General features: G+C 39.9%; 1 protein-coding gene and 1 long non-coding RNA gene across 6 annotated transcripts; both read right to left on the bottom strand.

Annotated features, from left to right (window-relative positions):
* Positions 1-9086: 9086 nt before the first annotated feature.
* On the bottom strand, positions 9087-24359 carry LOC116553149. The gene is made up of 3 exons (XR_004269653.1): positions 24347-24359; positions 17570-17573; positions 9087-9481 (listed from the first exon to the last, which is right to left on the bottom strand). It is a non-coding gene; the product is annotated as an uncharacterized LOC116553149 (long non-coding RNA).
* Positions 24360-31873: 7514 nt separating this feature from the next.
* On the bottom strand, positions 31874-107097 carry GPBP1 (GC-rich promoter binding protein 1). Of its 5 annotated transcripts, none has more exons than XM_032280354.1 (13): positions 106992-107097; positions 104517-105472; positions 72500-72619; positions 61995-62118; positions 61643-61866; positions 57505-57571; positions 56401-56460; positions 48063-48247; positions 47397-47537; positions 45343-45510; positions 44077-44264; positions 34253-34355; positions 31874-32859 (listed from the first exon to the last, which is right to left on the bottom strand). In XM_032280354.1, exons 3-13 carry the CDS (start codon positions 72560-72562, stop codon positions 32701-32703), a joined length of 1482 nt encoding a protein of 493 aa, XP_032136245.1. In that variant the 5' UTR covers positions 72563-72619; positions 104517-105472; positions 106992-107097; the 3' UTR covers positions 31874-32700. The 5 variants fall into 5 exon arrangements, with proteins under 5 accessions (XP_032136245.1, XP_032136253.1, XP_032136238.1 ...); XM_032280362.1 differs by having other exon boundaries at positions 106996-107070; XM_032280347.1 differs by lacking the exon at positions 106992-107097 and adding an exon at positions 106702-106965.
* Positions 107098-144179: the final 37082 nt, after the last annotated feature.

The following is a 144179-nucleotide window of genomic DNA, read 5'->3' on the forward strand; positions in this document are numbered from 1 at the left end:
GGCTCACTTCAACCTCTGCCTCCCAGGCTCAAGCAATTCTCCTGCCTCAGCCTGCCAAGTAGCTGGGATTATAGGTGCATACCACCATGCCCCACTAATTTTTGCATTTTTAGTAGAGATGGAGTTTCACCATGTTGGCCAGGCCAGGCTGGTCTCAAACTCCTGACCTCAGATGATCCGCCCACCCTAGCCTCCCAAAGTGCTGGGATTACAAGCATGAACCATTGCACTCGGCCCAATTATTATTTTAAAGAGGCAGTTTAACAACTGCCTGACCATCACCTGGTGGTCACCCGACATTCCTTTGGGAAAGTGCTCTCCTGCCCTGCTCATGTCTGCCTAGCTACCTACCCTAACACATGCACATATACTTTTTTCTCTTTTGTTTTTTAATTTTCTGAAATAGGATCAGACTATATATAATATTCTACAATTTTCTTTTTTTACCTAATAACATTTCAAAGATTTCTCTTCAAGTACTGTATAGATATATTGGATTTTTTTTTTTTTTTTTTTTTTTTTGAGACGGAGTCTGTCTCTGTCACCCAGGCTGGAGTGCAGTGGCATGATCTCAGCTCACTGTATCCTCTGTCTCCCAAGTTCAAACGATTCTCCTTCCTCAACCTTTCAAGTAGCTGGGACTACAGGTATAAGCCACCATGCCCCGCTAATTTTCGTATTTTTAGTAGAGACAGGGTTTCACCATATTGGCCAGGTTGGTCTCGAACTCCTGACCTCAAGTGATCCACCTACCTCAGCCTCTCAAAGTGCTGAGATTACAGACGTGAGCCACAGCACCCAGCCCAGGTGACCCCTTGTTTTTGTAAATAAAGTTTTATTTGAGCATGTCCATACCTACTTGTTTACATATTGCCTATGGCTGTTTTTTCACTACAAAGGTAGAGTTGATTCACTGCAACAGAGATTGAATGGCCCACAGAACCAGAAATATTTACTCTTTGGCCCTTCACAGAAAAATTTGGCAACCCTTGCTCTAGAGGGTTTCCTCGTTGTGGGTTAGGCTGGGGAATACCAACTCCATCAGAAGTATAGTTAGGCCAGCATTGAGGCCCATACAGATATCCTCACATCAAACCAAAACTCCATAATGCTTGCATGGAGTGGACTCCCTTAATATACAAATAAAGCGTGAGTACCCACTATGTGCAGGCACTGTGCCAAGTGCTAGGAGTGTAAAGATGAAGAGCTTCCAGTCCCTGACATCTGTGAGCTCTCTGTCTCTTGGGAGAGATATCAACAAACACAGCACAACATAAGGGACTGAGGAGTCATGCATTTAAATGAAATAATGTATAAAGAATGCTTGGCACAGTGCTTAATACATAGTAAGCAACAAATAAATGGTGGCTCTTAACTTTTAACTATTTCTTTCAGAAGTGTTTGAACCAGACTGACTCCATCTTGAATAAGGGCTGGGTAAAACAAGGCTGAGACCCACTGGGCTGCATTCCCAGGAGATCAGGCATAGGATGAGATAGGAGATCAGCACAAGATACAGGTCACAAAGACCTTGTTGATATGAAAAAACAGGATGTAGTAACGGAAGCTGGTTAAAACCCACCAAAACCAAGATGGCAACAAAGGTGACCTCTAGTCATCCTCACTGCCCATTATACTTTAATTATAATGCATTGGCATGATAAAAGACTCTCCCACCAGCACGATGACCATTTACAAATGCCATGGCAAGGTTTGGAAGTTACCCTGTATAGTCTAAAAACGGGAGGAGCCCTTAGTTCCAGGAAATCTCCACCCCTTTCCCCAGAAAAATCATAAATAACCCACCCCTTGTTTAGCATATAATCAACAAATAACTGTAAATATACTCAGAGGAGCAGTCAATACCATTGCTTTGCCTATGGAGTAGCCATTCTTTTCTTTCTTTACTTCTCTAATAAACTTGTTTTCACTTTACGGATTTGCCCCAAATTCTTTCTAGCTCAAGATCCAGCACAAGATCCAAAAACCCTCTCTTGAGTTCTGGATTGGGACCTCTTTCCCGTAACATTTCTATTAGAATTCCCTAAATGCCTTGAGAGCCACCTAACCCAAGCTAGAGACGTCAGGGCTATAAAACTGGAGGCTGAAGTCAGCCTAAACAACAGGCTGGGCAAGACAGAACCTTATGACTGCAGGCCTGGGGGGTTAGGATGCAGCTGTGAAAAACATACATATATATACTATCTGAAAGAGGTGGGTGATTTGGGAGTCTCAGGCTTAACGATCACAGGAAGAATGAATCTCTTAAAGGGTCAGAGACCCAACTGTGAAGGATTCCTTGTGTTACTAACATACAAAGAGCAAAAGGAAGATGAGAAAGATGGGTTCAAGGAAGAGACTGTTTCTTTGAGCATAAAGAAGTATAACGAAGGAGAAAAAGACCAAAAACCCAGGCCTTGGGAAGTAGATATGTATGTGCCTCAGAGAAAGCAGGGGAGAGGGACATTTGGCTGAAGAGAGGGTGACTATATTCTAGAGGACACCACTTATTTTTGTCTTCCCCGAACCCAGTCCCAGTGCAGCTTGCCATCTTCCTTCAGAGAGTCGCCCTTTGCCTCTCCCCAGCCCTTAGAATTCTGGTGGAGCTATTGATCACAGTGCCTGCCTCCCCCTCCACAGCTAGCACGTGGCCCAGACCTGGCCAATCAAAGTGCCCCATGCACCACGCCGGCCACACTAATTACCTGAGCCAGGACACTCGGAGACAGAGAACTCCTTGGAGTTGCTAAGCGCCCATGCACTCAAAATTGATTTATTAAAAAGCTAGTGAGACGTAAGCTTCAGGGCCTTTGCTTGCACGGGGCCCCTTCTGAGACCCCGAGAACATCCTCACACTTGCCTTCCCATTTTGTGGCAATGAAACAGCCAGAGGCACTTTTGAAATCTGGTGAAGGAGAAGTTGAATCAGGGACACATTTAGTTTGGGTTTAGGTTTTACTGGGACGTAGTTATGTTAGTTTGGGTTTAATGGGACATATTTATGTTATTCACTGCCAGGTATGTATATAGGAAAGTTACTGCTAGCAAGTTACTCCTGCTGCCATAGTTTAGTAAGTGACAAAGTTGGGATTCAGACCAAAGTCTTCCCAACTCTACTGCTAATGACCTTAATACTTTCATGATGTTTTTCAGCTGGTTAGGAATCCATCTTGGACCTTTGGGCTCTTTAACTTAAAGCATGATCTCTCTTCAGCACAAAGAGCACCTGGCTCCAATATACTTTTTTGGTCTCACCCACCTGCCACTCTGTAGGTTCTCTTTTTCAGGCCCCCTGCACTCCCTGCTTTCGCCAGCCCATACCTCTGCAGAGCCTCCTCCTCTGCCTGATCCCATCTATACATTTCTTGTTAATCTGTTGCTGATTTTACATGAAATACCTACTTAAAGAAAATATACAATTTATAACATAGACCTGCAAGAACAGTGGCAACAAACTGGTTAATAAGTATCATCATTTCAAAGATTATTTAACATTAGTGACTGAACAAGAAAATTTGAAATGCCTAAGACCTAACAGCTCATTTATATGTGAAACACACTTGATAAAGGATTTCTCAGAGTTAACAGTTCTAAAAGTTTACAAGTCATTAAAGTGAAAGAAACTTTTCTTAACTATCAATAATTAAAGATGAATTGAGGTCCACCTTTAGAGGGAAGAGTGGATTATCTTTTTCTATTTAAAAAAAAATTTTTGGCCGGACATGGTGGCTGGAATCTGTAATCCCAGATATTTGAGAGACTGAGGCAGAGGCCAAGAGTTCAAGACCAGTCTGGGCAACATAGCAAGATCTTACCTCTTAAAAAAAATTAAATAAAATATTTTTAATACTATCATATGAAAAAGAGATCAGAGAAAATGAAGCCAAAAACTGTAGAGGAAAAATGTATTATAATGAAAGTTAACCAATTTTAAAATGTTGTTATATTTCTGGATTTTGTGTTTGTAGCATTTGTCATATTTTATAATTTTTAATTTCCATTTTTGTGAGTACATGGCAGGTGTACACATTTATGGGGTATATGAGATGTTTTGATGTAGGTATGCAATAAGTAATAATCACATCATGGAAAGTTGGGTATTCATCCCCTCAAGCATTTATCCTTTGTGTTACAAACAATTCAGTTGCACTCTTTTAGTTAGTTTTAAATGCACAGTTATTATTGACTATAGGCACCCTGTTGTGCTATCAAACACTAGGTCTTATTCATTCTTTCTAACTATTTTTTTATACCCATTAACCATCCCCACTGCCCTCCCCTCTCCCACTACCCTTCCCAGCCTCTGGTAACCATCTTTCTGCTCTCTGGCTCCATCAGTTCAATTGTTTTGATTTTTAGATGCCACAAATAAGTGAGAACATGTGGTGTTTGTCTTTCTGTGCCTGGCTTACTTCACTTAGCATAATGACCCCTAGTCCCATCCATGTTGTTGTAATTGATGGAATCTCATTCTTTTTTGTGGCTAAGTAGTACTTCATTGTGTGTAAGTACTACCACATTTTCTTTATTCATCTGATGATGGACACTTAGGGGTTGCTTCCAAATCTTGGCTACTGTGAACAGTGCTGCAACAAACATGGGAGTGCAGATGTCTCTTCAATAGATTGATTTCTTTTCTTTGGGGTATATACCCAGCAGTAGAATTGCTGGATCATATGACAGTTTTATTTTTAGGTTGGCTGGTTGGCTGGTTGGTTGGTTGGTTTGAAATGGAGTTTTGCTCTTGTTGCCCAGGCTGGAGTGCAATGGCGCAATCTTGACTCACTGCAACCTCCGCCTCCTGGGTTCAAGCAATTCTCCTGCCTCAGCCTCCCGATTAGCTGGGATTATAGGTGCCCACCCCCATGCCCAGCTAATTTTTGTATTATTAGTAGAGATAGGGTTTCAGCATGTTGGTCAGGCTGGTCTCGAACTCCTGACCTCAGGTGATCCACCTGCCTCCACCTCCCAAAGTGCTGGTATTACAGGCATGAGCCACCATGCCTGGCCCTATTTTTAGTTTTTTGAGGAATCTCTGAACTGTTCTCTATAGTGGTTGTACTAATTTACATTCTCACCAACAGTTTACAAGGGTTCCCTTTTCTCCACATCCTTGCCAGCATTTGTTATTGCCTGTCTTTTGGATATAAGCCATTTTAATTGGGATAAGATGATACATCATTATTGTTTTGATTTGCATTTCTCTGATGATCAGTGATGTTGAAGACCTTTTCATATGCCTTTTTGCCATTTGTATATCTTCTTTTGAGAAACTGAGAACTTTTGCCCATTTTTTAATCAAATTATTAGATTTTTTTCTATAGAGTTGTTTGAACTCCTTATATATTCTGGTTATTAATCCCTTGTCAGATGGGTAGTTTGCAAACATTTTCTCCCATTCTGTGGGTTGTTTCTTCACTTTGTTCATTGTTTCCTTTAGTGTGCAGAAGCTTTTTAATTTGATGTAATTCCATTTGTCCATTATTGCTTTGATTGCCTGTGCTTATGAAGTATTTCTCAAGAAATTTTTGGAGTTTCCCCAATGTTCTCTTGTAATAGTTTCATAGTATGAGGTCTTAGATTTAGGTCTGTAATCTGTTTTTATTTGATTTTTTTATATGGTGATAGGGGTCTAGTTTTATTCTTCTGCATTTGGATATCCAGTTTTCCCAACAATATGTACTGAAGAGACTGTCTTTTCTCCAGCGTGTGTTATTAGCACCTTTGTTGAAAATGAGTTCACTGTAGGTATGTGTATTTGTTTCTGGGCTCCCTATTCTGCTCCATTGGTCTATGTGTCTGTTTTTATGCCAGTACCATGCTGTTTTGGTGACTATAGCTCTGTAATATAATTTGATGTTAGATAATGTGATTCCTCCAGTTTTGTTCTTTTTGCTTAGGATAGCTTTGGCTATGTTGATACATATAAATTTTAGGATTTTTTTTTTCTATTTCTGTGAAGAATGTCATCAGTATTTTTATAAGAATTGCATTAAATCTGCAGATTGCTATGGGTAGTATGAACATTTTAACAATGTTAATTCTTCCAATCCATGAACATGGAATAGCTTTTTCTATCTTCATGTCTTCTTCAATTTATTTTATTAGTATAGTGGTCTATAGTTTCATTATAGTGCTCTTTCACTTCTTTGGTTAATTTCTAGGTGTCGAATTTTATTTATGGTTGTTATAAATGGGACTACTTTTTTTATGCTGCTTATTTTTTTACATTGATTTTGCATCCTGCAACTTTACTAAATTGATTTTTTGGTCGAGTGTTTAGGTTTTCCCAAATACAAGATCATATTATCTACAAACAAGGATAATTTGACTTCTTATTTTCTAATTTGGATATACTTTATTTCTTTCCCCTTTCTGATTTCTCTAGCTAGGACTTCCAGTACTGTTGAATAACAGTGGTGAAAAATGAGCATTCTTGTCATGTTTCAGATCTTAAAGGAAAGGCTTTCAGTTTTTCCCCATTCAGTATGATACTAACTGTAGTCTGTCACATATGGCTTTTATTATGTAAAAATATGTTTCTTCCATACTCAGTTTTTTGAGAATTTTTATCATAAAAGGATGTTGAATTTTATCAAATGCCTTTTTTAGCATCTATCAAAATGATCATATGGTTTTTGTCCTTCATTCTGTTGATATGATGTATTGCACTGATTGATATGTGTATATTTAACCATCCTTGCATCCCAGAAATAAACCCAACTTGGTCATAATGAATGATGTTTTAAATGTATTATTACATTCAGTTTGTTAGTACTTTGTTGAGGATTTTTGCATCAATATTCATCAAAGATATCAGCCTGTAGTTTTTCCTATTTTGTTACGTCTTTGTCTGGGTTTGGTTTCAGGGTAAAACTGGCCTTGTAGAATGAGTTTGGAAGTATTCCTTCCTCCCCTGTTTTTGAGAATAGTTTGAGTAGGATTGGTATTATTTCTTCTTTAAATGGTTGGTGAAACCCAGCAGTAAAGCCATCAGGTCCCAAGCTTTTCTTTACTGGGAGACTTTTTTTACAGTTTCAATCGTGTTACTTGTTATTGGTCTGTTCAGCTTTTTTATTTCTTCATGGTTCAATCTTGGTAGGTAGTATATGCCTAGGAATTTGTCCATTTCTTCTAGAGTTTTCAATTTATTTGCATATAGTTGCTCATGGTAGCCAATAACGATCCTTTGAATTTCTGAAATATTGATTGTAATGTCTCCTTTTTCATCTCTGACTTTATTGGACCCTCCTTTTTTTTCTTAGTTGGACTAAAAGTTTGTCAGTTTTGTTTAACTTTTCAAAAAATCAACTGCTTGTTTCATTGATCTTTTATATTTTCTTCGTTTCAATTTCATTTATTTCTGCTCTATTCTTTTTTTTTCCTTCTAATTGGATTATGATTTGTTCTTGCTTTTTAGTTCTTTAAGATGCATTGCTAGATTGTTTATTTGAGGTTCTTCTTTTTTGATGTAGGCACTTAAATAGCTATAAATAACCCCCTTAATACCTCTTAGTACTGCCTCTGCTGTATCCTATAGATATTAGCATATTGTGTTTCCATTATCATCTGTTTCAAGAAATTTTCCAATTTTCTTCTTAATTTCTTCATTGACCCCCTGGTCATTAGGAGCATATTGTTTAATTTTCATGTGTTTGTAGTTTCCAAAATTCCTGTTATTAATTTCTAGTTTTATTCCATTGTGTTCAGAGAAAATGCTGAGTTTAATTTTGGCCAGGTGCAGTTGCTCATGCCTGTAATCCCAGCACTTTGGGAGGCTGAGGCAGGCAGATTGGGGAATTCGAGATCAGCCTGGCCAACATGGTAAAACCCCATCTCTACTAATAACACAAAATAATTAGTTGGACGTGGTGGCAGTCATCTGTAGTCCCAGCTACTTTGGAGGCTGAGGCAGGGAAAATTGCTTGAACTGGGAGGCGAAGGTTGCACTGAGCTGAGATCATGCCATTGCACACCAGCCTGGGCAACAGAACAAGACTCTGTCTAAAAAAAAAAATTAGTTTAATTTTCTTGGATATTTTAAGACTTGTTTTGTGCCAGGCACAGTGCTCATGCCTGTAATCCTACCAGTTTGGGAGGCTGAGGCAAGTGAATCACTTGAGGTCAGGAGTTAGAGACCAGCCTGGCCAATATGGTAAAATCTCATCTTTACTAGAAGTACAAAAATTAGCAGAGCATGCTGGCGCATACCTGTCGTCCCAGCTACTTGGCAGGCTGAGGCAGGAGAATCACTTGAACCTGGGAGGTGAGGGTTGCAGTGAGCCAAGATCACACCACTGCACTCCAGCCTGGATGACAGAGCAAGACTCTGTTTAAAAAAAAAAAAAAAAAAAACTTGTTTTGTGACCTAATATATGATCTAGCCTTGAGAATGATCACTGTGCTTAGGAAAAGAAAGTGTATTCTGCAGCCACTGGATGAAATATTCTGTAAATAACTATTAGATTCATTAGGTCTGTAGTGCAGATTAAGTCCAATGTTTATTTGTTGTTTTTCTGTCTGGAAGATGTATCCAATGCTGAAAGTGAGGAGTTGAAGTCTCCAGCTATTATTGTAATGGGGCCTATGTCTGTCTTTAGCTCTGATAATATTTGCTTTATATATCTGGGTGCTCCAGTGTTCAGTGCATATAGTTTCAAAATTGTTATATCCTCTTGCTACATTGACCTCTTTATCATTACATAGTGACTTTGTCTCTTCTTATAATTTTGTCTTAAAATCTATTTTATCTGATATAAGTATAGCTATTCTTGCTCTTTTTTGATTTCTGTTAGCATGGAATATCTTTTTATATCCCTTTATTTTCAGGCTATTTGTGTCTTTATAGGTGAAGTGTGTTTCTTGTAGGCAAAAGATCACTGTGTCTTTTTTTTTTTTTTTAATCAATTCAGTTACTCTATGTCCTTTAATTGGAGAGTTTAGTCCATTTACATTTAATGTTATTTTGATAAGTAAGGACTTACTCCTGCCATTTTGTTATTTGTCATCTGGTTGTTTTGTGGTATTCTCTTCCTTTTTCTTTCCTTTCTGTCTTCCTTTTAGTGAAGGTGATTTTCTCTGGTGATATGGTTTAGTTTCCTGTTTTTTATTTTTTGTGTCTCCATTGTATGTTTTTTGGCTTAAGGTTACCAAGAGGCTTACAAATACTATCTTATAAGCAATTATTTTAAGCTAACAACTTAACACCATTTGCATAAACAAACAAGCAAGCAAAAAAAAAAAGCAACTAATAAAGTCTGTATGCCTTAACTTCATTGTCCCACCTTTTAACATTTTGTTGTTTCTATTTACATCTTATTGTACTGTCTATATTAAAATACTGCTGTAGTTCTTTTTGTTGGTTCATTGTTCAGTCTTTCTACCTAAGTATAGTTTATACACCACAATTACAGCGTTATAATATTCTGTGTTTTTCTGTGTAGTCACAATTACCAGTGAGTTTAGTACCTTTAGATGATTTCTTACTGATATTGACATGTCTTTCTTTCTGATTGAATATAGAGTACAGCCCTACAGGGTCCCGTGAGTTCCTCTCTGCTGGTGGGGAGACGAGAAACTGTGGAAATAAAAGACACAAGACACGTAGATGGAGAAAAGAGAGTTTGAGCCCAGGATCATGAAGGCCAGCAGTGGCCCCAAGTGCCTGGACACTGTGACTTTTCTTGAGTACAAAGCAGGGGGAAAGGCAGGTAGGATGAGGTAATGGTGGTCAGTGGTAGGGTCAGGTAAATCACGTGTCTTGGTGATAGGGGGCCCAGGACTTTGAAGTAGTCCAGGTGAGGAGAAAACCTAAGGCATCAGCACTTTTTTCACACTTGTCAAGAAATAACAAGGTCACTAAGATTTATGTTACTATTACTAATTCTTATCCTCTAAGAAAAAGAAGAACCAGGTGCAGAGGCAGAACTTGAAAGTAGCCATGGAATATGACTGCTGAAGCATAGCACCACATAGAGACAATTAAGTCCCCAGATGTCTGTGGGCTTCCCTGACAGCCGTCAGGTTTACCACAAGAGCTTGGAGAAGCAGAGTTTTCTCCTCACTCTCCCAAGCAAGGAGACATCTCAGCCATCTCAGACGTCTCCTTCCTAGCTAGCTAAACAGTGGGTGCCTTCACAGCACTGACATTGTCACACAGCCAAGGTGTCCTCCAGCAACCCTTATGCAGGCGTGACAGAGGACTTAGAGCACTTTGCTTTAGGGTCATCTCTTTTCCAATGCCACTTCAGTCCCATGCTTCTTGACTTGAGACTTATTAGGAAGAATAATGATTATATGATTATATAGATGTATATATTTGTGATTACATATGAATAGCCATGTGATTATATATGATTATATATAGGAATAACTATGTAACTATATCTCTAATTCTTTTCTAATTCTATGTTTATATGAGAACATGCTGAGGCTTCAGACCCTTGCCTCAGTTCTTGTGGGGTTTCCCCCCAACAACTGAAGTGCCCCCTTTTGCATTTCTTGTGGGACAGGTCTGGTGTTGATCAAATCTCTCAGCTTTTGTTTATCTGGGGAAGTCTTTATTTCTCCTTCATATCTGAAGAATATTTTCCCCAGATATACTATTCCAGGATAAAAGGTTTTTTCCTTCAGCACTTTGAATATGTCATGCCAATCTCCCCTGGCCTGTAAGGTTTCTACTGAAAAGTCTACCACCAGACATATTGGAACTCCGTTTTTTGTTATTTGTTTCCTTTCCCTTGCTGCTTTAAAATGCTTTCTTTATCCTTGACCTTTGAGAGTTTCTTTTTTTTTTTTTTTTTTTTTTTTTTTTTTTTGAGACGGAGTTTCGCTCGTGTTACCCAGGCTGGAGTGCAATGGCGCGATCTCGGCTCACCGCAACCTCCGCCTCCTGGGTTCAGGCAATTCTCCTGCCTCAGCCTCCTGCAGAGTTTCATTTTTAAATGGAGGTAGTCTTGTGTTTAATCTGTTTGGTGTTCTATAACCTTCTTGTACTTTGATATTGATATTTTCCTCTAGGTTTGGAAGTTTCTCTGTTACCATCTTTTTGAATAAACTTTCTACCTCCTCTTTAAAGTCAATAACTTTTTGCCTTTTTGAGGCTTATTTTTTTTTAGATCTTGTAGGCATGCTTCTTTTTTTTTAATTGTTTTTTCTTTCATCTCCTCTGTGTATTTTCAAATAGCCTGTCTTCAAGCTCACTAATTCTTGATCAATTCTGTTATTAAGAGACTCTGATGCATTCTTCAGTATGCCAGTTGCATTTTTCAGCTCCAGAAATTTTTGTTTATTTTTAATTATTTCAACCTCTTTGTTAAATTTACCTGATAACATTCTGCATTAATTCCTTCTCTGTGTTATCTTGCATTTGAATTTCCTCAACATAGCTATTTTGAATTCTCTGTCTGAAAGGTCACATATCTCTATGTCTCCAGGATTGGTCCCTGGTACCTTATTTAGTTCACTTGGTGAGGAGGTCAGATTTTCCTGGATGGTGTTGATGCTGGTAGATGTTCCTCAGTGTCTGAGCATTGAAGTTAGGTATTTATTGTAGTCTTTGTAGTCTGAGTTTGTTTGTACCTGTCATTCTTGAGAAGGCTTTCCAGATATTCTAAAGGACTTGAGTGTTGTAATCTAAGCTGTATCTGATTTAGGGGCTACCTCAAGCTCAGTAACACTGTGGTTCTTGCAGACTCATAGAAGTATTGCCTTGATGGTTTTGGATAAGATCCAGAAGAATTCTCTTAATTACAAGCAGAGACTCTTGTTCTCTTCTCTTGCTTTCTTCCAAATGAATACAATACCTCTCTTTTTGCTATGAGCCACCTGCAGCTGTGGGTGATGTGATGCAACACCCCTGTGGCCACTACCACCAGTACTGCACTTGGACAGACCTAAAGACAGCACAGTACTAGGTCTCACCCAAGGCCTGCTGTAACCACTTCCTGACTATGGCCTATGTTCAAGGCCCTGGAGCTCAAGGCTCTGGGGTTCTACAATCACCAGATGGCAAAGCCAGCCAGGCCTATGTTCTTTTCACTGCAGCAAAGTCCCACAGGCCCCAGGTTGTTCCAGAGGTGCCATCCAGGAGCAAAGGACTAGAGTCAAAAACATTAGGTGTCTACCTGGTATTTTACTGTACTGTGGCTAAGCTGGCACTCAAACCACAAGATACAGTTCTTCCCATGCTTCCCTCCCCTTTTCAAAGGCAGGGAAGCCTCACCCCATGACCACCACCAACACTGGCCCACAGGGAGTACTGCCAGGCCACCACCAATGTCCTAAGATCCAAGTGCCTTTCAGTCAGCTTGTGGCGAATGCTGCCTGGCCTGGGGCTCAACTTCATGGCAGTGGGCTCCACTCTGGTCCAGGGTAAGTCCAGAAATGCCATCTAAGAGTCAAGTCCTGAAATCAGAGACCTCCAAGAACCCATTTGTGTTCTACTCCCCTGTGGCTGAGCTGGTATGTAAGGTGCAAGACAAAGCCTGCTTTGCTTTTCCCTACACTTTTCTTAAGTGGAAGAAATCTTGCCCTGTATCAACCATAGCTTGGAGTGTGCTCAGTCTTACCTGAAGCCAGCAAGTCTCAGAAGCTCACCCAAGGCCCTTGATGTAGTATCAGGGCATCACCCTAATTTAGGGCACAAGGGCTCTTCAGTTAACAGGTGACAAATACTTCCAGGATTAGATCCTTCCCTTCAAGGCAACACGTTCTCTTCTGGCCCAGGATGTGTCTAGAAATGTCATCCAGGAACTAAAGTCTGGAAAGGAGGCCTCACAACTCTGACCAGTACCCTATCCTGCTATGGCTGAGCTGCTATCCAAGATGCAAGACAAAGTCCTCCCCATTCTTCCCGCTCCTTTCCTCAAGTGGAGGGAAGTGGTCTCTTTTGGAACTGCCAACTATGCAGCCTGGGGTTAACAATACTCTGTTAGCTGCTCTGGCTGGGCTCTCAGTAGGTCACATGCCCTCTTAGTCCACTGTCTCTGGGCCCAGTTCAACACTATGAGTTTCAGGCCTTGTGGCCCAGACTGCCTTTCAAGTTTATTTAGAGTCCCAGAACACTTTAGCCCACAGTGGTGAGGCTTTCAGGAACTCAAGTTCAGATCACTGGGATCAGTAATTCCTCTCTGGCTAGGGCTGGTTTAAATGCTGCCTCTGTGGTGGGCATCAGCTGAGTTTGGTCCAGTTTTGTTTTCTGTTACAATAGGGCAGCACTGAGTTCAATGCCTTGTAAATGTTTCAATCTCCCTCTCCCAAGTACATCAAAACACTCCCCACACCATGCCACCACTGCCATGGGTTGGAGAAGGGGTGGCTGTATCAGTCCATTCTTTCATTGCTATAAAACTGAGACTGGGTAATTTATAAAGAAAAAAGGTTTAATTGACTCACAGTTCTGCAGGCTGTACAGGAACCATGGCTGGAGAGGCCTCAGGAAACTTACAATCATGGCAGAAGGAAAAGGGGAAGCAGACACATTTTACATGCCAGAGGAGGAGGAAGAGAGTGAAGGGGAGGTGCTACTCACTTTTAAACAACCAAATCTCATGAGAACTCTATCCGAGACAGCATTAGTGGAAATATTCTAAACCATTAGAAACCACCCCCACAATCCAATCACCTCCCATCAGGCCCCACCTCCAACACTGGGAATTACAATTCAACATGAGATTTGGGTGGGCACACAGATGCCACTAATATCAGTGGCATTAATGATTCAAGGCTGTTTTTTCTATGTTTTCAGTGCCCCTTTAAGTAATACAAAGTTAAAACCAGGTATCGTGAGTGCTCACCTGATTTTTTGTTCTTATGAAGGTTTTTTTTTTACACAGATGGTTGTTAAACTGGTGCCCTGGATGGGGAAATGATAGGTGGAGCCATCATTCTGACTTCTTGCCTGTCATCTTTCTAAATTTTGCAATTTTTTTGTGATCTTTCTCATTCTAAATATTCTCTTTCTTTCGTGGTTTTGAATTTTCCTTAAAGAGAGACATCCAAAATGCATACGTTTCAGGCTCCACAAGACACAAATCACTCCAACAAAGCAGGGATGGCATATTCATTTTATATAGTTGCTTATACCACAACTTAGAGGCTTAAACAATACATATGTATTATCTCACAGTTGTGTAGCTCAGAAGTCCAACATGGGTTTCACTGGGCTAAAATTAGTGGCAGGACCACATTCCTTCTGGAGCTTCTAGGGGAAAATTGGTTTCCTTGCTTTTTCCAGATTCTAGAGGTTTCCCGCATTCCTTGGCTTGTGGCCCCTTTCTCCATCTTCAAAGCCAGCCATGGCAGTTGAGTCCTCACATCATATCACTCTGGCCTTCTGTGATCACATTTTCCTCTGACTCTCTTCTGCCTCCCTCTTCTGCTTCTAAGGACCCTAGTTATAACATTGAGCCATCCTAGATAATCCAGGATAATCTCGCTATTTTAAAATCAGTTGATTAACCATTTTAATTTCATCTGCAGTCTTAATTCCCTTTTGCCCTGTAAGGAAATGCATTTACAGGTTTCTGAGATTAAGATATTAGCTTTTTCAGGGGCTTTTCTTCTGCCTATCGTGGAGGGTATAATCCTGGATTGGGCATCTCACACCCACACCTGCACCTATACCCACACCCACTCCCAAACAAAGAGGTCATCAACAGAAGAGAAGGGTAAACTTCAGGAGATAAGGCCAGGTATGACTGTGTGAGAGAAAGAGAGACCTGATGACACTGAGTCCCTGACTCCACCTCCTGCTCTACCTTGCTGTTGATCAATCAACTTCCTTTGCCACTTGGGCCACCTTGAGTTCAGTTCCTGTCACTTGCCACTAGCAAAGTCCTGATTAATACAGCAGTTATTTACTGAGAGTCTGCTATGTGGCAAGACTGTGTGAAATAACTTACGAGTACTTGTTGTTTTTAATGCTCATAATCACTCTGAAAAATATTATTTTTTACATTTTAAAAATAAAGAAATCGAGGGTGAAGTACCTAGCCCCAGGTCATCCACTAAGGTTCACTAAGTCTTCCCAATGGATGTTGGCAGAGTTTATACAGTTGGCTCTCAATATTCTTGAGTTCTGCATCTGCTAATTCAACCAACCATGGATCAAAAATATTATTTAAAAACCAATGAAGAAACAATAAAAAATAATATAAATTAAAAAGAATAACATAACAACTATTTACATAGCATTTATATTGTATTAAGTATTATAAGCAATCCAGAGGTGATTTAAAGTATACGGGAGGATGTATATGTGTAATAGGCAAATACTATGCCATTTTACATTAGTTGCTGGAGCATCTTAGGATCTTGGTATCCATGGGGGTCCTGGAACCAATCTCCCATGGATATCAAGGAAGGATATTAAAAATGAAGCTCCTCCTCTGTAGGTTTCTTATTTCTAGAAGTCCTCCACTAGCGCTTCAGCAACTGTGATTGCCTCAAGGTCTGTCCTCTCCTTCTTTAAGCCAAAAAGATTGCAGGTTTTCTGTTGGAGTTTTAGCTGTTCCTGATTAGGGCTTGACTTAGAAGCCATGAAAACAGGAAACTCAGGCAGTTCCATTCATTTCTTCCAGGGCCAACTCCCCTCCCAATTTCCTGGGTGGCCTGTCTCCAGTACACCTCTTCTGACTTCTCAATCTGTATGACAAACTGCAATTTGAATGTCTTAAATGCAGCATCTAAAGATGAACGATTTTCCCCTGCCTCCAAAAAATACACTCTTCCTTTTGAATTTCTCCTTAACATCTCAATGTATTCCCATGACAATTAACTTAATTCTTTTTCATTCCTTTCTAGTATTACTGCAACATTTTAACTGCCTCCCTATTTCTCAATTTACCCCCTCCAATCTTTTTCTTTTTTAATTTTTAAAAATAATAGAGACAGGGTCTCACTATGTTGGCCAGGTTGATCTTGAACTCTTGGCCTCAAGCAATCCTCCCACTTTGGTTTCCCAAAGTGGTAGGAGTACGGGTGTGAGCCACTGTGCCCGGCCCAATCTTTTCTTTATACTGTGGCCAAAGTGTTTACCTCCTTTCTAGCCTTTTATTTTTTTATCTTTTATTTTTTTTTTTTTTAGTCAGAGTCTCACTCTGTCACCCAGGCTAGAGTGCAGGGGTACAATCTCAACTCACTGCAACCTCCACCCCCAGGGTTCAATTCTTGTGTCTCAGCCTCCTGAGTAGCTGGGGGCACAGGCATGTGCTACCACACCTAGTGAATATTTGTATTTTTAGTAGAGACAGGGTTTCGCCATGTTGGCTGGGCTGGTCTTGAACTCCTGACCTCAAGTGATCCTCCTATATTGGCCTCCCAAAGTGTTAGGATTACAGGCATGAGCCACCACAACCAGCCTTTCTAACCTTTATCTATTCCTCCATATGCACTCCTCCAATGCCGTTCGCACACTAGCCCCTCTGTTGAAACACCCTTTCTACCACCATACAGCTAACACTGAATTGTTCTTCAAAACAAGAATCAAATTATTTTCCTTTCCTTTTCTCCATTTCTTTTTTTTTTTTTTTTTTTTTTTGAGATGGGGCCTCACTCTGTTACCCAGTTTGGAGTGTGGAGTGCAGTGGTGCAACTGCAGACTCTAACTCAAGCAATCGTCTCATCTCAGCCTCATAGGTAGCTGGGATTCCAAGTGCATACCACTGTATCAGCATGAATCAGATTCTTCTATCGACTTGCGTTTATGCATGTCATAGCACTCATGATGCTGCCTTGTTAACTTTGCTGTCTCCTCACTAGATGAAGAGCTTCGTGGAGGTTAGGCCTCCTTTTTCAATATCTGTGTTCCCAAATACAAAAATATTCCCAGATACGCAACAGCTGAAATTATGTATTAGAGTCTATAAATATTTGTTGGGCAAATGAATGAAACAAATGTTTATTTAATGGAAGAGTAGCCGTATTATAAATCTACTTCCTTGGTGGATGCCTCTACCCCAGACTTTTCCTTGGTTACGGAATTTTAGTTCTTCCAATCTCTACTTTGGTAAACCTCATATATATATATATGTGTATATATATGTATATATGTGTATATATATACATATAAATGTATACATATATGTACATATATACATATATATACATATATATGTGTATATGTGCATATATACATATACATGTATATGTATATGTATATATACGTATATATGTGTATATACATATATATGTATATACATATATATACGTATATATAATATACGTATATATATGTATATATATACACATATATATACATATACGTATATGTGTATATATATACACACACACACGTATATGTATATACATATATATACATATATACGTGTATATGTGTATATATGTATATATACATGTATATGTATACATATACATGTATATATATGTGTGTATATATACTATATAATATACATATATGTGTATATATACATATATAATATACACATATATGTGTATATATACACATATATATACATATATGTATATATGTGTATATATACACACACACACACACACACACGCACACACACTCCGAGGTTCTTCACATATCCTTGAACCTGAATCGGACATCCCTAAAGCAAGCATCTCATTTGCGGTTCATTCTAATATAGTGGCCGTTGATTGAGTCATCTGAAAGATTTTTTTACTTTTATTTTTTGAGACAGAGTCTCACTCTGTCACTCAGGCTGGATTGCAGTGGCACAGTCTTGGCTCACTGCAACCTCTGCCTCCCAGGTTCAAATGATTCTGCTGCCTCAGCCTCCCAAGTACAGGCGCACACCACCACGCCTGGCTAATTTTTGTATTAACAAACAGTGTTTTACCATGTTGGCCAGGCTGGTCTCGAGCTCCTGACCTCAAGTGATCTGCCTGTGTTGGCCTCCCAAAGTGCTGAGATTACAGGTGTGAGCCACCATGCCCAGCCTGAAAGACTTTTAACAGTTTGGAGAGTAAAAGGAACTCAATACAACTGCAGCATGTCATCAGATTTGCCAGATTCCTAATCATAATTGGGAAGAGCACCCACATTTTTCATATATCTAAGAGTTCCCTTTGAATCTGGTCACCTTCACTCTTTTGATTACAAGTACATGAACCTACAAATTAACAAAATAAGAAAAAACATATCTATTTTGGAAGAGGCATAACAAAAAAAAAGTTAAACTAAATGCAAATAGAAAATACAAAAATATGTTTCACGTTTCTAATACAAAATAAGTATCTGCTGTCAAAAGAAATGCAGATCCATAAGGAAGTATGTAAAGACTTGAGTTAAAGGTTGGAGATAGCTTAAGAACCCTGCCAGTTATATAACTCATTTCTCTTACCTAAAAACTAACAATGAGAACCACTCGACATTTTATGGCAATGGGAAAGAAATGAAAGAGTATGATAAAATGGCCAGCTCAATGAATCTAGTGAAAAATTATATAGTAATTAACACCATAATTTCAACCTGTATCAAAATAAAATAGGAGATGGAGATGGAATTCAACCAAACAATTTGTTTGATATGTGCAAGATAATTTGAATCAGAAGAAAAGTCTTTTTAATACAAAATGACAACCAAAATCCAATCTGGGCTCAAGATTTTAAACTAACACATGCATTGTTTTTTTTCTAAGTTGCTTTGCAATATAATGCCACCTGAGGGCACCAGAGTGTTAAAAATCTTTTTTATCATACTCTGCTGAAATAAAAAGTTCAAATTCTTTCAATTAACATTTATTAAACAGTTGTATATTTTTTGGTTTTGTAGACACAAGGTTGCCCAGACTGGTCACAAACTCCTGACCTCAAGTAATCCTCCTGCCTCAGCTTGCCAAAGAGCTGGGATTAAAGGCATGAGACACCACACCCAGCCACTGTTACAGGTTTTATGGACAAGAGGCTGTAATAAGGACACAAAGATAAATGAATCATGATCGCTGGTCTCGGTCAGTGAGCTCAACATCTGAAGGGGGTGGCCTTAGAGCTACAGAGGAGAATGTCATGGTTTGAGTTACTTAATGACATCAGGTATGAGCACAAGCAACCTCCCTGACAGTTGTTCTCTAAGTAGGGTCCAGACTCTTAGGAGTCTCTGAGGTCCTCTTGGGGTTGATTAAGGTCAAAAAATTTTTCATTATAATAGTAACATGTTTTTGCTTTCATTTTTTTTAATGCATGTTGAGAGGTATTTTCCAAAGGCTACAATATGACATGTGACAATGCCATTGCTATGCTGAGGTATGGTTTGGCTTTGTGTACCTACCCAAATCTCATCTTACATTGTAATCTTCTAATCCCCAAGTCGTTGGAGGGACCTGGTGTGAGGCAATTGAATCATGGGGCAGTTTTCCTCCCATGCTGTTCTTGGGATAGTGAGTGCATTCTAATGAGATCTGATGGTTTTATAAGGGGCTTCATCCTTTGCTGGGCACCGATTCTCCTGCCACCCTGTGAAAAGTTGCCTTCTACCATGATTGTTAAGTTTCCTAAGGCCTCCCCAGCCATGCAGAACTGTGAGTCAATTAAACCTGTTTTATTTATAAATTACCCGGTCTTGGGTATTTCTTCATAGCAGCATGAGAATGGACTAATACAGCTGACTAATGGAATGTATGCTTATAAATTGTGTTTTTAAAGAAATCGTCAAAAGAGTAAGTTTAGGACATAAATTTGTGCACTTTTAGAGGTTAGCTCTGTTTTCTGTACTTCCATAGGGCTCTTACAAACTATTTTTAGTAATATCACCATGATCTCTATAACCTTTCTGTCCAATAAATTATTTTGAAACTCAGAAATTTTTCTTATACCTCTGTAGAAAAACACTATTAATAGACTTTAATGTCTTATTTTGCAATATTTTAAAATTCTTTAGAACTTTTCTAAATTTTTAATTTTTACCTAAACTATTTCAGTTTAATAATTTATACTAAAATTAGCGGCCAGGAACAGTGGCTCACACCTGTAATCCTAGCAGTTTGGGAGATCAAGGCAGGTGGATCACTTGAGGTCAGGAATTTGAGACCAGCCTGGCCAACATGGTGAAACCCATCTCTATTAAAAATACAAAACTTAGCTGGGCATGGTGATGTGTGCCTGTAGTCCCAGATACTCAGAAGGTGAGGTAGGAGAATCAGTTGAACCTGGGAAGCAGAGGTTGCAGTGAGCCAAGATTGTGCCACTGCACTCCAGCCTGGGTGACAGAGCAAGCAAGACTCCATCTCAAAAAAAAAGTAAAAACAAAAAGTATAATTAGCAAAAATATATTTTTATTTTCTTATAGTTAAGAAGATAAGCTGGCTAAAAATAAAGATTAGAAGACTTGGTTTCTCAATCAAGAGCTGCACCATCAACATCTAAAAATGTTCAAAGAATGAAATTGACACCAAAATATTTTCTAACTCATGGAAAAAGAAAAATTTACTTCAAATAAACTGGGCAAAATTATAAATAAACAAAAAGTATGAAGAAAACTACCGTGATAGTTAATTTTAGATAATTTGTCAATTTAAAAATTTAGTTGCAAACATGAAGACTCAATTAACAGCTTATCTGCAGACTTGTACTTGCTTTACAAATGGGCAAATCTACAGATGTGGCCGGACCTGCTGTTTTACTTGTACTCATGTGATACCAGCACCAACCAATTATCAAAGAATATCTTATTTTATGTGAATACTTGCCAATAAACATAAGTGATGCTGAAACAGTCAAAGCACTAAATAACCTTTTCGAATTATACAATTTTTACTGAAACAATTATGTCAAACACTTGCACTGATAGTGCACAAGAAATGGGTAAAACTGCTGGTATCTTAATATGAATCAAGAATATTCATGATGGCACCAATGAGTATTAGTAATCATTATATTTCTTAGCTCCAAGGTTTTTAATAGTAAAGGGGGAAAATGCCAGCTTTACTTACAGATGTTCTATACAAAACAGTAAAAGTCATTAATTTTATTAAGTTTCAAACCTTGAGAACATCTTTTTCATATTCTGTGTGATTGCAATGGGACATACACCTAAAGCTAAATATTCCAGGTCATAATACTCATATTTTGCTATTTAGAAAGCATGAAGAAAATAAATTACACTAGACTATCTAAGGGAGAAGTAGTTTACATGACATGATATTTTGATGAGCTACAATAAAAAAATGACAATCTTAAAAGCATGAGTCAACACGGCCGGGCACAGTTGTTCACACCTGTAATCCCAGCACTTTGGGAGACCGAGGCGGGTGGATCACCTGAGGCCAGGAGTTTGAGACCCACCTAGCCAATGTGGTGAAACCTTATCCCTACTACAAACACACAAAAAAATTAGCTGGACATGGTGGTACACACCTGCAATCCCAGCTACTCAAGGGGCTGAGGCACAAGGATCGCTTGAAAACAGGAGGTAGAGGTTGCAGTGAGCTGAGATCGTGCCACTGCACTCCAGCCTGGGTGGCAAAGCAAGATCCTGTCTCAAAATACACAACAAAAAAGTATGAGTCAACAAATTTCATGTACTTAAAACTATAAAACCAAAATTTTAAAGGCCATTACAGTCATCTTGGTCAAGATTTTCCCAAATGCAAGATCCTCCACAATATCTAGGAAGATTGGTCATACATTTCCTGCTCAAACACTACCACTACTCATTCCCTTTTAAGCAAATCTTTTTAAGCATTCTGGTAGAAAGAGTATTTTTCCCTCAGTGAACAGGAATCTGCATCCTTTCAACATGCTTGGATCAGCCCTCATTGCGTTCCTCTTCAATGCAACCCACGCTGCATTGAGAGATAGGCAGAGAATGTAACTTCTCCCTATAACGACCTCCAAGTCAAAACTTCTTGATTTGATATAGTGGAAAGAACATTGCTGTAAACTGAATGTTTATGTCCACCCAAAATTCATACATTGAAACCTATTCCCTTAATATGATAGTAGTTGAAAGCAGAGCCTTTGAGAGGTGATTAGGTGACTAATCCCTTTGAGAGGGATTAGTGCCTTTTTAATAAAAGAGACTTTGGAGTGCTTCCTTCACCCTTCTATTATATGAGAAAGTGAGTCCTCTTCGGACACTAAATCTGCTGAAGTCTTGATCTTAGACTTTCCAGCCTCCAGAACTGTGAGAAATAAAATTCTGTTGTTTATAAGACCCAGATGTTATGGAATTTTTGTTATAGCAGCCTGAATGGACTAAGCCTGAATTGGAAATTAGACCTCATTCAAGTGCCAGTGCACTCACACACCTGCAAGGTGACGACAGGCAAATTACTAACTTCCTTGAGTTTCAGTTTGCAAAAATGGAGAATAGGCTGGGCGCAGTGGCTCACGCCTTTAATCCCAACACTTTGGGAGGCCAACAAGGCAGATTACCTGAGGTCAGGAGTTTGATACCATCCTGGCCAACATGGCAAAACCCCGTCTCTACTAAAAATACAAAAATTAGCCGGGCATGGTGGCATGTGCCTATAATCCCAGCTGCTGGGAAGGCTGAGGCAGAAGAATCACCTGAAGCTGGGAGGCAGAGGTTGCAGTGAGCCGAGATCAAGCCATTGCACTCCAGCCTGGGCAACAAAAGCAAAACTCCATCTCAGAAAAAGAAAGCGGAGAATAATAATTCTTTCAACCACATCCCAGCAACTGGTGCAAAGATCACTGGAGAATATGTTTAAAACTTCTTGGTAAACATAAAACTAGTGTTCATCCATGCAACATACATTTATTTAGAAAGACACCTTGCTAGATTTCCTTCCATGGAGCCATATGGGAAAATTGTTTAAAGCTGCTATTGCTGAACATTGACTATGTGCCAATGTCTCATTCATGGTTTCACCTTTTTTTTTTTTTTCCAGTTCTTTCCAACAATTTAATGGGATAGCTCAAAATAGTATACCATTTTATATCTAAGGAAATTGAGACACATACAAACCAGGTAACTTAACCCAAGTCACACAAAAAATACCTAGTTGATCCCTCTTTTCTTAACAGCCGTTCAAATACTGGAAGTCAGCTTTCCTACCTACTGTCTACTTGCTTTATCTTTGGGACCCCTACACACACATTTATCTTTTGCTCAGAACAGCCTGGCCAGAAGCCTGGCTCAGAATCCTGGAGTCAGTCAATTGGTCACTGGACTTTTTGAGACCCAAGGATGCCTATGCTAATCAGGTTCAGCAAGACAAATGTCTGTGAAATACATGCAACTCAGCCTGCATTAAGAGATATGCTAGGACAATCTAACCTCTCTTCATAACTACCTCCAAGTCAGAAAGAACGGAAAGGCTTGAAAATTTGTCAAAAGTTAGCAACTGCAATTTCAGAACACTTGTACACCAAAGAGCTAAAGATCAAAACTAACAACCAGTGCTTTTTGCTACTTTTTTTTTTTTTTTTTTTTTTTTGATTCGGAGTCTCACTCTGTCGCCCAGGCTGGAATGCAGTGGCATGATCTCAGCTCACTGCAACCTCTGCCTCCCAGGTTCAAGTGATTCTCCTGCCTCAGCCTCCTGAGTAGCTGGGACTACAGGCACCTGCCACCATGTCCAGCTAGGTTTAGTATTTTTACTAGAGATGAGGTTTCACTCTGTCAAACTCCCAACCGCAGGTGATCCAGTTGTCTCCACCTCCCAAAGTGCTGGGATTATAGGTGTGAGCCACCATGCCCAGCCTTGGTGTTACTTTAGAATTTCTCACTAAAGTCACATCTTAACAAACAAATGTGATTTTTATTTTTTAATACGCTAAAACTGGATCATCCAAATGACTACTGGATGACTATCTTTATGGTAGTCACTTTGGTGGGCTCTGCATTTATTTAATAACACTCATCATAGTACCAAGCACTTAGAAGGCACTCAGTCAATGTAGGAATGATTCTGGTAATGCTGCCATTGCTTAGAGTATTTTTGGAATTATTATTTTGCTATGTCTCATGAAGTCAAAACATTTTAAATACCTTGTTTTGGAGGTTTTTTAGTTATTTTTTTTCTTTTGTTATATCTTAAATATCTTTAATAGTAGCAGTTTTTGGCCTTAGTGGACATGGCTTGGCAAATTGTAAAATTCTTTCTCCCACTGTGAAACAAACCACAGAAAACTACATTAAACATAAAAATTTATTACATTTTTAGAAATGCCAAAAGCACCTATTCAAAAAGAAGTATTTTGCTTTTCTGGACACACATTTCCAGGTTCTGAGAACGTGCCTAGCTATACAGAAAATCCCAGGCTTGTCTTCCCTGGACTTAGTTATATATGGAAACAGATGTAGATGAAATAGAGGATGTTTCTTGAGGCAGGACCACATTTTTTATATCTTTGAATCTCTTCATTCACCAGCACTACGTTTTGTTTATAGTACTTGCTCAATAATTACTCAACTAATTTTCAGTATAAATTACTTTGGAATTTGGAATAGGCTTATTAAAAGAGATACAAATTACTTATTAGAACATCATATTTATTTAGGAGGTCATTATGTGATAGAGTATCATTGAGGGACTGCCATAGGCAATTTTTTTTTTTCTGTGTAAACTTTCCAGCAACTTTGTTTACAAGTCAATTTCTCTAATTCAGGCCAGATCCTTGTTCAACCTTTCCCCCATCCCAACATGCCAGGAAGTTTGCCTCTTTCATTACTTACATATACTCCTCTAGATGACTCTTCACTTAAAAGTGACACCTGAATGACGTATTTACAAGTTTTCCCTCCTGCCTTATCCTGCAGTTTTAAGAAATCATACGTATGGATCTTAGTGTTACTTAAGGGTCTTTAAATGGAAGAAACATTAAGTCTGACATTCCAGTTCTGACATCTTTGATGGCTCCCCACTGCTTGCAGGATAAAATCAACATTTGGTGAAAATGATAGAGGATCCTTCATGACCTGGCTCCTGCTGTGTCACCAGCCTCATTTCCCTTTCCTTCCCTTATACCTATAGTGAACTCCAAAAGGTTTCCTGAACCCAATGGGTTATAGCATGCCTATTGTTAATCAATCATTAAAACCAAATGATGACATCCTCTGGAAAGCTTTCCCTGAGCTGTCCTACTCTTCCCTATGCTCTGTACACAGTACATGCTGAAAAACTCATTTGCAGTAGCCTGTTCTACAAGGTTGTGATCAATTTCAGCACAAGGGTTGTCTTTCTTCTTTGTACTCTCAGTACAAGTCCTAGCCTAGCAGGCCCTTATTTACTGACTTTGTTGCTTTAATTTAGTAAAAGGAGAAAAATTTACACAATATAAAGAGAAAGCAAAACATTGCTCAAATTTGGAAAGTTGCAGTTACAAGAAATATTTACTACCAAAGAAATCATTGATCACATTTTAATGTAACTAGTGAAGACCTTCTCTATTTACTCACCATCATGGATCAGATCCCTTCTCGTGGAGGTTAGATAGACTGGGCTATTTGAACTTCGTTTAGCCCTGCCTTTAGCTAGGTCTAGGAGGGTTCTCAGTGCTTCCTGCAGCAACTTGTTCTTTATTATTTTCTATGGATTTAGATATCATGTGGTACCTCTGGAGTGGTTTCACTGGCTGAGGAAGGTGTTTCCTAATTCCCAGATCTCAGGTCCAATACACTGACTTCATATCTTTGCCCCATCACAGAAATTATTCCCTCTTCCCCACCCTAGAAAGAATATGCGTACTGCCCTCTATGCCTAGTTCTGTTAGTCTGAAGCATGTGTTAGGATAAGATATTAACTTCATCACCTGAAGCTCTCGCTAGCCGAGCTATTATGTCTCACCAGCACCTACTCAACTTTGAGTACAGACCCCAAAATTATGGCAACCTGATGCCTTATCACAACACTTTAATATCAAGCCCTACCCTCTTGTTTCAAATCTCTTATCCTATTTTATTGTTTCCTGCTGCTGGTAAAGTGATGTCTCTAGTTCTCAATTCATGTTCTCCAACAATGCCTCCACTTTGGAGAAAAATAAGCTATAACTTCCACCAAAAGAAGGCAAGGGTCTTCGGTTAAAATAAGTGGTCCTTATTAGTGTTAGCACAATCCAGTTGAGGAAAAAAGAGTTTTTAATCTTCATAAATACTCAAAGCAGAGAATGCTGGCAGAGTGACAGAAGAAATTACATCACTTTTAGAGAGGGAAGTAGGTCTGTCCTTTGAAAACTGTCTCTCATGTTTCACAAGTTTTCTCACCTTCTCAGTAAAATTCTCTATATTGCACTGATAAATTTACACTTCCTTCCGATTTAGGACACACTATAATTCATCCTGTGTGGACAAATTACAATCATATTTTACAAATGGGAAAAATATTGTCTTAAAAGTTAAGCTTCCTTTCATTCAGAATGTCTGTATTAAAAGATTGCAGGCTTTCAAATATTGCCCCAGAACTGGGCGGGCTGGGGGAAAGCATTTTGCACGACTGAAAAATCACAAAGGCAATGGTGTAAAGATCAAATATGATAACCCAATTTCACTTTCCTTAAGTTTTCAAAGGACTAGTTTTTAATATTTAGAACAAGGACCAGCAATCTACTGTCCCTACCCAGTTGGTTTTATTGGAAAAGACACACCTACTTGTTTAGTGTCTGTGGCTATTTCGGTACTATTAGTTGAGTAGAAACAAAAATCACATGGCCTAAAATACTTACCATCTAGCCTTTTACAGAAAGTTTGCCAACACTCAATTTAGAAAATAATCTTCAAAAAAGAAATTGCAGACATCTTAATAGATGACATGAGCCTCTATGTCTCTATTTGGGGAATACAGAATTTCCTAGACTCACTTCTTAGTAGCCAGGTTATTTCATTCTGTCAAATGACACTCGAACATTCAATAAACCAAACTAACTTTTAAAAAGCTAAACAATGTCAGGACATTAACGCCAGATTTGAGGGAGAATAAATACCTCTTCACCTCACCAAGTCAACTTCTCATAATGCAACTGTACCTGCTTATTACAGTACCCAGACTGACATTTCATTGTTTTCCCTTCTTTCCAGTCATTAAAGAAAACCACATTAGGGCCAGGCGCAGTGGCTCACACCTGTAATTCCAGCACTTTGGAAGGCTGAGTCAGGCAGATCACTTGAGGCCAACAGTTAGAGGCCAGCCTGACCAACATGGCGACACCCTCATCTCTACTAAAAATACAAAAACTAGCCAGGCATGGTGGCACATACGTGTAATCCCACCTACTCGGGAGGCTAAGGCATGAGAGTTGCTTGAACCCGGGAGGCGGAGGTTGCAGTGAGCCATGTTCACACAACTGCACTCCAGCCTGAGCAAGAGTGAAACTATCTCAAAGAAAATAATAATTAAAATTAAAATGGCACTAAGACTATGACAAAATTACATTCCCTACAGAGGAAAGTTACATTCTGGCATCTAAGTAAAAATTACATTACAGAATCATAAACCTCTTAAACAAAAGCTGACACATGCAAACATACAATCTAACTTTCTCAAGGTATCAGTGTCTACTAGACATCTAGTTTTAGGTTATCAAGTGTCCAGTTTTTAAAAGATTAAGAAACTGAAGGCAAAAGAGTTATATACTCTTGCCAGGTACAGTGGCCATGTAATCCCACCATTTTGGGAGGCCAAGGCAGGAGGATCGCTTGAGCCCAGGAGAGTTTGAGAACAGCTTGGGCAACATAGCAAGACCTGGTCACTTTTATTTTTTTATTTTTTTTTAATACAGAGTCTCACTCTGTCAAGCAGTGTAGGCTGGAGTGCAGTGGAGTGATCTTGGCTCACTGGAACCTCCATCTCCCAGGTACAAGTGATTCTCTTGCCTCAGCCTCCTGTGTAGCTGGGACTACAGGCATGTGCTGCCATGCCTGGCTCATTTTTGTATTTTTAGTAGAGATGGGGTTTCACTATGTTGGCCAGGCTGGTCTTGAACTCCTGACCTCGTGATCCACCTGCCCTGGCCTCCCAAACTGCTGGGATTACAGGCGTGAGCCACCACATCCACCCGACCCTGACTCTTTAATAAAATCAAAAGGGGGGGGTTACATACTGTTGTCACAATTCTCCAGCTCATGACCTTTGCTCACCTTTAGCATTCCAGAAAACGAGGGAATGCAAGTATCAGGTTAAACCCTTGCTTAATTAATGTGCTTACCTACCTTATTTCCACAAAAAGCATGAAGTGACATGACTAACAAAGGCAATTCTATTCTGAAAGATTTGAAAGCAGGAAAACCCATTCTTGCAATTAGTTCACAGGACTGTGACTTACCATTTCAATGATTACATTTCAGACCTCTGATAAAACTCATTTTAACGGCTGAATAGAATCAAGTTTAGGTCATAACTGAGCATAATACCAAATGAAGCACAGATAAAACAGTTGTAATTTACTGTGAGAACTCAGATATTTCACACTATTCACAACCACTTAGAATAGTAGCTGCCCATTTAACAAGTTAATTTTTAAAAAATAGGTACTACCTGCTACTGAGGGAGGTAAAGCTCCAGTTGAACTAAGTGTCACTAGTAGCGAATTAACAGCTAAATTTACGGAACATCTATTACAAACCAGGATTTACACCAGGTGCTTTTCATTATTCTTTTCATCCTCACATTAACACTGTGGAATATATTAAGTTGCATATCTAAAGTCACGGCTAAAGCTGGGCACAGCAGCTAATGCCTGTAATCCCAGCACTTTTGGAAGCCAAAGCAGGTAGATCATGTGAGGCCAAGTTTGAGACTAACCTGGCCAACATGGTGAAACCCCACCTCTACTAAAAATACAAAACAGGTTGGGCGTGGTGGTGTGCACCTATAATCCCAGCTACTTAAGACTGAGGCATGACAATTTTTTGAATCTAGAAAACAGACTTTGCAGTAAGCAGAGATTGCACCACTGCACTCTAGCTGGGATGACAGAGCAAGACTCTTGCAAAAAAAAAAAAAAAGTCATAGCAAAAAAAGGAGCAAAGTGTGGTTTCAAACCCAGGTGTGACTACTTCCACTATACTGTATGTTAATGCAGCTGGTTGCTGGGCACGGTGACTCATGCCTATAATACCAGCACTACGGGAGGCCTGAGCAGGCAGATCTCACTTGAGGTCAGGAGTTTCAGACCAACCTGGCCAATGTGGCAAAACCCCATCTCTAAAAATATGAAATTTAGCTGGACATGTTGGTGAGTGCCTGTAATCCAAGCTACTTGGGAGGCTGATGCATAAGAACCACTCAAATCCAGGAGGCAGAGGTTGCAGTGAGCCAAGATTGGGCCACTGCACTCCAGTCTGGGCAAGAGTAAGACTCTGTCTCCAAAAAAAAAAAAAAAAAAAAAAAAAAAAACCATTGTGGGGGACAGGATTTTTAAATATTACAAAGTCAACACAAACACAAGTATTTTTTGAAGGTCCCCAATGATACCAGTGGTGTAGGTAAGTGTGGGCCCCATCACTACACATGCTCTTATATATTGCAAGTTGGGACACTGCTGCACTGAACATGCTTCAGCAGTGTCCTTCAACCAGACCTAATGATATAATACACTGTAGCTTCAATCATTGTGCCAGAGTAGTTCTACAAAACAAATACTCCATAAGGGTAGGTGGAATGAATTTAAAGTTTCTAAGTTAACTGTATAAGTGAACAAAAAACAATTACAAAACCTGTTAGACTAGCTAATTACATTCTCAAGTCCTGAACTACAAATTTTCAGGTCCACATGTCCCATAATTACATAAATACATATAATTTTTTTTTCTTTTGAGACAGAGTCTCGCTCTGTCACCCAGGCTGGAATGCCGTGGTACAATCTTGGCTCACAGCAACCTCCGCCTCCCAGGTTCAAGCGATTCTCCTGCCTTGGCCTCCTGAGTAGCTGGGGATCACAGGCAGGTGCCACCACACCCCGTTAAATTTTGTATTTTTAGTAGAGACGGGGATCACCATGTTGGCCAGGATGGTCTCGAACTTCTGAACAGGATCTGCTGGACTTCGCCTCCCAAAGTGCTAGGATTACAGGCATGAGCTACCATGCCTGGACTACCCTCATTAGCTGCATCAACTTAGTTTACATAATTATGGAGCATTCAAGTATCTAATATCAGATTAAAGATGGGGTGTTAAAAACAAGTTATTTAACATATTCCTAAATTTAAAATGTTTTTATATAACCACATTATAACGGTATACAGAAACACTAGCAAAAAAAAGGACTAAAAGTATTTTATGGGGAACCAGATCCTTCAACATACTGAATTTCATTAATATAAATCTGATTTTATTAAGACAATCTGATTTTTTAGATTAACAGTTTAATTCTAACAAATTATCTGTGGAAATTAATATTCTAATCCTTACACTAAAATCAAGCAAATAATTTTTAAAATGCTACTTTAAATCATTAACCCTAAGAATTTTGCTTAATTACATTTTATACCAAAATAACAGGGGCGGGTAGAGAATTAGTGACGGACTTAAAAGGAAACAAGAAATTTGGGGGAATAAATTATGTTCACATAGTTGTAGGTGAAAACACTGTAAATTGTATGGTTTATCTGTTTAAGTCAACTTATACCTCAATAGAGTGTTTAAAAAAAAAAAAAGCTACAGAAAATATGAGCTTTAAATAGCCAAAATTGCTTTTCAGAATTCCACTGCCTGGTTCTGAGTTCAGCAAGCCCACACTATCTAATTTAACTAGTTTCTGTACTTGTAGGCTCCTTTTCAAACAATATGGTCCAAGCTCTTTATCAGTTGCCCATTAAACAGCAAGCTGAAACTACATTAAACTGTAACTGTTCTCTTAAACCACGTGCATGGCTCCAACCCTTCATAACCAAGCTTGTTAATGTCATTAGCTTAATGCATAATCATACCACTGTACTTTACCATATTTATAAAGAGTAAATTACTAAACACATTCCATATCACAATGCATGAAAGCACAATAAACATGAGTTAACTGCTGGTAAATGGGCATTAAGGCAGAAAAAAATTGTCTGAATATAAGAAAGATGCCAAAAACCAAAATTACAGAATCTTTTCTGAAAGTAGAAAACATAGTAGGGTAGATCTCAAATGCAGACCACATTCTTCAGGCTCCTTCTAGCTTGTTTTTGCAAATATAGGTTGCATCTGATAGATTTCATTAATCTATTAGGCAAATAGTACAATCTAAAAGTCTCAAACACATTCAACATGTAATACTGACAGCTTTGTGAAAGCATGCTTTACATTCTCTTATGGCTAATACTAACTACATTTAACTTTAGCTGACTAGATTGAATTGTGGCAAATTATACAGTAAAAGCTTATTTTAAGAATAAGGTGTATTTAATATTTTATTACCATTCTAACACTTCCTCAAGTTTTGTGGCAGTGTGCTAGTGTGTTGTTTTTGTTTTAATTTCCCCATCACAACCAGTCTCAGAGGGAACAAAAAAATACAGCTTCTGGTGAAAGCTGGGGAGTCCAGGTAGGGTATTTATGTAGAAAGCAAAAAAAGACTGCAGCCACCTGAGAAAATATCATTTTAAAAAACAACAAACAGGATTAGATCTGACATAAAGCCTCAAACATGTTTGCTCTAAGATTATGCTCTTTACAATTAGAATATATTTAAACATGGGGGGGGGGGGCTAAAAGCAAATGAGGGTAAACAAAACCAGAAAAATCAAAATACAAATATACACAGAGCCAAAATATTCTTTCAGCCAGCAGCAAAACAGAAATAATTCCAAAATCAATGTGCAAATGAAAATAGTTAAGTCATTCATTTAATAAACTTGTGTATTTGATAATGAAAAGGCTTAGCTTTCCTTTTCTAACCTCAGAAAGTAATCACCTTCTTTTAAAAGTATGACTCTAACAAGTGAATAAAGCATGTTTAGGGTGTGTTTATGTTTAGAAACAATACCTTGAACACTAAACAACAATATTCTGAAAATCCAGTTTATTTTCCATGTCGTGGACAGATCCAGTCAGTGTGATCAGTTTTTCTGCATGTGTAATAATTTATCAAAATAAGTTTTCCCACAAGACTCTTTTCTATCAACTCTGAAAACCCTGGTCTGACAACATACCCAAATAAAGCTTTTGAAAATCACCTCTTAAAATTTGGAAGAAAATGTGGCAAGTCTTTCCTGTAACATTTACTAGACTACAAATGGCTAAAGAGCATTATGTTTTAAAAGGTGAATAGTACAACAGCTGAGTTCAGGAAATTGTTTTAGTGCACTTTGCTCCAGTTTTAGCTAACATGCTACATTTTCCTTTTTGGTTTTTTGTTTTTCTGTTTTTTGTGGAGGGAGGAGAGGGGTGCCGCACAAAGTGGACTTGAGGATTTCCATTGTACGAAAAAGATAGACTCTGCAAGCAAAACAGTGTAAGCTGCCTTTTTCTTAAGACCTGGACATTTTAAGACAGAAGCTTTGCAAAACATTACACAATTTTTTATTATTAAATGAGAAAATCTCATTTGTTACATCGTCACATTGCTAGTCAGAGAAATGTTGCAGTGATGAAGAAAGTCAATGCTGGACCAACCAAAGTCCTCATTTCTACAACATTCATTTACAAAGAAATAATGTTCAACACAGCCCAACAAAACATTCTTGGTTTTCTTCATATTGAAGTCCCCCAAAAAATCCTCTTCTAATGGGGTATTTCACTACATAAATTATAGTTCTTCATTTTTACAATTCACCCCAAACTGTATGAGAGATGTATCACACTAAGATTTCTAAAGCTGTTAGGAAATCTTTCACACATCGTCGTCATCTGATGTGTCACTGCTACTTGTTTCTGTGTCATCATTCTCAACTGTGGGTTTGAAAGTGCTGTTCTTCCAGGGTCCAAACTTGAAGTCACAGATCAGGCCATTCTTCAAAATACCATTTTTTCTAAGACCATTCTTCTGTAACTAAAATGTTAAAAGCAAAATAAATACATTATCCCTCAAGAGTTGCATACCTACTGTAATAATTAAATATAAGCATAAATATAATAAAATTGTATCATATCCCAAAAATTTCACAAGTAATGATATTTCCAAAAAACATTCTGGATCCAGACAAAGTAGATGTGAGTAGTAATTGTCACACTGATTAAGGTACTAAACTTTTCCATATTTTTATTACCTCAAGTGAAAACTAACAAATACCTTCAGGGACTGCACAGAATAAAATCAGAAACAATTAAGCTGTATCTGTTATTTTTATTATTCTGACCCAAATTAATACACCCCCACAATCTGCTTTATTCACAGTTTGTAAAGTAGAATGAGATATACAAAGTTACAAAATCACCTCTTATTTAACCAGAGACATAGATACTAGAAAAAATAGAGTTCTGAAAATGAGAAATCATAACTAAAAGGTTAGTTGGTAACAAGAATTTGGTCAAAAGATCATCAAAGAGGAAAAAAGATAGTTGGCCCAAATTAGAAACGATCTAAAGATAGAAAATAAGCCTAGAGTAGTGGCACAAGCCAGTAGTCCCAGCTACTCAGGAGGCTAAGTCAAGAGTTTGTTTAAGCCCGTAAGTTTGGGGATGCAATGAGCTATGATTGGTCACTGCACCCCAGCCTAGATGACAGAGTGAGACACCAACTCTTTAAATAAATTAAATAAAGAAAACAAACAAACAAACAAAAGACATACATACATACATACATACATACATACATAAATAAATAAATAAGGAAAAAACATTTCAACTTCCTAATGCTCTAACAAACATTCCCTAATACTCTTTCAGAAAGGTAGCTAGGGAGACATTAAGCAAGATGTTTTAGAATATGAAATGCTCTTGTGCAAGAAAACGATAAAAAGTAAAGTTACTCAGGAAGCTACTAACACTCTCTACTTCTTATCACTCTTGCTCCTCCCCGACCCAAACACACACACACACACACACACACACACAAAGCCAAAACAAAACACAAAAGGTCTGGAAAATGACTATCATGGACATCACTCACACTAATTCCTATGCACACTCAACAGTTTAAAGTCACTATTGCAGACCTGTAAAAATCAGTTCAATCAGGCACCGTGGTTCGCTTCCGTAGTCCCAACTACTCCAGAGGCTAAGGTTGGAGGAACACTTGGCACCCAGGAGTCCTAGAGGCCAGCTGGACAACACAGCAAAAGCCTGTCTCTCTCTTTTTTTTTTTTTTTAAGGCAATTCTGATCTATCGTGATAAATTCCTAATAAAAATTTTATAATCTCCCTCACTCCATGCTTACATATAATTATGTTGTTCTAAATAAGGGCAATTTAAAAGTGTAACTGTATGATTCAGGTTTTCTTACCTGTTCACTAATAACTTGGAATTCTCTCATTTCATCCTCAGTTAAGGGAGCACATGTTTCATCATTTTCACTGTCTTCCTGCCAGCCCATTTCCTTTAACAATCTGAAAAGGAGAGGATATTAAGGTTAATTTAAAGCTTGCCCTGAGCAGGACAGTTTCACTTATATTAGGTATAAGAAAACATGATCCAAGATCCATTATACAAAGTCCCCAAGACACATCAAAAGGATTTTTGAGCTCAGGTTTTGAATATCTTTCCGAATATGAATAAACAGGTAAGATTAAGACTAATAAACTTTGATAGTAAAATTAGAATGAATCCCTTGACTGCTTAATCTTTGATGCCAAAGACTCTTCTCAGGCTGGACACTTATAACAGATCTGAAGCAAGTCTGCTAAATCCTTACACTAAAAGTAACAGCAATACACCTTTCTCTTTTATTCAGTACCACCAAAATCCACCGTATTTGTAGTTACTCATTAGGTTTTCTACTTGGGTAATCATAAACACTGTAGCAATACCTACTGCATTTGACTGGGAAACCTCCAAGCTTATTTCTTATATGGCCACATATCTTATATTGATATGAAAGGGTTTGTTTTTTAAAAATGAAACCCCTAAGTACTTCTGTTACTCCTAGGAGTCTTAAAAAAGTTCATTTAAAAATGTGTATCATGGAAAAATTATAAAAGAATTTCAAGAAAAAATTCTGCACCAAAATAAATTTGTGCTAACTTGTGATAACATGTTTCAACAGGATCTAGTTTAAGGCACCACAAAGGGTAAGACATCAGTTTGAGAAAAGCCCCTATCAGATCAACATGAATTCTGCCAAATCGAAGCAAGAACATCAAATTTATGGTGAAACTTGGGTAGAAGAATGGTGAAATCGTTGATGCTTTATGAAAAGTTTATGGGGACAAAGTAAACCAGCAATTTCAAATAGATAACCCATTTTAAGAAGAGATGAGGTATTCTGAAGATGAAGGCCTCAAAGAAGCAGCAGCAAACCATCCACATCAATTGGCAAAGAAAAAGTTAATATTGTTAATATCCTAACTGAGGAGGACCAACAATTTAACAAAAGAAACAGCCAACACCTCAGACAAGACCTCTCACTTGGTTTGGCTTAAATAATTCTGACTGAAAAATTAAAGTTGAGCAAACTTTCCACTCAATACGTGCCCAGGTCATCTGCAGACAAAAATAGAGCTTTCAATGGAAAGTTTAAACAACTGGAATCAAGATTCTGCAGGATTTCTTTAAAGAACTGCACATGGTTTTACCAGTATGATCCAGGAGACAAATCACAATCAAAGCACTAGCTACCAAGAAGTGGAAGTGATCACTCAAAGCAAAAGAGTATGAGAGTGTTTTGAGAAGAAAAGCTTTAGTAGAAAAATGCCTAGAAAAGCTTCACCAGAGAGTCCTTAACCACAACAATACTCTGACTCCTCTCATCAAACAAGGGCACTTCTGCAAAGTTTCAATAAATCATTGGGCATGAACCTTTCAGTCCTACTTTGGCTCCTTCTGACTTCCTGGTTTCCTAATCTTAAAACAAGTTTTAGAGGGGACCCATTTTTCTTCAGTTAGTGTAAAAAATATAACACTGACATAGTTAAATTGTCAGGGCCCTCAGTTCTTCAGGGATGATCTAAATGACTGGTATCATTGCTTGAAAAGGAGTCTTGAACTTGATTGGAGTTATGTTGAAAAACAGTTAATATTTTTTGGTTTTATCATTTAAGTACATTGTTCCACAAACTTTTAATTCCTCTCTTATTTACATCTGCTCATCTTTAATTTGTGCCTCCTACACATTAGCGGCTTATAGACTTTTTTTTTTTTTTTGAGACGGAGTCTCACTCTGTCACCCAGGCTGTAGTACAGTGGCACGATCTCAGCTCACTGCAACCTTCACCACCGGGTTTAAGCAATTCTCTGCCTCAGCCTCCCAAGTACCTGGGATTACAGGCAAGTACCACCACGCCCAGCCAATTTTTTATATTTTTAGTAGAGATGGGGTTTCACTATCTTGGCCAGGCTGGTCTTAAACTCCTGACCTTGTGATCCACCCGCCTCGGCTTCCCAAAGCGGTGAGATTACAGGTGTGTGCCACCACACTCGGCCCCCTTGCAGACTTTTACGCCTTTTTTCAAAGAGTCTCTCATAATATCTGAGACCCTGAATAAAACATAACATGATATTCACATTTTACAGATGAAGAATGAAGATCACATAAATAAAATGTGATGCCTACTTGATGGCAAAGAGAAACAGAATTTTGGCTTTCTGCCTCCCAAATTAGTATGTATTGCACAGCACCTTGCTGCTTCTGAACCAAAATGTCACAGTCGGCATTAATCATTTCTTCTTCCATTTCTTTTAGCCACGACTTATTCCAATGCACTGTCTTTAATCTGGATGGCCTCATTTTGGAATAGCATTTCCATTCACTGACACCTGACACAGAGAATATACTAGACTAGCCAAACAATCTAACTGCTCTTTTGCTGTATCCAAACTTTTACCTGTTTTACTTTTAAACTGAATGGTAACGAAGCAATAATGCAGGTGGAAAAAACTATGAACTATTATGAAAGAGAATATAACAGAACGCAAGTATTTCTAATTCTCCACCAGAGGCTGCAGCTTTTAACTATTCCTGAAATCGCTTTCAAAATAATCTAACCAGTCAGAGCGGCTCATGCCTGTAATTCCAATCTCTTTTAGAAACCGAGGTGGGAGGATTGCTTGAGCCCACGAGTAAGACCAGCCTGAGCAACAAAGTGAGACCCCATTTCTACAAAAAAATAATAAAAACAAAAACAAATAATTTGGTTGTTTCCCTTTCCCCCATAAACATACAAACACGGGCCATGTATCTACGTTTCAGTCAGATAACTGCACATATGATGCATAATCCCATGAGATTGTAATGCCATTTTTTTACTGTACTTCTGTATATATTTAGATATGCTTGGATATACAAATACATACCAATGCATTATAATTACAAATAATGTACAATATTCAGTATAATAACATGCTATCCAGGTTTTCAGTCTAGAAATAACAGTCTATACCCTATAGCCTAGGTATGTACCAGGTTATACCATCTAGTTTAAGTACACTCTTACGATTTTCACACCATGACAAAATCACCTAACGACACATTTATCAGAATATATCCCTATCATTAAATAATGCATGACTGACTATATTACTGTAACACTCATCTGTACTTTGCTTTTTCATTTATTCTTTCCCGCTCTCCTTCAAACTATTGCCAAATCATCCTGATACTCGTTTCACAATTACCATCCCCTGATAAATATTTTCAGTGTCTTCTCATTTTCTAGAGAACAAACTCCTTAATTGTGTTTGTGCCATGGTCACAAATACAAATTCCTCAGTAGAGAAAATCTAGGATTAGAAGTTAGAAGACCTAGGCCACAGTTCCTACTCTACCACAAGCCAAGTATAAAATATCTCTTATACTTATGTAAGTATCTCTTATACTTATATACTCTTGTAAGTCCTGCCTTTTCAATATGATCTTTAACTTCAGTAAGTAAACTGCCTACTCCTGTCAAAATATTCCACTTAATACCCTTAAAACAAACTAGGTATATACACCACTCTAACCATGTCTTTACTTCTCTTCTTTTTCCAAAATACTATCTAGCACCCTTGCCCTTATTTGTGTCTAACCCTTTCAAGATTTAATTTAGGTCCCAAGAAAAACTTTCTGACTAGGGCCAGGCATGACAGTTCATGCTAATCCCAGCAATTCAAGAGGCCAAGGCAGGAGGACTGCTTGACACTAGGAGTTCAAGATCAGCCTGGACAATATAATGAGACCATGTCTCTAAAAAACAAATATTTATATGAGTGGGTGGGAGGAAGAAAGGAAAGGAAGGATGGAAGGAGGGAGGGAGGGAGGGAAAGGAAGAAAAGAAAAAAAAGAAAAAGGAAGGAAGGAAAGAAAGAAACCTCTGACTGGTACCCAAGTCATAATGATCTCTATCCCTAAACCCACTGAATTTCTCTGGCATTTATTTCCACTAATTCATTTGGTGCTTGCTTAAACCAGCTGACAACTATATCCCTTTGATGTTGAGGCTACCCTCAATACCCTGATTTGACAATAAAATTAAGAATGAGTATTTCGTATTTTAATGTTGGAAAATAATTACCTTTAAAAAACCTATCACTGCCCCATGATTGTTAAATTCAACTAATATTAGTATTTATATATATATAACTTAAGAAATTACAATTAAAGTTTACAGAAAATATAAAGCAATGGAAAAGAAATATCATTGCATTTTGACATGGAAAAAAAAAAAAAAAACAACCCTAAAATCTAAAAGAAGCCATGAACTCTCTTAGCTTAGAATGGGGAAAAGGGTATTGATACATGTCTTTGAAACATTTACAAACACATATTCTACTTAAACATCAAGAAAACTCAAGCTAAGAAATTTAAATAAAACAGTTCTATATCAAACACCTTGACTTCCTCCCTTTACTGTCTTAGGATCTTTTTCAGCATGTGCAACATTTCTACAAAACTATCCCTCTATTCCAACTAGCTGCTACCAAATCTGAAATCTTGAATCCACAGTTTTATTCTATTCTTGGCAAATAACAAAATGTTCTTATCATCTGTCCCCTTCATCTTCATGCCCATACTAGTTAATGGTATTCCTATGCATAACTAATTCTCTCTCTTTAACCAAGTTTTTTCCCCTAAACTATACCTGTTTTGTTATAAAATTACATTATCTAATTTAGATTAGATATAATAAAATTAAATATATAAATATGATTGCCTAATTTTATAACAAAACAGGAATATGTTGGGGGGGGGGGCAAAAAACTTGGTTAAAATTGTTAGAGTAACCTAAATAAAGAGAAGTATCCATTGTTTCAAAAAGACAAAAACAAAATAATCCATGAAGTCTCAAAAAAATTTAAAACACACATACTAAAATAATCAAGTAGGTTATCACTGGTATTATCTCTTCATGCAGTATGGGTTTCTTTCCCTCGCTCTAGAGCTTACTCCAATTTAGGATGTTTTGGTCTTTTTTATTTTTTGAGATGGAGTCTTGCTCTGTCATCCAGGCTAGAGAGCGCAGTAATGCGATCTTAGCTCACCACAACTTCCACCTTCTTGGTTCTAGAGATTCTTGTGCCTCATCCTCCTCAGGAGCTGAAAATACAGACACACACCACCAAACCTGGCTAATTTTTGAATTTTTAGTGGAAATGGTGTTTCACCATGTTGGCCAGTCTGGTCTCACACTCCTGGCCTCAAGTGACCCACCTGCCTGAGCCTCCCAACCAAAGTGCTGGGATAGAGGTGTGAGCCACTGTGCCCAGCCAGATGTTTTCATCTTGATTTGCCTTAGTTTCTAAATCTCATCCTCTCCATTTTCTCCTGTTAGTAGTCACAGAGAACCAAATTCTGTTAAGTTACGAAACTAAAGTCTCTCTTTCCTAAGTCTTCTTGAATCAAACAAGAAGCCAAAATGCTTCCTGCACTAAATTCTGCTCTGCAGACTAAAAAGTAAAATAGTAAAAACATTCAATATGTCTATTAGAGGTTGTAATAAATATTTTCTAAAGGTATGGGCCAACTGTTTTTTGCTACAAAGTACTGAAGGGAAATATGAAGATACTAGGTGTCAACTTTCTCACTATGGCCTTAATGAATAGTTTCTGTGGGTTAAAAAATCTTCTAACTGTATTCTTTCATTGTCTAATCTCTATCTCCCTAAGTGGTAACTCATCTTTTACTATCATTAGAATATCTGATTTGTGTATTATTCTGTTTTCTACACACAGGCCTTTTCCTTTTCTACAAATTGTGTGACTAGAATTGTTTCAATGATCATTGGTGAGAGTGCAAATTACCAGAATGTTTTTGGATGTCAGTAACTGATTATTTTAAATATGTATGTCATTCGACCAATGAAATTCACTCCTAGTAAACTGTTACCTACACATTTATACATATATTCAAGAACATAAATACTTATACTTTTCTTTCTTCTTCTGATAACAGCATTATTTGGAATAAGAGGGGGAAAAGGGAAGAAAAAAGAAGAGGGGAAGAGGGAAAAAGAGGAAGAGAGGAAGGGAAAGAAAAAAGGAGACAAAAGAGAAAGGACGTGAACACACATAAACCTTGATACAGAAAAATAGTTTCACAATTTATATCCGTATTATAGAAAAGCGGATTCAAATGGGGGAGGGGAGAAACAAGATGATTCACAGAATGATGAAATCATTCCGAAATTTCAATTACTGTTAATCTTTTCAAAAAAGAATTCACGTTTACTAAATTTTTTCTGTATTTGACTCATAGAATGATGAAATCATCCGGAAATTTCAATTACTTTGAAAAAAAATTGGAAATAAAAAGCAAAAGTAAAAAAGAATCTTTTTAAAAAAGAATTCACGTTTACTAAATTTTTTCTGTATTGACATTTCAGCCATCACTCAGGCTATCAGTCACAAGTCATAAACTGTATTATGTGGTAGCCTGAAGTTCCACAATTTAGGAGGCAATAAAAATAGTCTCGTTACTTATTCATCCGTTCGCACTAAATGTACATTAAGAAATTATATTTTATCTAAACAACTGAATTTATAGACATCTGGTTACGTTAGTTATAAATTAGTCTAGCTAAATTAATTTTCAAGCGCATTTATCAATAGCCCAATAAATTATTTTAGGAGAAAATTAAGTCCAAATATAAAAAGACAAAGATTCCTATTTTTTTTTTTTTTTTTTGAGACAGTCTTGCTCTGTCGCCCAGGCTAGAGTGCAGTGGCACAATCTCAGCTCACTGCAGCCTCTGTCTCCCAGGTTCAGGTGATTCTTGTGCCTCAGCCATCTGAATACCTGTTATCACAGGCATGCGTCACCATGCCCAGCTAATTTTTGCATTGTTAGTAAAGACAGGGTTTCATAATGTTGGCCAGGCTGCTCTCAAACTTCTAACCTTGAGTGACCCACCCACCTTGCCCTCCCAAAGTGCTGGGTTTGCAGGCATGAGCCACTATACCCACCCTACAAAATTAAAACAAATACCTACAAATTCACATACAGTAGTTAGTTATATTTAAGAAGCAAAACAGGACATGATTTGGAGAAGGGGAACAAAAATGATCACACAGATAATATAACAATGTATGATTAAAGACAGAAAGATAAAGGATTTATTCTGAAGGAACGATCTAAGAGAAAAAAGGGGGAAGGGGAAGGGCTGGTCATGATGGCTTTAACCCCAGCGCTTTGGGAGACTGAGCCAGGAGGATCACTTGAGCCCAAGAGTTTGAGACCAGCCTGGGCAACACGGCATAACCCTGTCTCTACAAAAAAAGTTAGCCAGGTATGGTGGTATGCACCCACAGTCCCAGCTGTTCGAATGGCTGAGGAGGGACCATCACTTGAGCAGTATCAGTGAACCATCATTGCGCCACTGCACTCCAGGCTGGACAAAGGAATAAGACCCTGCCTCAAAATAAGAAAGGAATGAAAGAACATCTAGCCAGCTGGCTCATGTCTCTAATCTCAGCACTCTAGGAGACCGAGGCGGGAGTATCACTTGACTCCAGGAGTTAGAGACCAGCCTGAGAAACACAGTGAGACCTCATATTTTTTTAATTGGGTTGGTATAACCTTTGGCAGTAGAAATATAAACTAAACTATTAAGCATTTGAAAAAATTGGAAATACAAAGCAGAAGTAAAATATTCCCTCAAAATAAGTACAGATTTACAAAACAGGTAGAAAAATACTGCAATGTTTGCTTTACTCATTCATTTAACAAAGTTAAGCAAAGTAATATGCCAAGCACCATTCTAGGTGCTAGATACAACAGTGAACAAAATGGACAAAATATCTGGCCTTGGCTGGGCATGGTGGCTCATGCCTGTAATCCCAGCACTTTGGGAGGCCAAGGCGGGTGGATCACGAGGTCAAGAGATCGAGACCATCCTGGTCAACACGGTGAAACCCCGTCTCTACTAAAAACTACAAAAAATTAGCTGGGTGTGGTTGCGCGTGCCTGTAAGTCCCAGCTACTTGGGAGGCTGAGGGAGGAGAATTGCTTGAACCCGGGAGGCAGAGGTTTCAGTGAGCCAAGATCACACCATTGTACTCCAGCCTGGGAAACAGGAGCAAAACTCCATTTCAAAGAAAGAAACAAAAAAAGTTTACAATAAAAACTAAACCACAGGCTGGGCACTATGGCTCATGCCTGTATTCCTAGCACTTTGAGAGGGCAAAGCAGGAGGATCACTTCCTCTCAGGAGTTTGAGGCTAGCCTATGGAACACAGAAAAATGTTCACCTCTACAAAAAACACAAAAATGAGCTGGATATGGTGGTACACACCAGTGGTCCCAGCTACTTGGTAGGCTGAGGTGGGAATCACTTGAGTCTGGGAGGCAAGGATTACAGTAAGCTGATATCACACCACTGCACTCCATTCAGCCTGGATGACACAGTGAGACACTGTCTCAAAAAATAAAATCATATATTGGGACAATTAGCTATCCACGTGGGAAACGTGAGAAAGAATAAATTTGGACTCCTACCTCACATCATCCAGAAAACTTGCATAAACCAAGCAAGGAAAAAAATGATGAATGGACTTCACCAAAATTAAAAATTTCTGCCCTTCAAAAGGCACCACTGAAGCTCAGTGTGGTGGTACAAGCCTGTAATCCCAGTTACTAAGGAGGATCACTCCAGTCTGGGCAACATAGAAAGACATCATTTCAAAAGGCACCTGTGGGTAGGAGGTGGATGCACTACTGAGAATGAAAAAACTCACAGAATCAGAGAAATTATCTGCCAATCATATATATAAGAGACTTATACGCAAATAAAGAACTCTTACAACTTAGTAATAAGAAAATGTAATTTTTAAATGGGCAAAGTATTTAAATAGGTATTTCTCTCCAAAGAGGATAAATGGCAAATAAGCACATAAAAAGATACTCAACACTATTAGTCATTAGGGAAATGTACACTAAAAACCGTAAAAAGAAATCATACTTCATACCTACTAGAATGACTGTAATCAAAGATAGATGGTACCAAATGTTGGTACAAATGTGGAGAAATTGCTCATGAGGAAGTAAAATGACAGTCATTTTGGAAGATAGTTTGGCAGTTTCTAAAAATGTGAAACACAAAGCTAACATAAGCCCCAGCAATTCAACTCCTAGGTATCTACCCAACAGAAATAAAAACGTATCCACACAAGAACTTATATATGAATGTTCATAGCAGCATTATCCAAAACAGTCAAAGAGTAGATTATATTGGACTAGAGCCTACTGTTTAAAAAGAGGTGGAAACAACTGATATTCATCAACTGATGAACAAAAAAGCAGAATAGTCATATAATATACCATTCAACAATTAAAAAAAAACTCAAAGTACTGACAGGTGCTTACGATGCAAATAAATCTTGAAAATATTATACTTAGTGAAAGAAGCTAGACATCAAACATCACATACTATATTTTACCACCTATATAAAATACCCATACAAGGCAAATCTATAGAAAGAGATAAAAGAGTAGCTGCCTAGGACAGAGTGCAAATGAAAAGTAAATGCAAATAAACAAAGGGCTACTTTCAATATATTTAAAAAATCATCTGTGCATCAAAATGGGTAAAATTTTTGTCATAAGATATATCTCAATAAACCTGTTAAATCAAACAAAAACTCTACATCGAAATCCTGAATACAGAAAATGTTGAGGAAAAAGTAAAAACAAATACTAGCCTGTGTTCTGCCTCAAGTGAACTTGAAAGAACATCAGTTTGTGGGAAGGTTGAAGATCGAATGATCTGTTGGGAAATCACCGAGGCATTGCCATTCTCTTGAGGAATTTCATTTTCATCGAAGTTTCGATTTATATCCCTTTCTTGGTGAGTACTATTGCTGTTATGTAAATTAAATGAGTCGTCATCCTGATTTTTTAGAGTTTAAAAAAAAAAAAAAAAAAGAATGAGTTCTAAACAATACAGTTATTAAAAACTTTTTCCTAACTAAGCTTCCATTGAAAATACATAAACGTGGCCAGGCGCAGTGGCTAACACCTGTAAGCCACTTTGGGAGGCCGAGGTGAGCGGATCACCTGAGGTCAGGAGTTCAAAACCAGCCTGGCCAAAATTGTGAAACCCCATCTCTACTAAAAATGCAAAAAAATTAGCTGGGCATGGTGACAACACCTGTAGTCCCAGCTGCTTGGGAGGCGGAGGCAGAAGAATCGCTTGAACCCAGGAGGTAAAGGTTCAGTGAGCCAAGATCATGCCATTGCACTCCAGCCTGGGCGACAAGAGTGAAACTTTATCTCAATCAATCAATGTAATACTTTCAATTACTAAGTTTAGAAATGAAAAACTAAGCTGGGATGGATATCCAAAGCTTTCTTGCTCTAAGTATTCATAGCTATACAACAATGACAAAACTAAAAGCATGAAGGCAGGCAAGATGGGAGAAGCAAAAGAAAACAGATATAAACAAGAATGTTTTTTAAATTTACTTTTCCACAGGAACTATAGAATGAAGTAAATCTACTTTAGAAAGGAAGTCATAGCCAGGCACAGTGGCTCATGCCTGTAATCCCAACACTTTGGGAGGCCGAGACAGGCGGATCACCTGAGGTCAAAAGTCCAAGAGCAGTATGGCCAACATGGTGAAACACTGTCTCTACAAAAAATACAAAAATTAGCCAGGCCTGGTGACACATGCCTGTAGTCCCAGCTACTGGGAAGGCTGAGGTGCAAGAATCACTTGAACCTGGGGAGCGGAGGTTGCAGTAGGCCAAGATATGCCATTGCACTCCAGCTTGGGTGACAGAGTGAGACTTCGTCTCAAACAAATCAAACAAGGGGCGGTCGAGGGGAGAAGATAAGTCATTATTTATGCAAATGGCTTTCCAATCTTCTTTCCAAGGAGATGATTCTAATGTATTCCAAGGTCCAAATACATGCTTAAGTATTTCAATGACATATCAATATCACATATTGCTATAAATTAAATTACCTTCTCTGAGCCAGCACGGCTTTCATCTTCATGTTCCTCTTCTACTCTGTCTCTTTTCAATGCTTTCAAAAATTCACTCTTCTTATCAGTGCGCATTCGTGTCAGTTTGGTTAGACGAGGTTGCTGATTAAGTTTATCAACAGGAGAAGAGGAATTTGAACGATTACACTAAGAGGAAATTCAAAAACAATGATAAATATGTAGTCAAGGAATCAATGTCAACATAAAATTCACTACTACCACAGCTTCCTATTTTACCTTTATTCACAAAATAAAATTGATAGTCCATGTGAAAGTCTAGTTCTCTCTATTCCTATTTTTTCCCCTACTGAATGAGTCAACAAAAGAATTTTCTTATCCCACAAACAACGAAGGTCTGATGCTACTCAGAACTACGATTCTAATTCAGGCATCATTATTTTATAAATACATCCTAGAATTATTTAAACTTTTCTATAATACATAAAAGAGCAGCTTTTCAAACTGTGTTACTCAGAGTTCTAGAGTTCAGTAACAGCTCCAACAAGATCTATTTTATAATTATTTATACACATACATAGGATTTATCAGAGTGGATCTCACCTTGAAAGATGTTTGTGAGAGGGCAGGGAGGGGAGGAGAGAGAGAGAATCCTTTTTTTTTTTTTTTTTTGGTTCTTTGGTGTTTTGACAGTGGAACAGAAACAAAGTTAGAACTTTGTGTCACAGGAATTAATAGCCATGGAAACAAACCATAATAATGCTTACTTGCTGGCATTAATGTTTGTATATTATAACTAATCTCAGCAGAATTAACCAGCTAGGAATGCTAGTCCTTCCCTCAAAGTTCAAAAATTCTGTCTGAGATCATAAATAAAAAGTAGCATATGAGGGGTTATGATGTTCCAATATGGTACCCAAAGCAATTTCAGGTGTAATAATATAAGTATTCCGGGTGTCCTTTAACACTAGACTGGTCAGGGAGCTCCCTGCTCTGGGAGTTTCAAAACCTTGATCAAATGAGTAAGAAATACTGAACTCCAGGTATTCAGTCAGTACCATAATAATACACACATTTCTCTCTTGTTCCTCCTCTCTCCCCGCTTCATTGTTAACACTAACAAAGTGTCCATCATACCCAAAAGACATTATACAATACAAATCCTCATTATTAAGTTCACTCCTACAGCATAATTATCACAAGTATCAAATAACATTGCAATCTTTATAATTGTTTTCTTTAAAATTACTCTTGGTCCAGGTATGGTGGCTCATGCTCATAATTCCAGCAACTCTGAGAAGCTGAGGAGAGACGATCACTTGATGCCAGGAGTTTGAGACCAGCCCGGACAACATAAGGAGACCTTCATCTCTACAAAAAGTAGAAAATTAGCCAGCCCAGTGGCAAGCACCTGTAGTCCTAGAGGATCAGGAGGCTGAGACAGGGGGATTGCTTAAGCCCAAGGAGATAGAGGCTGCAGTGAGCCACAACTGAACCACTGTTCTCCAGCCTGAGCAACAGAGACACTATCCTCCCCACCACCCCCCAAAAAATTATTCTTTATGTTTTTTAGATGTTTAGGAATTCCTCCCCAACCCCTCCTTTTGAGACAGGGTCTCGCTCTGTGGCTTAAGAGAGTGCAGTGGCATAAGCACAGCTTGCTGCATCCCTGACATTCCGAGGCTCAGGTGTTCCTCCCACCTCAGCCTCCCAAGATCTGGGACCATCAGTGCATTTCTTTTTTTAAAATAGAGACAGGGTTTCACTGCATTGCCCAGGCTGGTCTCAAATACCTGGGCCCAAGTGATCCTTCTGTACCACTTCCCAAAGTGTTGGGATTATAGGCATGGGCTACCACACCCAGCTGGGAATTTTCATTTAAAATACTTTAAATGATTCCTACTTTCCCAAAGTGCAAAACTGGTTAACAAATGAAGTACATGAATCCAGTTTTCTGAAGGAATGAAACTATCTCATTTTAATGTATTCATTTAATGAATTTCTAACTTTTAATCTTTGTTAAATTATCATGATTAAAATGTTACATTCCTCAAGAGTAATTTTTAATGTCATACCTCTTTCACTGAATTTGTTGATGGACTAAAATTCTTGGCAGTTGATTTAAAAGCATTAAAGTTGCCAACACCATATGTAGACTCATGAGGGAAAGAAGTTCCAACTTTATTTTCTTTCGTTTGGCTTTTCCACTGTGTAGGCTAAAGAAAAACACACAAACATTAATGGCTATCAAAAACAGGCTATAGGAGAAAGACAAAAACAGTGACTATTATAAAACAAAAACGACTACACTAGACTCATAAAAACAATTATTTTTGTATCACACTGCATTATACCTACATAGTTCTGTCCCTTTCTTTTTCTACAAATAAAATCAAAACTGAGCATTTAGATAACTAAATTGCTATTTTTTCCAAAGCTACATAAACACTGTTTTCAAAACCTAAAACTGAGCACCAGTTAAAACAACATTATCATTAATACATCACCAATACATCTAGCAAAAAAAGAAATTATAATTTTCACTTACTACTACTAAACAATAGAAACACACACACCACATCAAAGATAATTAAGAGCACATATGGGTCAACTCTTGCCACCTAGAACTCAGCACCCCATGAAGTACCTCCATACACACTTGAAATTCTTTAACATTTTCCCCTATACTACATAATTTGGTATCAACTCAAAACTTACATTTGTGGTAATTTAGAACTTACTTTTGTAGGTGGAGCAGCAGGTTTAGGGACTAAACCTTTATAAACACTTGGACCAGTTCCATTCTTAACTGGCTGTGACTGAAGATTTCCTACTACAGGGAATCCAGACAGCTGTAAGTCTTTTGTATTACCTTTCTTAATGACCAGCATCCTTGGAGCTCTAGATTTAGGATTCGGAGGATATTCTGCATAAATAAAGCACGACCAAGAGTCACTCACAATTTCAAATTTTAGTACTAAATAAAACCACCAAAAGAACAGTATATTCCAAACATTTTATTTATTTATTTTTTTAACTAATAGCTGTCCCCTGGGTAAAATAATTAAACTAAATAAGTACAAACTATATTCAAACTTAAGAAGTAAAGCTAAAACATTATCCCAGAGTACAGGAAGAATTGGGCAATGTCAAGTACTACAGATAAATTCTGCTAGACAGTGGCCCAGAATGTCAAAACCAAGACAAATTACATTCTATCATGCCTTGCATTCACTATAAAAAAATTGCAAATTTCATCCTAATGAATCTTAAGACTTAGAATATAAAATACATTTCTATTTTTTTCCCTTCCCCATTTGAAAAGAGAATTAAAATTAATTTTTTCATTCTCCCTTTTTACTCAACTTACAAAGTTATTACCAATAAGAAATTATATTCCTTTTATGTCTACATACTTCAGTTATGACTAAGAAAAAAGAGAATTGTATTTCACGATATAAATTCATTCATGTATTTATTGACCATTTATCTGCATTAAAAGCATTATATGAATACAGAGCAACCAACTCAATCCTGATTTCTGAAGAGTAATACAAATAATTGCTAAAGGCAGACTTTTCTCAAGACCACTGCAGTTGCTAAAAATAAACACTATTCCTATAATTTAATCAATGTGTATATGTAATCAAACAGATGTTGCAGTGAAGTATGTATTCTCTTACAAAAGCTTTGAAAGCATGTTCCACAGTTGGAATGCTTAGAATTAAAGAGAGAAATCCCAGAAATTCTAAATTAAAATGAGTTCTGCACATTAAATAAGACCATGAGTATTAGTGGGCTGGGTAAATACCTGTAATGATTCCTTCCCCAAAACCTAAATCAAGTTTCCTAATGCATCATCTCAAAACCCAAAACTAAATATGAACTCCTAGGGAAACCCAGAGGGACTTGCCAGTTCATGGGAGGATTCAACCTCTCCAAAAGATAAAGCTGGTATGGTGCTTCATATACTTGAAATGCTAAAGGATAAAAAGAACAAGGGCTAAAAATAACCTGAGAAGAGGTTCGTATTTCCAAAAACTAAACACATGTTGACTTAAGAGGTTAAAGATTCAAACTTCCCAACAGCTAAAAAAAAAAGCCCAGTATCATGGGCTAAAAAAGACATCTCTGGCACATAAAAACACAGAAAGCTATACCGAAGTATAGCTTTTCTGATGATATTACACAATAAAGTTAACAAAACAAATAAAGATCTTAAAGGACAGTCAAGTACTATACTACACCATGTAAGATTTCCAATTATTTTTGGTAAACCGATGATGATGGCATGGATAAAGTACAAAAAAAAGATTCTTGAAATTAATAAACTATAAGAGAAAATCATAGCATGTAACTCAAAATCTAAAGTAAAACCCAGGAATCCAAAGAATGATCAATGCTAACAAAATGGAGAAAGGTAATCTCATCTGAGAGGAATCAAGGTATTAAAGCAGGGGCAGTTCTATCACTGCACACAAGTCAGTCTAAACATGGCCAACAGAGACTTCTAGTTCAATGTGGCTAAGCACATAAGTTTATCTTCTTCTAAATTCTTATGTTAAAATTACTATGAGAGGAAACCAAACACAACTATACAAAATAACATTAGTAGTCAAATCCAAAAAAATAATTTCAACACACATTTCTAGAGAAGTAAGTAACAAGTTTAAATTTACACAAAAGAACCTAACAGCTGAGGAAGGATCTAATTTACCATGTACAACCTTGAGATTGGGACTTGAAAATGACAGATATGGCAGAGGGCAGAAATGCAACTTTGACAAATAAAAATTAAATAATTCAAGAAAAGATCCTTATAAATTCTAAAGAATATACTTTAGGCAGAAGGAAAATGATCCCATGTGGAAGGTTGAAGATACAAGATAAAAAAAAATTTTATACATACGCAATCAATGAGAAGCAGGCTGGTGTGGTGACTCATGCCTGTAATCCCAGCACTTTGGGAGACCAGGGTGAGAGGACTGCTTAAGGCCAGGAGTCCACCAGCCTGAGCAATATAATGAAACTCCGTTTCTACAGAAAAATTTTTTAAAATTAGCCAGACATAGTGATGTGTACCTGTAGTCTCAGGTACTAGGGGGGCTGACATAGGGGGACTGCTTGAGTCCAGGAGGTTGAGGCTGCAGTGAGCTGTGATGGCACCACTGTACTCCAGTCTGGGCCACTGAGTGTGACCCTGTCTCAAAACAAAAACAAGGGAGCAAAAGAGAAACTAGATAGGCAAGTAGATATTTCGTCTTTAAGCCTCAATATAGTTCCTGAGTACAAATTTCACCTTCCCTAAAACTGGATTCCTAGACACCTAGGAATAAGAAATATTCTGGCTGGTTCCTCAATGAGGTCTTCAGTGCAAAGAATGACGAAATATCCTATAAAGAAGAAAAGTGAAACCTGAGAAATCACTCACAGAAGAGTAGGTAGCAGAGTAAGAGATGACAAAGGTCCCTGAAGAAAGAGGACAGGGACTGAGAGGGAAGCGGAGAGATAAGCCAATATTGTGTTTATTAAGAATTCGTATTAGGCCGGGCACAGTGGCTGACGCCTGTAATCCCAGCACTTTAGGGGGCCGAGGTGGGCTGATTATGAGCTCAAGACCAACATGGCCAACATAATGAAACCCCATCTCTACTAAAAATACAAAAAATTGCTCAGTCATGGTGGCGGGCACCTGTAATCCCAGCTACTCGGGCGACTGAGGCAGGAGAATTGATTGAATCCGGTAAGTGGAGGTTGCACTGAGCCGAGATCACGTCATTGCACTGCAGCCTGGAAGACAGTGCAAGACTCCATCTAAAAAAAAAAAAATATTCATATATAGGCCAGGCACGGTGGCTCACACCTGTAATCGCAGCACTTCTGGAGGTAGGATGGATTACCTGAGCCCAGGAGTTCAAAGCTAGGCTGGGCAACATAATGAGACCTCATCTCCACAAAAAATTTTAAAATGAGGCAGGAAGATCGCTTGAGCCTAGGTAGGAGATTGGAGCTGCAATGAGCCATGATTGTACCACTGCACTCCCACCTGGGGGACAGAGCAAGACCCTGCCTCAAAGTCAACAAAAAGAATTCGCATTTAAATATTACAGCACAGAAGAATACCTACTTTTGTACCGGATTCATCAGAATTTGAATACTAGCTCCAATCTTATCAGCTGTATAACCTTATATGAGTTAATCTCTCACCTATAAAATGAAAAACAATAGCTCTTTTCTGAGATTTTCTGTGAAATGTTTCATATTCAAATAATTACTAGAAAAAAATACAGAAAAGCCATATACTGTCACTAACATTGAATTCCAATTACAATTCAAATTAAAGGTGCCCTTTTGCAAGAATTTCAGGTTGCTTAACCTGGAATTAGACAGCAAGGGGAAAAAAAGAATTTTAGGTTGACCTGTAAGTATAAGAAAAACTTAAGACAGACATGATAAAAACCAATCTATGTCCTGTAAAACAACTCTGAATAATTGACATAAACCTGCTCATTTAAGAAAAAGAAGTGCTCTTAATGGTAACAATAACCTCTAAGTAATGGAAGAAGTGATGTAGCACTAAAAGGCAAGACTTAATTTGCATCACTTATACCCATTTTATATTATTTATAAATTGGCTCATCTATTCATAGACTTTCCCACAAATTCTCCTGGAAAAACCTTGCCAAATATTTAAGGTCTCAGAGTCAAATATTATCCAATATTTGCTGTCACTTGGTTAACTATAAGAACAAGACCCCAAATGTTTTTATTTTAAAAGAGAAAACTTATATATTGATGAAGGACCTCAACACTTTTATAAAAGAATAAGAAAATAAGTGAATTCCTTCTATAAGTTTCATGTACTTAATACTAAAGCTCACCTACACAGGTATTCTCATGGTCTAATTTAAGTTCAGAACAACTGAAGGCAAATATTATATCCTCACAAATAACTGTAGCCTGACAATAACTGATCTTTTTATTTTTGTAGAAACAAGGTCTCGCTAGCTGCCCCAGGCTGGTCTCGAACTCTTGGCTTTAAGTTATCTTCCCACCTCAGTCTCCCAAAGAGCTAGGATTCAAGGCCTGAGCCACCACTCCTGGCCCTGTAACTGACTTTAAATAGTAAACATAACTTTAATGTCTTGTTATTCATGCTCTCCCCATAGCCATGAATGTAAGAATTAGTTTTCTTCTATAACTGCAGTGGTGACAGGAAACTGGCCCAATTCTCAGGAAGACAAATTAGAATCAAAATAGTGCCACACATAATACAAAGTAAATTGACCACACAGATAATTCAGAGCTAACATTTCAATTCTTCATCTCTTTTCTTTCACTACACTCTCCATATAGCTACCTTCTACATACATGAAGTTTCTAACTCAATCACTACATTTAACTACTTCATTCTTTGGCCCACTACCTAGAAATCCATTTTTCACCTTTTAACAATTCTACAACTAGAATCTCTTTCATTTATTGGATTTGAACAACATAATTAGCTGGTATTTATTAAACACCTGTGACATAACCAAAGATTTTTACATAGTAGGCAATTTAACCTTAACAATGCTTTTCTCATTATGATTTCTGTGGTCATCCTCACCTCACAGATAAGCAAATTCACTCAGATTAAGAAATCTGCCCAAAATCTAAATAATCAACAAGCAAAAGATCTAATGTTAGGGCCACATCTGATTCTAAACTCAATACTCTTAACCATTATATTAATGAAGAAAATGGAAATTATTCTTGTGCCAGATATTTCAAAATGTTTATCATTCCAACTAAAAATACTAATAAACCTACACTGAATGGTTGGGATAAGAGGCTTTTAAGTGTGCACTACTCCAAGTGACGTCAAGAGTCACCATCACATTGATGCCAGTTTAGTTTCCTATTATTTTGACACAAGAGGCAAATTTAAAGTATAAACAAAAGCATGTAGCCAAGTGAAGGGTAATTAGTATCTGAATTAATCAAATTTTCTCTTTTCTTTCTTTGGAGAAAGGGTCTTGCTCTGTTGCCCAGGATGCAGGGCAGCGGCATAACCATAGCTTACGGCAACCTGGAAACCAAGGGGTCAAGCAATCCTCTCAGCTGAGCTTCCCAAGTTAACTAGGACTATAGACATACACAACCACATCCAGTTAATTTTTTTTTTTTTTAATTTTTGTAGAGATGAGGGTCTTACTATTTGAGCTCCTGGTCTCAAGTGATCCTCCCATTCCATGCTCCAAAAATGCTAGGATTACAGGCATGAGCCACTGCACCCAGTAAGCTTTCAAATAATTTGAAAACTTGGCTCACATTAAGACAATAGTATACACAGACCAAATGCAACAAATCTATACCACAGCAATTTAAACAAGTTCCTATTGCGAACACTAATTTTACTACCAAAAAATACATAATCTGTTTAAGATCATTTTTATAAAGGTTGGTGCTATTTGAATTTTGTTGGTTTTTAATGTGGGGGTTTTTGTTTTTGGACACAAGTGCTGCTTTGTCACCCAGGCTGGAATGCAGTGGTGCAATCTTAGCTCACTGCAACTGCAACCTCTGCCTCCCCAATTCAAGCAATTCTCATGCCTCAGCCTCCAAAGTGGCTGGGATTACAGATATGCCACCATGCCGGGCTAATTTTTGTATTTTTAGTAGAAACCAGTTTTACTATGTTGGCCAGGCTGGTCTTGAACTCCTGACCTCTGATGATCCTCCCGCCTTGGCCTCCCAAAGTGCTAGGATTACAGGCATGAACAATCACACCTGATTGGTTTTTAATGTTCTCATTTAATTGGCAAATCTATTTCAGTTTATAATACTATGAGTTTTAGTCAAATGAGTTTCACTGTTATAATTTATATCAATAGCAATCAATATGGTATTTTCCCTTTAATGGGGGTTCCCAACATTATTAATATAAAGAACACACTTAAGAAACGCACTTCGGCCGGGCGCGGTGGCTCACGCCTGTAATCCCAGTACTTTGGGAGGCCGAGGCGGGTGGATCACGAGGTCAAGAGATCAAGACCATCCTGGTCAACATGGTGAAACCCCGTCTCTACTAAAAATACAAAAAATCAGCTGGGCATGGTGGCACATGCCTGTAATCCCAGCTACTCAGGAGGCTGAGGCAGGAGAATTGCCTGAACCCAGGACGCGGAGGTTGCGGTGAGCCGAGATTGCGCCATTGCACTCCAGCCTGGGTAACAAGAGTGAAACTCCGTCTCAAAAAAAAAAAAAAGAAAAAAAAAAAAAAAAAGAAATGCACTTCACAAATATAAACAATGTCCAATTCTAACTTAGACCAAATAAAATGTACTTGTATCTAGTTGTATCAAGTTGCCTACTCAAATCCTATTAATTTTCTCTTTTCAACCTTGAACACGTTGCATGACTTTTCTTAAAACATTGTTTTCGTAAGATATTTTAAAAAGTGGAAGTCATTTCAATATAAAAACAAAGCAATTCATCAACAGAATACTGTCAACGAAACTCAATGAAGAATTTTCCCCTCCCTTAATTCTGTTTACCAAAGTTCCTATTAGTAAAATCAACCCCACTGGCTTTCATCATAATTTACTTCACGAAATGCAATCATTTCACTCAATCTGTATGCTTGTGGCAAATATCATCAGAATCCTCTAGAAAAACAACCCATCTATATTAACTGGTCACTAATTTGCTTTGATTTAGAATGCTCAACAAACCAAAAGAACTCTGAACAATGAACCTTTATGCTCTTAAGTAGTCTATCAAATATGAGCTAAAATTGAGAAAGCTCATCAAACTACCAAGGAGCTGAAAAAAATACAAATGTTGAGCTGGAAGAAGACCATGCTTATGCTAATTATTAGTCACTAAAATTTCTCATTATTTAATATCATAAGTAAATGTTAAGCTCTGCCAGTAATATGTTGCCAACGTACTAACACAAAAACAGCCTATAGGACTTCTGAAAACACATGATCAGTAGCCACTAATTATTAATGCAACTCAACTCAATTGTAAACAAACACTTGAATGTACATCACTCTTTCTTCCTCACCCAAAAAATTAATCAATCAAACAATTATATTAAATTCTCATGGCAGCTTGAATTCCTGTTTTAAATTATTAAGAGCATGGAGATGAACTATTTAATAACCATTAATCTTATGCATCAAACAGATGATCCTGGTTAGGATAAAAACACTATAGAAATCACAGGTATAAGCTACATGAAGGTGTTTCCAGTAAACCCAACTAGGTTCTAATCAGAATTCAATTTATGTAGCTATACTATAAATGGCTTAATTACTTTCCCCACAGGGTATTTCTCAAATTGGGGTATCATGTTTAAGTCTGCCAGTTTTTAATCTACAAAATTATAGTTTTTGGGACAAATTGCTTTTTCTTTTTATAAATATTATATTTTTGTTAGTAAATTTTTACTTACCTGGAGGGAAGTAGCACTAGGAAAGTTCTATTGAAGTCTTTCCTAAAATTCTTGTCTTCCTCAGGAACATAGCTATTTTAAATGTTGCAATAGGGAAAACAATACTTGGGAACCCAGGGGGGAAACTGAGAGAGGAATAGTAAAGTGTGATACAATGAGAGTTTCATTGTATTCCTACGGGAAGTACTGGGAATTTAACCATTAACCATTCCACAATTAACCATTTTTTTTTTGTTTATGCAAACACATTTCTTAGTTTACCTAAACACAGTAAAGAGTACATCTTCCTTTTGAACATCTTTTCAACTAGTACTCAAAATCCTTAGACCAACCCTGAAACAGTAGAACCAAAATCTTTATATTAATACATTTTATTCTTATTATTTTCAAATATGTCTTTGTCTCTAAATCATTTCTAAGATTATTAAATCAACCCAGGATCAGTACCAATAGTATCTACAGTTTTATATGACAAACACTCACTGGCATTCTTGATTTTTAAAATTTACTTTCATTCTAATCAAATCCAAATTATTCCTAATTCCTTAAAAGATTCTATTTAACACCTTCCAGGTGGTTCTATATTCTTATGCAATCAGTTGTTCCCAGAAAAACTGAATAATAAGGAAACATACCTAAGAGAGGAGCTTGGGAGATTTTTTTGGTTGGGTATGTGTGTGTCTGGGCGTGTAGGCCTGGGGAGAGTGGCAGAAATACTAATTTGCAATACAGAAAAAACAATGCCATTCACATGGTTCTAACAAAAGTGTCTGACCACCCCCACCCCCACCCTCAAAAAGCCCTTAAATAAAGAGGGAGAGCAGAAGAAAACAAAATAATTCCCCAGTTTCACCTCATACATACAATATAGCACAGGAAGTGGCAAAGTTTAAAATAATGCCTTTACTGTTATGACTAGTATGCTGTCATAAGCCACAATCCTTTCATTTTAGTGAGTTGTTGATTTTCAATAGAAAAATACAAATGAATATGTGTTTAAGTTCCAACATGGATTGAGCACCTCTGAATTTAGTATCAAATAATTAAATTTATTTTTCAGATGTCAAATCTTAGTATTAAAAAATTTTTCCATTATTTTAAACTTCACTTGAATCTTTAAAAAGCTGTCTAAATTGTACTATGAGTTCAGTGTAATCTTCTTTAAAATGCTATCAAATTGAACTGTCAGCACTCTTTTTTTTTTAAATGGGGGGGTGGGTATTACCAGAAGAACTCTCATTAAGCTTTGAAAATCAAAGGCAAATAATTTCAAATATAAACTAGCTCCACAAGCAAATTTTATTCAATTATCTTTAACAGTCTATAATATACACATAACCATTTTCATAAGTAAAAACATTAACTTCATTTCACACTATGATCAAAAGTACTTCGACAGTTAAAGTTTTCAACTTCAAACAACTAAAAATTAATTTAAACTAAGTTTTTGTTTCTTTAGGATTATCTGGTTGCTCTCAAAACTTATAATCATTTTTTAAAAGTCATATTCGAGTATGTTTAATGATACTAACATGTGCAAAGCAACTGCTTCAAATCAGATTCTTCTATTCCAAACCTCCTTTTTAAAGATGTTACCTTTTTTGTAGCTAAGCACATCCAATACAAGTATTTTAAAAATAAAGTTTTATTCTAGCCTGCTATTTTTAAAAACACAAAAAAGTGAAATCTATAAATATCAACATTTTGTGCCCCTCAAATACAGATAAAAAATTACTTACCCCACACACCTGCAGCTAAAGATTTATTGTGATTTGGTTCTCTCTCATATTCAGGATTTAAAGATGGCTGGAAGAAAGTTGGAACAAACATTTCACCTTTTAAAAATAAATCCTTTAAAAGCAATCTCAAAACCATACATGCTGTAACTGATGAATCAAATATGACCAACTCTTAGCTACGGGTTCTTAGTACAGAAAAGCTATAAAATCTGAAACTTTTTGAGTACCAGTGTGACGCTCTGCCTACTTACTGAAGCACTTGGATTTTGGAGTTTCAGATAAAGAATGTTGAACTACTAAATATAAAATCTGAAAAGATCAAAAATCCACAACATTTCCGGTCCCAAGCATTGCAGATAAAGCACATTCAGTCTGTATTAAAGATGAATTACTCATAAACCTTACTCTCAGCTTACTCTGCTAACCATTAAAATAGTTACTATCTATACTCATTGCTGGTCAGAGAAAACTAGAGAGTTTAATATTTTCCATATCCATAACTAAGAAATGAGTCAGAATTAAAAAACAGGCTTCTCTGTCTATGGAGTAGCCATTGTCTTATTCCTTAACATTCTTAATAAACTTGATTTAAACACACACACACACACACACTCTCTCTCTCTCTCTCTCTCTCTCTCTCTCTCAAAAGAATGGAGGTCTTTGCATCAGTCTGAGAAATAATCCCTCCTTAGCATAAGGTTGAGATCAGAGAAGAGGAAAATCAGATCAATTTTTTTATTTTTATTTATTTATTTTTTTTTTTTTTTTTAGATGCAGTCTCACTCTATCAACCAGGCTGGAGTAAAGTGATGTGATCTCGGCTCACTGCAACTTCCACCTCCCCGGTTCAAGCGATTCTCCTGTCTCAGCCTCTCAAGTAGCTGAGATTACAGGCGAGCAGCACCACGCCCAACTAACTTTTGTATTTTTAGTAGAGACAGGGTTTTTTACCACATTGGCCAGGCTGATCTCGAATTCCTGGCCTCAAGTGATCCACCTAATTCAGCCTCCCAAAGTGCTGAGATTACAGGAGTGAGCCACTATGCCCGGCCTAATAAGAATTTTAATTTTTTAATGAAAATTCTGTAGATGTGGGGTCTTGCTATGTTGCCCAGCCTGGTCTCAAATTCATGGCCTCACTTGACCCCCCACCTCAGCCTTCTAAAGTGCTGGGATAACAGGCATGAACAGCCCCCAGTTCTTAAAGTTTTCATCACTAGTTAACACACTCACTATCAAAGCCAAGTCCAAATTTGTATTTCAACAAGTGATGTTCAGGATTACTAAAAAGAAAAGTGAGATGAGTACTGAATGAGTACTCTAAAGCTAATCTTGCTAGATGCATTTATCGTCCAAAATCCTGACTTTCCAGTATTCTATCAGGTATTTTTCATATTCCTAGCACACAAACTGCCACATTTAAAGAAGGTACTTAATATATATTAAATAAAATGAATTCTAATATAAATATTTTAATCACCTAAAAATGATTAGTAACATTGTACTGAGATTATTATAAAGCAAGTATACACGCATACCCCTATGATTTCTTCAGAGATACAAACTAAACAGAAGATTTTGGTGGTGGTTACATGTGCACAGCATCTTTAAAGTATATTATTAAAAATTATACTCTGCCAAGTCTAGGATTATAATAATGATAACCACATCTTGAGAATGCGGGTGGGATATAAAAAATAATAGCAGCAATTAGTTTTTACTGAGTACTTACTATGTGTCGCACAGTTTTAATTTAGTTGTATTACTAATTTAACCCTCAAAACATAATGAGAGTACTATTACCATTCCCAGTTTGTTTATACCGTTGACCTTTGAACAACACAGGTTTGAACTGTGCAAATCCCCTTATATCTAGATTTTCTTCCATCTGTGCCACCTGAAACAGCCAGACCAACCCCTTCTCTTTCTCCTTGGCCTACTGAACATGAAAACAAGGATTAAAACCTTTATGACTACCCATTTCCACTTAATCAATAGTAAATAAATTTCCTCTTCCTTATGATTTTAATGTTTTTCTCTAGCTTACTGTAAAAATACAGTATACATTACATATAAAAAATATGTACTGATCAACTTTATATTACCATCAAGAGTTTGGTCAGCAGTAGGCTACTAGCAGTTAAGTTTTGGGGGCAGTCAAGTTATATGCAGATTAGGCTCCGAGGGGAGATCATTACCCCTAACCTTTGTATTATCCAAGGGTCAACTGTATTGTAAAATATCAATGTTATGGTGATTACTGACTGGAAAAAGCAGATCACTAACATGGGAATACAGAGTATTTACACAGTTACTTGATAATAGGACCTAAGAGTAATCTTTTATTTTTCTATCCCTTACCACTTCCTGCCCTAATCCAATCTATCAAATTTTTCCTCTTACTGAAACCTTCCATCCAAACTACTGCTAAATCATATCCAAAAACTATCTATTTTCATTTATCTCAACTACCCAGTTCAAGCCAATATTTTTTCCTGAATCATTCTCTCCTCCTTTCCTACTATAATCCATTCAAGACCTAAGAACTGTAAAAACTAACATCACATCACGACTACTCTCTAAACAAGCTCCTCATTAACCTTGTAATCAAACTAAAATTCTGTACTTTGATGACCTGCAAAAATTCCATTCAATTTAAATCCTTTCCTATCTCTCTATCCGAACTTTTATCCCTTAAACATCACAAGGTTGGCTAATTATGATGGCTCATGCCTATAATCCCAGCCCTTTGGCAAGCAGGGGTGGGAGGATTGCTTGAGGCCAAAAGTTCACGATCAGCCAGGCCAACATAGTGAGCTGGGTGTGGTGGTGTGCATCTATAGCCCTAGAGGGAGCTACTTGAGAGGCTGAGGCAAGAGGACTGCTTGAGCCCAGAAGTTTGTCTATACAGTGAGCTATAACTGTGCTACTGCACTCCAGCCTAGGAAAAGAATACAGACCCTGCCCTGTCTCAATACCACCACCACCAGCACCCCCACCCCAACACACACACAAACATGAAAAAAATAAGATAAACCAAGGATGCTCCCACCTTGGTATGAGCTCTCCCTCTCTTCCTTAACAAAAGCTTGCTCCTTATTATGTCCTAAATTAAATGTCACTTCCTGTCTAAATCATACATGAGACTTAGGAATAGGAAAAAAAAGGCTTTGTTTTCATACTTATTTTTTGTAGTAGACTTAACATTCATAATGTATCTGACCTGGAATAACAATTTCTTTGCATTCCTGGGCACAAAAAAAAAAAAGAAAGAAAGAAATCTGAATAAAGAAATAGCTGAAAAGACAAGGAAAACAATCTTGGGATGTACTTAAGAGTCATACACGAATAACCAAGTATTATTTAAAAGCAACAGTCTAAAATAAAATGTATTGGTAAAATATTCTTTCCAAATCTTGACAGCTTTTTAGAGATATGGGGCGCTTGAAAATACAGCACTAAGCTCACCTACTAGTCCTAAGAAAAATTGTTCAAATTTCTATGAAGTGTAACACAACATAAATACACCAAAAACTTTTTAAACCCACATGGTTAAGACTCTGGAACAGCAACACAACACTTAAAAAGAAAGAATGGGATAAAGAAAATGGGGTATGGGGGTTAGGAGGATAATAAACAACAAGCCCTCACAAAATACAAGGATTAAAAATTGGACAAATGGCCAGGCGTGGCAGCTCATGACTATAATCCCAATACTGTGGGAAGCTTAGGCAGGCAGATCACCTGAGGTCAGGAGTTCAAGACCAGCCTGATCAACGTGGTGAAACCCTGTCGCCACAAAAATACAAAATTTAGCTGGGCCCTGTGGCAGGTACCTGTAATCCCAGCTAGTTGGTGGGCTAAGGCAGGGGGATCACTGGAAGCCAGGAGGCAGAGGTTGCAGTGAGCCGAGAATGAGCCATTGCACTCTAGTCTGGGCAACAGAGAGGACTCCGTCTCAAAAACATACAAACATACATACATATAGATACATAAAAATATACATATAGGACAAATACCTACGGGAGTGTGATCCCTGCAGAAAAGGAGCTACACTAATAAAATACCATAATAGTGCCTTGATGCCATAACAGCACTAATAGAAACTTCATTTGTATAAAAGTTACAGCAAACTTACAAAATCCTCAGCTTCAAACTGTTTGCGTTCTCTCTTGTCTTCCTTCCTCCCGGTTTCATTGTCAGGTATGTTGTTTTCATGTAGTCCATGGCTTTTTCCAGAATGGAAAATACTGCTACGAGAACGGGAACTCCCACCATGGTATCCCCCACGATGATTTATGTTTTCCGTACCATTTCTTCCATGTGTACGCCATCCATTTTTTTCCTTCTTTCCAAAGTTACCTTTATTTGATAATAGTAAAGTAATATAAATTCAAAGAAGAGAGTTAGGCTTAAGGAGTGAATCACATCAAAATCTTCTTTAAAAGTCATAAAGTTAGCCATAAACATCATTCCTTAGCAAATTTTACCTCCATTAGGACGTCCAACAGCAGAATCAAAACCATCTGAAGAGTTGTGTCGTCGACGATTCACATCATAACGATTCTCTGTCCATGCAAAGTTTTCAGAATGTTTCTCAAAATTCAATGACGACTGAAACAAATTATAAAAAATACAGTCAAGCATTTACAAAACTTAAATATTACTTTAAAAGCCAGTAATACTCCAATTTCACTTATTTCCAAGAATTTTAAATGGTTAAGAGAAATATTTTGCAGTTATTTTCAAGGTATTTGATAATTGGGGAACTCTAAATGTGTATGATGGATTCACCGTTGGTCCATTCTCTTCTACCTAATGGAAACAAGCGCACGTTCTTAGAAAGAGTTCAACAACTTTTTTTCCAAAAAACATAAAGGTTAAAATGCCATTACAATGCCAAAACAGGTTAAAATATGATATGCTTAAAATATGATATGCTTCTTGTATAACAAAACATTAAATGTAGTGTATCACACACTACTTGATATAAACATTTCCACTACAGCTCAAAGTTCTCTTCTACATCAGAGATAAACTGTCAAATGAATCTTCAGTTTTAAGTCCCTTAAAGTTATTTCCATATTCCTTTTCCCCAAACCAAATGTATTTAAAAAGGTATCAAAATAAAAGAACGTACAATGCTATTCCAAAAAATTAGAAATACAGAAAAGTTCTAACAATGTATAAAAGTCACTAGCCCCAATATTAATCCATTAATCTGATAAAAGCCACAATCAAAACTCCCAACAGTTTAAGAATTTAAACAGGTGGACTCAGTAATCTAAAAAGAAAATGCATGAAAATTATCAAAAAATGTTTGAAAAGGGCCGGGAACGGTGGCACACACCTGTAATCCCAGAACTTTGGGAGGCCAAGGCAGGCAGCTCACCTGAGGTCAGGAGTTCAAGACCAGCCTGGCCAACATGGGGAAACCCCGTCTGTACTAAAATTAGCCATATGTGGTGGCACACGCCTGTTGTCCCAGCTGCTCGGAAGGCTGAGGCAGGAGAATTTGCTTGAACCCAGGAAGCAGAGGCTGCAGTGAACTGAGATCACACCACTGCACTGTAGCCTGGGCGTGACAGAGAGAGACTGTCTCAAAAAGAAAAGAAAACAGAGCTCTATAAATCAATACAAATAAAGACAACCCAATGGGAAAAATGAGTAATGGATACAAAAAGGCATTTCTCAAAAATATGAAGCGTCACCAATCACATGAAAACATGGTCAGGTTCTGTTGTAATCAAAATGCAAAATTACAACAAAGTTGGCATCTCTTGCCCATTGGGAAAAATATAATGATAGTAATGGTTGAAAAAGACAGATAATTCTTTTTTTTTTTTTTGGAGATGGAGTCTCACTCTGTGACCCAGGCTGGAGTGCAGTGGCACGATCATGGCTCACTGCAACCTCCCCCTCCCAGGTTCAAGTGATTCTTGTGCCTTAGCCTTGAGGAGTAGCTTGAATTACAGGCACCACCAACACATCCAGTTAGTTTTTGTATTTTTAGTAAAAATGGGATTACACCATATTGGCCAGGCTGGTCTTGAACTCCTGACTTCAAGTGATCACCAACCTTGGTTTCCTAAAGTGCTGGGATTACAGGCGTGAGCCACCACGCCAGGGCCAGACAATTATTTCTTACTAGGTTAGAAAACACACACGTTTATGTACACTTACTTCTCTCTCACTCAGTAGGGACCGAAATGCAAGTGTGTATCTGTACTTACGTCATCTTTAAAGTCTTTATAGTTACAGTTTTTTTTTTTTTTTCAGTCTAGCGTGTATTTCAATGGATTCTAGCACCATATAGTATTTTTAAGTTTTTCTGTATTATGCCCCAGAAATAAGCAGATGCCATTTATACTGCGAATATTTTTCTACAACTTGATTTTTTTTTTAATTTCCTTAAAGACATTTCTCCTGCTGAAATCTGGGTAAAATAAAGAATGAGTTGGGGGGGTTAATGTTTTTCCCCTCAGAGACAGAGAAATATTTGCAATATAAATAGCATCTGCTCAGTTCTAGGGTGCCATACAAAAAAAATTTAAATAAAAAATATAAATGTTAAACATACCCCCTAATATGAAAGGAGCTATAAATCACTATGAAATAGACTACATCATGGGCCGGGCATGGTGGCTCATGCCTGTAATCCCAGCACTTTGGAGGCCAAGGCAGGCAGATCACAAGGTCAGGAGAGAGAGATCATCCTGGCCAACATGGTGAAACCCCATCTCTACTAAAAATACAAAAATCAGCCAAGTACGGTGGCGTGCGCTTACAGTCCCAGCTACTCAGGAGGCTGAGGCAGGAGAATCACTTGAACTCAGGAAGCAGAGGTTGCAGTGAGCCAAGATTGCTCCACTGCACTCCAGCCTGTCGACGGAAGGAGACTCCGTCTCAGGAAAGGAAAAAGGAAAAAGAAAAAAGGAAAGAGAAAGAAAAAAGAAAACAAGAGAAAAGAAACAGATTACATTAACAAGTAATTCTGAAAAAGTTTCTAACACAAAAACATGCTCAATCGTAATTCATTAGTAATGCAAATCAAAACGAAATACCATCATTCATCTAATTTCACAAAAATGTAAAAATGAAAACATCCAGGGTTGCTGAGATGAAAAAAACAAAATTGTAATGGGATTTTAAGTAGATTCAAACTTTTTGGAGAGCAACTGGGCATTACCTACCAAAATGTACAAACATTCTGACCCGGCAATTCTGCTGCTAGATATTTACTTTACCATTATATTCAAGAATATACCATTAAATTCAAGGTATTTCTACAGCTGAGTCCATTAATAGGTAATAATTATATAATTCATGTAAATCCACTCAATAGTTCATACAGCCACTGAAAAGAGATGAATTCCCTATGACCAGCTATAGAAAGACACTAGAGATGGTATTCTTGAAGAAAAGGGGGAAAAAAGAAAACTGCTATTTCATCTGTTTATCCAAACTAGGATAAAAACATATTCTGGCATTTGCATAAAAGCATCCTAACATTTCACTTCTGAAACCTAGTCTACTATCCTAATAATCAAGAAAAGAAAGTTAACAAACTGATGAATTTTCAAGTCTGATACATTCGGCTTCCTATTCCAGCTCCAGTACTTCTCAGCAAATTTCCTAATCTCTCAACCTGAGTTCCCCCACCCGTAAATGGTGGGGTAGAGGGAGATAAGAGTGTCTACCATGTTAAGATTTTTGTTACCTTTATATAGTGTTTTATTACAACAAGTAAGGCAGAGACCATCTTCCCTCTTACGTTGTCTCTCTCTCTGAACTGTTTTTAAAAATAGTTTTAAGGCCAGGTGCAGTGTCTCAAGGCTATAATCCCAGCCTGGGCAACACAGTGAGAACCTGTTTCTACAAAAATAAAAATTAAATAAAAAAAATCAAATTGAAAAAATTTTAAAAATTAAAAACATTAAAAATAAAATTCAAAATGTTTTTACTGCCATAAAATAAAAAATGCTGCTACTATACACTAGTTACAGAGATAACTACAATTAGTGAATGCAAATATGAAAATGCATTCATCATAGTAAAGTTTCACCATAATACATTTTTTATTTTGTTCTGTTGCTCTGTTTAAAAAGAAAAAAATTCTCTAAATTTCTATTTCATACCATTCATCTACCCTTTTAATAACACACTCCTGAAACCTTTCAACAAATAATTACGAAAATACAGCATCCTGTTTACAGGGTTTATTTTGTCATCCTTCCTAGCATAACAAATGGAATTTGCTACTTATCTAAATTTTCCAGTATCTGTAACTGCTTTCGTTCAATATTTTTTCAGCAATACTTTCAAACTGCTGGTCAGGACTTATTAACAAATTATGAGATCAGTCACAACTGGCATTTTTTTAATGGAATAGAAAAACAGAAAACCACAGACGAAAACATTAGTGCACCAGAGGTATATGAAATTTGTATTGTGTAAAATATCCTTCTCACTACAGGTCACAACAGTTTAAAAGTCACTGCTCTAAATCAAAGATTTATAATCAGCCCCATGCAGTTCAAAATTTTACCAGATGATGGGGCTAAAGTTCCACAAATCTCAAAACTACTGCCGTACAGTTCTGAAAACATTTTTAGCCTTAATTCAAGCCTTCATGTCATCTTTTCAAACAAAAAATAAATACTGCCATTTACTTTAAATAGAGAATGCAATAGTGATTAATGTCTGTTCCAGTTACTCAGGCCAAGATTAAAGAGAAATGATGTGGGTAAACAAGTCTATGGCAGAAAATGAGGTTAATTACAAATAAAATTCATCAACAATGATTCTGAAAGAGGAAAGAATAAGATGAGAGGGTATATAATAAAAGTATCACTAGAAGGTACGTGTTTGTCAAAACCACTCTGGGCAAAGAAACAAATCTCAAATATTGCTAGTTAAGAGTTTAAATTGGGCCAGGCACAATGGCTCATGCCCATAATCCTAGCACTTTGGGGGGCCGAGGCAGGTCAATAACCTCAGGTCAGGAGTTCAAGACCAGCCAACATGGTGAAACAGCACCTCTACCAAAAATACAAAATACAAAAATCAGCTGAGTGTGATGGCAGGCACCTGAAATCCTAGCTACTCCGAAGGCTGAGGCAGGAGAGTCGTTTGAAGCCAGGAGGTAGAGGGTGCAGTGAGCCAGGATCAGGCCCCTGCATTCCAGCCTACGTGACAGAGCAAGACTCCATCTCAAAAAAAAAGAAAAAAGAGTTGGAATTGTCAACTATTTTCTAAAGATAATTTTCAATTAGAAAAATTCAGAATTTAGAATTGGCAGTTCCAAATTCTAAGAATCAAAACCATCATTATGAAGAACTATACAAATTAAGAGTCAGGTTCCAAAAAGCACTAAGAAGTTCAATGCACATTAACAATTATCAGTCAGACTCAATGGCTCACATCTGTAATCTCAACACTTTGGGAGGCTAAGGCAGAATGATCTCCTGAGCTCAGGAATTCGAGACCAGCCTGGGCAAGATAGTGAAACTCTATCTCTTATTTTTTTTTTAAATTTTTAAAATTACTAATCTTAACCTCAAGTTAACATTTAAATGAAGACAAGAAATATTTACAATTTTTTTAATGTTTAATTTATCTTTCCAGATTTTTTTTTTTTTTTTTGAGACAGAATCTCACTCTTGTTGTTGCCCAAGCTGGAGTGCAATGGCACAATCTCAGCTTACCGTAACCTCAGCCTCCCAGATTCAAGTGATTCTCCTGCCTCAGCCTTCCGAGTAACTAGGATTACAGGCACACACCACGACATCTGGCTAATTTTGCATTTTTAGTAGAGACAGTGTTTCTCCATGTTGGCAAGGCTGGTCTCGAACTCCTGACCTCAGGTGATCCACCCACCTTGGCCTCCCTAAGTGCCGAGATTACAGGTGTGAGCCACCACACCTGGTCTTAAGTCCCTTTTTTTTTTTTTTTTTTACATACAGTCAATGAATTTTTACTTATTTTACAGAGTTCCAAAATGAGTCCTATGGAAAGATCACAGAATAGCAGATGCATTCTGGATTCGAATCTAGGTTCACACTAATCAGCTATGTGAAGACAGTCAATTGAGTTAGCTAACCTTCCAAAATCTGCATAAAATAAGAAGGTTTCGATGATTGCTAAGATCCATCTTCAAACCCTAAAATTCTACTCTATCAAAGAATTTTGTCATTTCAATATATCTTTTCAACACATGGCCAAAATTCATTGGGACCTGGTTAAGTCCTTATTGGGGAAAAATACTCCAAATTATAATTGTTTCTGGGCCAGGCACCATGGCTCACACCTGTTAACCCAGCACTCTGGGAGGCAGAGGCAGGCAGATCACTTGAGCTAAAACCAAGTTATCAAGTCCCTGTGATAACTCAAGTTTATGTTAATGGTCACTTAGACTGGGGCCCCTGATAGTCTCAGCATAGAGCAGTAACAGGAAAAAACAAGGGATCAGAGGGTATAAACTTTCAGCCCCAACCACAGACCAACTGCTGAACACATGATGTACTAGGAGGGTGGTACACCCAGACAGAGCAAGGACGATCCACACACCACCTCCTGTCACCCAATACCTCACCATATCAATCTATTCACCTGTATTCTTTATAATAAACCAGCAAAAGTTGTTTCCCTGAATTCTTTGAGCCACCCTAGCAAATTGTTCAGACCCAATGCGGTGGTTGCAGAAACCCTGGTTTGAAACCAGTGAGAAGTAGTGGTGACTGGGACTGGCTATTAGCATCTGAAGTGAAGGCAGTCTTTGTGGGACTGTGGGATCTGACACTATGCCAAGCAGACAGTGTCAGTCAGAACTGAAATAAATATAGGATACCCAGGTAATGTCTGCTACTGCTTTGGGTGGGGGGGGAACTCCAAAATATTTGGTCACAGATATGTTCTGTGTTGAGAGTAGAGAAGAAAAACAGTTTTTGGAGTGTTTTTTTTTTTTTCCTTTTGCATAGGTCTTATAGTCTAGAAAAGCCAAAACACCTACAGAAATTACCTTCCATCATGACTGAACCAAAAGTATAAATTACTATAAAAAAATTTCATAAGTGATAAGTTAACTAGTATTTATAAGAAAGATAATCTTTAATAAGCTCAATCTGTGTGAAAATTTTCATTTATTTTTATTAATTTTATTTAGTTATTTACTTTTGTAGAGAGGCAGGGTTTCACCATATTGCCCTGGCTGCTCTCAAACTCCTGGCCTCAAGAGATTCCGGCCTCAGCCTCCCAAAGTGCTGGGATTATAGGTGTGAGCCATCATATCTGGCCCAAGAAAATTAATGCTATTTTTGAAAATAGTTATTATTATACTGGCTGTTTGTATTCTCGTTGTCTCATTATGTAGAGGCAAATATTTAGACAGTCACAGGTGGATCTCTGACCACCTGTAGGTGTTTTACGTCTACACACTAGATAGTAGTGGAAGGCAGGCCCATCATAAAGTTCCCCTACTAACAAAATGACTTAATCAGAAAGTTATGACTTTTTATCAGAATATGCCACTATTTTCCACTTTGCAATCAGACTATTAACTCACATCTGTCATCTCAGCACTTCTGGAAGCCAAAGTAGGCGGGTCGGGTCACCTGAGGTCAGGAGTTCCATCCAGATCAGCCTGGACAACATGGTGAAACCTCCTCTCTAAAAATACAAAAATTAGCTAGGCGTGGTGGTGGGCATCTGTAATCTTAGCTACTCAGAAGGCTAAGGCAGGACAATCACTTCCACCTGGAAGGTGGAGGCTGCAGTGAGCCGAGATCTCACCATTGCACTCCAGCCTGCGCGACAAGAGCAAACCTCCATTTCCAAGGAAAAAGAAAGTGATAACCTGTTTTTTTGCCAGCTAAAACTAACTCAGACTAAAAGCTGTTCAGGCTTTATGTTAACTTCTTGAGCCGGACAGATTCCATCTTAGCTTCTTCACTTTAGTTATTTTCCCACCTAAAGTATGTAGCTATAATACATAGCTAGGGCAGGCTGACACCGGGCACCTCCAGGAATGCATTTGTTGATAAAAGGCCAAGTTACCAACAGAGCCTGGGAATGCAAGTGCTGTCGAGTGCCCAGAGCCCCCATTATCTGTAAGTTGCATGTCTTTTGACAACTTTACCCCTTGCATCTGGCACTGTTTTATTTCTCATGTACTAGTTTATCTTTGGACTTTTTGCTTATTCTGCTTTTGTGAAAAATTTGCTTCAGCTGGGTTTCCTCTTCCCTAGGGTATGAAAGACCACCTAACTTTTTCTTAGGGGCCAAGAGAATTTTGGGCGTCAGCCACCTCTTGGTTGCTGGCATAATAAAGGACTCATAATTCAATCTCTGAGTGTGGTGCACTCGTTGACTTGCTCGGGTACAATAAAGAAATCACTAGTGGCATAAAATCTATCAAAAAAGCCCATTTCTAGCATCTGCTTCAAAAATTTCTTAGCACATCTTAAAAATAAGACAATTTTAATACTTTGCAATCAACCACCCTGAATGTCTGTAAATGCATCTGTAAAAAACTATTCTATTTTTATTTATATAAGTAAAATGAACATTCCTTAGTGAGTCCTAATATATAATGATATTACAAAGTTCACATTATTCCTGAAGTTTTAGTCATGAGTCATTCAAAAAATAGTACAGAAATACAGTTTTCAGATCTTGTTGAATAAATGTTTCTTCCTTTGCCATGTGCCCTAGAATCATTTTCAGACTTTTAGTGTTTTTTGTTTTATTTTGTCTCTGAGACAGTCTCCCTCCCCTTCACCCAGCGTGGACTTCAGTGGTACAATCTCGGCTCCCTGCAACCTCGGCCTGCCGGGTTCAAGCAATTCTCATGCCTCAGTCTCCTGAGTAGCTGGGATTACAGGCCACCACATCTGGCTAATTTTTGTATTTTAGTAAAGATGGGGTTTGGCCATGTCGGCCAGGCTGGTCTTTTATTCATGACCTCAAGTGATCTGCCTGCGTCTGCCTCCCAACGTGCTGGGATTACAGGTGTGAGCCACCGCACCCGGCCACAGTGTTTTGTTTTTTGTTTTTGCCCATTGTACTTGTTTAGAACTACTAAAACTCAATTCCAAGAGTATCCAGCACTTGAGCTACAACTCACTACCCCTTCCCCCATCTAATCTCGGCAGCTGTGATCAAGGAGACAGGTTTCCCTCCCCTCAACCTCCTAAACAAGGGTACCCCTTACTAGAAGAGGCAGGCTGCCAACATTTCTCACCCTCTCCAATTCCAACTGAAGTTACATTCCTGATAACTACAGTCAAGAAATCTAGGGCTCCTTTATTTCACCCAAACCCCACTCATAGAATGAAGGCTCTACCCCAGGTTCATGAGCACAAGAACACTGAGGCCCCCAATGCTCTTGCTCCAGCTATCTAATAAGGCAGTAGGTTTGGCACTTTAACAAACCAAGAAGACTCAGGCTGTCGTGTCACCTACTGCATGGAGTAGTGACTCAAAGATTTTGTCAAGAGTGAGAAGCAGTCTCTCAAAGGAACTAGCTTTATTCAAAGACTAAGAGCCCTCTGAAAAACAACAGAGATGCTGGTATTAAGAAAATAAGAGGCAGGTAGCTTCTCTCCATGAAAAGCAGTAAGTTGAATAACAGGCCAGCTAGTTCTGAATGAACCTAGCAAAGAGATACTTAAGAAGAGCCCCACTAGGGTCAGAACCAACCTCAGGAGACTGGGCCCAAAAATCTCTCCTGCCATAACTAAAGTGGATCACAGCACAGATCAATTTAAGCCCCCAGGCATTAATGAAAACAATAGAGCAATCAGGTGGGAATTAATGGAGACTAACAGGTTTGATACCACACGAGGCAAACAGCTTTACAGAAAGATGAGGAAAGACAGAGAACTCAGATAAATCACCCTCATCCCAAAGTGACTGTGCACAAACCTTTTATACTCTGCACCTCAATCATTTCACTTTACATCATAGATAAAGGAGGTCAATATTTAAAATGCGTACAGCAAGAACTAAGAATAATTCTAAATCACCACATTCATGGAATTATGAACAAATTAGTCAATGTTCAGCAAAGCACTTTGCGAACTGAAGTACACCATGTATGTTATTATTAACAAGGCAATCCATATAAGAGTAAAAAACAGTATAGAAAAAGGTAAGATGCTCTGTTCAAAGTATGTGACTGTTATAAACTAAAATCCATGAAAGTCTGATTACTACCAAAGACAACTTTGAAATAAATGGCTTAGTACACTGATGGTATAATAAAAACAAACAAACAAAAAAACTGCCTTTTTAACTAATAGAACGAGCTGGGCATGGTGGCAAATCACTTGACATCATGAGTTCAAGACCAACCTAGCCAACACAGCAAAGCCTCACCTCTACTATTAACAAATATACAAAAATCAGTCAGGCATGGTGGCCCACACCTATTAATCCCAGCTACTAGGGAGGCCGAGGCATATCAATCACTTGAACCCAGCAGGTGTAGGCTGCAGTGAGCTGAGATTGTGCAAAGCTCCACCTCAAAAGAAAAAAAAAATTTAATAAAACCAACAAATTAAATAACTTAGATGGTAATATAAATGTTGGGGTTTTTTTGTTTTTGTTTGAGATGGAGTTTTGCTCTTGTTGCCCAGGCTGGAGTGCAATGGCGTAATCTCAGCTCACCGCAACCTCCACCTCCCGGGTTCAAGCAATTCTCCTGCCTCGGCCTCCTGAGTAGCTGGGATTATAGGCATGTGCCACCATACCCAGCTAATTTTGTATTTTCAGTAGAGATGGGATTTTTCCATGTTGGTCAGGCTGGTCTGGAACTCCTGACCTCAGATGATCTGCCTGCCTTGGCCTCCCAAAGTGCTAGAATTACAGGCATGAGCCACCACACCTGGCCATAAAAAGTACTTCTCTGCAAAGATATTATTACTCCTCCGTGACTTAATTACATTTGTATAGAGAAGCAGACAGAAAGACAAAAAGAGAGATGCAAAAAGAGTACCTTTGTTGATGATGGTGGAGTAGGGAAATTAAGCCAGGCTGGAGCAAAGTCATGCTGCGCCATTTAGGTCCAGTCTCTCCAACTCAGTGAAACAAGCCTTCAACACCTCATGGCAAGTCCCTGTCACATAAAAATGGAAGGAATTAGACCTCCTGCTCCTGGCCAAAAATTATTGCCTTTACATTACAATGATCATACTACTATAGGATTCTATTTGTAATGAAAATCTAGAAAAGACAAAACAATAGTGATAGAAAATAGATCAGCTTGGAAGGGGAATGACTGTAAGAAGTGAGGGAATTTTCTGGGTAACCATTATCTTGATTGTGGTGGTTATTACAACTGTACACATTTGTCAAACCTCAAATTATAAACTTAAAACCGGTGTTTTCATAAAGTACACCTCAGTATAGCTTTTTATTAAAAAAAAAAAAAAATGAGATGACTAGACATCAAGTGTTTCCTGATATAACCCAAAATGAAATACAGAGTACCATCTATGATGTAGTCTTGTGCCTACCCAAAACAAAATTCGATCTGATTTAACTACTCATTACCAGGACATTCAAGATGGGGAACAAGTCAAAAAACATCTAGGGGAAGTAATACACCAAATCCAGGTCATGGGGTAATCTAAAAGTTAAATGAGCTGGTTTCTACAACAAATAGTGGCTTTTAGTGGGCAGATGAACTAAATACATCCCAGACCTAGTATGAATATGAATCCTTTATGTGAACAAGCCAACCTTATAAAAAAGAAAAGAAAATTATGAAATTTGAACATAAGCTGGATATTACTAAATGGTTCTAAGGAACAGTCACTTTAGATGTAATAATGGTATGGTGGTTATGTTTTAAAAGGAAGACACAGGCTGGGCACAGTGGCTCACGCATGCCTGTAATCTACTACTTTGGAAGGCCAAAGTGGGCAGATCATTTGAGGTCAGGAGTTGGAGACCAGCCTGGCCAACATAGTGAAACCCTGTCTCTACTAAAAATTCAAAAAAAAAAATTAGCTGGGCATGGTGGCATGTGCCTGTAATCCCAGCTACTCAGGAGGCTGAGGCAGGAAATCATTTGAACCTGGGAGACAGAGGTTACAATGAGCCAAGATTCCGCCACTACACCCCAGCCTGGGCAACAAGAGCAAAACACCGTCTCCAAAAAAAAAAAAGAAAAAGAAAAAGAAAGAAAGAGAAAGAGAGAAAGAAAAAGAGAAAGAAAGAAAAGAAAGAAATGTAGAAATGTTAAGATCTTGTCACTAGATATAAAAAGTAAATACAACTAGTGTAAAATTGACAATGGAAGTGAAAATGTTTAAATGCTCCTATGGGATGAGGGAGAAAAACTGATACAACTTGAAAACCTTAAGAGAAATTCCAAAACAACACTCATTAACAAAATACAAGTTTTAAGAGTATGTTAACCAAAATATACTGTACATCACAAAAATTCAGGTATTCAGAGTTCTATTTATTCCTATTTGCATTAAATTTCAAAGTCCTTGTGGAATAAAAATGAAAACTAAACGGTGCTTTGTGATACACTTTTCCAACAACTTTATGTTGAAAACCCTTAAAATTGTAGTTTCAGTAATTCAGTGGGAATGAAAAGCTTGTACCAAATAAAAATTCATAAGAAACTTCAGAGAACTTAACCAAAATTTTTAAAGTTGATCACTTTTCAAAAAGGTATTATACAAAATGATTAAGTAAACAGTTATGTAACAAAAATTATCCCTGGAGGCAAATCACTAAAATCACCTATTCATTTCTGCAATGTCTTTACATTAACTTTAATTTAAATCTAGTTCCTAAAGTATGGGCCTGGTATGGAGGCTCACACCTGTAATCCCAGCACCTTCGGAGGTGAGATGGAGGGATCTTTGAGCCCAAGAGTCGGAGGCAAGCCCAGGAGTTCAAGGCCAGCGTAGGCAACATAGTAAGACTCCCATCTCTACAAAAAAAATTTTTTTTAATTAGCTGGGTATGGTGGTCCATGCCTGCAGTCCCAGCTAGTAGGGAGCCTGAAGGAAGTGGATTGCTTGAGCCCAGGAGTTCCAGGCTGCAGTGAGCTATGTTCATACCACCGCACTCCAGCCCGGGTGATGGAGAAAACCCTATCTCAAAAAAAAAGAAGTTAACTCATGTTCTGAAAAAAGGTAAAAGAGGAATATTAACTGTTGTGGCACTTACACAAGTACATAAAGGCAAATTAAAGTTTCACAAGTTCCACACCACTCATCTTAACTGCATTGTGCCATCTGATTTTGTCTCATCTTCCTTTCCCTGTACATGTTATGGTTTGAACTGTGTCCCAATCAACAAGATTTGTATGTTGAACTCATAACCCCCAATACCTCAAATGTAGCATATCTGCAGATAAGGTTTTTAAAGCAGTGATTACAAATGAGACAATTATAGTGAGTTCTATTCCCATCAGACTGTGCCCTCGTAGGAAGAAATTCGGACACATGCAGATAAAAGGATCACGTGAAGAGCCGGCAAGTATGCAGTCATTTTCAAGCCAAGGAGAGAGGTATCAGAAGCAACCAATCCTCTGCTGATGCCTCTTATCCTGAACTTAGAACCTCCAAAACTGAGAAAACTAATTTGTTGTTTAAGCCATTCAGTCTGTGGTATTTGGTTTTGGTAGCCCTAATACAAACAACTAAAACTAATACAAACAACTTTAGAAATAAAACATTTATGTATTAAATATTTCCTTTACACATCTAACCACCAGGTACATACAGGAGACAACTACCTTCCACCCCCAAAAAGGCAAAATCAACAGTCCCACTAACAATCCAGGAGTCAGGATTCCACAGCTTATTAAAAATCTTCTACTTGTCACCCACTGCTAAATCTGACTAGCTTAAAAAAAATTAAAAATTAAAAATAAATAAATCTACTGAATTCTATTTGAAGATCCCATGTAGACACAGAGTTTAAGATACATAAATACTGCTGGAACGAAAATCCTAATTTTTTTTCTCTGTCACCCAATTTACAATTTGTTCATGACATCCATGGAGAATAAAAATTTCCCCAGGAGAAAGACGGTTCTGAAAAAAATAAAATCTAAGTGTGTATCTTTAAGTGCACATGCCTAACTTTTAATTTAAAAAAAAAGATTCTTCAGACTGAAAAAGAATACACTTTGACAAAAAACACACAAATAGATAGAAAATATAACAAGACATGGAAAATGTCCTATTTTTTATTTTCTAGTTATATTTTCTATTTCTTTTATTTCTGACCCTACCAAACTGTGCCATGTTTTCAAAGAAAAACTTACTCAAATTTATGCCATCAGAATGAATAACAAACTGTCTTTATAATTTCAGAAAATTTTAAGCTTTAAAATCACAAAGGCCATCAAAATCACCCCAAATCAACCAATAGCTAAGGAATTCTAACCTCAATAAACTAAGGAATACGACCAGAGTACAGAGTAAAAATCCTCAATAAAATGCTAGGAAATCAAATCTAGCAACATATTAAAAGGATCAAATACCATACAAAGTAGTATTTTCCCCGAATGCAAGAGTGATTCAACATACAAAAATCAGTAATACACTACACTAATAACACGAAAAATACCAAATGCTCATCTTAATTGATGTAGAAAAAGCATTAGACAAAATCCCGTACCATTTCATTATAAAAATACTCAACAAACAAAAAGGAAACTTGCCCAACCTGATAAATAGCAACTACAAAACCCCCCAGCACATCATCCTCAATGGTGAAAGACTGAAAGCTTTCCCCTTAAGATCAGGAACAAGCCAAGAATGCCTGCTTTCACAAGCTCTATTCAACACTGTAGTAGACGTTCTAAGCACAGCAACTAGGCAAGAAAAGAAATGAAAGGCATCCTGAGTCAGCACAGTGCAAAGGACCTGTAGTCCCAGACACTTGGGAGGCTGGGACGGGAGGATTGAGAGAGCCCTGCAGTTTGAGGTTGTAGTGCTATAATGGTACCTGTGAAGAGCACTGCACTCCAACCTGGGGAACACAGTGAGACAGCGTTTTTTGTGTGTTTTTTTTAAAGGCATCCAAATTGGAAAGGAAGAAGCAATTTGTTCCCTTCTGTTCCCTTGAATTGCTTGTTTCCAAAAGAATAGATAAAACAAAAGCAAACTCTTTGAGGTTTTAACTTTTAAAAACATTTTATTCCACTGAACTGTCTGCTTCACTGTTTTAACATAATTAACAAAACTTCATTAATACGTAGTAGACATTTACGGAGTGCTAAGTGATTTACAGACTTCCCTTGTTGATTCTGCTTCAATGGTACTTAAACATTGCATAGAAATCTGTCTTCAAATAAATACTAAAAGTTATGGTCATCAGATAAGGATGGTAAATGCCCTACTATTTAAAAAAGAAAAAAACACCTAAGGAACACAGCCTCTAAAGGTAGTAAAAAATTCTACTGCTTCCCTATGTTTTAGATTTTTGGTCCAATGTCTTATCTTTTAGTTATCAAACTATCTGCTTAGATACAGATCAGATTATCTGAAATATGAAACTGCATTCATAAATTTTTAAGAAATCTAGGTTATCAGAAATTCCCAACATTTAAAAACTTCCATTTTAATGTTCCTCTTATCTGAAATTTGTTAGACCCCATCCTCTTCAGTTCACCTCTTAAGTTGTCAGGACCTTTCCATGCTTTTTTTTTTTTTTTTTTTTTTTCTTTTTTTTATTCAGAATCTTGCTCTTTCACCCAGGCTGGAGTACAGTGGTGCAATCTTGGGTCGCTGCAACTTCTCCCTCCTAGGTTCAAGCAGTTCTTTTGTCTCAGCCTCCCAAGTAGCTGGGATTACAGGTGTGTACTACCATGCCTGGCTAATTTTTTTGTATTTTTAATAGAGTCAGGGTTTTGCCATGTTGCCCAGGCAGGTCTTGAACTCCGTGCCTCAAGTGATCTGCCCACCTCAGACTCTTAAAGTATGAAAAGTACAGGTGTGAGCCACAGCACCAGACCCTTTATATGCTTTACTTATACTTTTATCATAAAAATCAGAACAGGAAGTTAAAAAAATTATTCTATTTGTTAAATTATCCCATATGAAATTGCTATACGTGTAAGTGCATACATACATATACATAAATATGGTATGTTCAGCCTCCTAAAAAGAAAAAAAATTAAGCTGAAAAAAGCATTATATTCTGGAAACAAGATATTCTCAATTTTTGAGACATATTTAAGATGCAACACAAAATATAATTGAACTTCAAAACTTACAATGAACTTAACTCTCACATAAACTTCACTACCACAAAAAAATAATAATAATAATAAGCTTGACCCTCCACAAAGTAAACAAATATCTACTTATTGAGCTGATCTTTCCTCGCAACACTGAAGCAGGCTGAGTCATTGCTGAAATGTATTCTAATCAGCCTGTGAACTCCCTTTTTGTTTTAAAGATTGATAAGTTTTGTCTGGAAATATACTGCAAACAATATGAACTCATTGGGATAAAATTTAAATCAACTCATTTATTGAACAGCTAATAATAATATGAGCAATATGGCCTAAGCACTGGAGGCTTGATACAAGGCTCAAGAGAGGGCAGTACTGCCTCTAACAGCTTACAATCTAATAGAGTTAACAAATATGTAGGCCAGGCAAGTTGGCTCATGCCTGTAATCCCAGAACTTTGGGAGGCTGAGGCAGAGGGGGGAATGACTTCAAGCCAGGAGTTCGAGACCAGCCTGACCAACATGGTAAAATCCCCTTTTCTACAGGCGTGGTGGCACACACCTGTAATCCCAGCTACGCAGGAGGCTAAGGGCAGAAGAACTGCTTGAACCCAGGAGGAGAAGGTTGCAGTGAGCCAAGAGCCCCACTGCACTCCAGCCTGGTGACAGAGACTACATCTCACAAAAAAAAAAAAAAAAAAAAAAAAAAAATCAAGTAAATGTAATACAAGGTTGCTGCCTCAAATCCTCTTAGAAATGCAGACACAAGAAACATTTTCTCTGAAATATTTACCAAAAGTCATCACTTCAAGGGTTCAAATGATATAAACAGATGAGCTTTAAAAAAAAAATGCTGCCAGGCACAGTGGCTCACACCTGCAATGCCAGCAACTCTGGAAGGCCAAGGTGGGCAGATCACTGCAGGTCAGGAGTTCAAGACCAGCCTGACCAAAATAGTGAAACTGCGTCTCTACTAAAAATACAAAAATGAAGGCAGAGCACAGTGGCTGACACCTGTAATCCCAGCACTCTGGGAGGCCAATGCAGGCACGTCACGAGGTCAGGAGTTCTAGATCAGTCTGGCCAACATGGTGAAACCCCATTTCTACTAAAGATACAGAAAAGTAGCCAGGCATGGTGGCGCTCACCAGTAATCCCAGCTACTCAGGAGTCTGAGGCAGGAGAATTGCATGAACCCAGGAGGCGGAGGTTGCAGTGAGCCAAGATTACGCCATTGCACTCTAGCCTGGGTGACAGAACGGAACTAATGAAAAAAAAATCAAACTTATTTGCTCAAGACACAAAAACTACAATGCTTTATATTTTGTTAATTAAACAGAAAATGAAATTACCTTCTCAAGCACTAACAAAGAACGAACATGGAATTTTTATCACTGTTTCTCCCTGCCTGCATCCATGCCTTGGCCAGCAGGATAATTCTAAAATGAAAAAAAGAAGAAAAAGGAAAGGGAAGGAAAGGAGACGAAACAGAGGAGGAAGGGAGGCAAAGAGGACGGGAGAAAGGCAGGAAGGCAGGCAGGCAGGCAACAAACAGTCACTTTGTCTTAAGAATTTCAAGTAAGGGCCTGGCTCAGTTGCTCACGCCTGCAATCCTAGCACTTTGGGAGGCAGAGGCGGGTAGATCACTTGAAGTCAGGAATTCCAAAAAAAATATCATTCTGTTACAAATACATCTAGAACCACTAGGTCTAGTCACTAAACTCTCATATGTATCATCAAGCCAGGAACAAATGTCAACCAAACACCACTTAATAATACAATCCAGGTATATCTACATTCAAGTAGAGAAAGTAGTATGGGGACAGTACGGGGTCTTGAACAGCACACAGCAGTATGAGAAATCAGAACTTAATGCAGCAGGCAAGGGAAGTATTTAGGAGTTTTAAAGTTACAATACATCTCTGGAAGTATGCTTTCAGAAAACAAATCTGATAGCAATGTGTAAAATGAAGGGAAAGTATCAGCTTTAAATTCTTATCTCATTCAGTTCACCTACGGCCACTTTCCTTTCCAGAGCTAACCCAATGTACCACATTACTGGTTTCCCCTATATCCCTACGGCTACTCCTCCTCAGTTTCATCAGGTTCTGCCCATCCCTAATATTCACATATCCCAATGTCTAGCCCTAGTTCTAACACTAGTAACATAAAACTATAAATAAAACTGTTAAAAAAAAAAAAAAAAAAAAAAAAGAAAAAGTCAGAAACCAAATAAATACTATGACACGGCTGAGTTTTGTTGTATCTACAACACAGGAAGCAGTATGGTTACATAGGAGTATTCTATATGTTAAAAGAAGATAAACACTGTGGAATTGATATAGTATTCTGAAAAAACACAGAAAACAATTGTACTGAATGTACCCTGCCACTGTAAATGTACGCTCATTTTGTTTGAGAAATGTTTGTTGGAGTCCAAATCATGATCAATTCATATCAAATCCCACTTTATCATCATGAGATAAAGTAAGATTTTTCCCGTTTAACAGATGCCTATTACCTAAGGAAACAAATACCTTAAGCATAAGATTGTCAGAACTGCAAAGTCAAACAATACATTGATGACTGGATAAAAACCAAAATGTGAAGCAACTAACATTTGGAGTACCAAAAAGAGTTATATAATTATTAATGTTTATTTATGTACTTTGAGATGGAGTCTTGCTGTCACCCAGGATAAAGTGCAATGGCACAACCTCAGCTCACTGCAACCTCCGCCTCCCAAGTTCAAGCAATTCTCCTGCCTCAGCCTCCCGAGTAGCTGTGATTACAGGCACGGGCTACCACACCTGGCTAATTTCTGTATTTTTAGTAGAGATGAGATTTCACCATGTTGGCCAGGCTGCTCTCGAACTCCTGACCTCAAGCAATCTGCCTCATCGGCCTTCCAAAGTGTTGGGATTACAGGTGTGAGCCACTGTGCCTGGCCTAATAAATATCTGTAAAGAACTACAGAAAGCTAAGCAAACTATGATGATTACTACCACAATGGAAATAAAAAAATACTCAATTTACACAAGATACTAAACTTGCTTATTCTGTTCATTAGTATTTATTACAAATATAATAGGATTTCAAGTTCATGATGGCATCCTGACTTGAAAGATCGTATTAAAAAGGCAAAAAAGTATTGCCGGGCGCAGTGGCTCACGCCTATAATCCCAGCACTTTGGGAGGCCGAGGCAGGTGGATCACGAGGTCAAGAGATCGAGACCATCGTGGTCAACAAGGTGAAACCTCGTCTCTACTAAAAATACAAAAATTAGCTGGGCATGATGGCGCATGCCTGTAGTCCCAGCTACTCAGGAGGCTGAGGCAGGAAAATTGCTTGAACCCAGGAGGCGGAGGTTGTGGTGAGCCGAGATCGTGCCATTGCACTCCAGTCTGGGCAACAACAGGAAAACTCCGTCTCAAAAAAAAAAAAAAAAAAAAAAGGCAAAAAAGTATTAATTAATGTTAATTTTTAAAAAGTCAAGGCTGGGCGCAGTGGCTCAAGCCTGTAATCCCAGCACTTTGGGAGGCCGAGGCGGGTGGATCACGAGGTCAAGAGATCGAGACCATCCTGGTCAACATGGTGAAACCCCGTCTCTACTAAAAATACAAAAAATTAGCTGGGCATGGTGGCACATGCCTGTAATCCCAGCTACTCAGGAGGTTGAGGCAGGAGAACTGCCTGCACCCGGGAGGCGGAGGTTGCAGTGAGCCGAGATCACGCCATTGCACTCCAGCCTGGGTAACAAGAGTGAAACTCTGTCTCCAAAAATAAATAAATAAATAAAATAAAAATAAAAAGTCAAAAAAAGAACAGTGGAGTTAAAGGATAATAAAGGAATAAAACTGTGATAATGAAAAGGCCATGAGCCACTTCATAAAATTTTTGGAATGAGGTAAATGGAAGCATAACTGATAAGACAATGAAAGCCAAGGCCTAGAACACATGTGAGAGGTGGAATACAGTGGGAAACTGATCTGCTCCCTAGAATGCTGAAATGTTCTGGGACTATAAAACTGCAGATACAAAGAATAGCAGAGTGGGAACTGGGATTGAAAAGTAGCTGAAAAATCTGAATGTACAATAGTCTACATGAATAAAAACTAACACACAAACATAACACCACCAAAACAAAAAGGAAAGGTGGATTCTCTCAAAACCACAAATAAGGAGCAAATATGGGTTCTGGGACCCAAAGATACTTGGTTTTTCAGGATCCTACAACATTAACAGCTGTTCAATAAGCACTGTTCACATACACGTAACTCTCAAACAACTTTTTATTGCCTCATTCTTAAATATTAATAATCATCAAACATTTTAAGAAAAGTAGCAAATGAAAGATCATTTTTAAAAACTATGAACAAAAAGAAAACAATTTAAAAAATAGCAAGATAAATGTATTCTTCAGAACCAAGGACAAAGAACAACTTCTAGAAAGAAAACAACACCTGCCTACAAATGAAGAAAAAAATGAGCCATCAAGCAAAAAAAAAAAAAAAATTTTTAAAGCAAAAAACTGAAGCAGGCCAGACATGGTGGCTCCTACTTGCAATCCCAGCACTTTGGGAGACTGATATGGGCGGATTACCTGAGGTCAGGAGTTCAAGACCAGCCTGGCCAACATGGCAAAACCCCATCTCTACTAAAATACAAAAAATTAGCCAGCCATGGTGGTGGGCACCTGTAATTCCATCTGCTTGGGAAGCATAGGCAGAAAAACTGCTTGAACCCGGGAAGCGGAGGCTGCAGTGAGCTGAGATGGCGCCACTGCACTCCAGCATGGGCGACAGAGCAAGACTCTGTATTTTAAAAAAAAAAAAAAAAGGCAGCAAAACGACGTGGTTTTTGTTGTTGTTGTTTTAACCATTTTGTGAAGCCTCATCACCACCTTCAAAAAGCCCACTGGACTGCTTCAGAAGAGTTCCTGCTCTGAGCATGGAAACGATTCTAAAATGATTCCTCCTCCTCAAATGGAGGAGGATAATGTATAGGGAAGCCTTGTAAACTGTAAAGCTACTATATAAATTACTTTAAAAAAAATGAACTGGGGATGATGGCCAGGCTCACTTGAGGCCAGGAATTCAAGATCAGCCTGGGCAACATAGTGAAATCTTGTCTCCACTAAAATTCAAAACAGGCAGGGTGTGGTGAGTCACGCCTATATACCAGCTCTGTGAAGAGTCTGAGGCCAAGGTGAATCACTTGAGGCCAAGAGTTCGAGACCAGCCAGGCCAACACAGTGAAACCCCACCTTTACTAAAACTACAAAAATTAGCTGGGTGTGGTGGTACATGCCTGTAATCCCAGCTACTCAAGAAGCTGAGGCAGGAGAATCGCATGAACCCAGGAAGCAGAGGTTGCAGTGAGCCAAGATCGCGCCACTGCACTCCAGCCTGGGCAACAGAGCGAGACTCCGTCTCAAAAATATATATAAAATAATAAAATTCAAAACAATTAGCCAGGCATGGTGGCACACGCCTGTGGTCCCAGCTACTTGGGGGGCTGAGGCAGGAGAATGGCTTGAGCCTGGCAAATCAAGGTTGCAGTGATCTCTGACTGTTCCACTGCACCACTGCAGCCTGGACAGAGTGTGACCCTATCGCCAAAAATAAAAAAAGAATGATTATGATAATTTTGTTAAAATCCTAGTCCTTTTAGCACCATGAAGGCAAATTTGTTCAGTGGTTGTCATGTATAGCATCGGATGCTATACAACACAAAATAGGTAGAAAAGCAAAGGTGCACTAAGGTAATGCTTATCCTGAAATTATCAAAACGTGAAATCCACAAGATTAAGTTTGCTCTACTATGAATCTGATAACAAATTAATTTTGTAACTGTTTGCTTTCTGTTGAAACTCCACATCAGTAAAGAACAATCTAAAGAAATCTTGACTCTTTGAGGCCAGGCATGGTGGCTTACACTTGTAATCCCAGCACTTTCGGGAAGGTCAAGACAGGAGGATCACTTGAGGCCAGGAGTCTGAGACCAGCCTGGGCAAGCAGGGAGCCCTTAGCTCTAAAAAAAAATTATGTAAATAAAAAAATAAATCTTGACTTTGAAAACAAAAGTGGATAGGCAGAGATAGAAAATGCTGACAAAAAGTAACCATCATATAGAAGGAAAAGGAAATACTGAGAGCTTATGTGCAGATGTCATATTGACTTTTACATATCTCAACCCTTGCCAAGAAAAGCCTTTTTTCTTGGGGGGGGGGGGACAGTTTTGCTCTGTCACCCAAGCTGAAGTACAATGGTACAATCTCAGCTCACTGCAACCTCTTCCTTCCCTGGTTCAAGAGATTCTTCTGCCTCAGCCTCCCAAGTAACTGGGAGTACAAGTGTGTACCACCACACTCAACTAATTTTTGTATTTTTAGTAGAGATGGGGTTTACACCACATTGGCCAGGAGTGTCTCAAACTCCTGACCTCAGGTGATCTGCCCACCTCGGCCTCCCAAAGTGCTGGGATTACAGGCGTGCGCCACCATGCACAGCTGAAAAACTTATTTTAATATTCATTTCACAAATAAAAAACCTTTGGGCTTAAACTGGTTATGGCTAAGTCATCACAGCTAGCTCCTAATGAGCTTCAATTCAAATACAAGCAAATACATCTTACTCCAGTCTTTTTTCATCTACATTATGGTAAAAAATTCAGTTTTAAAACTGTAGCTTCAGTAACAACAACAAAATAGGCTTTATAATTTGCATGTCCAAGGCTAATCAACTTCCTAGAATTAAAAAATCATTAAACAAAATGTTAAGAATAAAATTTCTGCTGGGCATGGTGACTCACGCCTTTAATTCCAGCACCTTTGGAAGGCCAAGGCAGGTGAATCACCTGAGGTCAGGAGTTTGTGACCGGTCTGCTCAGCATTATGAAACCCCGTCTCTACTACAAAAAAAAATTTGCCAGGTGTGGTGGTGTGTGCCTGTAATCCCAGCTACTTGGGATGATGAGGCAGGAGAACTGCTTGAACTCAGGAGGCAGAGGTTGTAGTGAGCCAAAACCGTGCCACTGCACTCTACCCTGGGAAACAAAGATCAAAATGCTGTCAATAAATAAATAAAAATTAATTAATTAATCAATTTTCTAGGCCAGATGTGGTCCACTTTGGGAAGCCAAAGCAGAAAGATCATTCATGCCCAAAAGTTGGAGACCAGCCTGGGCAACATAAAAAGACCCCATCTCCATAAAATATACAAGAAATTAGCCAGGCATGGTGGCATGTGCTTATAATCCCAGCTGCTCAAGAGGCTGAGGTGGGAGGATCGCTTGAGCCCGGAAGGTCAGTGAGCTGTGGCTGTGTCACTGCACTCTAGCCTGGGCAACAGACCCTGTCTCAAAAAGAAAAAAAGAACTCACTAGAAAAATAGGCAAAGGATACAAATAAAGTTCAAAGAAATGGATCTTTAAATTTTCATTCTCATCCCCCCCCACCAAAAAAAAATCTTCAAATCCTAAAAACAGAACTACCATATAATCCAGCAAGTAATATTCACAACAGCCAAAATATAGAGTCAACCTTACTGTCAATCAACGAATGAATGGACAATGAAAACATGGTATGTATATGGCAATAGATTATCATTCAGTCATAAAAAAAAAGAATGAAATCCTGTCACTTCCAACAACAAGGATGGAACCATAGGACATTATGTTAAATAAACCAGGCACAGAAAAACAAATACTGCCACATTCTCATATGTAGGAGGTTAAAAAAAAAAAAAAAAAAAGCAACACTGAACTCACAGAGACAGAGTAGAATGATAGTTACCAGAGGCTGGGGAGTGGTAAGGTTGGAGAGACAAAGTGGGTACAAAAATACAGTTACATAGAAGGAATAAGACCTAGTATTTAGTGGCACAACAGGGCAACTACAATTAACAATAATTATATATTCCAGATTAAAACAACAGAGTTGAAATGTTCCTAATATAAAAAATTATGAATGCTTGAGGTGATATGCCAATTACCCTGATTTGATCATTACAAACTGTATGTCTGTATCGAAATCAGATGTGCTCCTTAAATATGTGTGACTATTATGCATCCATAAGTTAAAAAATATTTTTTTAACAAAAGGCAAAATGCCAAAGAAAAAAATCTGATACCTCATTAGTACTAGAAATTTACATTGGTATACCTCCCCAAATTACACTCAGAAATTCACTTACAGGAATTTGCCTTTTACTTACAGGAACTATTCACTAGCAATACTCATAATAGCACAAAAGAAACAAAAACAAGAAACAGCCAAATGTACATCAATAGAGATCCAGTCAGACTACCATGCAGTCAGTAAAAAAAACAAGGTAACTTTACACATACTAATATGGAATAACTTTCTAAGTTCCTTAAGTAAAAAAAGACTGTAGAGCAAAGTAGATATGATGCTATAACTTGTATTAGAAAGCAAAAGTACGTGTTTTTACGTTTAACTCTAAAATACATAAGTAACTAACAACAGACTTCTCAGAGGGCAACCACTGCTGAGCAACAGGATTAAAGGGGTGACTTTTACCTAAACCTCTTGTAGTACACTTTTTCTAATTTGTACAGTGTGCATAAATTCAAAACAATTTTAAATCTTTTTAGTCTGACTCCATTTTACCGTTTCCTGAATACCTAAACTGTTTTGGGCAGGTTTTTTTTGAGAGGGAGCTTCACTCTTGTTGCCCAGGCTGGAGTGCAATGAGGCAATCTCAGCTCGCCGCAACCTCACCTCCTGGGTTCAAGCAATTCTCCTGCCTCAGCCTCCTGAGTAGCTAGGATTACAGGCATACGCCACCTCGCCAGGCTAATTTTTTATTTTTAGTAGAGAAGGGGTTTCTCCATGTTGGTCAGGCTAGTCTCGAACTCCTGACCTCAGGTGATCCACCTGCCTTGGCCTCCCAAAGTGCTGAGATTACAGCTGTCAGCCACCGTGCCCAGCTTCCCCCAACCCAACCCACAACCCCCCCACTCACCAAAACTGAGTTAGGCTGAAGACCAATCATCCCAAGAGCAGGAAACAAGTTTCAACCAATTTTTTAAATGAGCCTAATCCTATGAACCACACAGACAGAACACTTTTTTAAGACAGGGTCTCACTCTGTTGCCCAGGCTTGAGTGCAGTGGTATGATCTTGGCTCACTGCAACCTCCACCTACTGGGCTCAAGCAATCTTCCTGTCTCAGCCCAAGTAGGTGGGACTACAGGCGCATACCACCACACTCAGGTAGTTTTTATATTTTTTTGGAGAGATGGGGTTTCACCATGTTGCCTAGGCTGGTCTCAAACTCCTGAACTCAAGTGATCTACCTTGACCTCCTGGGATTACAGGAGTGAGCCATGGCACTCAGCTTAGGCAGTTTCTTTTCTTTTCTTTTCTTTTTTTTTTTTTTTGAGACAGAATTTCACTCTTGTCACCCAGGCTGGAGTACAATGGCATCATCTCGGCTCACTGTAACCTCCACATCCCAGTTCAAGCAATTCTCCTGCCTCAGCCTCCCAAGTAGCTGAGATTACAGGCCCACCTAATTTTTGTATTTTTAGTAGAGACAGGGTTTCACCAAGTTGGCCAGGCTGGTCTCGAACTCCTGACCTTAGGTGATTCACCCACCTTTGCCTCCCAAAGTGCTGGGATTACAGGCCAGCAGTTTCTTTAGAATTCATCTCATTTAGTCCTCTCATCCCATCCCCAGAAAGTTGGTATTACCTTCTTTTCAAAACAAGAAAAGTGTCTATATAAAAGTCCATTTTAAAGTTCCCAAGGTCACAGTACTAGTCAGTAGTAGCTGACACTCTTAACCACTATGCATACATATGCATACTGTAAATAACATAGGATACATTAGGCAGAGACCTTACCTAATACAAAACATGAGCCTTCATAATAGACATGTAAGTAACTCCTAAATTTTAATTTTTACTCAGGCACCTGCCTTGTGCTACTGCTATGTCAAACCGTACAAAATACAGGTCTCAATCACCTAGACAGATAAAAGATAAGCAGTGTGACCTACCATGGCATACAGTGCTATCCTCAAACAGACTACTGTCCTCTCGGCAAATTAAGTACTCAGAAGTACTTAATAGGACTAAAGTGAAAACATTTGCATTCACTTTCACCATTTCCATTTGTTCCTAGAAAAGGAACTCATTTCAACCAGAGATAGACACAAGAATAATTCATGTGAAAAACGTGAAACTACCAGTCAAGTTAAAAGGAAAAAAATTAAAGCACCCAGCTCAGGTGAGTGCATTTTTCAATCTAGCCAGTGTTCCAGAAACAATTTCATCACTCTCCTGAGGATACTCGCCTGTAATAGCCTCAAGTTTAGCATCCTTCTAAGAGCTTTAGTAAATAAGGTCCTTGCAAAGGATCTGTGGCATGATTTTCTTACACAGTACCAAAACAGGATCACACAGATAAAGTTTATAACACCAAAAATAATTAAAGCTCTGTGGACATTTATCTGAATTAGCTCCCTCCTCAAATAAAGATAAACTACAAATGAACTACCATGGCCTTTCTGATAATTAGAATTCTTAAATTCTGTTCACTCATGGACTTCAAAACCACTCCTTAAAACTTAAATGTATTTTGTTTCTTCAAACCTGAGAGGAAAGATTACCTAGGTTACATGCCTTTTGACTCCACACTTCAAAATTGGGGAGAATTTTTAAAAGGCAAGAGTCACAGCAAACAAGTCATTATCAGGCAGTCCCTTCAAAAAGCTAAGAGCAAGGCCAGGCGAGGAGGTTCACACCTGTAATTCAAGCACTTTGGACAGTTGAGGCAGGCAAATCATTTGAGGTCAAAAGTTCAAGACCAGCCTAGCAACATGGCAAAACCCCGCCTCTACTAAAAATACAAAACTTAGCTAGGCATGGTAGCCAAGCACCTGTAATTCCGGCTACTTGGGAAGCTGAGCCACGACAATCACTTGAACTGGGTGAGGATGCAGAGGTTGCAGTAAGCCAAGGTCACACCACGGCACTTCAGCCTGGGTAACAAAGAGAGACTCTGTCTCAAAAAAAACAGCAGCCTGGCACAGTGGCTCACACCTGTAACCCCAGCACTTGGAGGCCAAGGCAGGCAGATCACTTGAACCTAAGAGTTCGAGACCAGTCTAGGCAACATGGCAAAACCCCATCTCTACCAAAAACACAAAAATTAGCAAACCATGGTGGTATGCACCTGTACTGCCAGCTACCCAGGAGGCTAAGGAAGGAAGATTGCTTGAGCCCAGGAGGTCAAGACTGCAGTGAGCCATCATCACAGACCGCACTCTAGCCTGGGTGACACAGCAAGACCTTGTCTCAGAAAAAAAAAAAAAAAATTGCTAATAGCAAACGCAAAGCCAGTCTTGAATCTAGCAGACAAAAAGCTCATATAACAAATTATTTAAGTCTAGGTACATAAAATAGCTTCTTTTTTTTTTTTTTAATTGAGATGGAGTCTCGCTCTGTCACCTAGGCTGAAGTGCAGTGGCAGGATCTCAACTCACTGCAACCTCTGCCTCCTGAGTTCAAGTGGTTCTCCCACCTCAGCCTCCCAGTAATTGGGATTACAGGCACTTGCCACCACATTCAGCTAACTTTTGTATTTTTAGTAGAGACAGGGTTTCCCCATGTTGGCCGGGTAGGCTCGAACTCCTGACCTCAGGTGATCCACATGCCTCAGCCTCCCACTAGGCCTCCCAAACTGCTGGGATTACAGGCGTGATCACCTGAGGCCAGGAGTTCGAGACCTCCCTGACCAACACAGTGAAACCCTGCCTCTACTAAAAATACAAAATTAGCTGGTCTGGGCATGATGGCTCACACCTATAATCCCAGCACTTTGGGAGGCCAAGGTGAGCAGATCACCTGAGGTCAGGAGGTCGAAACCAGCCTGGGCAAGATGACAAAACCCCATCTCTACCAAAAATACAAAAATTAGCTGGGAGTGGTGGCAGGCACCTGTTACTCAGGAGACTGAGGCATGAGAATCACTTGAACTGGGAAGCAGAGGTTGCAGTGAACCGAGATAGCATCACTACACTCCAGCCTGAGGGATATACAGTCCAGCAAGACTGTCTCCAAAAAAAAAATCAGCCACATGTGGTGGTGCATGCCTGTAATCCCTTCTACTTGTGAGGCTGAAGCAGAAAAATCACTTGAACCAGGAGGTAGAGGTTGCAGTAAGCCAAGATCACACCATTGCACTCCAACCTGGGCAACAAGAGCAAAACTTCGTCTCATTTAAAAAAAAAAAAAAGGCTTGGACAGTCTAGCAGCAGTGAGATAGAAATCAATATTTGGGAGATTTTGAAGGTAGAACAAATAATTTGGATTTTTTTTTTTTTTTTTTTTTTGTATTTTTTGGTAGAGATGGGGTTTCATTATATTGTGCAGGCTGGTCTCAAACTCCTGACCTCAAGTGATCCACCCACCTCAGCCTCCCAAAGTGCTGAGATTACAGGCATGAGCCACTGAGCCCAGCCTCAATAATTTTAAATCATATATACATATGCACATATACATTATATCTATACATATATGTTCCATATATATAATGTATGTGTTTCTGCTTCTTCTGTCCCTTCAATTTATATTTACCTATCCTCCAATTCATAATCTCTCCCTCCTGGTTGATCATATAGTCTTCAACCACTACCACCTGTGACCAGCCACAACACCACTATCTGTATTATTTTACAATTTCAAAACATTTAGCATTCATTATTTCACTTGACTTTAATAACAACTCTGTGAAGCACTGTTTTAAAGAATAAGAATTAAGTCATAAAGACTATGTTAATCAGTATCACATTGCTATTATATTATCTAACAGACGGCATGAAATCATAATTCAAATTCAAGGACTCTTTTTATTCTCTATTCACAGAACTTCACAGCATACTACATGGACAGAGGAATCTTACATTTTTGCCTTCTTCACTAGAAAATGCCTAGCACCAATGATACCGCAGACACTCAAACATTTGCTGAGGCAAAGGAAATCTCTAGCACATAATTAGCACTCAAGAGAGAAGAGTCCCAAATCCGCTATTGAGATAATATATTACAGTAAATAAGTTGATACTTTTATATCCTACTTTCTCATTTCCAATATAGAAATGTTGTCATTTTCTAAGTACATGCAAGTATGAATTAGATATCTAACATTTCAAGCCACTCAAAAGATGATTGATATATGAATTCAAGATGACATTATTTTGCAACAGTCTTACTTCACACACCCACAAAAACAATTTCCTATTACTACAAATTTCCTATGTAAGATTTTAGAAAATGTAAGACATTCAATGTTAAAGCAGAAAGAAAACGTCAAATACTATTTTATTTATGGACTAGTATTCCATGGAGTTAGCATAATACACAAACACACACACACACTTCTCCCTCTCAATGAGTACAGAAATAGACACATACAATTCATTTTCATAATAGGAATTTCAAGGTGATTCAGTGAGAAACGAAATCTTTTCAACAAATGAAACTTGCACAACTGGACATTTATATGAAAAAAATGGGGGCTGGGCACAGTAGCTCTCGCCTATAATCCCAATACTTTAGGAGGTCAACGCAGGAGGACCCCGTGAGTCCAGGAATTTGAGACCTGTCTAGGCAACACAGTGAGATGCCATTTCCACAAAAAAAAAAAAAAAAAAATTAATTAGCCAGGCGTGGTGGCACACACCTGTAGTCTTAGCTACTCAGGAGGCTGAGGCAAGAGGATCATTTGAGCCCAGGAAGTGAAGGCTGCAGGGAGCTAAAATCACGCCACTGCATTCCAGCCTGGGCGAAAGAGTAAGACCCTGTGTACCTCACCCCCCAAAAATTGAACACCACCCTTTTATCACACCACATGCAAAAAATTCAAAATGAATCAAAGACCTAAAACATAAGAACGAGATTACAAAACTTCTACAAGATAGGAGAAAACCCTACGATCCTGGGTTTGGCAATGATTTCTTAAGACACAAAAGCACAAATCATAAAAAATAAAAATTTTTTTAAATTATTTTTTAAAGAGGCAGGGTCCCACTCTGTCACCCAAACCAGAGTGTAGTGCCACAATCATAGCTCACTACAGCCTTGAACTCCTGGACTCAAGCAATCCTGCCACCTCAGTCTCTCAAGTAGCTGAGGTATGTCACCGTGCCCATCTAATTTAAATTTTTTGGAGAATAAGGTCTTAGCGCATTGCCCAGGCTGGTTCTGAACTTCTGGCATAAAGGATTCTCCAGCCTTAGTCTCCTAAAGTACTGAGATTAAAGGCATGAGCCACCAGGCATTTTATTTCAGTACTTAAAATTTTTGCTCTTCAAAAGACACTGTATTAAGATAATAAAAACAAACGACAGTCTGAAAGAAATTATTGCCCAACATGTATCCAAAATACACAAAGATTCTTACAATTCATTAAGAGAGCCCCATTTTTAAAGCAGGGTTCGTTCTTGTCACCTAGGCTGGAGTGCAAAGGCGTCATCTCCACTGACTGAAACCTCCACCTCCTGGGCTCAAGCCCCCTGCCTCAGCCTCCAGAGTAACTGGGGCTGCAGGGGGCACACCACTGTGCACAGCTAACTTTTATATTTTTTGTAGAGACAGGGTTTCACCACATTACCCAGGCTGGTCTCGAACTCCTGGGTTGAAGCGATCCACCTGTCTCAGCCTCCCAAAGTGATGGCATTACAGGTATGAGGCACTGTGCTCAGGCCCCAGTTTGTTTTTTGTTTTGTTTTTTTTAAACAGGCAAAATATTTGAACAGACACTTTACCAAAACACAAGAAAAGATGCTATCATTAAGGAAATACAAATTAAAGACACAATGCTAATTCTAACTATACACAATGGTTAAAATTTAAAAGACCTAACCAGCAGGGTACAGTGGCTCACGCCTGTAATTCCAGCACTTTGGGAGGCTGATGCAGGCAGATCACTTGAGGTCAGGAGTTTGAGACCAGCCTGGCCAACATGGTGAAACACCATCTCTACTAAAAATACAAAAAGCAGCTAGGCATGGTGGTGTGCACCTGTAATCCCAGCTACTCGGGAGGCTGAGGCAGGAGAATCACTTGAGCCCTGAAGGCAGAGGTTGCAGTGAGCCAAGACTGCACCACCGCATTCCAGCCTGGGTGAGAGAGCAAGACTCCGTCTCAAAACTGAAAAAAAAAAAAAAAAAAAAAAAAAAAAAAAAAAAAAGAACTAACCAAAGATGAGTGCCAAAAAAAAATTTAAAAGAATGCTGGCAACAATAACTAACATGCTGCTAGTGGGAAGCCACAAAATTCACATAACCCAGGCAGTCCTACTGCTAGGCATTTTCATATGAGAAATGTAAACCTAAGTCCACACCAAGTCCTATGCACAAGCATTCCTATTCCCTTTATGCACCGCAGCCAGAAACTGGAAACAAAATGTCTCTGAACAAGAAAACAGGTAAAAAATCATGGTACTGTGATAGTCTTAACAGACTATTTTAGATGTAAGACTGACAAACTCCATCTTAGTCTCTCCCTGCCATTTCTCCTTCGGGTGCACAGCTGGGTCACACTGTACCCAGTACCTTGTAACCGTTGTAACCACATCCTGCTTGGCAAGTTCACCGGCTATTGTGAATACCCCCCTTGGTAACCAGCAATCATGGGAACCGCTTATGTATACCCCCCTTGGTAACCAACAATCCTGGGAACCTCCTGCCTCCTGGTTACCAGCTTCCTTATCTTACTTGCTTGTTCTGCCTCTGTAAAATTCCGCTTCAGCTAGGCTCCCCCTCCCCTCTCTCCTAAAATAGGAATAAAAAGAAATCATACTTCCTTCATCGGGGCCGAGAGAATTTTGAGCCTTAGCCATCTCTCAGTCGCCAGCAATAAAGGACTCCTGATTCAATCTCAAGAGTGTGGCGCTTTCCTGACAACTCACTTGGTTACAACAGTACAACCACACAAGAGAATACTATTTAGCAATAATAAAAGTCAACTATATTTTACAGGTGTTCCCACAGGGAGTTATAAATAAAATAAAATAAAAAGATCAACCACAATACATGCAATAGCATGCATAAAAGAAGCCAGAAAAGAAAGGCTAATCCACTGTATAATATCTTTGGCATTCCTGATAATACACAATATGAAAAAACTTCAACACTAAACAGACTGGGAGTTTACAGGGACTGGGTATGAAGGGTAAGAACACAAGGTAACTTTTTAGGGTGATGAAAATATTCTATATTTTGATTTTGGAGCTATACAACTGTATATACTTTAAAGAATTTTCTTGACCAGGCACAGCGGCTTACACCTGTAATTCCAGCACTTTGGGAGGCCAAGGCGGGTGGATCACAAGGTCAGGAGTTTGAGACCAGCCTGGCCAAGATGTTAAAACCCCGTCTCTACTTAAAATACAAAACAGCCTGGCATGGTGGCAGGCACCTGTAATTCCAGCTACTCGGGAGGCTGAGGCAGAGAATTGCTTGAACATAGAGGGCAGAGGTTGCAGTGAGCCGAGATCACGCCACTGCATTTCAGCCTGGGCCAACAGAGTGAGACTCCGTCTCAAAAAAAAAAAAAAAGAATTTTCTTGTTACTGATGCAGTTTGGATGTCTGTCCCATGATATATACAATTTGATCCCCAATGCTGAAGTCAGCACCTATTGCCAGGTATTGAATTGTGGGAGCAGATCCCTCCTGAACGGCTTAGCACCATCCTCTTTGTGATGAGTTCTTGCTGTTGGTTCACCAAAGAGCTGTTTAAAGAGTGTGTGGTACATCCTCCCTCACTTCTGCTCCTTCTCACCATGTGACATGCCTGCTCCACCTCTGCCATTATTGTAAGCTCCCTGAAGCTTGACCAGAAGCCAAGCAGATGACAATACCAAGCTTCTTACATAGCCTGCTGAACCAAGAGCCAATAAAATCATTTTTTTCTATAAATTACCCAGTCTCAGGTATTTCTTCACAGCAACATACAGTTATGTACATTATACCCCAATAAACTGAATTTGCTTTTTCCTTGAGACAGTGTCTCAATCTGTCACCCAGGATGGAATGCAGTGGCATGATATTGGCTCACTGCAACCTCCACCTGCCAGGTTTAAGTGATTCCCCTGCCTCAGCCTCCCAAGCAGCTAGGATTACAGCAGGTACACACCACCACGACCAACTAATTTTTGTATTTTTAGTAAAGACAGGGTTTTACCGTGTTAGCCAGGCTTGTCTTTAACACCTGGGTTCAAGTGATCTGACAGCCTCGGCCTCTCAAAATTCTGAGATTACAGGCATGAACCACCACATCAGCTTTCAATTCAATAAACTTTATTGGTTTTTGTGTTTTGGGTTTGTTTTTTTTTTTGAGACGGAGTTTCACTCTCGTTGCCCAGGTTGGAGTGCAATGGTGCAATCTTTGCTCATCGCAACCTCCATCTCCTGGGTTCAAGGGATTCTCCTGCCTTAGACTTCCCAATAGCTGGGATTACAGGCAGGCACCACCATATCAGGCTAATTTTTTATTTTTAGTAGATACAGGGTTTCTCCATGTTAGTCAGGCTGGTCTCAAACTCCCAACCTCAGATGATCTGCCCACATGGGCCTCCCAAAGTGCTGGGATTACAGGCAAGAGCTACCGCACCCGACCAATAAACTTAATTTTAAAATAAATTCAAGGCCAGGCTCAGTGGCTCATACCTGTAATCCCAACAATTTGAGAGGCCAAGGCAGGCAGATCACTTGAACCCAGGAGTTCAAGAACAGCCTGGGCAATACGGCGGAAGCACATCTCTACAAAAAATAAAAAATTAGCTGCACATGGCGGCACTCACCTGTGGTCCCAGCTACTTAGAAGGCTGAGGTGAAAGAAAAGATCACCTGTATCTGGGTGGTTGAGGTTGCAGTGAGCTGTGATAGCACCACTGCACTCCAACCTGGGTGGCAGAGTGAGACCCTAATTCCAAAAAAAAAAAAAAAAAATTGAATTCATATCCCCCATTAAAAAATATTAGCAAGCAGACATCAACTCTTGAAATGCTAATCTTTAATATCAAAGCATAGAATAGTATTTCCCTTATACCACTTTGATCATAATTATTTTTTGAGATGGGGAGTTCTCATTTGGTGCATAGGCTAGAGTGCAGTGGTACAACCATGGCTCACTACCACCTTAAATTCCTGGACTCAAGTGACCACCTCACCTCAGCCTCCCAGGTAGCTGGGACTGCAAGAAAGAACTGGGCTAATTTTTAAATTTTTTGTGCTGGATTACAGGTATGAGCCACAAGCCAAGACCAGGTTCTCACTTAAAAAAAAACAGTCTTAAAAACTTGTTTTTGCACATAAAGCGTAGGAAAAAAATTTAGATATGTCTTTAAAATATAATTTGAAAACTGAATTAAGAATTAAAGGGGGGGCCGGGCGCGGTGGCTCAAGCCTGTAATCCCAGCACTTTGGGAGGCCGAGGCGGGTGGATCACGAGGTCAAGAGATCGAGACCATCCTGGTCAACATGGTGAAACCCTGTCTCTACCAAAAATACAAAAAATTAGCTGGGCATGGTGGCGCGTGCCTGTAATCCCAGCTACTCAGGAGGCTGAGGCAGGAGAATTGCCTGAACCCAGGAGGCGGAGGTTGCGGTGAGCCGAGATCGCGCCATTGCACTCCAGCCTGGGTAACATGAGTGAAACTCCGTCTCAAAAAAAAAAAAAAGAATTAAAGGGGGCTGGGCACAGTGGCTCATGCCTGTAATCCCAACAGTTTGGGAGGCCAAGACAGGAAGAACACATGAACCTAGGAGTTCAAGATTAGCCTGGCAAACACAGCAAAACTCTGTCTCTATAAAACATTTAAAAAAAAAAAAAAAAATTAGCTGGCATGGTGATATGTACCTGTAGTCCCACTACTTGGGGAGGCTGAAGCAGGAGGACTGCTTGGGCCTAGGAGGTCGAGGTTGCAGTGGGACATGATTGCACCACTGCACTCCAGCCTCGGTGCCAGAGTGACATCCTGGCTCAAAAATAAACAAACTGGTAAGAATTAAAGAGAAGAGGCTGGCACAGAGGCTCATGCCTATAATCCCAGCACTCTGGGAGGCCGAGGGAAGCAGATCACTTCAGATCAGGAGATCGAGACCAACCTGCCCAACACAGTGAAACCCCATCTGTACTAAAAACATGAAACTTAGCCAGGGGCATGATGACAGGCGCCTGTAATCTCAGCTACTTAGGAGGCTGAGGCAGAAGAATCGCTTGAACCCAGGAAGCAGAGGTTGCAGTGAGCCGACATCATGCCACTGCACTCCAGCCTGCACAAGAGGGAAACTCCATCTCAAAAAACTAATAAAATAATTAAAGGGAAGAAAATGAAAAGATCAAAAGCACTGTACCCATCAGGCTGTGAAAAAAAGAAAAAGTAAAGAACACAAAACTGAATGACATATCTTGTATACAGAAAGATGCAGAAAGGGCTGGGCGCAGTGGCTCATGCCTGTAATCCCAGCACTCTGGGAGGTAGAGGCAGGCGGATCACCAGGTCAGGAGTTTGAGACCAGCCTGACCAATATGGCAAAACCCGGTCTCTACTAAAAATACAAAAATTAGCCAAGCATGAAGGCACATGCCTTCAAGCCCACCTACTCTGGAAGCTGAAGCAATCGAATCGTTTGAACCCAGGAGGCAGAGGCTGCAGCGAGCTGAGATCGTGCCACTGCACTCCAGCTTGGGCAACAAGACTGTGTCTCAAAAAAAGAAAGATGCAAAAACTAGCAATTATTTGCAGGGCTATACAGCAAAAAGTCTGTTAACTATTCTGATTGGTGGGGAGCTAACAAAATGGGAAAAGCAAGCAGCAGGTAAAACTAAAAAACAGTCACAACCATAAAACAGTTTACCAGTAACTATTAACATTTTGTTTTTCAACATTTCTGTTGAAGGTAATGGACCTACCTTCCGGAAAAATGCATTGAAACGCCCACAAAATTACCAATTTCAAAGAACTCTCAGAAACCACTCTCTCGGGCATGATGACTCACACCTGTAATTCCAACACTCTGGGGGGCTGAGGCGGGTGTATCACCTGAGGCCAGGAGTTCAAGACCAGCCTGGCCAATATGGTGAAATCCCATCGGCCAGGCATGGTGGTGCACGCCTGTAATCCCAGCTACTTGGGAGGTTAAGGCACGAGAATCACCTAAGCCTGGGAGGTAGAGATTGCAGTGAGCCAAGATCACGACACTGAACTCCAGACTGGGCAACAGAGTGAGACTCCATTTCAAAAAAAAAAAAAAAGCAACAACAACAACAACAACAAAACCACTGTCTCCCATTCCATAAAACCAAAAGGAATTTGTGTTAAGAACCTTTGACAAGCCGGGAACGGCACTGAACTCCAGACCGGACAACAGAGTGACACTCCGTCTCAAAAAAGAAAAAAGAAAACAAATAAAAAAAGAAACCACTGTCTCCCATTCCATAAAACCAAAAAGAAATTTTGACAAGCTAGGAACAGTGGCTCACTCCTGTAATCCCAGCACTTTGGGAGGCCAAGGCAGGTGGATCACCTGAGCTCGGGAGTTCAATATCAGCCTAGCCAACATGGGGAAACCCCATCTCTACTAAAAATACAAAAATTAGCCAGGCGTGGTGGCGCACACCTATAGTTCCAGCTACTTAAGAGGCTGAGGAGGAAGAAAAAAGAACCAGCTGGGCAAGGTGGGTCACGCATGTGATGCCAACACACTGGGAGGCCAAAGTAGGTAAATCACCTGAGGTCAGGAGTTCGAGACCAGCCTGGCCAATGTGGTGAAACCCTGCCTCTACTAAAAATACAAAAATTAGCCAGGCATGGTGGAAGGCACCTGTAGTCTCAGCTACTCAGGAGGCTGAAACAGGAGAGTTGCTTGAACCCAGGAGGCAGAGGCTGAAGTGAGCTGAGACCGTGCCACTGCACTCCAGCCGGGGCGACAGAGCAAGACTCTGTCTCAAAAAAAAAAAAAAAAAAAAAAAAAAGAATCTCTAACATACAAACATTATTTTTAAAAAGGAGGGTGACAGGCCATAATGGCTCATGCCTATTATCCTAACACTCTGGGAGCCTGAGGCACAAGACTCACCTAAGGCAGGGGTTTAAAACAGCCTAGAGAACATTTTAAAAAGAGGGTGAGGGGCAGCGAATATACCTCTTTTCAACCTGCTCTAAATATGACAAATATGTGAGCCTATGGGCTGTTAAGTAACACAATCAAGATCTATATTGTAGACAGGTTTCTCTGGCCATGGAAGAAACTTTGGAAAGGGGAGAATGGGACTGAGGGCAAAGAGGTGAGTTAATAACTTGCTTCCTGAGTCAAGGACCAAGCTAGTATAATAAATGAAACTAGAAATGGGAAGGCATAGATGTATATCATAAACATAAAACAGAAGAAGTCAACAACGCAATCTTCAGGTTGGCATAAACAGGATGCAGGTAATGCCAATAGCAGAAATGATACAGAAGGAAGAAATCAAGCCTGACACAGTAGTTCAAACCTGTAATCCCAGCACCTTAGTAGGCTGAGGCAGACAGATTGCTTGACTCAGAAGTTCAAGACCAGTCTGGGCAACATGATGAAACCCCATCTCTACTAAAAATACAAAAAAACAGCTGGGCATGGTGGTGTATGCCTGTGGTCCCAAGTACTAGGAAGGCTGAGGTCGGAGGACTGCTTGAACCCTGGCGGCAGGCAGCAGTGAGTCAAGATTGGCCACTGCACTCCAGCCTGGGCAACAGCCAGCAAGACTCCGTCTCAAAAAGGAACAACTCGTTTGAGAGAGTATGATAAGTATTGTTCTGACATGTAAAATGTATTAAACAGAATCTTAATATACAATTAAAACTTTACATCTGGCCAGGCAAGGTGGCTCACACTTGTAATTCCAGCACTTTGGGAGGCCAAGGTGGGTGGATCACCTGAGGTCAGGAGTTCAAGACCAGCCTGACCAACATGGAGAAACCCTGTCTATACTAAAAAATACAAAAATTAGCTAGGCGTGGTGGTGGGCACCTGTAATCCCAGCTACCTGGGAGGCTGAGGCAGGATAATCACTTGAGCCCAGGAGGCGAACGTTGTAGTGAGCCGAGATTGTGCCACTGCACTCCAGCCTGAGCGACAGAGTGAGACATTGTCTCAGAACAAAAAACAAAACAAACAAAAAAAATCTTTACCTCTGTACTACACTTCAGTTTACAAAAATCCTCCATATACATTTCCATCAGTTTAATGAAGAAATCAAGGCCAAAAGAGGTTAGGTGAACATATAGTCACACAGGCCTTCTTCTAGATATTCCATATCCTAAACCAATTCCCCTTTCAAACTCTAAGCCATTACCCTTTTTCTACATCACTACCTTACCTGGATCTAAACTGTTACTTCAACTTAGATCTTCAACTGATAGATCTAAAATACCTAAGCATTTGAAAAACATTTTTATCAAAAAAGAAACAGAAAAGATGGTTTGGTTAAACAAAGTTAAATAATCTGACCAGGCACAATGGCTCACACCTATAACCCCAGCACTTTTTGAGGCTGAGGCAGGTGATCACCTGAAGTCAGGAGTTCAATATCAGCCTGGCCAAAATGGCGAAACTCCCTCTCTACAAAAAATACAAAAAATTAGCTGGGCGTGGCGGTGAGTACCTATAATACCAGTTACTCGGGAGGCTGAGGCACGAGAATCGCTTGAACCTGGGACACAGAGGTTGCGGTGAGCCGAGACAATGCCACCACACTCCAGCCTGGATGACAGCGAGACTCTCTTTTTAAAAAAAAAAAAAAAAGTTAAATAATCTGGCCTGGTTTTAGAATCTTTCCTCACTTGCTTATTTTACTTTCAGATTAGAAGTCCTCCTCAATTATCCCTTTCTTGCAGCTCGCCCGAATTTTTTCTTTCTGCTCAGTCTTCCTGTTCTTTCTCCATTATTCCTCTCTTCGTCAACTTTAACATATCAGCAGCTTCAAGCAAAAAAATTCATGTAACTATTTCAATTCAAAAACAGACATAAGTGGCCAGGTGCAGTGGCTCACATCTGTAATCTCAGCACTTTGGGAGGCCGAGGTAGGCAGACACCTGAGACCCCATCTCTACTAAAAATACAATTATTAGCTGGGCCTGGTGGCACATGCCGGTAATCCCAGCTACGTAGGAGGCTGAGGCAGGAGAATCGCCTGAACTGGGGAGGCAGAGGTTGCAGTGAGCCAAGATCAAGCCAATTACACACCAGCCTGGGCAACAAGTGTAAAACTCTGTCTCAAAAAAAAAAAAAAAAAAAAAGACAAAAAACAGAGACACAGTAAAACAAAGCTATGCATATACTCCATGCCTGTGGAAAGCAGCTATGGGTGAAAGAAAAATACAGAAAGGCCAGACACTGTGCCTCACACCTGTAATCCCAGCACTCTGGGAGGTCAAGGCAGGAGGAATCCTTGACCCCAGGAGTTCAAGACTGCCTGAGCTACAATCATGCCATTACACTCCAATCTGGGTAAGAGAGCCAGACCCTGTCTCAAACATAAACATAAACACACACACACACACACACATCCACGTTTAATTTTAGCTAACCAAAGATATCATCCAACGTTACTAGCAAATGGCAAAACAGCAGTATCTCTTAAACTATTTCCAAACTCCAGTAGTAGTCTGTAAACAACATCAGCCAAAGAGAAGCAGTACATGGAAAAAAAAAAAAAAAAAAAAATCAAAGATAATGTTCAAATCAACGAATTAATAAAATAAAATCCTAAAGAAAGCAGTGTAAATATAGCATAGTGCTGAGTAATGTGCTCTGGAGTCGGACTGCTTGAACATTTATTTGGTCAAGATGACAATTCTACCTAATTTTCTCCCAGTCTCCACCTCCCTAAATTCTCATTTTCTCATCCATACCACAGTGACTATAATAGTACTTTCCTCAAGGGATTAAGAATTAAGTAAAATATGCCACGTAAATTACACAGCAAAACATATGACACCATCGTCACCTATAAATGTTGGCCACTATTATTTTTAGACCTACCATTTAGAAAAGGAGAAAAAAGGAAAATATAAAGAGTAGGGAAGATAAAAGAAAATGTGGTGTGACTTTTGGGGAAAAACAGCAGTCCAGCAATAGTACCAATTACTAACAGGTGGAACTATTTATTTAAATCTCCAGAAAATAAAATACTGAGAATAATCTGTCAAAATGTTCAAGTAAATGTGTCCTTGAAGAACTGTTCACAAATGTTATGGACTATTTACAGATTAAATTTAATTGTTAAAAACTCTGATCTCGGCTGGGCATGGTGGCTCACGCCTGTAATCGCAGCACTTTGGGAGGCAAAGGCAGGCAGATCACTTGATCTGGAGTTTGAGTCGGGAGTTTGAGACCAGACTGACCAACATGGAGAAACCCTGTCTCTACTAAAAAAAATTACTGAAAATTTAGCCAGGCACGGCGGCACATGCCTGTAATCCCAGCTAATCGGGAGGCTGAAGCAGGAGAATCGCTTGAACCCGGGAGGCAGAGGTTGTAGTGATCTGAGGTCGCACCATTGCACTCTAGCCTGGGCAACAAGAGGGAAACTCCATCTTAAAAATAATTATCTCTGGAATAATCTTTATCCTGACACTACTGCTTAAGGTAACAATTTCAGTAACGGCAATTTAGAAGAAAAGAAGGCCGGCACAGTGGCTCATGCCTGTAATCCCAGCACTTTGGGAGGCCAAGGCAGGCAAATCACCTAAGGTCAGGAGTTCAAGACCAGCCTGACCAACATGGTGAAACCCCAGCTGTACTAAAAATACAAAAAAGCAGCCGGCTGTGGTGGCAGGCACCTGTAATCCCAGCTACTTGGGAGGCTGAGCCAAAGAATCACTTGAACATAGGCGGAGGTTGCAGTGAGCAGAGTGCATCACTGCACTCCAGCCTGGGCGCAACAGAGTCAGACTCCATCTCAAAAAAAAAAAAAGAACAATCACAAATAATAATTGCTATATGGTTTCCTACAAATAATGATCATTTGATTCCAGTTCAACTTCTTAATCATATTTAAGATGCAGTCTTAGACAAGTGACTAGAAAAGTCATTGAATTGAGGAATGCACAACATACAGGCTCTCCCAAATGCAGGGGTGAACAGAATCTTCTCACTAATTTTATAAATCAAGGCAGACATTTAGAATTACTACATACAAGTCTGACAGAGAAAACATATAGTACCTCGTCTATTATGACAAAGGGAATTACTGAACTCTCTAATATCAATTTCACAGAAGAAAAATGCTCGATTTTACACTACCACCTCTTTGGTTCTATTGCTACCAGAATTTCAACAGTTAAAGCAAAAAAGAAAAAAATTCACAATAAGCAACTGACAAGTTACTATGTTAGACCACCCTGGCAAAGGTTCAAAATTATAATCTTGGCCAGGCGCAGTGGCTCACACCTTTAATCCCAGAACACTGGGAGGCCAAGGCAGGGTGATCACCTGAGGTCAGGAGTTTGAGACCAATCTGACTAACATGGAGAAACCCTGCCAAAAACACAGAATTAGCCGGATGTGGTGGCGAAATGCCTGTAACCCCAGCTACTGGGGAGGCTGAGGCAGGAGAATCACTTGAACCCAGGAGGCAGAGGCTGCGATGAGCAGAGATCGTGCCATTGCACTACAGCCTGGGCAACAAGAATAAAACTCCATCCCCCCAAAAAAATTAAAAATTACAATCTTTCATCTCAGAAAGATAATTAATTGAAATACACTGCAATTTTAGTTATACTGATGTGTTCACTAGTATTAATTGCCTAAAAATTAAATTTTGTCATTAGAGGAAAATAAATTTTAGTGTATCTCTTTAAAAAACACTCCTGAATGCCTGTGATTCACTGAAAAATTAAATGTCATAATTAATGGTAACTGAAAACACCACTTAATCCTGAAAAATACAAACACTAAAGATAACTCTCCCACCTGTCAAAACAATTTCTATAATAGCAATTAATATTCACAACATTTTTTTAAAAAAGCTTTGTTTATAAACTTAGGTCACCATTACCACTTGAGTGAAAAAAAATGTATATTCATATTTTTTAAAGTTATTTTAAAGGTTCTTAATCTAGTTGCTCAGTTCCTCTCAGCTTCTGGTCCTGGTAATACCCTCTTTTTTGGAAAGTAATGTCTTAAGGAATAATTTGAAATACAAAACCATTTCAACAAACTGTTTCAAAAGCTTAATTTCGATAATGGATTAATATGTTAGGAACAGTTATGCCTTAAAACAAGCTGGTTCATGAAATACATTAAAAGCCACTACCTGTAATATAACCAACTATGTGACTCCAAATGTAACACTACATCGCATTTGGAATGCAGGCTAAAATCATATTTGAAAAGTAAACTGGCTATCAAGACATGGATATTTAGAAGGCAAATTGGCTAGGAAGACACGTGGTGAATTATTTGTTGGATTTTTTCTACCACTATGAATGAATCATCAAAGCCGAAGGCGAATACTGGCCATATGAATTTAGCTTTTTACTTAAAAAGCACAAAAACTTGTCGCTTAGGACTGTTTCAATCTGAAATATTCCTAAGCCTTAAATGTTTTTTCTGAATTTCAGTTTACTCGGACAATGGTTAACAGTTGTTTTCAAACTGTCCAGGAAACTGAAACCAAGCAATACTCTTGCAAGAAACTGAAAGGCTTCCAAGAATAACATAGGATAAACTCGACTCTTATTACAAATGAACATTTGATTTGCTCACCATAATAGTACTTACAAATTCCAACAGGACTGCACAGGAAGGTGTTGGTTTTTTCTCTGTAATCTTTATGTTTTCCAGTTTGTATTTTTATTTTGTATCCTCTGAAATAATATCGAAGTTCTTTGAAGATATTTAACCTACGACTATTTGACATAGAGTTACTTCAAGTCAGCTACCCATACTTCTGTTTTAAAGTTTTCATATGGCTATTTCCCGAGTTAGCCAAGTTCTTTAGATTTAAGATCAGTCTTCTGTATTATTCCATGTACTTGCCACTGCTGTACTTGTCCACTCTAGATGAAATATCCAATTTATGAGCCAAAAAGCAGAAACAAAAAGAAAATTTCACATCTGAAGAGCATTCCTAAACATCAGCATTTACAGAGACATACATAGCTATCTCAATACTACCATGCTGTTGGGAAACTGCAACATCTTAAATTTCCACGTAAATAAAAGATAAAAGGAAAAAAACTGTGGATTCTTTCAATGTCTTCATTTAGAAAAAGTGTCCCATTGTGACATGACAGGGCTGAAGTCAAAAATTCCTAAAACTTTCAATAAAGGTAAAAATAAACTGCCATGAAACTTCAGCAATACTGTGATTTGAAACTGCTGCAACTACTCAGTACACAAATCAACGTCTCTCACAGTTTCGGCTGAAGAACCCCAACAACGGAGTGGGGGAGGGGAAAGGCAAAAAAAAAATCACCAGCTGAAATACTGTAACCAGTTATATAATCCGTTTGAACCAAAATACTGAAGAAATGCTGCCTGGGTCTCTTTTTAAGTGGCTTGCTGAATTGTTCACTACTATCAATTCACTTCATAGACGATTCTTGCCAATTTTAATAAACTTCTGGGGCAAAATTATCCAAAAACATTGTAAATCCAAAATGGCCACTTAAAATATCCGGGGCCTTTTACACAAAACCTAGAAGATGATCTTCATATCTGAGTAATTCAATCACCTGTAAAAGTTACAAAAACAATTATATATTGAGTTTTGATTTTGAGCTAAAAAAAAATCAATACCCACCTTAAAAACTCAACCTCTGGAAAGAAAATCACTTCTGTACAACCCTGCAGGAGGGAAAAGCGCTTTGCCCAAGCAAGCACCCGATAGAAGTCTACTGAATGAACAAGACATCGGAGTAGAGGGAGGGAAAAACGGTAGGCGACGGTATTATGGAGGGCAAGGGCTGATTTCACCTGGGAAGGGGTGTAGACCCAATATTGTGGGATTATATAAGCAAACCTTCTTACACCTCTTAAATAAATATTAAAACTATGAAACTGGCACACAATCTTACAAAAGACCTTCTCCAATCCTATTCGATGTACCAAAGGAAAACGAAGAGACAGGTGTGCTGCCACGGAGCATTAGTAAACGTAACTCAGAGAATGAGAAGTATAGAGACGCTCCCTCCAAATCAGAACGTCTCCAAGAGGAGGCATATTTCCCCCAGGAAGGCCAGTAAGGTGAACGAGAAGTAGGGCAAACCCGCTTCTTAAATGCTCCTAAGGAGACTTCCCCATCTCTGAGGGAGCAGGGGACTAAAAGGTGTAGGTTCCCACTTCCTCGAATACAGAAAACAGATTTCTTCCCCCAAACTGTGGGGGTGGAAGGTACCGGGCCCTTTTCATAAACCACAGAAAGGTTCTTTCCCAAAATAACCCAGGTCCCCGTCAGACCCATGGAGAAACAAAGTAGCCTTCGCCCCAGTCCAAGGCAAGTGCCACGGACCCGGGAGAGGCGGGGAAAGCTGAGGCGCTGCTAAAGAAACCGCCGAAGGCCACAACTCGGCCTCGGCTCCCTCAGCCCTGAGAGGGGTAGTGGTGCAAACGCGGGCGAGCGTGTGCGAGAGCCTGGGGGGAAGGAAGGCCGAGCACCGAGGGCGTCGGACCCGCTCCCAGCCTCCGCCAAACGCCAAACACCCCCCCACCCAGCCGCCAGGGCTAAGCCACCCACCCCCTCCTCACAACCGCCACCTCCGTTCCACCCGGGCCGAGTCAATAGCTACCGGGGCCTATCTGCGCCTCCCTCCCCTCACTCCCTGCTCCCCGCCGCCCCTCCGTCCGCGGGCAGCCTCATACCTCGCGCCGCCAACGCCGCTCCCGACCCCTCAAACCCCAACACGGACACGGGCACCCCCCTCCTCCCCCGGACTCGGGCGTGGAGCCTAGAGGACGCTGTTACCTTCTGCCGCACCAGAGGTGCCCCTGGCCTGGGGGTGCCGCCGCGCTCGATCCCGGGAGAAGGTTTTCGGTACTTTGAATAATCCCCTTTTGCCGCTTTTCCCTCCCCCACAACCAGTCTCAGTCCCAAAATGGCGCCGACCCGATCCGCAATGTTCTGGGCCAAGTCTCGCGAGATCGTGGAAGGTGGCGAGGCGGGGAAGGAACTAGAGGGGTTGAGGAGACCGGGGAAAGGCGGGGCGAGGAGAAGAAGGAGGGAGAGAGGGTGTGGAAGAAGCGGTGCGAACGAACCTACTGGGCGGGACAGCAGGAAGAGCGCCTCCACCAGAGAACCTTCTGGCCCAAGTAACCGCTCACGCCGCGATCAAAGAAGCTCCGCCCTCTACGTCGGGCGCCTGGGGGGAGGGGGAAAAGGCGTGGCTCTGCCTGGGGGCGGGGCTTCCAGGAAGCCCCGGAGCAGGGGCGCGCGGGGGGCGGTGGCTCCGCGCGGTGACGTCAGGAGCAGCTGGAGTCGGGGATTACCCCCTGCTGCTGACGTGAGGACGGTGAACAATCCGGAACGTTCGGTGAAAGGGGGAATTCCCCGCCGCTCCCTGAGGAGCCCCTCCTCCCGCACTTCCCCCCGCCCGGACTGCCTCAGAGCCCGGGCTGGTGGGGCCACGGGGAGGGCGAGAGGGGGGTGCTGCGCCGGGAGGCCGCCGCGCGGGCTCGGGTGGCGCGCGCCGCAGCATCTTCCCCCCAGTCTAAGCTCCCGAAGCCGCGCTGCAGCTCCTCCGAGCTTTGAGCTGCGGAAGACGCTGCGGCGAGCGCCCCTGGCCGGGTACCGCACTCGGGCCTGGGTGAATCTGCGCTCACACGGAGCCTGTGCCCAGGCGTGCACCGGCGGAACGTCGGCCAGGCCGGCGCCGAAGCAATCGGGCGAGCCGAGGGGAAGCTCCACCGTGGCAGGCGAACGCGGACTGTGTCTGGCATGAGAGGTGCACACGGGAGGCCTGCAGCGGAGGAAAGCTGACCTGCTGGGAGCCCAACCCAGACTCTCTTGAGGGTAGAAATGGCTGCTAGATATAATCGTGCTATTTTTCTTTCTACCACTTCTCCACGTAGGCGAATTACTTCGACGGCCAGAGTCTCAGACCACCACATAGCCCATTCGAGTCTCTAAAATAATCAATGATATTCACAGTTGTTTCTCTAATTGTGACACCTTTTCGCCTTATAACCAACCGTAGCCTCCCTTTAAAACCTGGGAAGTTGGCAATTCAGGAGAAAGGAAAGTCACATTTGTTTAGAGGGAAGGTGTGGGGAGGTTGTCTCCAAGAGGGAAAGTCTGGAAAATAAAAAATATTTGGATTCTGGCTCTCCCCTAAGCCACGAGGACTTCGTAACGTAGAAACTTCGTGGTATTTGTACATGCATTATGGGGTTTGTAGTTTAATGGAATGTTTCTAAGAGATACCTGAAAAACTGGTGGAATGTAAACTCACCAAAATTTACTGTCCCCAACCTTTTGTTTTAATCTTTATTGGGAGTTGGCCACTTTGAGCAATTAATAATGCTCCTCTGGGGAGCAAAGGAAAGGGAATTAACACTTGCTGGATGCCTTGCCCAAGCCAGGCTTTTTAATCCTTATATCACCCTCTGAGGTGGGTACTATTTTGCTCAGTTTGCAGGTAAGGAAACTGGTTGGGATTGACGTATTTAACTTAAAAAATATGGAAGTTGGGTGTCACAACTTGGCTGCACCATTTAAACTCAAGTCTGTTAGGGGTTTGATCCACTTTCTTTTCTCTACACCGCATTGTTTCCATAGAAGCAACTTATGTATTAAGAGAGGACCTGTTCGTGCTTTTATTTGTAAGTATGATGTCAACCCAAGAAAAAATAAAGGAAACAAGGATAAAACTGCTATCTTGGACCCACAATTTGTGCCTTTCATGTGACAGAAGACACTATAAAGTCGAACAACTAATAGTGAAACAGAGAAACAATTGTAATATATAACAAGCAAGTTAATATATATATATATATTCAGTTATTAGCTTTAGTGTATATTTTATTTGCATAATAAAATGTAAAGAGCTCTTACAAATTATTAAGGAAAAGATATCCAACACCTATTCTTAAAAAGTTAAGGGCAGGCCAGGCACGTTGGCTCACGCTCGTAATCCCAACACTTCAGGAGGCTGAGGCAGGAGGATCACTTGAGGTCAGGCGACCAGCACTTCAAAACCCCCTCTCTACTAAAAATACAAAAATTAGCTGGGTGTAGTGGCAGGCCCCTGTAGTCCCAGCTACTCCGGAGGTGCGATCTTGGTTCACTGCAACTTCTGCCTCCTGGGTTCAAGTAATTCTCATACCTCAGTCTCCACTGCACTCCAGCCTGGGTGACAGAGGAGACCTTGTCTCAATACAGAGTCAGCCAGGCACAGTGGCTCACGCCTGTAATCCCAGCATTTGGGGAGGCCAAAGCCGGTGGATCACATGAGGTTGGGAGTTTCAGACCAGCCTGACCAACATGGAGAAATAAAATTACTAAAAATACAAAATTAGGCTGGATGCAGTGGCTCACAGCTCTAATCTCAGCACTTTGGGAGGCTGAGGTAGACGGATCACCTGAGGTCAGGAGTTCAAGACCAGCCTCACCAACATAGTGAACCCTCATCTCTACTAAAAATACAAAAATTAGCTGGGCATGGTGGCACACAGCTGTAATCCCAGCTATTCGGGGGGCTGAGGCATGAGTATTGCTTGAAACTGGGAGACGGAGGTTGCAGTGAGCTGAGATTGCGCCACTGCATTCCAGCCTGGGCGACAGAGTGAGACTCAGTCTCAAAGAAAAAAAACAAACAAAAAATACCAAATTATCCAGACATGATGTCGCATGCCTGTAATCTCAGCTACTCAGGAAGCTGAGGCAGAAAAATTGCTTGAACCCAAGAGGCGGAGGTTGCCCTATGCCAAGATGGTTGCAGTGTGCTGAGGTGGTGCCATTACACTCCAGCCTGGGCAACAAGAGTGAAACTCCATGTTGGAAATGGGTTCTCGGTATTACAAAAAGGATCAACACTGAGACAAAGGGGCCAGTTTTACTTTATGCAGAAAGAGTGGCCCCTGATAGCAGTCTTGCCACAAGAGCATGACAGTACACTTGGACAAAGAAGTCAGGATTATTTATAATCTGACATGTCCACCCTGCTGCTGTGTCTGGTTTCCATTGGCTGGAATGGGACCTCACATTCTATACTTGACCCCATTGGCTAACAGCTTAAGACTTTCCTAAATAGGCTAGGGAAAAAGAGAACAAAGAAAAAGGAAGTTGTTCACTAGATGATCAGGGAAGTGCTTCCAAACAAGGAATGGCATGAACTATGGGTTGGGACTTGCCCAGGCCTGTCGAGGCTTGCCTGAGTAGGCTAAAGCAGCTAACTGGAAAAGTATAGGGGCTTTTAGGGGATAATAGTGGATAGAGAATTTTGGAGTGAGAAATTATTACCCCTTCAGACCTTAAGATGGAAACTTTGAAGAAGAATTTCTCTACTTCTCACACTCCATCTCAAAAAAAGAAAAAATACAAAACATTAGCCGAGCATGCTGGTTGGCGCCTCTAGTCCCAGCTACTCGGGAGTCTGAACCAGGAAAATCACTTGAACCTGGTGTAAGGCTGGTTGCCTCGCGGGGAGTTCGAACACACCCATCTCCCTTCCCGCTTGAAAATTACATTATCAGAATATGCCCATCATCTTGCTCTGCCTTGGAAATCCCCTCTGCACTGGGCACCTAACCCCACCCTTGGAAATCCCCTCTGCCCTCGGCACTTAGCCCACTCACCGGAAATCCCACCTACCTACCAATAGCAGCTCACCCTGTCCACACCCTGTTTCTCCAAATCCAATCAAACGCCTTCCCTCCCTATAAAACCCCACTCCGGAGAGGAGTCAGGCGCGACTTCCGTGGCCCCTCTCTCTGGGGCCACAGAACCTCATCTGGGAGCTGAATAAATTGGCATCTAATTTTCTTGTGCTGGCCTCAGTTTCCTCGTTTTTAACTCGGCAATAAACCTACAGAGAATAAACTTTACACCTGGGAGGTGGAGATTGCAGTGAGCCAAGATCACACCATTGCACATTGACAGTGTGAGACTCTGTCTCAAAAAAAAAGAAAAGGATATAAGGACTAGGCACTTATTTACATTAACCATATCAAGAATGAAACTCTTAGGCCGGGCGCGGTGGCTCACGCCTGTAATCCCAGCACTTTGGGAGACCGAGGTGGGTGGATCACGAGGTCAAGAGATCGAGACCATCCTGGTCAACATGGTGAAACCCCATCTCCACTAAAAATACAAAAAAATTTAGCTGGGCATGATGGTGCGTGCCTGTAATCCCAGCTACTCAGGAGGCTGAGGCAGGAGAATTGCCTGAACCCAGGAGGCGGAGGTTACCGTGAGCCGAGATCGCGCCATTGCACTCCAGCCTGGGTAACATGAGTGAAACTCCGTCTCAAAAAAAAAAAAAAAAAAAAAAGAATGAAACTCTTGATATGAGCATGCCTTTCTGGAAGATAATTTTGCTTTCATAAAAATGTTACAGTCTTTAAGATACCCTTTAAGCAGTTATTTTACATCTTGGAATTTATTTTAATAAAATAATAGGAAAGGTGTCCAAGAATTTATGAAGCTGTTCATTGATAACTTGTTTAAAATCTGACATGAAAAATAGGCTGGTCCAAGTACAGTGGTGTTTTCAATTAATTAATCACAACTGGTTACAGATTTTTTTGTTCCTTCTCCACTCCAACTGTTTCACTTGACTAGCCTTAAAAAAAAAAAAAAGAAGAAAACCACACACAAAAAAAGAAAAACAACCTAAATGTCTATAAATAAAAAAATTGACAAAGTAAATTATATTACATCCATAGAGTGGAATATGAAGCCATTAACAATACTTATAAAAAGATGGTCACATGAAAAGATGCTTACAACATACTATTAAGAAAAATGGGCCAGGCACAGAGGCTCACGCCTGTAATCCCAACGCTTTGGGAGATCAAGGCGGGCAGATCACGAGGTCAGGAGTTCAAGACCAGCCTGATCAACATGCTGAAACCCTGTCTCTACTAAAAATACAATAATTAGCCAGGCATGGTGGTGTGGGCCTGTAATCCTGGCTACTCAGGAGGCTGAGGCAAGAGAATCACTTGAATCCGGAGGGCGGAGGTTGCAGTGAGCCAAGATCAAGCAACTGCACTCCAGCCTGGGTGACAAAGCAAAACTCCATCTCAAAAAAAAAAAAAAAGAAAAAAGAGATAGATTACAAAACTGTGTATGTAATGCCCCATTATTGTCAAATAAAAAGCTATTATCAAAGGAAAAGTTTTGACAGACTAAACACAAAATGTTAACAATGCTTATTTCTAAGTGGCGGACTAATAGAAGTTATTTATTTTTCATACTCACTAAAAGCATGTATAACTTTTTTTAAAAATGGAGTCTTGCTGTCACCCAGGCTGGAGTGCAGTGGCGTGATCTTGTCTTACTGCAACCTCTGCTTCCTGGACTCAATCCAGGATCAGGCGATCCACCCACCATGGCCTCTCAAAGTGCTAGGATTACAGGCATGAGCCACTGTGCCTGGCCTACTTTTCTAATTATAGAAAGAAAAAAAAAAGCTATATCTGTGTCCACTCTGAGGGGACTAAAAAAAAATTTTAAGAAACAAAGCACACCTGTAATCCCAGCACTTTAGGAGGCCAAGGAGGGTGGATCAGGAGGTTGGGCATTTGAGATCAGCCTGACTAGCATGGTGAAACATCGTCTCTACTAAAAATACACAAATTAGCCGGGCATGGTGGCATGTGCCTGTAATCCCAGCTACTCAGGAGGCTAAGGCAGGAGAATCGCTTGAACCCGGGAGGCGGAGGTTGTAGTGAGCCAAGATCACGCCACTTAACTCCAGCCTGGGTGACAGAGCTAGACTCCATTTCAAAAAAAAAAAGAAGAAGAAAAAAAACTACTTAATAAATACAAGAACCTGTCTCCAACCAGTAACATGTTTTCCATTATTTTATTTAATAAAATAAAGTGAAATCTAAACAAGGGACTTATCACATAATATATTATTTTAATCTGTTAATGCACATAGCATTATAGTAGTTTAAGGGAAGAGAACTAACATTGCTTTAGCCAGTGAATTTTTGTTTGTTTGTTTTATACAGGGTCTCATTCTGTAAACCAGGCTGGAGTGCAGTGGCACGATCACAACTCATGGCAGCCTTGACTTCCCAGGCTCAAGCGATCCTTTTTTTTTTTTTTTTTTTTTGGCAGAGACAGGGTCTTGTTGCTCAGCTCAAACTCCTGAGCTCAAGTAATCCTCCTGCCTCAGCCTCCCAAAGTGCTAGGACTAAAGGTGTCAGCCACCACACCCAGATTTACTACATGCTTCTTAATCCAAAGAGATGCATGAGTTGACAAATATTCCTCCCTGCTCCAGTTATGGGTGGTCCAGTTTCCCTAATTGGCACTTCCACCTCTGTGCCTCTCCCTCTGTACTCGGAGGTATACAAGAACACACAACATGTTCACAATTACCAGCAACAATTTTTAAATTTTCTTTCTAAATTTTCTTTCTAAATGTTACTTTCAAAACACTGCCTCTGTAAGTGGGTTTATTATTTTGAACCTACAGCAAGAATATAAACATGTAAATTCTTGTAGGCAAGGTGAAGAATACATTTTATAGTGTTTAAAAAGAGTTGTGGTCTATTTCAATAGGTTATATCTTGCATCTCTGGAAATGGAAAAGAATACAGGGAACCCTGGTGATGTAGTTGACTCCCTGAACCTTGTTAAAGACTGGGTGACACAAGGAGAAACCCAGTCCAGCACTGGGCTGCTTTGCTCCTTCCTGACTCTGTATACAATAAACATGTGGGGCAGGTCTTAGGGGTATTCTGTTTGTTATGTCCTCTAGATATGGCAACATACACTGCAAACCCAACTTCCTGTTTCCGTCTAATATACTCTGGAGTGAAAGGAATGAAGTATGGCCAATGAATGATTGAAGAGAAGGGCAAACACAGGTGGTAGAATTTTCCTATTATTTATTCTCTTAGGTTTCCAAGTTCAGTTTTGCATAGCATCCACCACTTTTAACTTTGGTTACCCATTTTAGGAAAGGAAATCCATCATATCTTTCAGAAACTTGATTGAATTCGTAGCTTCCCAGTGCAACTAAGTGGCAACCCTCCCAACGACTCTACTTAAATGAATTAATATTTCTTAAAATATTGGGTCTAATTGCCTAATGAGCATATAGGGAGACAGTCAAGCTAAATGACATGGTCAAAAGCCAATCAAAGAAAATGGAGATCAAATTAAAACTAAAGATTTCTCATTTTGAGGTGGGCTGGGTGGCTCACACCTACAATCCCAGTACTTTGGGAGGCTGAGACAGGAGAATCCCTTGAGTCCAGGAGTTTGATATCAGCCTGGGCAACAAAATAAGACCCCGTCTCCATTCTAAGAAACATGTTTTTTTTTTTTTTTTTTTTTTTGAGACGGAGTTTCACTCTATCGCCAGGCTGGAGTGCAGTGGCAGGATCCCAGCTCACTGCCACTTCCATTTTCTAGTTTAAAGCAATCCCTAGAAGCTAGGGCTATAGGCAAGCACCACAACACCTAGCTAATTTTTTGTATTTCTAGTAGAGATGGGGTTTCACCATGTTGGCCAGGATGGTCTTGATCTCTTGACCTCGTGATCCGCCGGCCTCAGCCTTCCAAAGTGCTGGGATTACAGGCATGAGCCACCACACCTGGCCTCTAAGAAATATTCTTTTTCAAAAGATTTCTCATTTTGGTATCTCGTATTAAGGTTTAAGTTTCGGAACTAGTGTTGTCATAGACCACTTCAACTTTAGTGAGACTAGGACTTGTTTTCACACTAACCAACTTTTTAAAAAATTCAGTCCAAGTGTAGTGGCTCACGCTTGTAATCCCAGCACTTTGGGAGGCCAAGACTGGTAGATGACAAGCTCAGGAGTTTGAGACCACCCTGGGCAACATGGCAAAACCCTGTATCTACACAAAATACAAAAATTAACAGGGCATGGTGGCCTGTGCCTGGATCCCCAGCTACTAGGCAGACAGAAGGATTCCTTGAACTTCAGAGGTCAAGGAAGCTGCAGTGAGTGGATATCACGCCTTTGCACTGCAGCCTAAGTGACAAAGTTAGACCCTGTCTCAAAAAAAAAAATCAAGAAAAAGTGTATGTTAGAAGTAAGATCCTACTCTACTTCAAAATTAAACTTTTAAAATTATTATTATTTTGAGACAGAGTCTCACTCTGTGGCCCAGGCTAGAATACAGTGGTTTTTGTATTTTTATAAAGTCTGGGTTTCACCATGTTGCCCAGGCTGATCTCAAACTTCTGGGCTCAAGTGACCCACTGCTCAAGCTACCCTACGGTTTATTTTAAGAATGCTACTATTTTCACTTCAATAGACTTAGATTAATATGATTTCCACATAGTAGTGGAAAGAGCATGGGCTTTGGAGTTAAACGGACCTAGGCTTGAATCCTATCTCACTTCAGTTCAGATTTATTTCATGTTAGGTGCTGTTGCTGTGCTATCTGTTGTGGATACAGAAATGATTAGGATATAGTTCCTGCCACCAAATTCCTACCACCTGAGGGATAAAACTGACATGATATATATGTTCACTGCTGTACCCTATAGTACATAGCAATAGTAGCCACTCAGAAAATATTTGTCAAGTGAATACATTTCAAGATATTTTGCTAGGTGATATTATAGAGGCATGTACAGGGCACTGTGGGATGTCTTTTCAAGAAAAAGCTTTAAAAGCTAAGTCTGGCAAATTGAACAGAATTCCAGGAGGCAGGGGCCTTCCAGGTAGAAACTGTTGCATAACTAGAAGCACAAAGATGAAAGTATGCCACAAAGGGGCTGGGCAAGGTGGCTCACGCCTGTAATCCCAGCACTTTGGGACGCCAAGGCAGGCAAATCGCCTGAGATCGGGAGTTGGAGACCAGCCTAACACGGAGAAATCCCATCTCCACTAAAAATACAAAAATTATTAGCTGGGTGTAGTGGCGTCCTCCTGTAATTCCAGCTATTTGGGAAGCTGAGTCAGAAGAATCACTTGAACCTGGGAGGCGGAGATTACAGTGAGTCAAGATCATGCCACTGCACTCCAGCCTGGGTGACAGAGTGAAACTCTCTCTCTCAAAAAAAAAAAAAAAAAAAGCCCCACAGCAAGGGCATTTCCAAAGATGAGAAGTAGCTGTTACTACCCCGGCTGCTGGGAACCCAGAGAGGTTTGAGATAGCATCACAAGGGCCTCAACACTGTGCTAGGAAGATTAGATGTTTATCCTGAAGGCTTTGGAAAGTCTTTTAAGCAGGAGAAAGACACGACTGGATTCATGCTTTCGAAAGAGTCTTCTTGTGATCCCCTGGAAAAATGAGACTACAGGAAGAGAAAGAAGCTAAGAACCTATTGCAGTAATCCAGGTGAAAGATGATGGTGGCTGGAACTGCCCTGGCCTCCTTTCAGTTTTTCCCACACACCATGATTATCCCTGATGAAAAAGATCACGCACACTGTTGCTTCTGCCTGAAACACATGTGCTCTTCCACTTTGTGTCACCAGCTCTTACAAGCTTTTAGGTCTCAGCCTAAATGTCACTTTTATAGACAGCTGTACTGACTACCTAGTTCCCCTGCTCTCCCTTATTGCACTGATCATAATTATAAATTAAAGTTATTAATAATTTGTAAGTTTACTTAGCCAGGCATCATTGTTCACACCTGTAACCCAGCATTTTGGTAGGTCAAGGCAGACAGATTACCAGCGGTCAGGAGTTCAAGACCAGCCTGGCCAACATGATGAAATCCTGTCTTTACTAAAAATACAACAATTAGCTGGGTGTGGTTGTGGGTGCTTGTAATACCAGCTACTCAGGAGGCTGAGGCAGGAGAACCGCTTGAACCTGGGAGGCAGATTGAGCCATTGTACTCCAGCCTGGGGAACAAGAGGAAGCTCCTTTTCAAAAAAAAAAAAAAGAAAGAAACATTTTAAAATAAGATTATCGACTAGGCGAGGTGGCTCAAGCCTGTAATCCTACCACTTTGGGAGGCCAAGGCAGACAGATCACCTGAGATCAGGAGTTCAAGACCGGCCTGGCCAAAATGGTGAAACCCCATCTCAAAATAAAGTAAAATAAAATAAAATAAGATTATTTATTTAATACCTGCCTCACCCACTGCACTCTAGGTTTCATGGGAATTGAATGAATGAATAAATGAATGAGCAGAGAGTGGTGCACCAACATGAATCGATTCAAGAATAGGATATAGAACTCAGAAAATGTGATGTTTCAAACGTTGGTGAAGACAAGGCAGAAAAAAAATGTCAGTGATGACACTCAGTTTCTAATTTAGGCACTTGGGTGGCTGTTAATGGTGAGTTACCTGAGGCCCAAAAACAAGTTAGATGGAAGACAGAAATCATGAGTTCAGTTGGGACATTGTGATATTATGAAATACGTATTTGGTCTAGTCCCAGCTTCCTGGCATGCAACTCTAAAAATCCTTGAAATCTCTAAACTGGTAAGTGACTTTTTGTATGCTAGTAAATTGACTGATGGCTGGGTATTCCTGGATAGCCTTAGGATAGGATTGGTTGCAGAGAGAACCCACCTTGTAATTAGAGGGTTGAGATTTTCCAGCCTCACCCTTCAACCTCCGGGGAGGCTAGAGGTTAAGCTGATCGCCAAAGCACCAAAAGTCAATGATTTAATCATGCCCATGTAATGAGGCCTCCATAAAAACCCAAAGTCTCACTCTGTTGCCCAGGCTGGAGTGCAGTGGCACCTTGGTTTCGGCTCACTGCAACCTCCACCTCCTGGGTTCAAGTGAGTTTTTCATGCCTCAGCCTCCCAAGTAGCTGGGATTACCGGCACTTGCCACCATGCCCGGCTAATTTTTGTATTTTTAGTAGAGATGGGGTTTCATCATATTGGCCAACCTGGTCTCAAACTCCTGACCTCAGATGATCCACCTGCCTCAGCCGCCCAAAGTGTTGGGATTAAAGGCATGAGCCACCATGCCTAGCTGACAAGTTTTTCGTTCGTTGTTTTTATTTGTTTTATCCAAAAGGACAAGTTTTTAAAAGCTTCTGAACAGCTTAACACGTGAAAGCTCCTGGAGAGTGGTGTGTTCAAAGAGGTCTCAGACGCTTCTTCCTTCTTACTGATTCCCATGTAATATCCTTTATAATAAACCAGTAAACATAAGTGTTTCTCTGAGTTCTGTGAACCACTCTGGCAAATTAATCAAACTCAAGGAGAGAGCCATGGGAACTCAGATTTACAGCCTACCAGGAGGTCAGAAGCACAGATAAAACAACCAGGTAGACAAGGTAAGAATTGAATGGAAGGGCACTGGTGTCCCCTGAAGATTCCAAGACAGAATTGATTGGTTGTTGGTAGGGAGAAATCACCACACACTTCTTCATGACCAGAGGTCACAGAAGTCTTTAGTCTAGTCATGTTGAGTGAGAAAGTAGAAAAAACACCTTGATTTTGTTTAGTTTTGTTTTCCTATATCTATGTAAACACATAGTATGAATCTCAGATCACAAACTGAGGTCAGCAAGAAATGAAACTCGGAGAAATTTTCACAGTAAGCTGTATACTCCAGTGTTAACCTCAGTCAATTTTAGGAGGCTTCCCTTTTGCCTCCAGTTGTCTTATTTGGAAATAGGTAGCTTATGTAGTGTTAATTATTCAGGAAAGGATAAGGTTTCACTTCATCTTGGAGTCAATGTTGGAATCTGCTGAGAGATCTTTCTGCTGAATTAATGCTGACCATTGGCTCAAAAAAGTTCTACCCTTGGCTGGTCGAGGTGGTTTACGCATGTAATCCCAGCATGCCTGTATGGCCAGGCCAAGGCAGGTGGATCACCAGGTCAGGAGTTCGAGACCAGCCTGGCCAATATGGTGAAACCCCATCTCTACTAAAAATATAAAAATTAACCAGGTGTGGTGGCAGGCACCTGTCATCTCAGCTACTCAGGAAGCTGAGGCAGGACAATTGCTTGAAACTTGGAGGTGGAAGTTGCAGTGAGCCAAGATTGTGACAGAGCGAGAATCCATCTCAAAAAAAAAAAGTTCCACTCTTGAGTCATCCCTTCGTAATGGCCCAGGAAATTAAGATTCCAATAACATACAGTGGAAAAATTTGGAAGACAGAACAGCAGTAAGAGGATGAATCTAGAGAGAGAACAAAGAACAGAGGAGAGAAACAATCAGTAATAGCTTACAACATGGATGGTGATAAAAGGAAGGTAAAACAGTGTGGGTGAGGTCCTGGTCTTAAGGGGTCTTTATGCTATTAGAAGTTATTTTGACTTTTTTTCTGTACAAGAGAAGAAGCCTTTGGTTAATTTATTTATTTATTTATTTTTGAGGCGGAATCTTACTCTGTTGCCCAGGCTGGAGTGCAGTGGCATGATCTCGGCTTACTGCAACCCCCACCTGGGTTCAAGCAATTCTCCTGCCTCAGCCTCCTAAGTAGCTGAGATTACAGATGTGTGACACCATGCCCAGCTAATTTTTGTGTTTTTTTGATTCTTTATTTTTTATTTTATTTTTTTTTTAAATATTTTCTTTTTCTTAAAGACGGGGTTTCACCATGTTGGCCAGGATGGTCTTGATCTCCTGACCTCGTGATCCACTCGCCTAGGCCTCCCAAAGTGATTTTTGTATTTTTAATAGAGACGGGGTTTCACCATGTTGCCTAGTGGTCTTGAACTCCTGACTTCTGGTGATCTGCCCACCTCGGCCTCCCAAAGTGCTGGGATTACAGGTGGAAGCCACTATGCCTGGCTTGCCTTTGGCTAATTTAAATGGAAAAGTGATACAATCAGATTTACATTTAATAAAAATACTGTGGAAATAAATTGGAGGATGAATTGAAGAAATTGAGACTGGAATCTAGAAGACTGCTTATGAGGTTATCAAAAGAGTTCAATTGCCCGGGTGTGTTGGCTCACGCCTATAATCCCAGCACTTTGGGAGGCTGAGCCAGACAGATCACTTGAGGCCAGGAATTTGAGACCAGCCAGGTCAACGTGGTGAAACCCCGTCTCTACTAAAAATACAAAAATTAGCTGGGCGTGGTGGCACGTGCCTGTAATCCCAGCTACTCAGGAGGCTGAAGCAGGAGAATCACTTGAACACGGGAGACAAGGTTGTAGTGGGCGGAGACAGCACTACTGCCCTCCAGCCTGAGTGACAGAGCAAGACTCTGTCTCAAAAAAAAAAAAGAGTCCAGTCAGAATTCCTTTCATAACAAATATATCCATCTAGATGAGTGGTGTCAACCTGAGCAATTTTGCTCCCCAGAGGATATTTGGTGATGTCTAGAGGCATTTTCAGTTGGCCAACTGGTTGGATGCTGGTAAATAGAGACCAATGATACTGCTAAACATCCTGCAATTTTCAGCACAACAAAGGATTTTTCATCCCAAACATTCTGTAGATTATGAAATTCTCATCTAGATGGGTAATATAAAATTGAGATTATGGTCAAATAACTTTTAATGATTTTTTTTTTTTTTTTACTTAGCAATATGCTGTTACCATCTTTGCAGGTTAATGATTGTAAATCTGGCCAGGTGCAGTGGCTCACACCTGAAATCTCAACACTTTGGGAGGCCAAGGTGGGAGGATCACCTGGGACCAGAAATTCGAGACCAGCCTGGCCAACATGACGAAAACCTGTCTCTACCAAAAATTCAAACTTCTGCTGGGCATGGTGGCATGTTCCCGTAATCCCAGCTACTCAGGAGCTGAGGCAGGAGAATCACTTGAACCTGGGAGACAGAGGTTGCAGTGAGCCAAGATTGCACCACTACGCTCCAGCCTGGGCAACAGAGCTAGACTCTGTCTTAAAAAAAAAAAAAAAAAAAAAAGGCAGGGTAGGATGGCTCACATCTGTAATCCCAGCACTTTGAGAGGCTGAGCTGGGCAGATCGCCTGAGGACAGGAATTCAAGACCAGCTGGCCAAAATGGTGAAACACCATCACTACTAAAAATACAAAAATTAGCTAGGCATGGTAGCATGCACCTCTAGTCGCAGCTATTCAGCAGGCTGAGGCAGGGGAATTCCTTGAACCCAGAAGGCAGAGGTTGCAGTGAGCCAAGATTGAGCCACTGTACTCCAACCTGGGGGTTAAAGTGAGACTTTGTCTCAAATAAGAAAAGCCGAAAAATGATTGTAAATCTACATTATTACTTGTAATAGTTACCTAGTATTCCATAGTACAATTGCATCAATATTGATTTAAATAATTGATTTCATGTCAATGGACATTTAGGCTGTTTTAAATTTTTTGCAATTAAAGCTAATATCATGATGAATATCCTTATACATAAATCTTATACAAAAAAGAAAAATAATAATTTTGTGCATAACACTACTACCTAATTATATATAAAATAACCTGTAGATCACTAAATCTCCACTTTATTCAAAGTTTTTTATAGTCATCTCACCTTCCCCCATCTATATCCCTATTCTTTTTTCAGCAGAGATCCATTTAGTGAACAGTAAAGGTTCTTAGCTTTTCATTTTTATTAGCACTTACGTCGCAAAATTGGCAGGGAAAAAACAGGAACTGAAACTCATATAGAATATGTTTTGTGCTTATCAAAATGTTGTTTAAAGACTTGGGAAAGAAGCTGGCAGCATTATTAAAATGAAATGCTTGGATTATCTGTGGATTTCCTATTCCTATTTTGGTGTTCCAGTGGCTAATAAAGGATTGCTTCCTTTGTTCATCAGTATTATTCAGTGTTACTATGGAAGTCTTTGTCCTACATTGCCAGCATTTACCCCAATAATAACTAAGACTGCTGATTGTCACTTCTTCATTTTTACAGCTACTTGGCATCTATTTGTGTCTCTTTCCTCCTTTTTCCTTTCTAGTTTTTTGTCTTTCCAAGCCATAAAGTTACTAAAGTTTGTCCCAACTGTTTGATAGCTCCATCAAGATTCCAGGCTGGGCATGGTGACTCATGCCTGTAATCCCAACACTTTGGGAGACCAAAGTAGGAAGATCACTTGAGCTAAAAAATAAAAAAGATTCCAAAAAAAAAGGGAAATGTTTAAAAGTGCTTATAGGCTGGGCGCAGTGGTTCACACCTATAATCCCAGCACTCTGGGAAGCTGAGGCAGGTGGATCACTTGAGGTCAAGATTCGAGACCAGCATGGCTAGCATGCTGAAAGGCTGTTTCTACTAAAGATACAAACAAACAAACAAAAATTAGCTAGGCATAGTGGTGCTTACTCCGGAGGCTGCTCTAGCGACTGAGATAGGAGAATCGCTTGAACCTGGGAGGTGGAGGTTGTAGTGAGCCAAGATCATGCCACTGTACTCCAGCCCAAGCAACAGAGACAGACTGTTTCAAAACAATGAAAAAATAAAAATAAAATAAAATAAAATAAGGCCTGGCTTGGTAGCTGACACCTGTAATCCCAGCACTTTGGGAGGCCAAGGTGGGCAGATCACTTGAGGTCAGAAGTTCAAGACCAGCCTGGGCAACATGGAGAAACTCTGTCTCTACTAAAACTACAAAAATTAGCTGGGCATGGTGGCAGGTGCCTGTAATCTGTGCTACTTGGGAGGCCGAGACAGGAGAATCACTTGAAATCAGAAGGCGGAGCCTTCAGTGAGCTGAGATCTCACCATTGCACTCCAGCCTGGGCAACAGAGCAAGATCCTGTCTCAAAGAATAAAATAAAATAAAATAAAATACAAATAAAAAAGTTAAAAAGTGCTTGTAAATCAGAGTATTAGTGATTTTTATTAGAAACAGATTATTTATTTCTTTCCCTTCCTTCCTTTCCTTCCCTCCTTCCCTCCCTCCCTCCCTCCCTCCCTGCCTTCCCCCCTCTCTCTCTCTCTCTCTCTCTCTCTCTCTCTCTCTCTCTGTCTTTCTTTCTTTTTTTGATTCAGGGTCTCAAGAATGCAGTATTTCAGGGTCTCAAGAATGCAGTATTTCAATCACAGCTCACTGCAGCCTGGAACTCCTAGGTTCAAGCAATCCTTCTTCCTCAGCCCCTTGAGCATCTGGGACTACCGGTGCACACCATCCCACCCAGATTATTCTTTTAAAACAATTTTTAGTAGAGGTGAGGTCTTCCTAAATTGCCCAGGCTGATCTCAAACACCAGGCTCAAGTGATTTTCCACCTTAAAAATTGAAGAATTAGGCTGGGCACAGTGGCTCACGCCTGTAATCCCAGCACTTTGGAAGGTGAGACAGGAAGAGCACTTGAGCTCAGGAGTTCAAGACCAGTCTGGGCAACATGGTGAAACCCTGTCTCTACCCCTACAAAAAATGCAAGTTAGCTGGGCGTGGTGGTGCTTGCCTGTGGCCCTAGCTACTCGGGAGGCTGAGGTGGGAGGATTGCTTGAGCCTGGGAGGTGGAGGTTGCAGTGAGCCAGTACTCTAGTCTATATGACAGAGTCAGACTCCATCTCAAAACAAAAAGTGCTGGGACTACAGATGTGAGCTATCGTGCCTGGCCCAGAGGTGATTTCTGATAGAAAATAATTTATTAAATATTTTTTCCTTTTTTTTTTTTTTGAGCCTTCTCAAAGGTCTAGACCTCCAAAGAGAGGGGAATTTATTAAATATTAAAATAAGGCTGGGCACGGTGGCTCATCCCTGTAATCCCAGCACTTTGGGAGGCCGAGGCAGGTGAATCACTTGAGGTCAGGAGTTTGAGGCCAGCTTGACCAACATGGTGAAAACCAGTCTCTACTAAAAAAATATGTATGCATAATTAGCTGGGAGTGGTGGCCCACATCTGTAATCTCAGCTACTTGGGAGCTGAGGCAGGAGAATCACTTGAAACCAGGAGGTGGAGGTTGCAGTGACCTGAAATCGTACCATTGCACTCCAGCCTGGCAATAAGAGCAAAACTCCATCTAAAAAACAATTAAATAAATAAGTAAAAATTTAAAAATAGATAACAGAGCAGTCTGAGGAATTGCTGTCTTTTAAATCCTCAAACTTGGAAGAAGTTTAAAGTGTAAACTTTATTAAAAAAAAAAAAATTGGGGGTGCTGACCAGCACATCTTTGCTTCTTCTGAAAACAGAATGTTGATTTCTTGAGGAAATCCATTGTGCGTATTAGTGGGACTGACCCCACCTGACTACTAATTTCTCCCCCACCCCTCCAATTCAAGGTGTTGACATATGTATTAGACCTGCCTAATGAAAATCTACTATCTTCATGGCCACGGTATCAATTTGAGGATGTGACTCAAGCTTGACCAATTATAATTTTGTCTGGGACTTTTTCGCAGATGCTATCAGGAAGATACTCTCTTTCTACTGGTGTTACTAAAACTGAGAGATGTAAATTGGGGATTGCCAGTGGACAAAATCTGGGATTTCTATTCTGTCTGCCATGTAGCTCTCAGAAACAATAATAATCAGAGCCCTGACATCCTTTTGGTCCTTGAACCTAGTCCTTCCTTCTTGAAGCAGTCATCGTCTCTGGACTTCACAGTATTGGAAGCAAATAAATTTTCTTTACTTCTTCACTAGTTTGTATTGGGTTTCTGTTATTTTCCTTCTAAGGAGTACCTATAAATTCAGGGCCTTTGTCCTATAAAGTGACTGATACGATGCAGTGTTTTCTTTCATCCATGATCTCCAAAGTCTATTGAGGAAGACCTTCAGCTTTTGGTAAAGAAACTGGCTATTGCAATTGTAAGTGTAACAATTCTGGTGTTTTTCTTTCTTTTTCTGTCAACAGCATGGCTAGGCCAAAGAAGATTCAGATTCAGTTGCTCTATTTATAAATAAGTTTCCCTCAAAAGCAGGATCCCTTTTGTGGAATATAATTGAAAAGGAAGCAATTTATTTTATCCAATTTTCCTCTATTGCCCAGAGCAGAAGCTGTTTTCACTTCAGCATAATGAAAGGGAACCTGAGAAAGACGCTGGGATGTCTCCTTGCAGTTAGCATTCTTTTCTACTGCAAAAGATAAACCCAGCCAGACTTCTAGAAGTGTAAAATGAATGAGTGAAAAAAGACTATCACTTTGAGGAAACAAAGTCGGTGAATCAAAGGTCGAGAGAAAAGTAGAATTGGAATGAAAAGTAAAATTGGAGGATGAGAGAAAGAAAACGAAAACAGAAAAATTACCTAAGACTTTCTGTGTTGTTTTTTGCTTTAGTTTACATGCAGAAAACTTAGTTACTAATGGCATACTAATTCATTCATTAAACAATTAGTCATATACAACCTACTCTGACTTAGGAACTGGGCTAAATGCTGAGGATGCAACAAGAAGGAAGACACCCATGGCCTCATCTCTGTTTATAAAAGTCAAAATTTGGTTCTAAGGAGGAACGAAATGAATCTCAAACACAAACTATATTAGTATGGTGATGTTCTCCCCACTAGCCAAATGACCTGGGCAATGGGGAAGGGGAGGCTAGCGCTTAGTCCCTTCTTAGCCAAGCCTCCTGTTTAAAGGGCTTTAGAAGAACAAGTGAGCTAGGTTCACATTTGCCTCTGAAGCTTGGAAGCCACACAGCACCTGACTCAGCAAGGCTGTGTTGACCTGCTTTTCTGACAAAAGAACGAAGGGTGGGGACTGTGTTGGGAACAGTCTGCACCCAGTGGTTGGTGGGGTAGAGGATGCATGAGTTACCCATAAGCCAAAGCCAAATATGGACTTGGGTAAGGGAGCTGAATTTGCACCAAGAAGACCTCTTGTAAGGATGTGGTGACTCCAGCAGAGAGATAGGTACAAAAAGAAAGGTTTTTAACATTAGAAATTCTCAAAGTGGCTGGGTGTGGTGTCCTACCCCTGAAACACCACAGCTACTTGGGAGGTTGAGTCAGGAGTATCCCTTGAGCCCAGGAGTTCGAGGCTGTAGAGCACCAGGATCCCATCTATGAATAGCCACTACACTCCAGCCTGGGTAACATAGAGAGACTTCATCTCTACAAAGGAACTTTCAAAGTGGGAGAGTATCTAGAAGAGCTCTTTATGGGAAAGAATCAGCATTTAAAACCTGTTCAATCTAGAGGACACCAATGCTAGACTATAACTGTGTTTCTGTTCCTTATCTCTTCTTCCTCCCTTACAACCAATAAAACATGAAATATATTTGAGCTTGAGGCAAGGAGAACTTGAACTGGTGAGAGATTGGAATACAGATTAGTCGACCAGACTGGCTTTTTTCTTGTCTGAAACTGACAGTAAAAAAAAAAACTACAGAAAATGCCTAAGATTTTGTCCTGGGACAGACAAGAACCATTTTAGAGAAAAGATTTAAGTGTACAAACTGAGAAAGAATGAAATAGTTGGCTGGGATTGGTGGCTCATGCCTGTAATCTCAGCATTTTAGGAGACAGAGATGGGTGGATCACTTGAGGTCAGGAGTTTGAGACTAGCCTGGCCAACATGGTGAAAACCCATCTCTACTAAAAATACAAAAATTAGCCAGGTGTTGTGGCATGTGCCTGTAATCTCAGCTACTCGGGAGGCTGAGGTAGGAGAATTGCTTGAACCAGGAGCGAGACTCCATCTAAAAAAAAGTTTTCTGTTATTAAACTATTTATATGCCTGCCTTCATTACCCCATCTTCCAAATATCCCCACTAAGAGTGGGCTCACTTGCACATAATAAAGCACAGACTGTTTATGCAAAGGTTTGTGCTTATGTGTAGATGGGATTGTTACTAATTTTCATTCTGTCCTGACAGGAGTCTATTTGTCCCAAAGTAAAAAGCTGTTATTCTAGGCCAGTGGGTCTCAACTCAACAGATTTTTTTTTTTTTTTTTTTTTCTGAGATGGAGTCTTGCTCTGTTACTTAGGCTGGGGTGCAGTGGCTTGATCTCAGCTCACTGCAACCTCTGCTTCCCAGGTTCAAGTGATTCTCTTGCCTCAGCCACCTGAGTAGCTGGGATTACAAGCATGCACCACCACGCTTGGCTAATTTTTGTATTTTTAGTAGAGACAAGGTTTCACCCTGTTGGCCAGGCTGGTTTTGAACTCTTGGCCTCAAGTGATCCGCCTGCCTCAGTCTCCTAAAGTGCTCGGATTTCAGGTGTGAACCACCTGGCCCGGCCAACTCTACAGATCTAACACCTCCCTTTTCTTTAAATAATAAACATTTGTGTTGTTCCCTTTACTATAGTAAATAAACTGGAAGTGATTGATAAAACACACAGTTCAATGTGTAAAGGCTTAGTCATGGTTTCACTAGAATGCATAATGGGGGCTGGGCATGGTGGTTCACACCTCTAATCCCAGCACTTTGGGAGGCCAGGTGGGTGGATTGCCTAAGGTCAGGAGTTCGAGACCAGCCTGGCCAGCATGGTGAAATCCCGTCTCTACTAAAAATACAAAAATTAGCCAGGCATGGTGCCAGGCACCTGTAATCCCAGCTACTTGGGAAGCTAAGGCAGGAGAATCATTTGAACCTGGGAGGCAGGGGTTACAGTGAGCTGAGATCACGCCTTTGCACTCCAGCCTGGACAACAGAGCAAGACTCCATCTCAAAAAAAGAAAAAAAAAAAAAAACCACACACACACACACACAAAAGAATGCATAATGGGGTAGACATACATCTGTACACATATGTGGATCATTGAAAAGCTACAAGTGCACAAAAGCAGGTATACTTGACTGTGAAAAGTAAAAAAAAGTTCCTCTTCAAAGTTTCCCTTTTTGTTAAAGAATAAATAATAAGTGTTAGAAATAATAGTTTATTTTAAAAAAAAAAGAATAGTTTATTTTAAAAATTAGCTACCTTCAAGCTTCCTTGCTTTTTGCTAATAACTCTTTGTTAAGCTCTATGTAGCTGTTAAATACAGTAAAGGAATAAGTACATTCTATGTCCTTGTACTTTAACCAAGTTATTTGTTCTGGCCTATAGCCTGCTCAGACATGTCTGAACATGGTCAGGCATTTCCTGGCTTACAGCCTACACCTCTTCCTTATTTGGAGATGTTATTATTCTCCTAGTTTTCCATAAACAACCCCCTTCCTTTCTTTGTTCTCCATAAAGAGTTTACCTATTTAGGAAAATTTTAAGTTTTTAGCCAATTGTAATCAGTCTAGATTGTGCAGTCAGCTCCTGCCAATGGAGATAGGACACAGCAGTAAGAACTCAATGTGTCAGGGATAAAACACCTCTGCTTTGTGTTAGTGGTGTTTTTGTGACAATCAGGCTTCCAAGAAGCACTCTTTTTGCAGAAAGTAAAATTGCCTTGCTGAGAAAATTCTTCGTTTGAGCATTCTTTTTGGTATCAAGGAACAAGCATTTGCTTCTAACAGTATTGACTTAAATAAAGTTAGGTGACATGTCATTACTGGTATTCTTTCTTTTTTTTTTTTTTCTTTTTGTGAGATGGAGTTTTGCTCTTGTTGCCCAGGCTGGAGTACAGTGGCATGATCTCAGGTCACTGCAACCCCCACCTCCTGGGTTCAAGTGATTCTCCTGCTTCAGCCTCCCGAGTAGCTGGGATTAAGGCACACACCACCACAACCAGCTAATTTTTGTGTTTTTAGTAGAGAAAGGGTTTCACCATGTTGGCCAGGCTGGTCTCAAACTCCTGACCTCAGGCAATCTACCTGCCTCAGCCTACTGGTATTATTTTCTGAAGTTCTGAATGTTTCTTGGTAAAGTTTCGCATAAAAGGAAGTACAATTCTTCAGTTTTATTCAGTAGTTGCATTCTTAGAAAATTCAGTGTACATTTAAGTCATGCAAGAAATACTTACTGTTTATATATTAAACAAAATTAAGTTGACTAAATTTAGATTCCCTATCTTTGTAACAATCAAAAACACCCTCACAAATTCCCAGATTACCCTCAGGGGAAGTTTCTACCACTCAGCACTGGGTAGGTCTACGAGATCATCCCTTCCCACTTCTCTCAGGCTGTCTCAGTTCCTGCTTATCCCTTCCTCTTACCTTTCTTCATTGCAGGGAATTCCTAGGCTGATAAGAACTCTCTTTACAGTATTTTTCTTTTAGAAATGCTAATGAATTGAGAAGATAACTAAATCTGAGTATCTCATAATAACCAAATCTTGACTGAATTTGGATATTCTAAAACTGCCTGGTCTATCACATACTTATTATTATAAATGACTGTTCTCAACCATTCCTTAATAATGGTTTTGTTTTCAGAGGTTAATCTCTACGTTTGGGGTTTTTTACTGTAGAAAATCCCAGAATCATGCTGATTGGCCTTATTCCACATTTACCATTTCCAATTTCAGCTTTCATGGGTCTGTGTACTTTCTCTTTTTTTTTTTTTTTTTTTTTGTTTTTTTGAGACAGGGTCTCCTTCTGTCACCCAAGCTGGAGTGCAGTGGCATGAACACAGCTCACTGTAGCCTGGATGTCTGAGGCTTAAAAGATGCTCCTGAGTAGCAGGGAGCACAGGTGCGAGCCACCACATCCAGCTCATTTACAAATTTATTTGTAGAGATGGGGAACTTGCTCTGTTGCCTAGGCTGGTCTCAAACTCCTGGGCTCAAGGGATACACCTGCTTCAGCCTCCCAAAGTGCTGGGAATACAGGCGTAAGCCACTGTGCCTGGCCTCTCTTCAGGTATTTGAAAGGACTTGGGTGTTGCTATTAAGTTTTTGGTCATTGCAGCTATATCTGTATTAGGGAGCACCCCAAGCCCAGTAATGCTGTCATCCTTGCAGACTTGTAGAGGTACCCCCTGGGTGGTCTTGAATAAGATCTAAAAAATTCTCTTGATTACCAGGCAGAGTCTCTTGTTCACTCCCCTTACTTTCCCCTAAACAAAAAAAGAGTTTCTCTCTCTTTGCTGAGCTGCCAGGAGCTGGGGTTGGGGTAACACAAGCAGCCGTATGGCCAGCACCACTGGGACTGCACTGTGTCAGACCTAAAGTTGGCAGAGTACTGGATCTTGCCCAAGGCATGCTGTAACCACTAACTGGCTACTGGCTATGTTGGCTCAAGACTCTAGGGCTTTACAATCAGCAGATAGCAAAGCCAGCCAGGCTTGTGTCCTTCCCTTCAGGTCAACAAGTAGTCCCAGGCCGTGGGTGGGTTCAGTGATGCCATCTGAAGTTTGAAGTTTGAGTCTGAAGTTTGAAACTTCAGGAAGGAAATTTAGGAATCTACCTGATGCTTTGCTCTACTATGGCTGAGCTGGCATCCAAGGCCCAAGACGAGGTCCTTCTCACTCATCCCTCCTCTTTCCCTAGGCATGGGGGTTTCTTGCATTGTTCACAACTACCACAGGCACAGGGTGAGTACTGTTAGGCTACTGCTGATATAGAAGTTGGTATTCCTTTTTTTTCTTGTTTTTGTTTTGACAGAGTCTCGCTTTGTTGCCCAGGCTGGAGTGCAATGGTGTGATCTTGGCTCACTGCAACCTTTGCCTCCTGGGTTCAAGTAATTTTCCTGCCTCAGCCTCCCAAGTAACTGCGATTACAAGTGCCGCCAACACGCCCAGCTAATTTTTACAATTTTTTTTAGTAGAGACAGGGTTTTACCATGTTGGTCAGGCTGTTGTCGAACCCCTGACCTCAGGTGATCTGCCTGCCTCGGCCTTCCAAATTGCTGGGATTACATGCGTAAGCCACTGTGCCTGGTCGGACGTTGGTATTCCTATGAAGACAATTAATGGAGGCTTCTGTTCGGCCATCTTGCTCTGCCTCCCAAGAGATAATTTTATTACTAATAAAGAAGGTGAAGAAATAAGTTTACAAAAAGTGTTCTGCCATCTATACACCTGAATGAAAACTTAATTTGTTTATGCAAGTGGATATTTCATAAAATGAATGGTTCTGCTAATTCAAACGGCAAAGTTCTGAAGCATTTATATGAAATTAAAAGTGTGCTGTATATTATTACTTTTGTGTTGTAACGTTGTGATTTGTTCAGAATTTTGCTCTTCTGCCTCTGTGCTAACTATCCCATCGTGTCACCTGACTTAATTTGAAGGATCTGATATCTTTTTTTCACATAGCCTGTATTAAATAAAACTTAAAGGAGGTCATTGGATTGGACTGAGCTTCCATACTAGGCCCATCAGACCAAATCAAAATGGAGTTACTCATGCTCAAGTTCCATGGCACTAACCTGAAACTAAGTTGTTTATCTGATCTTCTGAGAAATCAGGAAAGAGAGAAGCTCTGAATCCCCAAGCAAACCAGTTTTAGCTGGTTTGCTAAAAGATGAAGTTATCTCTGATTTAACTTTTATAAGTAAAACAACTTTGAAATGGCCTGTCTCCTTTTTTTCCTATGTTCCTCCTTTCTTCAGCCCTTTTCTGCTTTTAAAAACAATCTCAGCCACATGCAGTGGCTCACGCCTGCAATCCCAGCACTTTGAGAGGCAGAGGCAGGCAGATCACCTTAAGTCAGGAGCTCAAGACCAGCCTGGCAAACATGGTGAAACCCTGTCTCTACTAAAAATACAAAAATTAGCTGGGCATGGTGGTGGGCTCCTGTAATCCATGCTACTTGGGAGACAGGCAGGAGAACCACTTGAACCCGGGAGGCAGAGGTTGCAGTGAGCTGAGATTGTGCCATTGTACTCCAGCCTGGGCAACAAGAGTGAAACACTGTCTCAAAAAAAAAAAAAAAAGAACAATCTCCTCTGCTCAGCTCCTCAGAGGGCTCATTCTGTTTTCTAGAATTACAAATAAAAGCCAATGACATCTTTAAACTAAATTTGTTGTAATTTTGTCTTTGGACAAATATTTTCCTGTGCTTTCAGATCCGCTGTTTCAATCTTCATAAAATCTCTGGAGGATCAGTACATTTTCCCCTCAATATGAAGTTGATACTGACATTTTACTATTAATTACCTCCAGGCTGTGAAATTATAGGTAACTGTTTCACTGTTTTATATTTCCCAGATTTTGAATAATAAACACATATTACATTTTTTACTTTTTTAACTCTGAGAGATGTTAAAATACAGAAATGTGCAGAAAAAAGCATAAATTACCTGTGTCCCGTGTTCCCACAATGCAGAGTTCATCTGTAATGTTCACAATTAACAAAATAATACAAATTCTTTTTTTTTTTTTATTGAGATGGAGTTTCACTCTCGTCATCCAGGTTGGAGTGCAATGGTGATCTTGGCTCACTGCAGTCTCCACCTCTCGGGTTCCAGCTAGTCTCCTGCCTCAGTCTCCCAAGTAGCTGGGATTACATGTGCCGACCATCATGCCCAGCTAATTTTAGTATTTTTAGTAAAGACAGAGTTTCACCACATTGGCCAGGCTGGTGTTGAACTCCTGCCCTTGTGATCCCAAAGTGCTGGGATTACAGGCATGAGCCACTGTGCCCAGCCATTGTCTTCTTCAACCTTGGCAAAATATTATTGTCATTATATCCCTATTTTACAAACAAAGAAACTGAGGTATAGAGAGTATAAATAGCTTGCATACAGTCATACAACTGGAAGATAGTGGAACTGGAGGTATTAATCATGATAGTATAACTCCAACATCTATGTGCCTAACCACAATACTCTACTGACCTCTAATAGGTAGAAATGGTAGAATCCCAGCCCCACATCAAATCTGTCTTTCCCTCAGTAGAATTCAGGGAAGTGTATTATCTGTTTCCTCATAACGAAACGTGAAAATTCAGTGGCCTTAAGCAACAATCAGTTACTTGATGCTTAAGTTCAGCAGGGAGGTTCATGTCTGTTCCATGCAGTGTCAGCTGGAGCAGCTCAGCCAGAAGCTGAAAGATCCACTCCATGATGGCTCACTCACATGGCTGTTAATATGGTACAAACCATTGCTGAGAACTCAGCCAGGGATGAACTGGGGGACATAATTCCTTTATTTCCCTCCCTCCCTTCCTCCCTCCCTCCCTCCCTTCCTTCCTTTCCTTTTTTTGATGGAGTCTCACTCTGGCACACAGGCTGGAGTGAGGTGGTGCAGTCTTGGCTCACTGCAACCTCCACCTCCCAGGTTCAAGTGATTCTCCTGCCTCTGAATAGCTAGGACTACAGGCATGCACCACCATGCCAGGCTAATTTTTGTATTTTTAGTAGAGATGGGGTTTCACTATGCTGGCCAGGCTCATCTTGAACTCCTAACCTTGTGATCTGCCCGCCTCTGTCTCTCAGAGTGCTGGGATTACAGGCGTGAACCACCATGCTGGGCCATAATTCCCTTCTATGTAGCCCTTTTTCCAATTGCTTCAATTTCTTCATGGCATAATAGATAGATTCCAAGGACCACCATCTCAGAGGGACAGAAAGTGGATTCTGCCAGTGTCCTAATGTGTAGGGGTAGAAATTGTTGTAGCATCACTTCTGCTATAATTTTTTTTTTTTTTTTTTTTTGAGATGGAGTCTTGCTCTGTTGCCCAGGCTGGAGTGCAGCAGTGCAATCTCAGCTCACTGCAACCTCTGCCTCCAGGGTTCAAGCAATTCTCCTGCGTTGGCCTCCTGAGTAGCTGTGACTACACAAGCATGCCACCATGCCCGGCTAATTTTTTGTATATTTAGTAGAAATGGGATTTCACCATGTTAGCCAGGATGGTCTCGATCTCCTGATCTCATGATCTGCCCGCCTTGGCCTCCCAAAGTGTTGGGATTACAGGCATGAGCCACTGCACCCAGCCCACTTCTGTTATATTCTATTGGTCAAGCAAACCCAGAATCCAAATTCAGAGGAGCCCTCTCATGCTCTTCCAGTGTCAGCAGGGGTATTGGCCCTAAACCTTAGATCATGAGCTTCCTGCCATTTATAAGAGTCCTCATGTTGTAGGACTTTTCTGAACCACTCTTTTAGTTTCTCATGAGGTCCCACTTGGAGCCATCATCTTGCTGGCCTGGTGAGAAGACACTAGACTGGACACAATACAACTTTCAATATCAGACTGCCCTGCTGACTATCCCGTGTCATTACTTGCGTCTGTCTGTGCTCTCTAACTCTCCTACATCAGGATGTGTCCCTTGGGCAGCCAGGACATTATGAAGTCTATAAGGTTAAGAGGAGCCCCTAGGTCCCTGCTCTACCCATCTTCCTATTTTCCTCATTGCTCCCCTCTTTCCTAAAAACGCAATTTGTTTGAAAGCTTCCATTTAGGAGGCTAAGTGGTACAAAATGAAAGTTGGGATTCCTTTTTCAAAAAGTAAGAAAAATGTACCCTTAATGACACAAAAATATGGTTTTTTTCTTTTCTTTTACAGTCTTTTTTTTTTTATTCTATTTATTTTTGAGATGAGGTCTTGCTCTGTCGCCCAGGTGGGAGTGTAGTGCTATGATCTCAGCTCACACCTTTGCTTCATGAGTTCAAGCAATTCTGCTTCAGCCTCCCAAGTAGCTGAGCCTATAGGCGCCCACCACCATGCCCAGCTAATTTTTGTATTTTTAGCAGAGATGGGGTTTAACCATGTTGGCTAGACTGGTCTGGAACTCCTGACCTCAAGTGATTTGCCAGCATTGGCTTCTCAAAGTATTGGAATTACAGGCATGAGTCACCATACTCGGTCTCTTTCTTACTTCTCTTGATATTTTGTTGCTTTAAGTAAAGAACAATAGAACAGGCATGTCACAGTGGAAAGCAAACTGGGCTGAATTCAGCTGATACCCGAGAGGGAGCATTCAGATAAGACCTAGCTAGAGGGGAATCAGCCACCCCAACAGTTGGAACCTGAGTTTTAGCAAGTGTCACTGACACAGGATAAAGTGCTCTGAAGCCCTAAATGAACTTGAAAGGCAGTCTAGGCCATGAGGACTGCCACTGCTAGGCAAGTCCTAGTGTTGTGCTGTGCCCAGAGCCAGTGGACGTGGGGGGAATGCAACCTATTGAGACACCAGCAGGCATGGCTAAGGGGTTATGCCACTCCTCCTCCAACCCCAGGCAGCACAGCTCACGACGCTGAAAGACATCCCTTCCTTTCACATAAAGAGAGGAAAGAAAGAGGAAAGAGCACTTTGTCTTTCAACTGGGATACCAGCTAAGCCACAGTAGGATAGGGCACCAGACAGGGTCTTGAGGCCCCTTTTCCAGGCCCTGGCTTCCAGACAAGATTTCTAGACACACTCTGGGCCAGAAGAGAAACCACTGCGCTGAAGGGACGGATCAAGCAGGAGCCATCACCTCCTAACTAAAGAGTCCCGGGGTCCTGGATAACCAGCAGCGATACCGTCATGTGCCATGGGTCTTAGGTGACACTCTGAGATGTGTTGGCTGCAGGTGTGACCCAGCACATTTCCAGCTGTGGTGGTTATGATGAGAGACTACTTCTCCCTGAGAAAAGCAGAAGGAAGAGTAAAAGGAACTTTCTCAGCTGGGCATGGCTGCTCACGCCTATAATGCCAATACTCTGGGAGGCTGAGGTGGGCGAATCACTTGAGCCCAGGAGTTTGAGATCAGCCTACGCAACATGGTGAAATCTCATTTCTAGAAGAAAAAAAAAAAAAAAGACAGACATGGTGGTGTGCATCTGTGGTCCCAGATATTCAGGAGGCTGAGGCAGGAGGATCACTTGAGCCCAGGAGGTCAAGGCTGCAGTGGGCCATGGCTGTACCACCACACTCCCATCTGGGTGTTGGAGTGAGACCCTATCTCAAAACAAGGAAACAAACAAAAGGTTGCAGGGAAGAACTTCATCTTGCAGCTTCGGTACCAGCTCCGCCACAGTGGGGTACAGCCAAGCGGGCTCTTGAAGTCCCCAATTCCAGGTTTTGGCTTTTGGATGGTATTTTTGGATCTGCCTTGGGCCAGAGGGGAGCCCACTACCCTGAATGGTGAATACCAGGCCTGGCAGCATTCACCACAAGCTGGCTAAAGAGCCCCTGGGCCTTAAGTAAGCATTGGCAGTAATCTGGCAATACTCCCCATGGGCCTGTGGTGGTGGCAGCCATGGGGTGAGGCTCCCCCACCTATGGTAAAAGAAGGGACAAGTGGGAAGTACTGTGTCTCATTGTTTGTGTGCTAGCTCAGTCATAGTAGACCAGGTAGATCACTAAGGTTTTTGACTCCAGTCCCTGGTTCCTGCACAGCATCTCTGGACGCCCCCCCCACAGGGCCTGGGGCAACTCACTGCCCTGAAGGGAACAACACAAGCCTGGCTGGCTTTGCCATCTGCTGATTGTAGAGCCCTAGGGTCTGGAGTAAAAATAGCCAGTAATCAGGAAGTGGTTGCAGCGTGCCTTAGGCAAGATCCAGTTCTGTGCTAGCTTTAAGTCTGACCCAGTGCAGTCCCATTGGTGGCGGCTGCAGGGCTTCTTGTGTCAACCTACCCCCAGCTCCACCCAGCTCAGCACAGAGAAACTCTTTTTTTAAATTTTGTTTTGTGACAGAGTCTCTCTCTGTCACCCAGGCTGGAGTGCAATAGTGCTATCTCGGCTCACTGCAGCCCGCACCTCCCGAATTTAAGTGATTAGTGATTCTTCTGCCTCAGCCTCCTGAGTAGCTGGGATTACAGGTGCCCACCACCACAGCTAGCTAATTGTTATATTTTTATATAATGGGGGTTTTATCATATTGGTCAGAATGGTCTGGAACTCTTGTCCTCAAGTGATCCACCTGCCTCAGCCTCCCAAAGTACAGGAATTATAGGATTTCACTGTGCCCAGCTGAAGCTTTTTTGTGTGTGGGAGAACATAAGTGAAGAGAGCAAGAATTTCTGCCTGGTAATCCAAAGAATTCTTCTGGATCTTATTCAAAACCACTGTATTAGTCAGTTCTTGCATTGCTATAAAGAAATACCTGAGAGTCGGTAATTTACAAAGAAAAGAGGTTTAATTGGCTTACGGTTATACAGGCTGTACAGGAAGCATAGCAACTTCTGGGGAGGCCTTAAGAAACATACAATCATGGTGGATTGCAAGGGGAGAACCAGCACTTCACATGGCCAGAAGAGGAGGAAGAGAGAGAGAGAAGCAGGTGGTGCCACAGACATTTAAACAATCAGATCTTGTGAGAACTTACTATCATGAGAATAGCACCAACTGGGAAATCTGCCACCATGATCCAATCACCTCCCACTGGGCCCCACCACCAACACTGGGGATTACAATTCACAGGAGATTTGGGTGGGGACACAAATCCAAACCATATAAACTACCAAGGCAGTACTTCTATGAGTCTGCAAGAAATTTAATGTCACTGGGCTTGGGGTGCCCCCTTATGTAGATAATGCTAAGATCACAACACCAAAGTCTTTTCAAATACCTGGAAAGTCTCCTCAAGAAGGATGGGTACAAACAGGCTTACTCTGTGAAGACTAAAATGTATACCTAATTTTCAATCCCCAAACACTGACAAACATCCATAAACATTTATATCATCCAGGAAAACATGAACTCACCAGATAAACTAAATAAGGACTCAGGGACCAATCCTGGAGAAACTGAAATTGTGACCTTTCAGACACAGAATTAAAAATAGCTGTTTTGAGGAAACAAATTCAAGATAAAAGAGATAAGGAATTCAGAATTCGATCAGATAAATTTAACAAAGAGATCAAAATAATTTAAAAGAGATCAAAGTAATTTAAAAGAATCAAGTAGAATCAAAGCAATCAAAGTAATTTAAAAGAATCAAGCAGAAATTCTGGAGCTGAAAAATGCAATTAACATACTAAAGAATGCATCAGAGTCTTTTTTTGTTTTTGTTTTTTCTTTGGGATGGAGTACCACTCTCTTGCCCAGGCTGGAGTGCAGTGGTACAATCTTGGCTCACTGCAACCTCTACCTCCCAGGCTCAAGTGATTCTCTGACCTCAGCCTCCCAAAGTAGCTGGGATCACAGGTGCCCACCACCATGCTGGCTAATTTTTATATTTTTAGTAGAGACAGGGTTTCACCATGTTGACCAGGCTGGTCTCGAACCCTTGACCTCAAGTGATCCACCCACCTTGGCCTCCCAAAGTGCTGGGATTACAGGCATGAGCCACCAGCCCGGCCTAGTTTTCTTTTGCTTGTTTGTGTATGCAGGAAGAGTTAAGTTGTTATCTGCTGAAAATAATGGGTGGTAAGATAGTATTTGCAAGTCTCATGGTAATTTCTAATTTAAAAAAATACAATGGACACACTAAAAATAAAAAGCAAAAAATTAAATTATACCACCAGAGAAAATCTTTTACTAAAAGGAAGGAAGACAGGAAGGAGGAAAAGAACAGAAGACTACAAAACAACCAGAAAACAAATAACATGAATGGTAGGAGTAAGTCTTTACTTATTAATGATGACATTGAATGTAAATTGAGTAAACTCTCCAATCAAAAGACACAGAGTGGCTGAATTGATTTAAAACAAAAAGACTCAGTGATCTCTTGCCTGTGAAAAACACACTGCACCTATAAAGACACATATAGAATAAAAATAAAGAGACATAAAAAGATATTCCATGCCAATGGAAACAAAAGAAAAGCAAGAGTAGCTATACTTATATAGATAAAATAAATTTCAAGACAAAGGCTTTAAGTAGGAACAAAGAGGGTCATTAAATAATGATAAAGGGATCAATTAAGCAAAAAGATATAAATAACCATTGTAAATATATATGCACCCAGTACTGGAGCACCAAGATACATAAAGCAAATATTATTAAGCCTAAAGAGAGTGATAGACCCAATATAATAAAAGCCGGAGACTTTAACACCCCATTTTCAGCATTGGACAGATCTTCCGGGCAGAAAGCCAACAAAGAAACACTGGGCTGAATCTGCACTATAGATCCAATGGATCTAGTAGTTATTTACAGAGTATTTCATCCAGCGACTGCAGAATACACTTTCTTTCTTTTCCTAAGCACATAGATCATTCTCAAAGATAGACCATATATGGGGTGACAAAACAAGTCTTTTTTTTTTTTTTTTTTTTTTTGATTCGGAGTGTCACTCTGTTGACCAGGCTGGAGTACAGTGGCACCATCTCGGCTCACTGCAACCTCCGTCTCCTGGGTTCAAGCGATTCTCCTGCCTCAGCTTCCCGAGTAGATGGGATTACAGGGGCCTGCCACCATGCCCAGCTACTTTTTGTATGTTTGGTAGAGACGGGTTTCACCATGGTGGCCACGCTGGTCTTGACTCCCCAAATTCAGGCGATCTGCCCACCTCAGCCTCCCAAAGTGCTGGGATTACAAGTGTGAGCCACCGCACCTGGCCAGACAAAACAGTCTTAAAACATCCAAGAAAATCAAAATAATATCAAGAATTTTTTCTGGCCACAATGGAATAAAGCTAGAATTCAATAACAAGGAATTTTGGAAACTATACAAATACATGGAAATTAAACAATATACTCCTAATGACCAGTGGGTCAATGAATTAAATTAAAAAGGAAATCTTAAAATTTCTTGAAACAAATGGTAATGGAACCACAAAATACCAAAACCTATGAGATACAGTGAAAGCAGTACTAAGAGGGTAGTTCAAAGCTTTAAGTGCCTACATCAAAAAAGTAGAAAAATTTCAAGGCAGGGTGCAGTGGCTCAGGCCTGTAATCGTAGCATGTTGGAAAGCTGAGGTGGGCAGATGACCTGAGGTCAAGAGTTTGGTCAGCCTGGCCAACATGGCAAAATCCCATCTCTATTAAAAATACAAAAATTATCCAGGCATGGTGGTGCCTGCCTATAATCCCAGCTACTACTTGAGAGGCTGAGGCAGGAGAATCACTTGAACCTGGGAGGCAGAGGTTGCAGTGAGCCAAAATCGTGCCACTGCACTCCAGCCTGGATGACAGAGCAAGTGCAATGACATGAGGCAGATTGTCTCAAAAGAAAAAGAAAACAAAAGAAAAAGTAGAAAAACTTCAAATAAACAATCTAATGATGCATCTTAAATAACTAGAAAAGCAAGAGCAAACCAAACCCAAAATTAGTATAAAAAAAGTAATAATAAAGATCAGAGCATAAACAAATAAAATTGAAATGAAGAAAAAAATACAAAAGATTAACAAAACAAAAAGTTAGGTTTTTTGGTTTTTTTTCGGGGGGGATGGAGTTTCGCTCTTGCCCAGGCTGGAGAGCAATGGCACAACTTCGGCTCACTGCAACCTCTGCCTCCCAGGTTCAAGCGATTCTTTTGCCTCAGCCTCCCAAGTAGCGAGGTTAACAGGTGCCTGCCACCATGCTTGGCTAATTTTTTGTATTTTTAGTAGAGACAGGGTTTCATCATGTTGGCCAGGCTGGTCTTGAACTCCTGGTCTCAGGTGATCTGCCGGCTTCAGCCTCCCAAAGTGTTGGGATTACAGGCGTGAGCCACTGTGCATGGCCAAAAAGTTAATGTTTTAAAAGGTAAACAAAATTGACAAATCTTTAACCAGACTAAGAAAAAAAGAGAGAAAATCCAAATAAAATCAGTGATGAAAAAAGAGCCATTACAACCAATAGTGCAGAAATTCAAAGGATCTTCAGAGGCTACTTAGAGCAACTATACGCCCATGAACCAGAAAACTTAGAAGAAATGGACAAATTCCTAGACACATGCAACCTGCTACGGTTGAATCATAAAGAAATCCAAAACTGAAACAGACTAATAATAATTAATGGAATCAAAGCTGTAATAAAAATTCTCCCACCAAAAAAAAAAAAAAAAAAAAAACGCCTTGGACCCAATGGCTTCACTGCTGACATTGACTTTTACCAAACATTTAAAGAAGAACTAATATCAATCCTACTCAAACTATTCCAAAAAATAGAGGGGGAGGGAACATTTTCAAACATATTCTATAAAGCCAGTATTACCCTGATACCTAAAGCAGACAAAGACACATTAAAAAAACAACAACAACAACAACAAAAAAACTACAGGCTATATTACTGATTAATATTGATGCAGAAATCCTCTACAAAATACTAGCAAATCGTTTTTTTTTTTTCGAGACAGAGAGTCTCACACTGTCATCTGGGCTGGAGTGCAGTGGAATGCTCTCAGCTCATGGCAACCTCCGACTCCCGGGTTCAAGGGATTCTCCTGCCTCAGCCTCCCAAGTAGTTGGGATTACAGGTGTCCGCCACCATGTCTGGCTAATTTTTTGTATTTTTAGTACAGACGGGGTTTCACTATGTTGGCCAGGCTGGTCTCGAACTCCTGACCTCGTGATCCACCCGCCTCATCCTCCCACAGTACTGGGATTATTGGCGCTAGCCACCGCACCTGGCTAGCAAACCAATTTCAACAACACATCAGAAAGGTCATTCTTCATGACCAAGTGGGATTTATCTTGGGAATGCAAGGGTGGTTCAACATACTCGGATCAATGTGAAACGTCCTATCAACATAATAAAGAACAAAAACCATATGATCATTTCAATTGGTGCTGAATAAGCATTTGATACATTTCAATATCCCTTAATGACAAAAATCCTCAAAAACATGGCTCATAAGGAATGTACTTCAACATAGTAAAAGCCATATACAACAGATCCATAGCTAGTATCATACTGAACGGTGAGACATTGAAAACCTTTCCTCTAACATCTGGAACATGACAAGAATTCCCACTTCTACTACTTTATTTCACATAGTACCAGAAGTGTCAGCTGGAGCAATGAGACAAGAGACAAGAGGAAGAAATAAAGGGCATTCAAATGGGAAAGTGCTGGTTCAGTGGCTCACAGCTGAAATCTCAGCACTTTGGGAGGCCAAGGCTGGCACATCACTTGAGCCCAGGAGTTCAAGACCAGCTTAAGCCACATGGTGAAACTCCATCTCTATAAAAAATACACACACACAAACACACAATTAGCTGGGTATGCTGGTGCACCCCTGCAGGTTCAGCTACTCAGAAGGCTGAGGTGGGAGGTGGAGGCTGCAGTGAGCCAAGATCATGCCACTGTACCGTAGACTGGGAGACAGACTGAGACACGGTCTCAAAACAAATAAAATCAAAAAACAAATTGGAAAACAAGGAACCAAATTATCCCTATTTGCAGAGATCTGTTATTTGGAAAAACCTCAAGGCTCCACAAAAAAAAAAAAAAAAAGATTAGAACTGATAAATGAATTCGGTAAAGTGTAGGATACAAAATCTACATACAAAAATCAGTAGCATTTCTACATGCCAATAGCAAACAATATGAGAAAGAAATCAAGAAAGGAATCCCATTTACAATAGCTACAAATAAAATTGATTACATAGGAATTAACTTAATCAGCCAGGCCCAGTGGCTCACACCTCTAATCCCAGCACTTTGGGAGGCTTAGGCAGGCAGATCACCTGAGATCAGGTGTTGGATACCAGCCTGGCCAACATGGTGAAACCCCACTTCTGCTAAAAATACAAAAAAAGTTAGCCAGGCATGATGGTGTGTGCTTGTGGTCCCAGCTACTCGGGAGGGTGAGGCAGGAGAATTGGTTGAACCCAGGAGGTGGAGGTTGCAGTGAGCCGAGATCACACCACTGCATTCCAACCTGGGCAACACAGCAAGACTGTTTCAAAAAAAAAAGAAGAAGAACAAGAAGAATAATAATTAACCAAAACCAAGTAAGTGAAAAATCTCTACAATGAAAACTACAAAACACTGATGCAAGAAATTGAAGAGAACACACAAAAAAGGCAAAACATTCCAGGTTCGTGAACTGAAAGTTCAATATTGTTATTCCAATATTCTATGTTCATGAATTGGAAGAATCAATATTGCTTCGATCTACAGATTAAATGCAATTCCTGTCAAAATACCAGTGACATTCTTCACAGAAATAGAAAAAAAAAAAGCCCTAAAATTTGTGTGGAACCACATAAGGCCCAGAATAGCCAAAGCTATCTTGCGCAAAAAGAACAAAACTGGAAAATCACATTACTAGAAGTCAAATCATACTACAGAGCTATACTAACCAAAAGAACATGGTACTTGCAGAAAAACAAACACATAAATCAGTGGAACAGAACAGAGAATACAGAAACAAATCCATACATCTATAATGAACTTATTGTTGAAAAATGTGCCAAGAACATACATTGCGAAAAAAATCTCTTCAATAAATGGTGCTGGGAAAACGGGATATAAAATGCAGAAGAATGAAATTTGATCTGTGTCTCACCTTATACAAAAAGGAAACGAGGCCAGGTGCAGTGGCTCCCTCCTGTAATCCCAGCACTTTGGGAGGCTGAGGCGGGTGGATCACCTGAGGTCAGGAATTAAAGACCAGCTTGGACAACATCGTGAAACCTCGTCTCTATTAAAAATACAAAAAATTAGCCAGGTGTGGTGGAGGGTACCTGTAATCCCAGGTACTTGGGAGGCTGAGGCAGGAGAATCACTTGAACCTGGGAGGCAGAAGTTGCAGTGAGCCAAGATTGCACCATTGCACTCCAGCCTAGGCAACAAGAGCAAAACTCCATCTCAAAAAAAATAAACAAATAAAGTCCAGGTGAGGTGGCTCATGCTTGTAATCCCAACACTTTGAGGGGCTGAGGCAGGTGGATCATGAGGTCAGGAGTTTGAGACCAGCCTGACCAACGTGGTGAAACTGTGTCTCTACTAAAACACAAAAATTAGCCTGGCATGGTGGTGCGTGCATGTGATCCCAGCTATTCGGGAAGCTGAGGCAGGAGAACTGCTTGAACCCGGGAGGCGGAGGCTGCAGTGAGCCAAGATCAAGCCACTGCACTCCAGCCTGGGTGAGAGTGAGACTCTGTCTCAAAAATAAATAAATATACAAAAATTAGCCAGGCATGGTGGCACATGCCTGTAATCCCAGCTAGTGGGAGGCCGAGGCATGAGAATTGCTTAAACCCAGGAGGAAGGGGTTGCAGTGAGCCGAGATTGTGCCAATGCACTCCAGCCTGGGCAACAGACCAAGACTCTGTCTCAAAAGCAAAAAAAAAGTAGTAAGAATAGGATATAGATACATAGTTTTTTTTTTGAGAGAGGGTCTCCCTCTGTCACCCAGGGTGAATGAGTGGAGTAGCAAGATCAGGGCTTACTGCAGTCTTGACCTCCCAGATTCAAGTGATCCTTTCACCTCAGCTTCCCAAGTAGCTGGGATTACAGGCATGTGTCACTACGCCTGGCCATTTTTAATTTTTTTAGTTTTTTAATGTTTTGTAGAGACAGGGTCTTGCTATGTTGCTCAGGCTGGTCTCAAACTCCTGGACTCAAGCAATCCTCCTGCCTTAGCCTCCCCAAGTGCTGGGATTACAGGTGTGAATCACTGCACCTGGCCCGAAAAAATATAGATATTTTTAAAAATTATAAAAGATAAAAATTAGCCATGTCAGAATGATGTGAGAAATTATTTTTTAGAAAAACTCTGAGGTATTTATTAGTGGTTATGGCACACAATCTACACGTGATATTTTTAGATAAGATAATTTAATAGACAGTGCCAGATAATGTTATCTGTTTTTACTGAGTTCGCTTAAGGTTTTATTATCTGAGAGGCCTCAGGATTTCTTTTTTCCCCCCAAAGGATTTCTTTCTTTGTTGGTAAAGCAGCTAA

The sequence above is a fragment of the Sapajus apella genome, unplaced genomic scaffold, assembly GCF_009761245.1.
Source record: "Sapajus apella isolate SASKATOON/1434 unplaced genomic scaffold, GSC_monkey_1.0 scaffold1, whole genome shotgun sequence".
NCBI lineage: Eukaryota > Metazoa > Chordata > Mammalia > Primates > Cebidae > Sapajus > Sapajus apella.

What these genes read in the sequence shown, in the direction of transcription:
- GPBP1 (XM_032280354.1), bottom strand. Translation starts at nt 72,562, where the DNA reads ATGGCGCAGCATGACTTTGCTCCAGCCTGGCTTAATTTCCCTACTCCA. An exon ending in CTCCACCATCATCAACAAAG is followed by an intron (nt 62,119 to 72,499) that starts GTACTCTTTTTG and finishes AATTTGTTTCAG; the next exon opens with TCGTCATTGAATTTTGAGAA. An exon ending in AGTTTGAAGCTGAGGATTTT is followed by an intron (nt 57,572 to 61,642) that starts GTAAGTTTGCTG and finishes ACTTTCTTCCAG; the next exon opens with CCATCTTTAAATCCTGAATA.